Source organism: Phasianus colchicus, unplaced genomic scaffold (genome assembly GCF_987193195.1).
Source record: "Phasianus colchicus unplaced genomic scaffold, bPhaCol1.hap1.1 HAP1_SCAFFOLD_48, whole genome shotgun sequence".
Taxonomy (NCBI): domain Eukaryota; kingdom Metazoa; phylum Chordata; class Aves; order Galliformes; family Phasianidae; genus Phasianus; species Phasianus colchicus.
Genome location: NW_028325226.1, coordinates 628552 through 769473, shown reverse-complemented (window position 1 = coordinate 769473; position 140922 = coordinate 628552). Strand labels below are relative to the sequence as shown.

General features: G+C 50.2%; 5 protein-coding genes, 3 long non-coding RNA genes and 3 pseudogenes across 48 annotated transcripts in view; 3 read left to right on the top strand and 8 right to left on the bottom strand.

Moving 5' to 3' along the window:
* Positions 1-11891: 11891 nt before the first annotated feature.
* On the bottom strand, positions 11892-12584 carry LOC149911983 (olfactory receptor 14J1-like). Its single transcript, XM_090132900.1, has one exon. The coding sequence runs from the start codon at positions 12582-12584 to the stop codon at positions 11946-11948; it is 639 nt and encodes a 212-aa protein (XP_089989026.1). The 3' UTR covers positions 11892-11945.
* A 2150-nt stretch (positions 12585-14734) lies between these two features.
* Positions 14735-16952, bottom strand: LOC149911982 (uncharacterized). Its single transcript, XM_090132887.1, has one exon. It carries the CDS (start codon positions 16539-16541, stop codon positions 15066-15068), a length of 1476 nt encoding a protein of 491 aa, XP_089989013.1. The 5' UTR covers positions 16542-16952; the 3' UTR covers positions 14735-15065.
* Positions 16953-17491: 539 nt separating this feature from the next.
* LOC149911981 (uncharacterized) lies at positions 17492-35734 on the bottom strand. Of its 8 annotated transcripts, none has more exons than XR_016462593.1 (5): positions 35167-35734; positions 31906-32158; positions 30642-31747; positions 22950-23044; positions 17492-21392 (listed from the first exon to the last, which is right to left on the bottom strand). It is a non-coding gene; the product is annotated as an uncharacterized LOC149911981 (long non-coding RNA). The 8 variants fall into 8 exon arrangements; XR_016462591.1 differs by having other exon boundaries at positions 31906-32155; XR_016462592.1 differs by lacking the exon at positions 35167-35734 and having other exon boundaries at positions 17492-18162; positions 19682-21392; positions 31906-33251.
* A 146-nt stretch (positions 35735-35880) lies between these two features.
* LOC149911980 (uncharacterized) lies at positions 35881-41894 on the bottom strand. 3 transcript variants are annotated; one of them, XR_016462600.1, is made up of 7 exons: positions 41803-41894; positions 39157-41395; positions 38850-39062; positions 38657-38749; positions 37822-38119; positions 36884-37029; positions 35881-36379 (listed from the first exon to the last, which is right to left on the bottom strand). It is a non-coding gene; the product is annotated as an uncharacterized LOC149911980 (long non-coding RNA). The 3 variants fall into 3 exon arrangements; XR_016462598.1 differs by having other exon boundaries at positions 38850-41395; XR_016462599.1 differs by having other exon boundaries at positions 38850-39320; positions 41803-41888.
* Positions 41895-60254: 18360 nt separating this feature from the next.
* Positions 60255-73928, bottom strand: LOC149911979 (ranBP2-like and GRIP domain-containing protein 3; annotated as a pseudogene). Its single transcript, XR_016462532.1, has 18 exons — positions 73743-73928; positions 72606-72673; positions 68589-68700; positions 67671-67823; positions 66798-67028; positions 66273-66418; positions 65792-65984; positions 65118-65208; positions 64172-64379; positions 63479-63657; positions 63214-63389; positions 62786-62909; positions 62373-62531; positions 61530-61664; positions 61305-61442; positions 60917-61096; positions 60747-60830; positions 60255-60358 (listed from the first exon to the last, which is right to left on the bottom strand). The product of XR_016462532.1 is annotated as a ranBP2-like and GRIP domain-containing protein 3 (transcript).
* An 11950-nt stretch (positions 73929-85878) lies between these two features.
* Positions 85879-89588, top strand: LOC149911978 (uncharacterized). The gene has a single exon (XM_090132881.1). The coding sequence runs from the start codon at positions 86328-86330 to the stop codon at positions 89355-89357; it is 3030 nt and encodes a 1009-aa protein (XP_089989007.1). The 5' UTR covers positions 85879-86327; the 3' UTR covers positions 89358-89588.
* Positions 89589-89670: 82 nt separating this feature from the next.
* Positions 89671-103719, bottom strand: LOC149911977 (coiled-coil domain-containing protein 138-like). The gene is made up of 16 exons (XM_090132888.1): positions 102988-103719; positions 101980-102132; positions 99519-99586; positions 98971-99072; positions 97878-98736; positions 96674-97137; positions 95538-95710; positions 95006-95065; positions 94682-94780; positions 93906-93965; positions 93595-93693; positions 93174-93248; positions 92984-93094; positions 92087-92227; positions 91161-91277; positions 89671-90253 (listed from the first exon to the last, which is right to left on the bottom strand). Exons 7-16 carry the CDS (start codon positions 95664-95666, stop codon positions 90206-90208), a joined length of 939 nt encoding a protein of 312 aa, XP_089989014.1. The 5' UTR covers positions 95667-95710; positions 96674-97137; positions 97878-98736; positions 98971-99072; positions 99519-99586; positions 101980-102132; positions 102988-103719; the 3' UTR covers positions 89671-90205.
* Positions 102199-112922, top strand: LOC149911976 (uncharacterized; annotated as a pseudogene).
* LOC149911975 (uncharacterized) lies at positions 111700-115824 on the top strand (annotated as a pseudogene).
* Positions 115825-117918: 2094 nt separating this feature from the next.
* On the bottom strand, positions 117919-123910 carry LOC149911974 (uncharacterized). 13 transcript variants are annotated; one of them, XR_016462580.1, is made up of 7 exons: positions 122961-123910; positions 122783-122864; positions 122573-122670; positions 119740-120281; positions 119063-119263; positions 118831-118936; positions 117919-118187 (listed from the first exon to the last, which is right to left on the bottom strand). It is a non-coding gene; the product is annotated as an uncharacterized LOC149911974 (long non-coding RNA). The 13 variants fall into 13 exon arrangements; XR_016462584.1 differs by having other exon boundaries at positions 122573-122667; XR_016462579.1 differs by having other exon boundaries at positions 119740-120003; positions 120111-122864.
* A 7906-nt stretch (positions 123911-131816) lies between these two features.
* LOC149911973 (coiled-coil domain-containing protein 81-like) overlaps positions 131817-140922 on the bottom strand; it is a 12729-nt gene continuing 3623 nt past the window's right edge. For 8 of the 19 annotated variants that reach the window (XM_090132837.1, XM_090132840.1, XM_090132842.1 and 5 more), the window contains 15 exons: positions 140611-140739; positions 138628-138851; positions 137982-138486; positions 137433-137898; positions 136858-136919; positions 136150-136303; positions 135642-135898; positions 135237-135307; positions 134806-134885; positions 134572-134683; positions 134083-134206; positions 133372-133509; positions 132910-133052; positions 132581-132706; positions 131817-132471 (listed from right to left, as the gene is read on the bottom strand). In XM_090132837.1, coding sequence (XP_089988963.1) covers positions 132351-132471; positions 132581-132706; positions 132910-133052; positions 133372-133509; positions 134083-134206; positions 134572-134683; positions 134806-134885; positions 135237-135307; positions 135642-135898; positions 136150-136303; positions 136858-136919; positions 137433-137511 — 1467 coding nt within the window. In that variant the 5' untranslated portion in view covers positions 137512-137898; positions 137982-138486; positions 138628-138851; positions 140611-140739 and the 3' untranslated portion in view covers positions 131817-132350. The other 11 variants (XM_090132849.1, XM_090132839.1, XM_090132834.1 and 8 more) reach the window with 10 other exon arrangements.

Below are 140922 nucleotides of genomic sequence, written 5' to 3'. Positions count from 1 at the left end.
TTGGCACTGGCACCAATTCCTCAGAGAACCAGCTGCACATGGGCAATGAAAGATTTCTCTTTTTTCCAACAAACAGAATTCCTTCATGATGAACAATGAAACACAGTCTGTGTCCCCGTATCTGAAGGCATGTGTTTCCTGCTAACACAGTTCTGCAAAATGTTGTTCTTTTTTGAATAAAATAGAAAGGACACAAAATCCCCTAGAACTCTTGAATTTTCAACTTAGAAAAAAAAACAGATCTCATGAGTATTTCAGAACTTGAGAGGTGTGTTAACTCATTTTCACTGATTTCCATCTTGGTCTTCAATCCATCCAATTCAATTCAATTCAATTCAATTTAGTTCAATTGCTTCAGTTTTATTGACAGGAACATCTTTCAGACTTACAGCTTCAAAAATAAGAGAAAATCCATCTCTGCTTTGAACAGAGCCTGGCACTCCCCAGAATTTCCCTGCTGAGAATTGTCCATGGCAGCTCTCAGTGTTTCCACTAATTGAGTCACACTGTGGTACTGAGATCTTCTCACGTTCTCAGACCTTGTTTTAGAAGGTCACATGCAGCACAGGAGGCTTCACGCCCTTCATGCCAGGTAGCATGCCCCATTTCACTGTGAGCTCACATTCACCCTAGATTTCCTTTTGTTGTGTATATATTTCTAAAAGCCCTTCTGTCTTTGATATGCCTGGGCAGGTTCAACTCTGTGTGAGCTTTAGACTTTCTAAACTAATCTCAGCAGGTACACTAGGACAAACACTCTGCATTGCTCCCAGCTGACCACTTCTTGTTTCCAATTCCTATATCTGCATTCTTTCTGTACTGGGCACCACAGACACTTGAAGAAGCCAAGGTGTGCTCTCCTGAAACCCAAGGTGTGAACTTGACTTTTGCCCTCCCTTCAGACTCCACAGCTCCACCATCCCATGGCCACTGCAGACCAGGTTCACTTGGACCTTCAAATTCTCCACCAGCCCTTCCTTGCCAGTGAGTATGAGATGCAGCAGAGCACCTCTCCTCTTTGGTTTCTCTAAGGCTTGGTGAACAAACTGTCAGCTGTGCTCTCCAGGGATATCCTGGATCTTGTATGCCCTGCTGTGCTGTCCCTGCAGCAGATACTGCAGTGGAAAAGGCCCCCAAAGGGGACAAGGGCCCGAAACATCAGGCTCCTATCTGTCTGCATTGGGCACCTTCCACTTCCTCCTCATGATCAGGAAGCCAGGAACAGACACTGTTGGTCTCCTCTATTTGCCATTGCCATTCACTCTCACCTGGCTGCTCTGCCATCCCAAGGAAGAGCTCAGGGCACACCCACAGAGGGCAGTTGCTCTTTTTTGTCTCCTCTCCCATCTATCATGAAGACTCATGCTACAGTCCAGTTGTGTTCCTGTGATCCAAACAAGAGCTCAGGCCTGCAAGTGTACAAAGCTATGTAGCCCAGCACATACTGGTGTTCTCATCAGTGTAAAATCACATAAGAAAACATCCTATTCAGGAGGCATTATTGGATTCAGTGCATCCATGGTATCTATGAAGGTGGCACATAATCATTGGACCCATTATGGGTAGCTAAGTTATCCAAGCAGCATGGATACTCCTGGACATGTCTTTCCTGAAGGCCCTGTGCTGCATTTGCAGCTGCATGTGAGTGTGCTGGACAGCCCAGGGAACTGGCATGACACTAGGCTGCTTCTGATGTCATTCACATGAGAGCACATAGAAAACTGAGGCTTCTTCAGACGAAGAACAAAGATGTGCGTCAGCTCTGTAGTGCCTTGAGCTCCAGAATAGGCAACAGATGGAGAACAGAGGAAGATCTGCCTCTTCTTTTGTGAGCTCATCCATTTAGTCAGCTGAATAACTCTGCCTGCTCCACGGAGATGAGTAAAAAAGACATACTCCAGTGCCCTAAACGCAGTGGTCTGTTGTCATTTAGGATGGCCAAGAATAGCTCTAACCCCTCTCTGGCCCTCAGCTGATGCTCAGGAAGGAGGTGTCTGTCTCAGGGATTTCCCACACACTTCACAAGCACAAGCACACATCCAGGAGCATCGCAGGCACCTTGGTCATCACCCAGGGTCTGTGTGTGAGCAACTGACTCTCCACTGGAGGACCAAGGACTCAGAGCAGGAGCTCACATGCAGGCAACTCCTTGTGCACATCTGAACTGAACCAGAGAAATCCCAAACCCATTTCCACCATAGAGTTTCCATCTAGGGATGAGATGCCAGCACTACCTCAGCTGGATCACTGCCCTGCCCAGGGCAAGTCCACCCCTCCCTGTCCTTGCCTGTGTGCACTTTTTGATACAGCAACACTCACTGAAGGGCTAACCGTATGTCTGGAATTGGTCCTTGTCCAGTGGGCATTTGGTGGTTAATGCAGCAGATTTCAGAGTACAATCATGACACTGCTGTCTTTTAGGAGCTGTTGGCCACAGAGACCCAGGGACATCTCAGGAGAGATCATCGGGAGGATAGAAATCACATCCTCTGCTGCTGAGCTGGTCTGGGCTCCTGGGACACAGGGAGCTCCTACAAGTGGGCAGTGCTGCAGAGACACAGCTCTGACTAAGAGCAGCTCCCGTGTACTCTGCATCAGTACTAGCAGCACGTTCTGAGGTGACATGAAGATAGAAGAGAAAGGAGAGAGGGATTATAGGATGTGTGGGGTGTGAGCAGGCTGCGACCTCACTGCAGGAGCATTGCTTTCAGCCATTGACAGAGTAAGTCTCTCACCATAGGTAATGCAAACACTTTTCCAAGAGGGATCACCAAATCTGGCACATCCCAGTGCAGATCAGGCTGCATACACTCTATGTTTCTTTATCATAGAATAAGAGCTGTTCCAGATGAGGTCTTCCCTGCTGCAGCAGGGAATGAATGTTAGGTTTCCTTTGCAATATTCCGTGATGGGCAGTGGATTCCTCTGCTCTCAGCTGGGTCTGCCTTCTTTTCACAGTGTTCTGGGAGTGTAATCCATCTCCCTCTTCAAAACTGACAAGCTCAGAACAATTAGAAACAAGCCCAACCAGCTGCCCTTTCTCCACACTAAGCAGACATGAATCCTTTTGCCTCTCAGGTCTCATAGGCATTCATACTGAGTACAGCAGAAGTGCTCCGAATTTCTCAATTCAGGAAACCCTCCATGGACACACTGAGTGAGAGGATGGAGTGCAGAAAAAACTATCACTGCAACTTCCATTTGTAACCCACATATTTCTGGCTTTGAGTCCACAGATGCTGACAAGCACTTCTCTATTAGAATTTACTTCATGTGATACATTTTGGAAAGAAAACCTTTCCCTACACGACCACATTTCCCTGTCCCTATGGGGACAAGACTGCTTCCTGGAGAGAAAAAGTGCAGAAGCCCTCAAGACAAAACTCAACGTCAAGAAATGTGGCTCACATAACTGGGGTTAACTGAAAATTTTCCACACTGAAATCTCTGTCTTTAACTTTTGTACTCCTTGGACAGGTTCTTGTGGCAAGAGGCAGCAGATGTCCAACAGCAGCTCCATCAGCGAGTTCCTCCTGCTGGCGCTGGCAGACACGCGGCAGCTGCAGCTCCTGCACTTCTGGCTCTTGCTGGGCATCTACCTGGCTGCCCTCCTGGGCAACGGCCGCATCAGCACAGCCGTAGCCTGCCACCACCGCCTGCACACCCCCATGGACTTCTTCCTCCTCAACCTCGCCCTCCTCGACCTGGGCTGCATTTCCACCACTCTCCCCAAAGCCATGGCCAATGCCCTCTGGGACACCAGGCACATCTCCTATGCTGGATGTGCTGCTCAGGTCTTTTTCTTTTTGTTTTTGTTTTCAGCAGGGTATTGCATTCTCACCATCATGTCCTATGACCGCTACGTTGCCATCTGCAAGCCCCTGCACTACGGGACCTTGATGGACAGCAGAGCTTGTGCCACCATGGCAGCAGCTGCCTGGGGCACTGGGGTTCTTTTTGCTCTGCTGCACACTGCCAATTCATTTTCAATGCCTCTCTGCCAAGGCAGTGTAGTGGATCAGTTCTTCTGTGAAATCCCCCAGATCCTCAAGCTCTCCTGCTCAGAATCAGACTACCTCAGGGAAATTGGACTTACTGTCCTTAGTGTTCTTGCCTTTTTTGGTTGTTTTATATGCATTGTTGTGTCCTATGTGCAGATCTTCAGGGCTTTGCTGAGGATGCCCTCTGAGCAGGGACGGCACAAAGCCTTCTCCACGTTCCTCCCTCACCTGGCCGTGGTCTCCCTCTTTCTCAGCACTGATTTTTTTGCCTACCTGAAGTCACCCTCTCTGTTGTCCCTTTCACTGAACCTGGTGGTGTCATTTCTTTACTCAGTGGTGCCTCCAACACTGAACCCCCACATCTACAGCATGAGGAACCAGGAGCTCAAGGATGCAGTGAGGAAAATGATGTCATGGACAAATTCCATCTATGGCAAACAGGCTCAGACTCTAATGTGAATGATACAAATTGTTTTTTACAGGTTCTCACATCACTTATATACACTCACAAGTTTCCTTTTTTACCTTTCCTATCAGCCTTTACAACTTTCCCATTTGCCTTTTCATGTTGACAACGTATTCCACAAACATTCCTTTTCCGTGCAGACAGGCAGTAACCCAATCAGAGCTGTGCACCATTCCTTTTACTTTTCTTCTAGATATATCCTGTGTTCTCAGCCTTGCTTTTTCATGCTGCTTGTCTTGCTCCACCACTTCTGCTCTAAATAGTCTATCTTGTATTCCCACATCCACCAGGGATAAACTTCTCATCTGTCTCTACAAATAATTCTAAGTCTGTCCAGTAACAGGCCTACATTATGATTTTTAATGTTTATAATATTTATTTATATTAATAGATACGTTTTTCTCTGCTGTTCGTGTGTGTGTGTGTGTGTGTGAGTATCAGTAGTGGTTATCATGGTCCTATACAAGTGTTTGGCTTCCTTCCACTTGTACTGAGGCATCACTGTGCTCTCTTTCTCCTGGAGCCCATATGAACTCTGGGTCAGTGCTGACTCTACCACAGCCTCTGTGTTATCTTTCTGTATCTGTAGGCAAATGAGATGCCAGCAGGCACTGTGGAGGCAGTGGGGATGCAGCAGACCCAGGACAGGAGGCTGAAGGAAGATTCCTCAGGCATACCTGTGCACACACAGTGCCTTTGGAAATGTTCCATTGTCATTCCAAGCATTTTGCACACCCGCAGACTCTCAGGAAGAGGATTTATCAGCACTCATCCCTGTCGACCTGGGTCTGCTGCCCACTCTGATCAGCATGGCCAGCACAGTGTCATCATCAGATCAGATCAGAGGAGGGATGGAGTCTGATGGGAGTTGATGTGCTCATAAAATCTCCCTGAAGAATCAAGTACGACCAGGACCCCATGACCTTGCTGCTGTTGCTCAGTCTCTGTCCCAGGCAGAAGTCCTTGTGACAGTCTCCCAACCCTCAAGCTGGCCATTACCCCAAAGTCAACCGTGGTACAAGATGAGTGTGCTGGGGGACAGATGGAACATCAGAGTCTGGTTGTGACCATTCAAAGGGTAATCCCTCTGCTCAGTCCATGCAAGGACGTCAGCCTCTGAGAGCCCACAAGAGGAGGGAGCTGGCAGAGGTGATCCTGGAGCCCTGGAGACCACCCCATGCCTGTGGGGCCATGAAGCAGGGTGCCTCAGGGCACAGATCCAGCAAAGCTTCCTGTTGTGTGAACAGAAAGGAGACACTGCCCAAGGAAGCTAGCAGCAGATCCAGACCTCATGCCAGTGATTTCCAGCAGCACTTTTCACTGTAATCTGCTGAGGGCTGAGGGCTGAAATGGGACCATTCCACATTCTCCCTGGGCTCAGTGCCTTCACTGGGGAGTGGGCAGCCTGGCCGCACCCTCTCCCAGCCCAGAGCTCAACGGAGCTCAGAACAGGGATGGCTGTGAGCTGTATAGGATATGTTGGAGCTGGGCAGGGAACAGCCTGTGGGGGAGGCTGCTGGAGCAGAAGGTCAGTGCATGCTGACAGGGGCTATGCTGGGGGCACATCTCTGTACCACTGCACGCATGCTGCCCCACACAGTGCCTGCACTGAGCTCCCTGTGGGGCGGTGGGGGAGGGCTATTCTGCAGAGGGGAAGGCATATGGAGCCTCATGCTGCGGGGCTGGGACCCCAAAATCACCCTGGAACTCAGCACCCAGCTGCGCTGTGCTCACCTTGCCTGGCTCCCAGGTGCCCCTCCTCAACAGGACAGGGGAGAAAACACAACTCAACAATTCCTGGGTTGAGGGAAAAGGTGCTTTCTTCTTTCCTTGCTTAAAACCCAGTGACAATAAACTGTGAGTGTTTATGGCTACATATCAAATGCAGGCTTTTTCCTGCAAACTTTGGAACAGCTGATGAATTCAGCGTCCCTTTCACCTTAATATATTAATTGAAACAACGCCTAACCCACAACACACTTGACTAATAGTTTACATAATTTAAATCATTTCCAAGACAGAAATCTGCTCACAGTCAGTTAGGATTTCACATCCTTCATATTCCTTACCTATTTACTGTAATTAAAGTGATTTGCTGTGTTTGTATTTCAGTTTTGTTCTCTCACCTTGTTTGAAGGGTGAGAAAAGGGCCCCACAGTAAAAGAGTAGAAGGTGAGAAAAGGGCTTCACAGGGACTGAGGATAGGGGTAGTTAGAGATAGCTTATAGAAGCAAGAATGTAGAGATTGTTAAAGAAATAAGGGATGGCAGACACTGGGTCTGGGATAGTGAAGGGGATGAAGGCCATACTGATAAGGCTTGAGAACAACCCAAGAACATTTGGCAGGAAGGTGATGAGATGTCCACAGGGCAAGAAGAAACAGGTTTGGGGGGATGTCCTCCTGAAAGATCAGAAGTTTACAGCAAGAAAAGTCAAAAGCTTTTGTGAGGAAGACAACAAATCTTCATCCCATGACCCACAACGCACGTGCAAGAGGGGAGGGTCTGCATGCTAATGAACTCTCGGGGTTGTAATGAATATGTATCTGAATTCCAGGAAAACTATTGATTATGCATTTGTTTGGCCTATATCTGTAGCACCATTTTTCTGGATGGTGTGCAAGTTAGGTGGATCTACCCCTTTGCACCCAGTGTCTGCGCAGCACTGAATAAACCGTACCTGCTTTGCAACCTTACTTGGGTTACAGAGCTTGATTCCGCACGTCTGCACTTAACTCTGGTTTTATTCACACTTTTCTCTGGGTTTTACTGACACCATACTCTGGGTGTGTACACTCTCTCTTCTGGGCCTACACACACTTTACTCTAGGTGTTTCTCACACTGGACTCCGGGTTTGGTCACACTTTACTCCTGGTTTGCTCACAGCTTTCTACCGGTTTTACACACACTTTGCACAAGGCTTGCACACTTTTTACTCTGGGTTTGCACTTGCTCTACTCTGGGTGGACTCACACCTTACTCTGAGTTGTACTCACACTTTAGTCCTCATTTACTAACACTTTACTCCGGGTTTTCTCACACTTGACTTGGGCTTACCTCACACTTTATGCCAAGTTTGCTCACTCTTCTTTCTGGGTTTACTCACACTTCTTTTTTTGTGTGTGTGTTTTACTCAAACTTTACTGAAGGTTTTGACGTGTGGAAATCAATCCCTATAGCCTGTAAGGATATAGAGAAGTTATTTTTTATTGGCAATTGCACAAAAGCCCTGGTGCAGGGGGTATCATTCCTCCAAGCTTGCACCACATCAGGAATACTTGTGGAACAGATATAGGCCAAACTAATACATCATCAACAGCTTTCCTGGAACTCGGATACATATTCATTACAATCCCGTGACTTCATTAGCATGCAGACCCTCTCATCTTGTGCGTGGGTAGTGGGTCAAGGGATGAAGATTTCTTGACTTCCTCACAAAGGCTTCTGCCCTTTCTTCCTGTAAACTTCTGACCCAAAGTGAGGGCATCGCCCCAAACTGGTTTCTTCTTGCTCTGTGGACGTCTAATCATCTCTCTGTGAAATGTCCTCGGGCTGTTCTCAGACCTTATTGGTATGGCCTTCTACACCCCCTCACTATCCCAGACCCAGTGTCTGACATCCCTTATTTTCTAACAAGCTCTACATTCTTGCTTCTAGAAGCTATCTTTAATTATTTCCCTTCACTCCCCTTATTCTCATTCACTTTGAAGCCTTCTTGCCTTTTTACTTCCACTTATGGGACCCTTCTCACCTTTCACTCACACTTTTCTCAGGGTTTTACTGACACCCTACTCCGGATGTGTACGCTCTCTTTTCTGGGCCTACCCACACTTTACTCCAAGTGTTTCTCACACTTTACTCGGAGTTTACACACACTTTATGCCTGGTCTTCTCACCGTTTTCTCTAGGTTTTACTCACACTTTGCACCAGGCTTGCAGACTCTTTCCTCAGGGATTACTCTTGCTCTATTCCGGGTGGACTCACACCTTTCTCTGTGTTTAACTCACACCTTACTCTGTCTTAACTTACACTTTACTCCGGGTTTTCTCACACTTCACTTGGGCTTACCTCTCACTTTAGTCCAAGCTTACTCGCACTTTACTCCGGGTTTACTCACGCTTCTTTTTTGAGTGTTGTTGACTCATACTTTACTCAAGGTTTCCTCAAACTTTTCTTCAACTTTACTCACACTTTCCTCTGGCTTTACTCAGGCTATTCTCCGGGTTTTACTGATACCCTATTTTGGGTGTGTACACCCTCTCTTCTAGGCCTACGCACACTTTACTCTGGGTGTTTCTCACACTTGACTCCGAGTTTACTCAGTTTTCTCCAGGTTTTACTTACACTTTGCACCAGGCTTGCCCACCCTTTACTGTGTGTTTGAACTTACTCTACTCCGCGTGAACTCAATCCTTCCTCTGGGATTTACTCACACTTTACTCCACACTTTTAGTACTCTTTACTATAGGAAAGAAAGACTTTAAAGGGCACCCAATATAAATGTTTTCTGATTTAAATTAGTGCAACTTGTTGCTTTTGGGGAATCATTCACCATTTGATATTGATTCAGACTGTCTCTGAAGGAGATCTGCATAGGCAGGAAAAGCAATTGCTTGAGGCCTGACACTGTACAGACAACCTGACTGCTCACCTCCCCAGGCCTGACGTGTCTGCTGTATGCCACCTGGCACTTGCATCACTTTTCCCGACAGCAGAATCCTCCACTGAAATCTACAGCTGGACATTACAGTTCCTTTACACCGTTCCTTCACCTGCTTTCCTTAGAGAACTGTCTGCACACAAACACAGGGCGTTGCTTCCTACTTTAAAACAAACAACAGTAAAGCATGATACAATTTCACTAAAACAAGACACACTCCTCAGCCGTATCCCACCAGCATGGTTCACTTCCCAAAAGAATAAGTACTTTACATAGGTAGACAGGAAACAATAAATATTAATAGGAAATGCATATTAATTGAAGGATAAATGACAAGGAGCAAAGCTCCACTGTGTGATCACAAGCATTCCATGCCATCTCCAGAGGCCCCAGAGGTCCTGTCTGGGACAGGCAGCTTTCCGAGAGGACCTGCAGGAGACCAGAGCCCTCTAGAAGCTGCAGATGGAACTTGGGAAGAGGGTCTCAGGGCAGTAACTGCCAACTGTTGTCTTTGTCCCTGTAGCTGCAGCCCAACCCAGCACACTCAATGCCCCCCAGACAACTTAGTGGAGCCCTGGGGGTGACCCAGCACTGAAATGGCCACTAAAATGCCAAGAAACTCTGATTTATTCTCAATAAACAGAAACATTCATGAACCATTGTGGGTCATTGGTGTCAAACTCAGCCTAAAAGACTCAAGTATAGGTCACAGTCACTGCGGTGAAACCCATCACATTGGGAAAAGTCCCACCAAACTATGGAAGTTGAAAAAGAACAGTGTGAAAAGAACTATCAGGTCAGTCCTCAGATGAAGGGTATGTAAAATTTATCTGCTACAGAGGCGGAGAGCAAAAGGCATTGGATTGTGACTCAAAGAACTAAAAGAGGTCTAATTCATTTAATCCATGAGCTGATACAAACACTGTCAGAGTGAAGGACACTGGTTTATGACATAACGTGAGGAAGAAAGGAGGTGGCTGGTCTATGAAACGTCGTTCCTGTGCCATGACCAATGCAGATAGCGCTGGAGTAGAAGCTCCGGGCCACAAGCACACTGAGCACAAGTCCTCACTTGCCAAATGAACATGGAGGCCTCCACTGAAAAAATGCTGCTTCACATCACCTTTTCTCTCTGGACTCTGCTCCACACCATCAAGCCCACTATCAGTACCCCCAGGAGCCCACCAGGCTGGCAGCTGGGAAGAGTCAACGTGGGGACAGGAAGCGCATCCCTACAGCACTCATCCCAGCAGGGACAGGACAGGGCAGAGGAGCAAGGGAGAGGCAGGCTGAGGACAGGTGGCTGGAGTGGTGATGTGAGCTCACTGTCACTGCAGCACCTGAATGGCCCCTGGAAGATGTGCCGGCCGGCAGCACTGGGAGGTCATGGAGTGCATCAGCAGTGACAGCACTGGAGAGGGGGAGGGCAAGGCGGGTGGCAGAGCTCCATCCAGGTGCTGGCTGCGAGTCCTCTCTGGTGCAGCCACCTGCAGCAGGAGGGCAAGCAGAGCATGTTCCTTCTCATCCATCCTCTAACTCACAGCAATTCTCCATAGCGCTTCTCCAGGACCAGCCCTACTCCCACAGATCCTTGTCCAGGGCAGTGTGTCCTTGCTGGCCTGGCAGAAGCTCCCTGTTCCCTCCTGCTTCCCTCCCCATGCTCTGTGCAGGGCCCTGAGCTGGTGGAGCTGCTCTGCAGAGCGAGGGAGCTGTGGTGCCCTGGGACACCGGGCTGACCCTGTGCTGCTCAGGGTGGAGGCAGTCCCAACTGGATGGGATCTCTATTGTTGAGTCTCTCTCCATCTGCCCAGTTGGCTCAGCAGCACCACTGCAGAGCCTTCATTTGCCTGTGGGCTCCTCAGACTCCCCTGTTCCTTTGAATCAGTGGTCTGTTATTGCATAAGGAACTATTCTTTGCCTTACACTGACACAATCTCTTACACTGTCCCTGGAGATCCCCTGGCATCTCCAGGATGCTTCAGATTCCTGTCCAGGACAGCATCTGCCATTAGTCCCACCGCAGTAGGGACAGTCCCACAGAGACATGTTCAAGACCCGTTACCATTTGCTGGGCCATGTACAACCAAGAAGGGAGCTCTCATCCATCCTTTGGTCCTCATTGATCACCCTGGGACTTTGAACCATGCAGAACCCCTGGAAAGCAAGAGGACTTTCCCGAGGGCAACTCCTTGGCTGTATTCCTGGCACAGATTTGGAAGGGGTGTTCAGCCCTCTGGCCCTGCCCTGAGCAGCCCCTTCTGTTATGATGGTCTCAGCAGGGTGGCCAGCTGTGGCACACTCCTGCACACTGTCTGCCTGCCTGCAGCCAAAGGGATGCCACCATAGAGACAACAGCACTGTCACCAATTGCACCAGAACTGAGAGCTGACACAAATGCATGGACACAAGATAGCAGTTGGGAACATAAAGAGAGCAGCACTGAAAAGGCCACATCCTGCTGCTGCCCATGGCCGTGGCTCCAGGGAAGCAGCAGCACAATTCAAAGGCAGCAGAAAGTCCCCTCCAGGCTGTGATGAACATCCCTCAGGGACACTGCTGCTCCTTGTGGCATTTGTGTCTTAGTTCATGACCTTCTGCTGATGATCCATACTGGATGGGAGGCAAAAAAAATGATCCTGTGTTGATTTCTTTATCTATTCATAGAACCTGGTTCCTTAAGTACAATAGGTTCAACACATGGAAGTAAAAATAAGTAAACAAAAAGACTGATGATGAATATTATTTAATTGGAATTAAATTTATTTTAAGTATGACAAAGAAATATGAAGAAAAAATGGAAACATCACATAAAATCGATCACACTTTGCTTAACTTCTTTGCAGTCTTGAGGGTATGATGAACATCGTTTTGATGGAGAAACAATGTATAATGGATAACTTTCCTGACGGCACCCTTGAGCTCCTGGTTCCTCATGCTGTAAATGAGGGGGTTCACTGCTGGAGGCACCACCGAGTACAGAAATGAAAACACCAGGTCCAGGGATGGGGAGGAGAGGGAGGCAGGCCTCGGATGGGCAAAAAAAGCAGTGCTGAGAAACAGGGAGACCACGGCCATGTGAGGGAGGCATGTGGAGAAGGCTTTGTGCCATCCCTGCTCAGAAGGCATCCTCAGCACAGCCCTGAAGATCTGCATGTAGGACAGCACTATGAATAAAAAACACCCAAATAAGACAAGGACAGCAGCCATGATAAGTCCAACTTCCCGGAGGTAGGATTCTGAGCAGGCGAGCTTGAGTATCTGGGGGATTTCACAGAAGAACTGATCCACAGCATTGCCTTGGCAGAGAGGCAGAGAAAATGTATTGGCAGTGTGCAGCAGAGCAAAGAGAGCCCCAGTGCCCCAGGCAGCTGCTGCCATGGTAGCACAAGCTCTGCAGTCCATCAAGGTCCCGTAGTGCAGGGGCTTGCAGATGGCAACGTAGCTGTCATAGGACATGATGGTGAGAAGGAAATATTCTGCTGATAACAAAAAGAAAAAGACTTGTGCAGCACATCCTGCGTAGAAGATGTGCCTGGTGCCCCAGAGGGCATTGGCCATTGTCGGAGCTCGGTGGGAGACAAACACACAACCACAGAATTGATCAGAAAGTCTCAACTTTAATCAGAAGGTTGCATGCATTTATGTTGGTGCTAATGAAGCTCATACATATTGCAAAGCCCGAGCTCCTGATAGGCTCTTCAGCTACTTGTTGCCCCAGCCCTTCTTTGTACTTTTTGTGATTAGACCATGCCATACATCTTTCTTATTTCTACATTCTCCTGCCTTCCTACACATCCTGTTAGTTTGCTCAAGGACTCTCTCCTCGTTAGCCTTGTTTACATCCTGTTACATTGCTCAAGGACTCTCGTCTCATTAGCCGAATACTGTCTGTGTGGCCTTTCTCAACCAGCCAGGTCTCAATCACACTCTCCACACTTCCCCTGTTTTCTTTTTGGACAACTAGGCTAACTCCTACTACCTTATCAATTGCTCAGTGTATTAAGTGATGTAGACAAGAGAACACACATGGCACCACCAACAGTAACACAATTAACACCCCCAGTATCATAAGCATGAATCGTATGATGTCTCGAAACCAGGGACCGATTCCTAGCCCACGGAGCCAGTCCTCTAACCCCAAACCCTCTTCTTCCTGCAAATGGCTGGTGAGGGTCTGTAGCTTAGCTATTTGTTGGTGTATTGATGACGAGTGTTCCGTGAGGTTCATGCAGCACATTCCATCAAAGTCCTCACATCCGTGCCCATGAGCCAGCAGTAAAAAGTCTATAGTGGCGCGATTTTGCAGCGTGGCATGCCTGACTGAATCTGTATCTACCAACAATTCCTCTAATACCCTTGAAGTGGCATTTGTCTGCTTAGCCAATCAGAGCCGTGAGATGTTCTTTCTTCTTCTGAAGGTGTCCTTGGTTCTCATGCCGCTTATCTTGCTCGGCAGCTGCTGCTCCGTGCAGTTTTTCTTACGTTCCCATATTTCCCCTTTTTTTGTTTATTAGCAAACTTCTACCATACTATAAAGTAATAACACTAATTATATTAATAATACAATCATTATAACTCAATCAAGGCCTCGATTGACAATACTATAAGTGTGAGAAAGGAAACAAGGCAAACATAACATCATGACAAGAAATACTGTTAACCTACTAAAAAGAACAAACACGTGTTTGGTCTGCAGCCCAACTTTCTGCAACCTGGAAATAAATCCCCAAGGGCCCCATTCTGTGCTAATCTCTAACTGCTTTGAAAGAAGTCTTCAACTTTTATATATTCTGATATATTGATTTTGAAAAATCACTAAGATTTGTACAACAGATGCTTTTAGAGTGCTCATGATTGTGCCTTTGGGCTAATAGAAAATTAATAGTTGAGGAACTTTGCATGCCAGATAGAACTAGGGGCATTATTACTTACTGACCCTTGAGAAACAACAACCTGCAGAAAAAGGGTGGTGAATGCGATAGGCAGTGCCAGCAGGGCGTCCCCTGCTTCAAGGTGCACTTTTCCTCTCTCACCCACCACAGATTCTTTTATTTTATTATATTATATTATTTATATAATATAATTTATATATTATATATTATTATATTATTTATATTTATGTATTATATTATTTTATATTTATATTATATAATTATATTATATAATTTATATATTATATTATTTTATTTTATTATATTATATTATCTTTCTTTTATTCTTCTCAGGGTCCGAAGAGTATTTTCCATTTGTACACTGCATCCACATGGCCAGTGCGTGATACAGAGGCCAAATGGAACATCTGCTTGCAGAATAAACTATCAAGGTTAACTCTCTTAGCGTGTGCCTTTGTCTCAGGTGCTTCATGATCATATTTTAAATTCCCAAATAGTGGGATGAAAGAGAGTTAATCATTCTATAATATAAGGTCATCCCTTTGCTTGGGATTCCTTTCCAGGTTTTGTCTTAGCACTACTAATACATTAAAATAGCTATCTCCATAGATTTCAGCATTAGTAACATTAAATCCTGTTAATTCACATTCAATCTATTACTAAAAAAAAAAAAAAAAAAAAAAAAAAATTAAAAAATAAAAATAAAAACCACACAACAAAGGTTACTACTCTGCTATTTGCAATACAACAAGTTACAAAGCAAAACCAAATAATAAGAAGCACATAATCCCAATCACTATGAGTTCATGGTCGTTTCAAGCCTGGTTTCAGTCTTTCTCATCATTTCACATCCTGACACCGTTCTTTTTGTGGGTTCCGTGAGCTGCAATGGGAGTACGCACAACCATTTCCCCTTTTTCCTTTTGTGCAAGCAAGACAGTAGTGGACAGTTTGTTAAGTAAGCATGGCGTGACGATTGTGTCGTTTAATATCAGTCCGAGATATTTCCAGGGGGACGTATGCTGGATCTTTTCCGGTGCTATCACTAGTCCTTTGCTGCCAGTATTTCATGCAGGAGTGTCATCTGTTGCTCAGCGTGTGTGGACTTCTGACGCTCGCAAAGGTGCAAGAGCTGCCATTCCTGTGGCTGACTAGCTTGTGCCTGGGCTTTTAATCCCTCACCCAGATCTGCGATTGCCTTCACTAATAATGCTTGTGGACCACTAGGTATATTTGATATTCGCTGTAGTGCTTCTTCTATTGTCCATCCACTACTCAATGTGTTTAAAACTCCCTGAGTTGTAGAATTGCAGTTTTGTAATGCACATTGTTTTAACATAGCTCCCTTCATGTATTCAGGTACCCCTGCAGCCTCTATAGCTGTCGCTACCCCAACAATAAAGCTCCTGAAATCCTCACTCCTTCCTTGCTGGATTCCCATGTATGAGGGGAGTCCACCTGGTGCTTTAATTCTGGACATGGCATGCCTAGCCAATCGCATAGATTCCCTCAATTTGTCTGGACCTAAGAGGGCTTGAGTCTCCGTCCTCACGTATGGTCCCAGCCCTAATAGTTCATCAAGTGTTACCCCATGCAGCGGATCTCCTGGCTGCCTCTGAAACATCACACTCTGCTGGCACAGATCATGCCAGTGAGCATTAAACAGCAATAACTGATGCTGAGTAAATATCAACTTTGCTACTCCCCTTATGTCTGCTTGTAGCAAAATTTGTGAACCCCAGATAAAATCCAACATTTGCTTCACCGGCTCACCCGTGACTCCACACTGGCTAACTGTAGCCCTCAGCTGTGACAATAATTTCCAATCTAATGCTGATATGGTTGCCTGCATTCCTCCTGCAGCCAAAGGAGTATAGGTTACAGGGCACGCCAATTCCTGCACCGCCGCCGTGCCTTCACCATCCCCCTGCTCCATGCATGCTTTTGCTATGCTCGCCCACGCCTCTCTGCGCTCTCTTGTGATTGCCTCCGCCAGGGCACTTTCTGCCCCAGGGACCGGCTCATCGCCTTGCTTTTCTAGGGCAGTTGCTGAAGGGGTTAATGGTTCCACAAGTGGCGCAGTTGGAACAGTCATTGGCTCCGAGCCCGCAGCTGGAGCATTTACAGGCTCTGAGCCCGTAGCCCGTTCAGCTGGGATTGTGCTTACGGCAGGAGGAACTGCTGGCGGCCAATTCCAGTAACCCTCATTTTGCTGGTGTGCCCCCACAGCTTGTTGAGCTGCCCTTTTCTCAGCCTGACTCTGAAGCAATTCATTATGAACTGCCTTCCATAATTTCCCCAGTTTCCTTGTCACTTTATCGTCCTCTATCGTAGCCTCCCACAACACATCTCCAAACTTCCGCCACTCACTCAGCTCATGAACTGAATAAGGGTTAACAAGCAAACCCCAGCTCTGACCATAGGCCAATAATCCAGGGAGCTCTTTATTAAGATCTATTCCTTTTATCCCACGCTCTTCTAAAAAGCGAGTAAATAATTGATAAGCTGCTTCCCTTTCCATACCTAAGTTTCAGCGCTGTTGCAGCCTTGCAAGGTCCGGCAGCCCGTATCGGTCAGGTCTCACAGAGTGTCCTGAGGCGCGGCACCTCTTCTTTCTCGGAGTGCTTTTGCCGTCCCCGCTGCTTAGGGACCCGAACTTCCTACGCCGCTCGTCTGGTTCTATCCAACGGGTTATCACGTCAGGGTCACCATTTGGCGGAGCTCAGCGGGAGACAAACACACGACCACAGAATTGATCAGAAAGTCTCAACTTTAATCAGAAGGTTGCGTGCATTTATGTTGGCGCTAATGAAGCTCATACACATTGCAAAGCCCGAGCTCCTGATAGGCTCTTCAGCCTACGGCTGAACACATCAAAGGCAAGGCTAAGTCATGGAAAACAACAAAGAGAAGGCCGCGTCAGGGGCCGGGCCCAAAGAGAAGGCCGCGTCAGGGGCCGGGCCCAAAGAGAAGGCCGCGTCAGGGGCCGGGCCCAAAGAGAAGGCCGCGTCAGGGGCCGGGCCCAAAGAGAAGGCCGCGTCAGGGGCCGGGCCCAAAGAGAAGGCCGCGTCAGGGGCCGGGCCCAAAGAGAAGGCCGCGTCAGGGGCCGGGCCCAAAGAGAAGGCCGCGTCAGGGGCCGGGCCCAAAGAGAAGGCCGCGTCAGGGGCCGGGCCCAAAGAGAAGGCCGCGTCAGGGGCCGGGCCCAAAGAGAAGGCCGCGTCAGGGGCCGGGCCCAAAGAGAAGGCCGCGTCAGGGGCCGGGCCCAAAGAGAAGGCCGCGTCAGGGGCCGGGCCCAAAGAGAAGGCCGCGTCAGGGGCCGGGCCCAAAGAGAAGGCCGCGTCAGGGGCCGGGCCCAAAGAGAAGGCCGCGTCAGGGGCCGGGCCCAAAGAGAAGGCCGCGTCAGGGGCCGGGCCCAAAGAGAAGGCCGCGTCAGGGGCCGGGCCCAAAGAGAAGGCCGCGTCAGGGGCCGGGCCCAAAGAGAAGGCCGCGTCAGGGGCCGGGCCCAAAGAGAAGGCCGCGTCAGGGAATGCCAAAACAGCACAAGACTGAAGAAAAGGCCTCAGGGAATGCCAAAACAGCACAAGACTGATGAGACCATTACATAGAACGCCAAAACGGAGGGCAAGGCCCAAGAAAACACCGCCAGGAACGCCAAAACGGAGGGCAAGGCCCAAGAAAACACCGCCAGGAACGCCAAAACGGAGGGCAAGGCCCAAGAAAACACCGCCAGGAACGCCAAAACGGAGGGCAGGGCCCAAGAGAAAAATGCAGGGAACGCCAAAATGGAGGGCAGGGCCCAAAAGAACGCCACCACAGACACCAAAACAGAGACCAAAGAGAATGCTGCAAGAAATAATCAGGCAAAGAGGAGAGGCAAGGGGAACGCAGAAAGAAGACAACAGACAGCCTGTAAGGCACACTGAAATGCAGAAATGAACTCCGGGTACTCTACCTTGTGTCTTACTAAGTAATGGGTAAACATTGCCCTTACCTCTTGGGCAGATTATTACCGTCAGCAAAGTTGGCTTCCGGGGCATCACAGGAAATGTAGATTTCTGTTCCTGGTTGTTCTCATGAAGAGCCACAGATCGCTCTGTGCAGTTGTTATGGCGCTCAGGAGTGCCACAGCTCTCCGCTGCCACCTGTTGGACACAATACAGTAATTAAGGCACTGCTCCACATATGTGGGGGCTGCACCCTGTGCACACTGCTCTAATGATGTCACAAAGGAGCATTAGGGATATAATTAATGCTATTTGTTGGCTTGAATTGTTAAGCTAACTATGACTTCTTTTCTGCACTACAATTAGGATGAAGGTTACTTTGACAGAAAACAAGGGGTGTTATTTTTATTGCTGCATTTCGGGTTAGAGACATTTTTTACATCAGGCTAAGGGTTAGGGTGACAGACACATTGCAGGTAAATGTAATTATCGTTAGAGCTCTCAGTAAGCTAGGGGTTCAGGTCAAGATTACAATTAACACTGCCTCCCAGCCAATCCCAGAGAGCCAAAGGCAAAGGCGAGCCAAACTCCCAGGACAAGCAAAGGGAAATCCAAGGTAAAGGCAAAGCAAACAGCTAAGGCTAAGGGAAGGGCAAAAACAAGGAAAACAGACAACAAAAAGCTATGGTGAGGGCAATGAGAGTGCAGCAGGGAAGGCCAACAGCAAAGGCCGAGAGAACACAGCAAGAAACACCAAAACAGAAGGCCAAGAGAACATGGCAAGAAATGCCTATGCAAGAGCTAAGAGAACATGGCAAGAAATGCCAAAACAGGAGGCCGAGAGGACATGGCAGGGAACGCCAGAACAAGCGGCCAAAGAGAACATGGCAAAGAAAGCCAATACAGAAGGTCAAGAGAAGGTGGCTGGGTAGGCCAAAACAGGAGGCCAAGGAGAATGCCACAGGGAAGGGAACGCCAAAACAGGACGCCCAGGAGGACATCACTGGGAACGCCCGGGCAAGGGCTATGAGATGGCAGGAAATGCCGAGGACAACGGGCAAGAGAACATGGCAAGAAATACCAAAACAGAAGGCTAAGAGAACACAGCAGTAAATGCCTAGGCAAGGGCTAAGAGAACATGGCAGGAAGTGCCAAAACAGGAAGCCAAGAGGATGTAGCAGGGAACGCCAGAACAAGTGGCCAGAGAGAACATGGCAAAAAAAGCCCATGCACAAGGCCAAGAAAAGGTGGCTGGGTAGGCCAAAACAGGAGGCCAAGGAGAATGCCACAGGGAACGCCAAAACAGGACACCGAGGAGGATGTCACAGGGAACGCCCAGGCAATGGCTGTGAGATGGCAGGAAATGCTGAGGACAACAGCCAAGATAACATGGCAAGAAATGCCAAAACACGAGGCCAAGAGAACATGGCAAGAAACACCAAAACCAAACACTGAAGAGAATGCAGCAAAGAAAGCCAAGTACAATGGCCAAGACAATGGGGCACAGAACACCAAAACAAGACAGCAAGAAAATGCAGTAGAGAATGTCTAGGGTAAAGAGAAGGAGAACACTGCAGTGAAAGGCCAGAGACAAATAGAATGTGGGAAGGACAGGCAGCCTTTGGGGTACCCTAAAATGCAATAAAGAGCTCCGGGAGTGCTACGTTGTGCCACGCTACATAATGGGTAAACATTGGTGTGCGTACGCTGCCCTTACCTGCTGGGCAGACAATTACCAGTCAGCAAAGTGGGATTCTGGGGCATTCCAGGAAATCCAGCTTTCCGTTCCTAGCTCTTCTCATGAAGATCCACACATCACTCCATGCAGTCGTTACAGCACCTGGGAGAACCACAGCTCCCAGTAATGCTGCACAGTAATGAAAGCACTACCCTGCATACATTGGGGGGCTGCATTCTGTGCATGATGCTGCTCACCAGCAGCACTGTAGCTGAGAACAACGCACAAGGAAAAGGCTCAAATACCCAACAACACTTTTGCTTCCATCTTCTCTGATAACTGCTCATTATACCCAGCCCTCACCTTTGGCTGTGCAGGTGGAGATTGAGAAAGCAATGCCACCCCCACCAACAACCTCCCTGCCCCACACTGTGAGTCAAGATAGGGTTTGGGATCACCTGAGGAACCTGAACATCCAGGAGTCTATGGGTCCCAATGAGATGCATCCCAGAGTCACGAGGGTATTCGCTGATGCAGTCAACAAGCCATTCTCAATGGTATTTGAGAAGTTGTGGCAGTCAAGTGAAATCCCTGGTGAGTAGAAAAAAGGCAACAGCACACCTGTTATTACGGATAAAAAGGATGACCCTAGGAACTACCAACATGTCAGTCTCACCTCCGTGCTGTGAATGATCGCAGAACAGATCCTCCTGGAAGTGACTCTAAAGCACATGTTCCAGTGCATCACCACCCTGAGTGAAAAACTTCCTCCTAATATCCAACCTAAACTTCTCCTGTCTTAGTTTAAAACCACTCCCCCTTGTCCTATCATGATCCACCCTCATAAACAGCTGTTTCCCCTCCTGTTTATCCACTCCCTCAAGTACTGGAAGGCCACAATGAGGTCTCTCCAGAGCCTTCTCTTCTCCAGTCTAAACAAGCCCAGTTCCCTCAACCTTTCCTAATAGGAGAGGTGCTCCAGGACTCTGATCATCTTAGTGCCCTCCTCTGGACCCGCTCTGAGAGTTCCAAGTCCTTCCTGTGCTGGGGGCTCCAGGCCCGGACGCAGTTAAGCAGATGGTGCCTCACGAGAGCCGAGTAGAGGAGGAAAAAAAAATACAAACAACCTCCCTCTCTCTGCTGGCCGTTCTTCTTTTAATGCAGCCCAGGATATAGTTGTCTTTCCAGGATGCAAGTGCACACTGCTAGCTCACGTCCAGCTTCTTATCCACTGGGATCCACAAGTCCTTCTCTGCAGGGCTGCTCTCAAGGGGTTCTTTGCCAAGTTTGTATAAACATCCAGGATTGCCTCTTCATCAGTGACATTGACAGTGAGGGTCAAGTGCACCCTAATGACACCAAGCTGTGGGGTGCAGTGACACACCAGAGGGACGGGACACCATCCAGAGGGACCTCAACAGGCTGAGTAGTGGGCACTCAGCAATGTACCTTCCCAGCCCAGAAAGCCAACTGTATGCTGGGTTCCATCCAAAGATGCGTGGTCAGTAGGTGAAGGGAGATGATCCTGCCCCTCTGCTCTACGCTGGTGAGGCCTCGCCTGGAGTGCTGTGTCTGGATTTGGATGGCTGCAGTGTAGGACACAGGCATAGAGCTGTTGGAGTACATCCAGAGAATGGCCACAAATATGAACTGAGGGGTGGAATGCCTTTCCTATAAAGAGAGAAAATTGGGGCTGTTCAGCCTGGAGAATTGAAGGCTCTGAGGTGACCTGGTAACAGCCTTTCAATACCTAAAGGGAAGAATGAGAAAAAATTTAAGTTAGATATCAAGAAAATCTTGTGAGGGTGGTGACACAGTGGAACAGGTTACCCAGACACATGATGGATGCCCTGTCCCTTCCAAGGTGAGGCTGGGACAGGCTCTGGGCAACCTGATCTAGCTGTGAATGTTCCTGTTTATTGTGTGGCAGTTGGACTAGATCATTACAGATGGTACCAAGTACTCCAGCTGGGATAATCTGCATGCGTCACAGAGCCTCTCTGGACCAGTCCCAGTATTCAGCAGACCAGGGACCTCACTTCATCACACTGTTGGGAACCAGAGCTGTAGAGCTATTGAATGGGGGACAGGAGATGGAAGGAAGAGGGATGGGGGTTTGGGTGTCATAGAGATTAGGAAACTAATAGGATCTCCAGACAATTAGGATGGAGATATCTGGGGTGATGCTGAGTACATTGGTCCAGAAGAGGATAATCCTTGGCCTTCTATAAAGATGAAGTCAGATCTGCTGTTCAAACAGAAAGGACTGTAGGATCCCAAGGTGATCAGTCACGATGTGCTCTGAGAACAATGCCTTGGGATCCATTACCATTGACAAATTTGTAAGGGAGATATGGGAGAGAACTAGACAAAATAGGAACAGAATACTTGTTACCACTATGCTCGAGTGGTGCAGACCATATTACGCTCAGTGAGGATGAAGCAGATGGCCACTATGTTCTGGGAGTGTTCTTCATGTCCTAGTCGAAGCACCTCACTCTATCATCAGCCGTGTAGCGCAGCAGGCTGGGAGAATAGACCCCATGGAGAAAAGTGAGCCACCTGCAACCCATTTGATCCCTAAGTGAGCTTCCCACAGCTATCAGAAACCTGCCTGCATACAAGCTAGTGCACAAACACGGGGCTTGGAATGCTCTGTTACCTGCCCAGTAGATCTCAGAGTGCTTACACCCCTGATGAGACAAACTCCAGCAATCCCTAAACCCCATCAAGCTAAAAAAAAAAAGAGATCAGCTGATTTATTACATGTAAGGGCGCACAGAATGCCCTTAAACAACTCTGTAGGTTTCGAACAGTGCATGACACTCTTAACTACAGTCATGAAATGGGATGATGGAGGTGCACACAAACCATGTTTGGAGCCCCAGGTTGGAGATCATGCTGTAAGAACCATGAAATGGTGAACAGAGGTGGAACCAGAAGATAACGAGCTCAAAGATTTGCTTAGAAGACCTGGAGAATGAAGAACCTCTTTATGGAAAAGGATGTTAGCTCTGGGCATTCCCACAACAGCAATGCTCAGTCAGCTAACCAGCATTATCCTGAGGCTGATAGAAGCATTCCAGAAATGAGGGAGCAATGAAAAAAAGAAACATGTCAGTCCTTCAATCACCATATCAGAGAAAGGGAGATAACACCTTCATCTCCCTTAGAGAAGAAAAAAGGGCATCATGATGACAAACATGCAAATACAGCTGCTCTAATCCAGTTTGGGATCCCCCCAAAAAGGTGGAGCTCACAGCCCTGAAATAAAGAAAGAATTACATGCCCTGTTCCAAATACTCACCCCACTCTCCAAGGGAAGCTGCCACCAGGATGCTGCACCTATGGCCACCAGCCCTTAAATGTAGTCAGGATACCCCAGAAGGGGATATCACAGCCCTGAAATAAAAAAAAAGAATAAAAGTTATCCCATTCCAAGGATGAACACTCAGCCCACACTGCCAAGGAAGCAGTCTCCAGGTAGAGATGCTGCCCTTGTGGCTTCCACCCCTTAAATGTGGTCAGGATACTAAAAAAAGAGAGAGAGAGAGAGAGATTACAGCCCTGAAATAAATAAACCACTTACCCCCTTCCCAAGGACCAACACTTGCCCATGCTCCACAGGAGACAGTCTACAGAGATAAATGCTGCCCTTACAGGTGCCAGCACTTAAATGTGGTCAGGATGCCCCAAAAACAGGAAAAATCACAGCCCTAAAATAAGAAGGAATCACTCACCCTTTCTCAAGGACCAGACCTCGCCCCATACTCCCAAGGAGGCAGTCTCTGAAGACAGATACCACCTTTAAGGCTGCTACAGCCCTTAAGTGGGGTCAAGATCTACCAAAAAAGGAGAGATTGCAACCCTGAAATAAAGAATCAATCATTCTGTTCTAAGGGTTCACTCTATGCTCTAAAGGAAACATTCTCCAGGTACAGTAGCTGCTCATTCTGATGCCAGACTTTAAATGTGATCAGGAGCCCCCCAGAAAGGGAGATTACAATCTAGCAATAAAGAAGGAACAAATTACCCCATTCCAAACACACTCACCCCACACCCCAAAGGAAGAAGTCTCCATAGAGAAGTACTGCCCTTATGGTCTCCAGCCCTTGAAAGTGGTCAGGAACCCCAAAAAAGGGAAAGATTGAAGCAAGAGCCAACGTAACAACAACAAGCAGCAAGAGCCAACGTAACAACAACAAGCAGCAAGAGCCAACGTAACAACAACAAGCAGCAAGAGCCAACGTAACAACAACAAGCAGCAAGAGCCAACGTAACAACAACAAGCAGCAAGAGCCAACGTAACAACAACAAGCAGCAAGAGCCAACGTAACAACAACAAGCAGCAAGAGCCAACGTAACAACAACAAGCAGCAAGAGCCAACGTAACAACAACAAGCAGCAAGAGCCAACGTAACAACAACAAGCAGCAAGAGCCAACGTAACAACAACAAGCAGCAAGAGCCAACGTAACAACAACAAGCAGCAAGAGCCAACGTAACAACAACAAGCAGCAAGAGCCAACGTAACAACAACAAGCAGCAAGAGCCAACGTAACAACAACAAGCAGCAAGAGCCAACGTAACAACAACAAGCAGCAAGAGCCAACGTAACAACAACAAGCAGCAAGAGCCAATAATCACCATTTTCCAAAGGTCTGCACTCACTCCCAAGGAGGCAACCCCCAGGTAGGAATGCTGCCCTTACTGTTCCCAGCCCTTAAATGTGGTCAGGGAGGGGGTGGAGCCAAGGTCAGCCCTATCCGCTCCCATAGGTGAATTGCTTCCACCTGTGCTCACAGGGCTGGCTACACCCCTCACCACGTGCTCAATCACTGCTTCTGACTGTAACCTAACAGTTCCTATAAGGCCTGAAGCAAAAAAAAAAAAAGACAAATAACAAGCAGGCGATTGGATCTGCCTGTCCGGCAAGGGGAGTGTTATCAGTGGATGAGCAACAATGGCACACATATTTTGATTCAAGTCTGTCCTCAAAGGCAATTGGTAAAATTGCCTGACTTTCTAAAATTGGTGACTCTGCGGGTGACACTGGGGTGACATAGGGCTGACATTGGGCTGGGATGATGTGGGGGGGTGATGCTGGGGGGTGATGTTGGACTATCACAGGGGGGGACATCAGGGAGTGATGTTGGAGTGATATTGTTGGGGGGAATGTAGTGGAGACCCTAAGTTGTGGCTTGAAACAATGATTGAGAAGGGACAAACCAGAGGAGCTCAGGTTCATGAAACGCACCTGAGTGATGGAAGGGGTGGATCCTGGCTCCACCCTCCTCCCAGGCCTTATTTAAGTGTTGGCAGTGGGAATGAGAGGCTTTTGCTAGAGGTCCCTGCTTGCTTGAGATCTTCTAAAGTTAAGCAGATTTTGTTCCTTGTTTTTGTGTTCACAGCTGCTGTGTTTGAGCAAGTCCTCACTTATTGCAACCTATTAATGCTATTGTTGTTGCATTTTCCACCACACTGCAGTATTACAGGCGGTAATTACTGGTGGGGGTGATGTTGGGGTTTTTTTTTGAGTAGCATTGTTGGAGTGAAGCTGGGAGGTTACACTGAGATAAGACTAGGATGCTGCTGGAGTTTCACTAGGGGGTAACATCAGGGAGTGATATTGGGGTTACATTGTTGGGGTGACACTGATGGGGGCACACTGGTGTGATACTGGGGTGAAACTGGGTCGAGGTTGTGCAGTGATGCTGTAGGGTGATGTTGGAGTTTCTCTGGGGGATGAGATGAAGGAGTGATGTTGTTGGGGGGGTGATATTATTGAGGTGATGCTGGAAGGGAAGTGATGTTGGGGTATCACTGAGGGAGGAATCAGGAAATGACGTTGGGGTGACAAGGAAGAGACATTGGGTGGTGACGTTGGGCTATCGCTTGGGGTAACATCAAGGAATGATATTGTTGGGGTGATGTTACTAGGAAGGATATTGGGCTATCCCTATCTTAAGGGGGTTTCAACAGGGAGTGACGCTGCGGTGATGTTTGGAAATGACACTGGGGAGTCCTGGTGGGGTGTGGCTGGGATTGACATCAGGAAGTGAAGCTGGGAGGTGACACTGGAGTGAAATTGGGGTGATACAGGGGTGCTATTAGGGGGTGACACTGGGGACGATGTTGGGTTATCACTGGAGGAAGTGATGTTGGGTTGATGTCGGGGAATGAAGTTGTGGGTTGATGTTGGGGTATTACTAGGGTTTAACATCAAGGAGTGATGTTTTGGGGGGAACGTGGGGGTGACACTGGGGTGATGTTAAGTGTGACATTGGGGGAGACATTACTGGGGTGAAATTGTTGGGGTGACACTGGGTTTATTTTGGGGAGTGACACTGAGAGGTAATGAGTATGACTGGGGGTGACATCAGGGGGTGATGCTGGGGGAACATTGTTGGGGTGATACAAGGAATGACACTGGGGTGGCACTGCTGTGACAGTGGGGTGATATTAGGGAGTAATGTTGGGGGGATGAGGTTGGGTTATTGCTGGGGGGGTTCAACAGGGGGGTGACACTGGGGTGATGTTGTAGTATTACTGGGGGCTGACATTGGGGATACTGGAGAATGATTCTGGTGTGTCATTCTAGTGACAAGGGTGATGTTGGGGCTTTTCTGGAGGGAGTGACATCAGGGAGTGAATGCTGGGTGGTGATACTGTTGGGGATCTAAAGGCCCCTGACTGAAGAATGATCCTGGAATTGAATAAGGTATTTTGGCAGTTTTAACAGAGTTGATATTTGTGGCTGTGGCTGCAAATGTTTTGTGGAGAGAGCTGTCCTTGGTATTTGGTCTTGTTCTTGCAAAGACTTGTTTTGCAAGTTGATGTTCCACTTCGGCTCTGTATCACACGCTGACCGCATGGGTACAGCATGCAAGTGGAACAAACCCTACAGACCCTGGGGAGAATGAAAGCGGGAGAAAGCACGGAAGTGCACTTTGAAGTGGGGGATGCCGTGCTGGTGCTGCCAATCGAATCTACCGCTGGCATGTTCCTTCTCTCTCCTCTTCGGTGACTTGCCATCTCTCAAGGGTCAGATAGTAATAGCACACTTGCTTAGGGAGATTCTGCTTCCCACTTAATGGAATTATCTAACATTTCAGAGAGCGACACTGGAGGAAGTGACACTGTGGTTGCAGTGAAGTGATGTTGGGATATCAATAGGGTTGACATCAGCAAGTAGCACTGGGGTGACACCATTGGGGTGATGTTGGAGTACCACTGGGATTTAACATGAATGACTGATGCTGGGGTGAGAGCGTTGGGGTATGACAATGTTGGAGTGACACTGAGGGTTGATACTGTGGTGATGTTGGGGGGTGACACTGTTGGGTTGATGCTGGTGGGTGATGTTGGGATGATAGGGGGATGATATTAAGGAATAACGCTGGGGGAGTTATTCTGGAGCATCCTTGGGGGGTGACATCAGGGGGTGTTGGGGGCTGATGTTTGGGGTGAAATAGGTAGGGCTTGGGAGTAGAGTTTGGGGGAAAATAGTAAGGATTTGGGGCTGATACTTGGGATGAAATAATGAGGTTTTGGGAGCTCAATTTGGGGTGAATTAGCAAGGACTTGAACCTGGAGTTTGGTCTGAAATACTGATGGTTTGGGGCTGGAGTATGAGGTGAAATAGGCTTTGGAGCCTATTTGGATGGCAGTTTTCAATGTAAAAAACATGTTCTTTACAGTTTCCTTGCAGGAAGAGGATAAAGAAACTCTGCTTTTACACGGGAGGGGATACGATATACCTTCAGCAGACTCCCACTGTTGTTCAAGCCACCTCACTGAACTTTGACAGAAAGTTTCACTGCCTTAGAATGTGAAATTGTATCCGTGTGTAGATATTTTAATTGCAGGCACATACCCTGGAAAGGTGGGGGAAGTGGCAGCAGCACTAGATGACTCAGAAATTGAGATTCCACCCGCAAACTGTCAGGGACTAAGAAAAGAAGTAAAATTTTAAGGCAGCAAAGACCAGCAAAATTTTGCAGACTTGACTGAACCAAAGTGAAGATATGTGAACTAGTGTGAACAGAAGTGAAGCCATGCAAAATTTTACAAAACCACGTGAACTTCATGGAACCTCAGTGAAGACCAGTGATCCTGAAAAGTCTTCAGTGAACCAGGGCGGACTTCTGCAAAGCCCAGTGAAGACCCACAAACCTGTACAAAAATACCATGAATCCGCACAGACAATACAAGTACACCAAGTGAAAACCCACAAAATTGGGCATCCTTTGGTTTATTTGGGTTTAGAATTCTGGCAATGCAACCCAACTGGATAAGTCCCTTGTAGACTGGTAGTATTTTCTTCACAAATAATGAAATCTGAATCAGTAGGACATTGTTCATGCCCTATTACCTGACTCTTACCTTCTCCTCCCCTGGTTTCTCATTGCCTGAGTACTTCAGGTTCACAAAAGACGAAAATGAAACAACAAAAAAAAGAAAATAGGGGAAAAAAAAAAAGAAAAAAGGGAAAAGGAAAGAGTAAAAGAAAGATGTAGAAAAAGAAATAGAAAAAGAATAATAAGAGGAAATAGAAAATGAAATAATTAGAATTATAAAAAGAAAAATTATTAGAAAAAGAAAAAAGAAGAATTAAATTAGAACGGGAATAGGAAAAAGACAAAATAATTGGAATTAGGAAAATAAATAGAAAACGAATTGGAAATAAACTAGAAGAAGAATTGGGAAAGGCTGTGGAAAAAGAACTGGAATTAGGAAAAAAAGAACTGGAATTAGAATTACAAAAAGAAAAAGGAAAAGAAAACTAATTAGGGAAAAAAGCATTAGAAAAGGATAACAATTAAGAATTAGAAAAAGATAAAAAGTAAAAGAATGAAAAAGAATTAGAGTAAGAAATAGAAAAAAAAAACAAGAAAAGGGGAAAGAATGAATTCTAATTATAAAAATTACTAGAATTAGAAACAGAAAAAGAAAATAATTAGAATTAGAAAACGAAAGAGAAAAATAATTAGAAAAAGAAAAATGAAGAAGAATTAGGATTAGAATTGGAAAAAGAAAAAACTGGAAAAAGAATTGGGAAATGAGAAAAAATTAGAAAAAAATATTAGAAAAAGAATTGGAAAAAGAACTAGAATTAGAAAATGAAAAAAGAGTGAAAAAATAAAATACCATTAGAAAATGAGTGAGAAAAAGTCTAGAAAAAGATAAAAATAGAACATGAAAAATAAAAGAATAAGAAAAAAGAAAAGAATTAGAAAAAATAGAATTAGAAAAACAAGAATATGGAAAAGAAAATGAAAAGAAAAGGAATTGGACAAAAAAGAACTGAGAAAATAAATGGAAAACAAAATAGATGAAGAATTGGAAACAGAACTGGAAATGGAATCAAAACTGAAAAAAGAATTGGAAAATGAAAAAGAAGAGAAAGGAAACAAAAGCACTAGAGCAAGAGAAAGAATATGAAAAGAAAAGGAATTAGAAAAAGAAAAACCAATGGATACAGAAAAAGAATTAGAATGATAATTGGAAAAGGAAAAAACTGCAAAAACTAAAAATGCAAAAAGAAAAACCTGGAAACAAAAATAATTAGAAAAAGATTGAGAAAAATAAAATGAATTAGAAAAAGGAAAAATATAAAGAAAAAAATAGAAAAATATCAAGAATTACAATGAGAAGTAGAAAAAGATTTAGAATCAGAAAAAGAAAAGAAACTGATTCAGAAAAAGGACAGAAAAAAATCGAAAACGAATTAAAAAGAAGAATCAGAAAAGAATTAGAAAATGTAAAAGAAAAAAACTGAAATAGAAAAAATGAAAAGGATGTGGATTGGGGAAAAGATTTGGAATGGGGAAAAGAAAAAGAACTACAATTAGAAAAAGAGTTGGAGTTAGAAAAAAAAACGAAATAGAAAAAAAGAAAAAAAGACTTGGAAAAAGAATTAGAAAAAGAAAAAAACAAGAGTAGAATAAGAATTAGAAAAAGAATTAGAGAAATAATTAGAAAAGGAAAAAAGAAAATGAAACAAGTATTAGAAAAAACAGAAAGTATTATAAAAAGAAAACGAAGAATTAAAGTTAGAATGAGAAGTGGAAAAAGGAAACGAAAAGGAATTGGAAAACAATGAAAAAAAGGAAAATTAAAAAAAAAATTAGACAAATAATTAGAATTAGACAAAGAAATAGGAAAAAAAAAATGGAAAATTATCCAGAAAAAGAGAACACAAGAACTACAATTAGAAAAAGAACTGGGATTCAAAAAAGAAAAAAAGGAAATAGAAAAAGGAAAAAGACTTGCAACAGGAAAAAGAAATAGGAAACGAATTAGAAAAAGAAATAGGAAAAGAATTAGAAAAAAAATAGAAAAACAAAATAGATTAGAAACAGGAAAGAAAAAACAGATTTAGAAAGAGAAAAAGAGAGATTTAGAAAAAGGAATGGAAAAATAATTGGTAAAGGAAAAAGAAATTGAATGAGAATTGGAATGGGAATTGTAATATGATGAAGAAAAAAATATGGAAAGTAATATGACAAAGAAAAGGAACATAATGAAGAAAAAGAGAAAGAAACAATCGGAAACGGAAACAGAATTGGAAACAGAATTAGCAAAAGAAAGAATTAGAGGAGTAGAAAAAGAATTCAAAACAAAAAAGAATTGGAAAAAGACTTTTAAAATAAATTAGAAAGAAAAATAAAAGGAAGTAGAAAAGGATATAAAAGAATTAGAAAATGAAAAGGAGAAAAAAGAAAAAGGTAAAAAGGAAAAGAAAGGGAAAAAACAGATTAGAAAATTATTCAGAAACAGCAATGAAAAAAATAAAAGGAACTGGAAAAGGAATCGGAGAAAAGGAAAGCATTACAATTAGAAAGTGAATTAGAAAATGAAAATAAATTAGAAAAAGGGGGGGAAATAAAAAAAAAAGAAACAAAAGAGAACTGGAAAGGGAACTGAAAAAGAAGAAGTTAACTCTAGAAACCCCAAGTCATACATGGCCCTCACTGGAAGCCTGTTTTGGAGCCTACCTCTTCTTTTTGCATCTCACTTGGTCAAAGCAGAGCAGTCAGCATTTGGGTCGCTGTAGCTCCAATGAGGCACAGATTGACAACATGAAACACTAGAAAAGAGAAACAAGAAACATTGCATAATGGCAAGAAATGATATTGAACCCAAAAAGAAAAGAACAAACCCGTGTTTGGTAGGAGTGACAGAAGCCGCAGACATCCCATTGGTAATTGGGAGCCTAAGCCAGCTACTGTGGACGTGGTGAGTGTTGGTCAAGCTAGAGTTGAACTCCATCAGGGTACGTTTGGACTTTGTGAGCCCTAGAAGACAAGAGAGAGAAGGAACGTGCAGGCGGCGGATGTGAGAGGCAGTGCCAGTGGAGCATCCCTTCAAGGGACACTTCTCCTGTCTCACCCAGGACAGCTTCTCTCCTGTTTTTTTTTCTTCTCAGGGTCTGCATGCTTTGTTTTGTTGGCACACCGCATCTGCCTGGCCAGAGCGAGATATGGAGACCAAGAGGAACACTTGCTTGTAAGTATATGGTGGGGAAGATGGTGTAAAATAAGAACATCTGGTGAACACAAAGTGAGCACGAGGGACAACCAATGCCATGAATATAGGATGTCTACAAGCATGGGAGTGGCCTCAGGGGTCAACATAGCTTGTCGGACAAAATAAGGAGTGCATCTTGGCACCCATCTATGGCTCTGGTTTCCTGCTGTAACCACCAAGAGCCTCAGTACCGTCCTCGCACGGCTCAGAGGGCCACAGTTCTCCAATGCCACCTGTTGAACACAAGACAAGATTTTCTAATAAGGATGAAGGAATCACCCCTTTCCAAGCATGTGGGCATGTCTAACACTGCAACCCAAAGAGATCAGGAAGGGCAATAGCATCTGGAGTCTCCAGTCCTGGAAGGAGAAAAGAAACCTCCACACGAGATACTAAACAACACGGGTTAGTAAGACTTAGGTGTCATTCTAGAAACCACAAGTCATACACAGCACTCACCCGAAGCCTGTTTTGGAGCCTACCTCTTCTTTTTGCATCTCACTTGGTCAAAGCAGAGCAGTCAGCATTTGGGTCGCTGTAGCTCCAATGAGGCACAGATTGACAACATGAAACACTAGAAAAGAGAAACAAGAAACATTGCATAATGGCAAGAAATGATATTGAACCCAAAAAGAAAAGAACAAACCCGTGTTTGGTAGGAGAGACAGAAGAGCTATTAGTACTGACAAACAACACAAGATGGGAGCAGAAACAACGACATAAAATACTCACGTTATTAGTTCTAATGCAGAAACAACATTCCATTCCTACATAAGTACACAAACACTGTGTAACTGCACAAAATGACCATGACCACTTTTGAGGAGCATGCTGCTCCATGAGAGCTCATGCAGTGGGAGAATGAGGAATGCCTGAATCCAGGTCCATGATCTCTTTTGGTACCATGTGGGGTAGCTTCTGGAGACTGCAGGACTCTGGCATGACAAGCAGCCCACAGGCAGGAACAGGAGAGCATCAAGATCTGCTAGCGAGAAAGAAAAGGAAATCCCTGAATCTTCTTTCTCCACAAGCATTTGGGATTCTTTCTTCTTTGCAGGAAAAAAAACCCAACTCCATTGTGATTCAGTCCCAGCACAATTATTAGGTATATGATATGTACCAAAGCATTGCATATTGTTAGGACAAAAGCTGTGGCATAGTTAGTGAGAGGATCACAAGTAAAATTAACTAGATGTCACCAAGATTAAAATTCTCTTTGAAATTTGTATGCATTGTCCCAAATCACCTTTCAAAATTCAGTGGGTAAAGCATTTCTTTTACCTTCCACAACTTAGAGCTAGGGAGACATTATTTGAATTATGGCAAGTGCATCTACAATTAACTGGTGGACTTTTTATATTAGTTCTTTCCCACTGAGATAATACACTACATAATAACTGCTGATTTGTTCCCAGTGCTGATAGGGAAAACTGCAGGGGTGTAGCAATGCACAAGATCACTTGTTAATCTGACACCCTAGTTTTATTCTTTATCCTGCATCTCTCCGGAGTTGGGGGCAATCGGCCAGTGCTATCCTGGCCCTATTCATTTCCTGAATGCATTTAATCACTGTGTTTAACCATGGTTGAAAGGGTTAAGCCTCTGTTAGAATTAGAATTCAGTCCCATATGCCCAGTACGGCCAATATGGGCATGGCTCCATGAGCAGCCAGTGACTGTGATAAGGTCATCATAAGCAATTACAAAAATTAATCTGAAGAAGATTCCTGTCCAAAACAGTGACTAATGATACCATGGGGATCCCAGAGAAAGGAACAGAGCGAGAAGGGAACATGTGAGGCACAGAAATAGGATCAGCATTCATTAGCATTTGGAAAACAAGAGAGAACTTCCCGGTTCCAAAGGAACCAAGGTTAGAGGAAGCATAACTGGAAAAAACAAAACAAACATAAAACTTCCTGGTCCCAAGTGAACCAAAGTTAGAAGGTAGGTGAAATCCAGATAGCTAATTTTGTACATTTCCTCCTGATCATCTTGAGCCTTTCAGATGTATTTGTTAAGAGTCTCCCTGAGGGTTAAAGGGACAGGACCAGGGTGGGGCAAATCAATCAACACTAGTTGTCCTGGGGAGTTATCATCCCAATAATCAGCTCTTTGAGTAAGGGACCACGGGGCACAGTGGTTGCCAGTGGTGGTCCCCAGTAACCCTCTGATTCCTTTTCAATCAACAGGATCTCATCTCCCGCTGTTAGTGGCACTTTCCACACATACTGATTTCCTAGGTGTGTAACCAAAAACATTCCTTTATTTGGCTAGTTCTGTAGCAGAATAGGGAGACCTCCTCGATACGAACATCAGAATACCCACTTTCAGTCTCTTCATATGCATGCCCAGTTTCTATCGGAAGGCAGAGAAGGATCACCAGGTTTTCTGATTTGTCTTTGTAACCAATTCCTGCAAGGACTGAATAATTTGGGTTTCTGCCATGTGCTGTTCATTGTGGATCTCTACGGCAGCAGTAAGAGCAGCTCCTGAAACTGCACAAGTGATTGATTTTCCCTTTTCCTCCACCATACGAGTTTGCTTGTGGAGGGAATCTATATGATCCACAACTCCCTCTAAGTTGGGCCAATTATTCTGTGCCCAATTCATCTCCGTGGGGGAGAATTTGGCACCGTGCTTTTCTAAGAGGTCAAGGAGTGGATTCCTGCCCTCATTCCTTTTTTTTTTTTTTAATTTGCTTTTTTTTTTTTTTTTTTTTTTTGTTAATGATCATGCCTCAAAATGAGGAGCAATCTCTTTGGGGGGGACAAACACATACTATCAAAGTCCCAACAATTTACTCCTTACACCCCCAAAGTGTACACACATTCTCTCTTCTACCAATAGGGCACTTGCTGCTACCACCTGGACACATTCAGGCCAACCTCGAGATACAGGGTCTAGTACCTTGGACAAGTATGCAATAGGCTTTCTCTAAGATATTTATAAGCATTGTTGGAAATAGCCAAATAATTTTCCAGGACAGTATCTCTGATCGTTATATCTATCTTTATTCCCAACTGCAATGGCGGGCCTCCTGCAAGCAGGAGAGCGCAGAGAAAACAGTGTTACGTCTTTTATCCCCTACTGCCCGACCCTTATCTCTTTCTCCCCGGCTCCTCACTGGCTGAGTACTGCAGGTTCACACTCTTTCGCGACACTTCACTAATTGTACGAATACCAAGAAAGCACAAATCCTTACCACCCAACCACAAATATCTTAGTTGATCAATTGCCTTCTAACAACTGCTTTCTTAACAAACATCTGGTCGTAAGTTTTGGATGTCTGCTTTACAACATAAACATAACCTCTTAACTGCTTCATTACCCCCTAGCATTTGTGCCGTTTGCACTGGGTCAATGTTCAGGTCATCCGTCTGTCCTTGCTTAGAGATAAGCTTGGAAGGAGGACAGAGGGCAGTATCTTGGAGCCTGCCTACGGCATCCTAACGTTCCCACAGAGTGGGACAGTTCTGCTTTGTGTAAAGGCCCCGACTCCTTGAGAGTTTGTTCAATGGACTCCACTTCTGCTGGCCTAATGAACAACCTTACAGTACGTTTCCCAGGTCAGAATACTATACCCACATTGTTTAGAACATTTAAAGTCTGTTGCAGCTTTGGGAGAAAGAATTGGTCACGTAATTCGGTAACTATGTCTCTAAAATATGTCACTAATACGTATATGGTAATCTCACTTTTCACATCAGCTATTTCTAAGGACATGCTACAGCTTCATTCTTTAGATTAATTGCCCTTTTAAATATCCAATGCAGAAACACCACTTTCACTTTCCACAGCGTTTACCAGAACCACAGAACGGCAGGGGGGCTGAAAAGGACCACAACGATCATCCAGCTCCCCAGAACCCCCACACCCCCTCGCAGCCGCCTACAGCCTCAGATCTCGCTAGATCCCCCCCCGTCGCCTCCCTGCAGCTTCCTGGAGCCCCGCACGGCCCCCCTCCCCGTCCCGGGACCGTTCTCCCGCACACCTCCGGCACAGCTGTCCTCAGCACTCGCTCCCGTCGCGCCGCGGCTTCCCTCTCGGTGCTGCCCGGACAGCTCCGGCTGCCGCCGCGCTGTCCTGCGGGGCGGCCCAGGCGGCAGGAGCGGCGCTCTGCGAGGAGAGCCGCGCCTCCGACAGCCGGCTCCCAACGCTCGCTCCCGCGCACGGCGGCTCGGCCAACGGCAGCCGGCGGAGCTACCGCGGACCAAGGAGACCCCGGGGGCGGGGCGGCGCCGCCGCTGCCCAATCAGAGGCAGGGGGCGGGGCAAGGGAGATGCTGCTCAAGGTGAGCTCCTCCTGCCGCAGCGTGATGACGACAGGTCTGCACGGCCAGCTCCTAGGTCGGGAGCCAGGAATGGACACGGCAGGAGGAGAGAGGCGTTAGGGAGCAGCCGAGGCTTCGAAATGCATCAAAAAGCCCTGAAAAGCATCACAAAGCCACAGCCAGGAAGCTCGGGATTATCATGAGCAGCATCCAGGATGCTAAACATCATTTGCTACCATACCAGATGGTAGCTGAGCTCTCGCTGCAGACGTCCCAAAGCCAGACAGAACGGGAACAAACCCAGAGCTCTGCTGTGCGCACCCCACAGCCACCGCGTTGCAAGCTGGAGTGCCTTGCTCTTCGTTGCATTCATCCCAGTCTCTGTGAATGAAGACTCGGAAGGCAGTCAAGGCGTTGATTGAGCACGAGCGTGCTTTTATTATTATGTAAAAGACAGGAGGGCGTGAGAGGTCCAGGGTAAAGATGGGACTCATCCTCTCTTGTCACGGAGAGAGTGGCTCAGAGCTCTCAGTGCTGCTGCCCGGTGCCTGGGGCTGGAGGCCTGATTCTAAGTCCCCCTCCAAGAGGCTCGGCTTCTCCTCAGCGATGCTGACCTGCTCCTGCATGGAGGTGCTGCTGCTGAGGCACTCGGACTGTGCTTGGGCTGGGCTGCTCTGCAAAGGCACTGGGTCACAGTCCAGGCTGGTGACCAGGCTGGTGTCTGGCAGGCTCAGGTCAGCATCTTCAGCACAGCCGGGAAAAATGAGGGCATGAACTCAGATGAGCTCCTTCTCTCCATCGCTGTTGTTATGTGGAAGGCTGTCATCTGAACAGCAGCAGTTTGTGCTTCCTAAGAGCTCTCCATTGATGGAAGCACACAGCGCATCATCGCTGCTTGCCCTGGCTCTTCTGGGTAGACAAGGGCTCGATTCACCTAGGAAGGATACACAAGGGTTAGTGTCAAACTTTCACTGTCCAATGTCTTGGTGTTGTCTGTCAAGTAGCTTTAAGCAGCATGCTAGATGCTCCCTGGCCAGCTCTAAACAACAACAACAAAGAATGGAGTTAGCAATAGCTGTTAATTAAGTCTGCGCTGTCAGCTGAGCAAAGAATCCCGTGGTCTCCTCGTCCCCCCTAGGGAAACAAAACCAAGACACTGACAGGCTGAATTATGAAAGCGGTCGTTGACATTTGGTTAGGTAATGATGGCGGAAAGAAGCAAATAGGCTTCCAGCAACAGTGCCACTGTCTTGACAGCAATCCTTGTGCAGGTCCAGATCTTGACTTAACAAGAGACTCATTTGGGAAAGACAGGAGTTAACCGAAGTTGTTGTTAGGCACGGGCTTGAATGCTAGAAGGAGGTACAAGTCCACTTGTATTGCATGAATTCTATGTTGCTGAAAAGCAAGGCTTTGAAAGCTGGATTCACACCCTTACCTGCCAGCACCACGACTTCTGTCTCTGAGGGCTCCCTGGGACTGCGCTGCAGTCGGCGTTTGGCCACAGAGGATGGTTTCCGCAGGCTGAAGCAGGAACGCCAACTGCCAGCTGGTGATTCCTTCGTCTTGCTGGGTGGACGTTGTCTGGAGAGAGAAAACAGTGACTGGTGTGAGTCGTGCGTGGTGCGGGGTGAGGGAAGAGCTGCACTGAGCTCTTGCCAACAGTTGCTTGTTCCTGGCACCGCCTGGTTTCTGCTGAAGCACAACTTAGAAACTCGCTCTCTTTCAAGCAGTTGAGGATGGTTCCACTCCTATAGCTCAGCCCTGAAGTCTTGCTGGCTAAATTCCCCTAAACTGTGTCAAGCAAGATGCAGAGCACGTGAGCAAAGGCTCCGCGGCTGTACAGGACAGCATCTAAGGGATGGCTCTTCTGGAGCCAGCAGGCGTAACTGCTTTCTGAGGAACCGTGCAGCCATAAAGGAAATTCAAAAGCACCTCTGACTCTGACATCAACACCTCGTCGGCCCCATCTCACCGCCAAGTTTAGTTTCTAGTGCCAGCAGGTCTGACCAACAGCTCTGCTTAGAGGAGAACCAGAACTGGTTTCAGGCATGTGGCCCCGACAGCTGGAAAACCCCAACGTTTCAAGGTAGAGCCAGCTCAGGCCAGGGTAGACGTCAGCATGGCTTTATACATCTCGTGACTGCGTGCCCAGCAAGGAAGGAATGGCAGCCTCGTGTGGCTAAACCGAATATGTTAGTTGAATCTCAGAGTCCAAAGGGAGCAGAGATTCACTGCAACAATTCACTTCAGGCACCGTTACTTTAATTTAGCTTCCACATGTTTTGGCGCAAGAAATAATGGGGGAAAAAAAAAACAACAACACAACCCACCCAAACAATAATGATGGTTGCTGGAAAACAAAGTCCTCTTTACCTTTCAGATGGAAAGTTGATGATTGTGTGGAATTTCCCCTGTACAGCTGTGGGGCCTTCTTCCACTTCTATGTCCCTGCTCTGTGTCACAACGGAAGAGCTGCTGTGGCCTCGCCTCTGAGCCTGTGCCAGACCTTGCCAACTTGGCTGATCTGAGCATGCCAGAGGGGATCAGATCACAAAGTGTCCATTTCAATTGCAGCTTCATGTAGGAAAGAAAACCAGCTAACAGGCGTGAATGAATTAATTCATAAGCTGCACAACGAGGCTGTTCTTCATAAAAAGACCCACATGGATTCCTAATCCAAAAAGAGAACAACAAGATTTAATACCGATGGAAGAGGTTCCTGGTCCGAAGCCTCATCCTCTTACCCAACTTTCCTTGCCTCGTACTCTTCCCCAACTCCTGGACGATGCCCACAGGCTTGAACTCAGATCTCAAATTCATAGGACTCCTTTCACAGGACTCAGTCAAAGAGGATGTCACACTTGTTCCACGCACTCAAACTGACTGAGCAGTGGTATCACAGTCACTTAAAACACACAGAAGCATCCAAACCCAAGCATGCACATTCCCTCCTGTGTTACTAGTGCCCACAGCTCACCTTCACACCTCTGGGGATTTCTGGCGTTTTACACTGATGCAGCCTCACTATAGCTCCATGGGTGTCACACAAGGCCTGCAGGACCTCTTTCTCCACAAACCCCATCTGCAGGCACTGGTTCATAAGGCTCACCACCCACCCTCCTGAGCAAAAGCAAGCACTAAGAATGAGAGCAAAGTGCACTGGATTTGACCTGGCCTGGTCCCCAAGCCTCAGTCCTGCCAGACATACCCCGGTGCGTAGACTCATCCCCAACATCTGACTGGACATTGTCATTCTGCAAACGCCCCATCCCAGCAGCAAGGGATCAAAGCATTGGGACAGCTGAAACAAAAATGTCATGAAAGTTTCCTATTAGCACTGATCAAGAACACATCTACCCCTGAGCAACAGGATGGGAGACAAACAGCAGAAGACAACCAACCTGCAGAACCCGCTCCGTTGGGGTTGGTCCAGATGTTTGTATGCTCCCTTCCATGGCCCAGGCCAAGCTTGCTGAGCTGCTCCTCCTTTGTGCATGGGGAGAGTGGCGCAGATGCTACGTGGTGGCTATGCACAGCATGCCTTTGACTTGATTCTCCTCTCTCCATCTTCCATTAGCAAGCAGCATTTCAAATCTCTCCTTGCAAAAAATCACCTAGGTAAAAAAGAACTGGCAATCTTGCTTTTAAAGTTTCCTTATTTATACAACTTGATGCTTTAAAGCACAAGCTCACCTAGCAATCACCTACCTTAGACAAGCCCAACCTGCAAGGAAAAGTAATTCTTCTGTGTCTGCAGACTTTGCACACATTTCCAGGTGCAGTAGTCAGCCCAGTTCTCAGCACAGCTTTACCAACCACAGAAACCCAGTTTACGCCCGCCGTGCTTTTCTCTCTTCTGAAACGCTGCATTGCTGCAAGAAGCAATGAATAAAATCACAGAATCACAAAACTGGGGTTGCAAGGGAGCTCCAGAGATCACTGAGTCCAACCCCCCTTGCAAAATGGGTTCCCTACCACAGGCTGCACAGATGGGCATCCAGGCGAAATATCTCCAGAGAAGGAAAATCTACAGCCTCCCTGCTCCAGTGCTCCATCATCCTTACTGTGAAGAAGTTCCTTTCGTTTTGGTGCGGAACTTCTTGTGTTCCAGTTTATGGCCATATCCCCTTCTTCTGTCCCCAGAGACCTCTAAAAAGTGGTTGGCCACGTCCTTTTGACTCCCACACTTAATATAATAAGCATTAATCCAGATCCCCTTTTAGTCTTCTTTCCTCAAGGCTGAACAGACCCAGGTCACTCAGCCTTTCCACACTGGGGAGATGCTCCAGGCCCTTTATCACCTTCGTGGCCTTCTGCTCGACTCTCTCAAGGAGAACCCTGTCATTTTTGTATCAGGGAACCCACAACTGGATGCAGTACTCCAGGTGAGGCCTGACCAGAGAGGAGCAAAAGGGGAGGATCAGCTCCCTTGCTCTTTTTAATGCACCCCAGGATTCCATTGGCCTTCTTGGCTGCCAAGGCACACTGCTGACTCATGGCCAACCTGTCATCCACCAGGACACCCAGATTCTTCTCTGCAGAGCTCCTCTCCAGCATGTCATATCCCAGCCTGTACTGATACTTGTGGATATTCCTTCCCAGGTGCAAGACTCAACACTTGCTTTCGTTACAGCTCATCTGGTTTGATACTACCCAGCTCTCCAGCCTGTCCAGGTCTAGCAGCACAGCCTTTTGGCGTGCCAACCACTTCACCCGCTTTGTCTCATCAGTGTACTTACTACAGGTGGACACTATCCCCCACAGCAAGGGAGTTGACAAACATATTGAACAAGACCATGTGAGAAATACTCAAAAATTTCGGGTTAGGCAAGAAACTTAATGATAGCAGCAAAGTTTATTTGTTATTGCAATACTGGGCTCATATGCCCCATTAGCAAGGGAGAAACTGTGCACCAGTCAGCGAAATTCATTCCGTTCTATACTCTAAACCGAACGCAGGTAATGCTCTCCTGGCACTCGCTCACTGGTTGAGCATCTCAGGCTTGCAATCTCCCCGATGCTGTTGCTATGATACATTTCCAATGAGGTCCATTACCAACCTGTTGTTTTTCGGTATGTTTTGTACTTCTCCATGGAGATACGAGGGCCAGATTTCCAAGAGTTCTTAAGAAACTTATCCTTGGTCTCGAGAGTGAGCATCTCACCCCTCCCTCTCAAGTACGGCAACCCAAACAGCATGTTATACGGTGATACTCCTAAGTCTTTTCTGGGAGCGGTTCGTATTCTGAGAAGGGCTAAAGGTAAACGCTTTGTCCATGGTCATTTGGTCTCTAAAATGCATTTTGACAAGTGCTTTGTCAGCATCTGATTGATTCATTCTACTTTCCCTGAAGAAGGAGGGTGCCAGCAAGTATGGAACTCCCACTTGATTTCTAAAGTTCTCATTAGCTCCTGTAGGACTTGAAGTAAAGTGGTTCCCTTATCTGAGACCATATTCTACATAATCCCATATCTAGGGATCGTGTCCAGATGTAGAGTCCTTAGTGCAGAAAAGACATGGACCTGTTGGAGCATCCAGAGGACCAAGGGTAAATCCTGCTGTGATGGTGTCCCTAGACATCAATAGACAAGCGAAGAGCCACTGATATCATCTACCAGGACTTCAGTAAGGCCTTTGACACAATACCCCGCAACATCCTTTTTTCCAAATTGGAAGGACACGGATTCGATGGGTGGACTGTTCAATGGACAAAGACCCGGCTGCAGGAGGGAGTGCAGGAGCCGATGGCTCCGTGTCCGGATGGCGATCGGTGATGAATGGCATCTCAAAGGGGTCCGTGCCGGGGCTGAGATTTTTCGATATCTTCGTCAGTGACATCACCAGCGGGATCGAGCGCACCCTCAGAAACCCTGCTGACAACACCAAGCTGTGGGGAGCAGCGACACGCCAGAGGGACAGGATGCCAGCCAGGGGGACCTAGACAGGCTTGAGAAGCGGGCACAGACAAACCTCATCAGCTTCAACAAATCCAGGCGCAGTGTCTTGTACCTGGGACAAGAGAACCCCCCACTACCAATACATGCTGGGGGATGAAAGGGCTGAGCATAGGCCTGTCCCAAAAGACCTGGTGGATGGCAAGCTGTACACGAGCCAGCAAAGTGCCCTCCCAGCCCGGAAAACCAGCCACATCCTGGGCTGCACCAAAAGATGTGCGGTCAGCAGCTGAAAAGAGGTGATCCTGCCCCTCTGCTCTGTGCTGAAGAGGCCTCACCTGGAGTACTGCGTCCATATGAAGAGCCCTCAGTGCAGAAGAGACATGGACCCGTTGGAGCACATGCAGAGGACGGCCACAAGGAAAAAAAAAAAAAGAACCAAAGGATCAAACACCTCACCTGTGAGGACAGGCTGAGAGAGCTGGGGCTGTTCAGCCCGGAGAAGTGAAGGCTCCGAGGTGACCTGGTAACAGCCTTTCAATACCCAAAGGGGAGCTAAAGGAAAGAAGGAGGGAAAATTTAGGTTAGATATAAGGAAAATATCCTTCATAGCAAGGGACAAGGGGAAACGTTTTAAGCTGGGGGAGGGAAGATTTAGGTTGGATGGCAGGGGGAAGTTCTCCACAGAGAGAGCGGTGAGGTGCTGGAACAGCTGCCCAGAGAGGCTGTGGATGCCCCGTCCATCCCTGGAGGTGTTCAAGGCCAGGTTGGATGGGGCCCTGGGCAGCCCGGTCTAGTATGAAATGGGGAGGTTGATGGTCCTGCACGTAGCGGGGGAGGGGGTTGGAGATCCACAATCCTTGAGGTCCCTTCCGACCCGGGACATTCTGTGACTCTGCGCAGTGGACCAGGTTGCCCAGATGCAGTGGATGCCCTGTCCCTTCCAAGGTGACACGCAGGGCAACCTGATCTAGCTGTGAATGTCCCTGTTCATTGTGGGTGAGTTGGACTAGATCATCATAAATGGTCGCTTCTGACTCTAAGGAGTCTCTGGTATGATACCTGAAGCCATGTCCACAAAGGACATCGATGGCATGGTGAGCAACCAGGGTAGGTGGGGAAGCCTGTGTGCTCAACAGCTCCGGGGAAACTCACCAAGTAGTCCAGTCGGGAAGATTCACATCAGCCATAGAGCCTCTCTGTGCCAGTCCCAGTATTCAGCACACCAGAGGTACTGCTTCATCACACTGGTGGGTCCCACAGCTGCAGAGCTAGCTATTGAATGGGGGCCAGGGGATGGAAGGAAGAGGGGTGGGGAGGTTGGGTATCATACAGACTAGGAAACTAACAGCATCCCCTGACAATTGGGATGGAGATATCTGGGGTGATCCAGACAAAGTGGTCCAGTAGAAGACAATCCTTTGTTTCCTAGAAAGACGAAGCCGGATCTGCCATAAAAACAGAAAGAACCCTAGGACCCTGGGGTGGTCGGCCACAACGTGCTCTGAGAACTGTGCCCTGACATCTGTTACTACTGACAAATCTGTAAGGGAGGTCTAGGAGAGAACCAGACAAAACAGGAACAGAATACTCGTGTTCAGTATGCTCAAGTAGTAGAGACACTAAGCGAGGATGAAGAAAACGGCCACTGGGGCTGGGGCTTTTCTTAAGCTCAGGTCCCAGCCTGATACACGCACCTCACTCTATCACCAGCCACGTAGCTTATTGGGCTGGAAGAATAAACCCCAGGGAGCAAGGCGAGCCCCTTGTGACCCCCATTCCATCTCTAAGTGAGCGTCCCACAGCCATCACCAAACCCACCTGCATACAAGGGATTCGTGGTGTTCTATTATCTGCTCCACAGATTTCACAGTGCTTAAACCACTAACTAGAAGAGCCCCAGGAACCCTTAAACCCCATCAAGCTGCAAAACAGAACGGGATCCAAAGAGACACGGAGCATAATTTAAATACGTGCCCTTAAACAATACTCAGCATGGGTGAAATTAATACGTGGCGCAGGAGACACAGGGAGGACTCCAAGACACAAACAGGACACAAGGACACAGAGGGAATGTGCCATAAAAAGAGTTGGGGCAACAAGGTAGCAGACAAACCAAGTTTGGAGTCCCAGGTTGGAGATCATGCAAGGAGTATCACGTAAGAGGGAACAGAGACTTCACGAGAAGATATTCAACTTAAAAAGAGCTGTAAAGAAGATCTGGAGAACACAGAATCCCTTTACGGAAAAGCTCCAGGCATTTCCAGAGTTGCAATACTCAGTCAGCCAACCAGCATTACCTTGGGGCGATTGAAGCATTCCAGAAATGAGACAAGAGCAAACAAACGGAATAAACATCAGTCCCTCCATTACCAGTGCTTGCAGGGCTACACCCCTCACCAGGTGCTCCGTCACTGCTTCAGGCTGTGATCTCAAAGTTCCCATAAAAGCATGAAGGAAAAAAAAGAAAAAAAAAAAGACGAGCTATGAAGGCCCACATATTTTGATTCCAGTCTGTCCTCAAAGGCTACTGGTGAAATTTCTAATAAGTAGGGGAGTACAGATATCTATACTAATGCAGCAAGGTGCTGAGAAGCTGTGTGTGCAGCCTGGACAGCAAAGGGCTGCGATTATGGTGTGAATGGAGCGAGTGCTGTCTGCCAAACTGCCAGGGTCAGCTTTGGCTCCCCAGTGAGAAATCTGTGTCATCTACTCGCACAGCAATTAAAGACCATTGTGAACTTATTTTAGGATTTGGTGTCCTCAGCGGGTGAACCTGGCACCTGCCCGCATGGCAGCGTGAAGCCCTTTGGCTCAAACATCGATCCCAAACCCCGAAGAAGTTGGGAGGCTGCAGCGTGCGTACTTCGTGCAGCCCCTGCACACCTCAAGTCAGAGATCACTGATGTACTGCAGGACCCCATTTCTGCTGCGGCACAACGTGGGATTGCTGAAGTCACAGCACATTTGGAGAAAGGACAAAGCATCACCAGAATGCAGTCCCCATGCAAGTTGCCCACACGCGTGGGGCACAAGCCCCATTTTGGGGGCAATGACCCCCACTTGTGGGGCACTGCCCCCACCCCACTGTCACAGATGAGGACACCATCACCCCACTGCGCACGGCCATCAACTTCTCCCAGGACTCCACGCACCCCACAGGCATCCCTATCCCTGTCAACCCCATGGTGACATCGACCCGGAGCGAAGTCGGCCAGGGGGCACGGGGGGACTTGAGGGGACATGGGGTTGACGTGTGGGGTCAGAGCCGCAGAAATGAGAGGAGATAACACAGGGAGGTAGCAGGCGGTACCAGGAGGTGCCAGTGACATTCAAGCAGACATTCAGCCTCCTTACCGTGCAGCTGCGGGAAACAGTCCAGCAGCTCAAGGAGGCCTCTTCCACATCCAGAGAGGCAGATTTTATTTGCGATTGCAATGGCGGGCGTCCCGCAAGCAGGAGCGCACCTATGGACACAAGATGACAATCTTTATACCCTGTTTTTCCCTTTATCCATCCCCTGCCCAGTTTCCCCATTTGCTGGGTGCTCCAGGTTCACAATCTTATCAGTTTACATTTGTTGATTTGTGTGTTATCTGGTGTCAGTCAGCAGCCGTCCTGTTGTTTCCAAGAAGTCTCAGTGCTCTTCTTGTCGTCGTATCGATATGGTGATTGTCTCCGAAGTCTTCGTTAAACAAAGAGCACCGGGGGGGATGATGGCAGGCCTTCAGATGTCTCTTCAGGCGCTTCCTCAGGCATACCATGACTTGTTCTCCGGTTTGATCTCGTGCAGGATATTCTTGCAATGTGTGTGACAAAATATACATATATACACCTATATACAGAGTGGGCATTCCTGGGAAGATTTGGCTAGAGGATAAGTGATGCAAACTATCCGAGATCTTCCCCGAGTTAAGTAGAAGGACTCCCAAAAAGAACTATGACAACAGAGTTCATGAAATAAAAAATATTATCCAATTCTAATGCAGAAACAACATTTGATTCCCACAATTCCCCCCCCCTTTTCTTTTTTCATACACTGTTGCTTTCTGCAATTTTTAAAGTTTCACTTTTATAGACATCTCCCTCTTCTCCACTTTCTTTATTTCCCATCTCCTCTAATACCATCATTTTATCCAAATGTGGTGACTCCATTGGTGTTTGCTTCAATAGTGCTGTCTCGATCAATCACTGTACCAGTCCCCTCACACAGGGAATAACACAGCAACCAGTGGCCATCGGGCTCCTGCTACTACTATGAAAGAAGTAAACGTGGATACAATCACCCCTTTCCATTCACCAAACCAGGACTCCAACCATCCAGTGATAGAATTATCTATTCCCGATTTTTCTGCCAGTTCATTGGCCAGGGTGGTAAGCCCTTGCAGTGCCTTAGTTATTGTATCACCTGGAGCTGTGTTATTGGGATGAAGGTGCAACAACCGGTACCCAGCATTACACATACACCCTTTTTTTTTTTTTTTTTTTCCAGCTTGTATCATATCTTAGGAGATTCTATTTTCCCAGGCCATCCTACTTATGGCATGTAACTGTTCTGCAGTTCCCTTTATTGCACTCTTTTGTATAATTTGTAAATCTCCACTGATTATAACAAATGTAGTTAATCCAATCTACATTCTTGTTGATCATCACCCACAAGGACAGTGACTCAAACCCTGCAACAATTTGATTTCTCGCCTTAAAATCATCAGGGACAACAAGAAGTGAAAAGTTTAAATCCTTAGCTTGCCCACATACCAAACAATTACTGATATAAGTATACTTTGCAATGATGTTTTTCACAAGAGATACATAAACATTTACATCAAATGCTGCACTTAATCAAATGAACATTTCTAACAATTATTCCATTGTATTTGAGGGACCTTCTTAACCACTGCTGTGTGGGATGTTAGCAGGACCGGAACAGACTTACCCACCTTGATTTCAGGGGCAAATGTGAAAGACATCTTCTATATACATATAATCTCTTGTTAAAATATTATGTATCAAGCCGTCAAGGCCTTGGGCTCTAGTTCCTAGAACCAGTTTCTCTATTTCCTGAAGCTGTTCTTGTAGACTTACCACATGCTCAGTATTTCACTCCCTACCTGGGTAGAGATCCTGTTTGTACAACATAAGGCCTTTTGTACAGTATTTTGAAAGACTTAACCCCTCTTTGGCTCTAGGTTTCATTCTGCTCCTAAGGAGAGCCAAAGGCAACAACTTTGGCCAGGATAATCCAGCTTCCTGGCCCAGTTTTACAACCTGTGATTTAATTAAATAGTTCATCTTTTCCACCTGACCACGCGCCTGTGGTCTGTGTGATATGTGCAATTGCCAATTTATTCCCAATGCTTACTGACCTGTTGGACAATCTCTGCAATAAAGTGAGTTCCCTGGTTGAAGGGTATTGTTGCAGGACACCCAAACCTTGGTATAATCTCCTGCAGCAATACCTTTCATTTCTTTGGTTTTATTGGTCCTGCAAGGGAATGCTTCTGGCCACCCTGAAAAGGGTATTTGTTAGAACTAGCATATACCGAAACCCTCCTTTTTCCTGGCAGTTCTGAAAAAAATCAATTTGCAATTGTTGTCCTAAAAGATTCCCTTTCCCAACAAGCCCCTCTTGTACCCAGTCCTGGTACTAGGATTGTACAGTTACTTTCTGATGTCTGTACCCCCTTGTGTTTTATTATGTTCCCTTAGAGCCAATTTCTATAAAATAATAAAGGGCACAACAGTGTGTCCATCTGGGTGTGCACCCACCTGTCAGCTTGCTCTCTTCCCTTCTAAATTATTAATTAGATTCCTATCCTCTCTACAATACCTTAGAGGTTCTGATTAAGGTTCAGATATTTTAAGTTTGCCGTCTGGAATTAAAGCCAGTTCACCAATTTCTTTTCCTTCAGCTGCCTGTTCTGCCACCTGATCCATCATCATATTCCCAGTTTCCTGTACAGTGTCGCTCTTCTGATGTCCTTTATAATGTACAACAGCCACGCAGCTCCTTGGTAGATTTACATCATGCTGAATTTGTTTTCCATGTGTGTAAGAAAACCTCGCTCTTTCCAGATGGTACCATGAGTGGGTACCACCCCAAAAGCATATTTAGCATCTGTCCATATATTTAAGGTTCTTGTCAAGGCAGTTATTTCAGAGCAGAAGTCCCCACAGGTAATGGTTTTGCTTCAATTACCTTGTCAGTAGCCATTACTGCATATCCTGCCTTACAGTTTCCTTGTCTCACAAAGCTGCTTCCGTCAGTGAATTCAGGAATCCTCAAGCGTTGTCCAGCGGTTCCTCCTGTAGGTCTGACCAACTGGCATAGACAGCCTCCCTGCAGTGCACACTGCTGGCTTGGAGGTAGCTCTGTGTTGATGCTCTGGGTGTTCCGCAAACTGCTTCCTTCTCTTTGATCAGTTGTGCTTTCTGTTGAGAAACTTGATAGCCATTTAAATCAAGAAATTCAGCAAACTCACAGTCCACTGTACACAGTCCTCCTTTGTTACTGTAGTATCCACGTACTGCAGTGAAGTTCCACTGTGAGATGGAGGAACCCAAATCTCAGGCTCACGAGTTGACCAGTTCTCAAAAATTACTGGGCTGTTCTCACAACCCTGGGTAACACTGTCCAGGTTAGCTGAATTTTTCTTATTTATTTATTTATATATATGTGTATTTTTAATTTTTTTTTTTTTTCCTTCTTCCCATATTGGAGTTTTCCTATTCAAAGGCAAATAATCTTAGACTTTCTTTGGCAAAACCAGGCAGGAAAAGGCGTACTTCAAATCCAGAACGGTAAACCCCGCCTACTTATTCCTTAACTTGGTTAATAAAGATATACACCACGGGTTGTATATATTCAACATTTCTATTAATTGCCCTTGAACCAAACTATAGCTCTTGCCATCCAATTTTTCATTTGCAAGATTGGGGTGTTCTATTTGGATTTCTATCCAATTAATAATCCAAAATTCAAAAAGTTATTTATTATTTCTTTTATCCTCCTGCAATCTTGTATCCTTAAAGAGCACTGCTTTACCCTGGTTAAGCTGGCTCCAGTCTTTAACTTAACCTTTATTGGGCTGCATTTTTGGCTCTGCCAGGCATTCCTGATGCCTGCAATCCTGTGTACGCCTGATTTAGGATTTACCTGACTTCTGGGGGTACAACATTGCTTTTCCCAGTTTGTGTTAAAGCCAGACTTAAAATTTTCCATCAATTGGTCTTGCTTGACACTTAGCTCCAATTTTCTCTACTGAACTTAATCTCTACATTCAACTGTTCTAATACATCATGCCCAAGTAATGGTTTTGGAGAACCTGGCATGTACAAGAATTTATATAATCCTACTTGTTCTCCTAACCTGTATTTAATTGGTCCCCCAAAAGTAAACTTCTCTTGCCAGAGCTCCTACAACTATTACAAAAATCATCTATGGGTAATAATTCTTGATGTAACACAGAGTAAGAGGCACCCATATCAGAAAATAAGCGTCTTTACCCTGCTTCCCGAGCTGCCTTCGGTCCAGTGGGGGTGGAACTCTCCCTGAGCCCTTCCAGGCTCCCCCTTACCTCTTCTTCTAGGTAAGGACATCCCTGTAACACCTTGCTCAACTTTGCCTTCCTCAGTCCGTGTTTTTCCCAAACCCTTTTCACTTTCCAGACTTTCATCATTACTGAAATATAATGTTAGTAATTTCTGTTTCACATCCTCCCCTCCCCTCCCCAGGCTTCCAGTGCTTACACTGGGATGTCGGGTTTCCCGAGATCTCTGCAGATGACAGCTATTCTCACTCTCACTGTCCCGTCCCATCCCCATTCACAATTAATACACCCCGCACAGTTACAGCGGGAGGCTCCGGCCCCCAGCCCTCTCTCTCGCACCAAGTTGTTCTTACAAGCCGCGGTGGGGGGGGGTAGTGTGGGGGATGTGTTCTCGTGCCGACCCAAACTCTAATATCTCAAGCTCACTGTTTTCCTTAACCTTTTTGCTGTTGTTTTTTTTTTGTTTGTTTGTTTGCTTTTCCACAATTCCACTATTTGTACACCCTCAATTACATTTCCATATACCATTACCAATTGCACCATTAACAACTGTACTTCCATATATCATCAAGACAGTTTCTCCCACTGCCTTCCAAATCCACAAATCAAACAATACAGTTCTTCACCTTCAACAAACACCCAGCACTTGGTCTTATGATTAGGGCACTCAATTATAAAACTGGTCCCATTACTCCATTTATGTTCCTGATTTCTTATTCAGTATTCCCCCTGGCTCACCAGCAGTGTTTCTCCAGTGAGCCAAAATACAACCCAGGGGGTCTTCCCAGTATCACTTTAGACACCCTTTGTTCCACAACAGCCTCGTACATGATATAACATAACATAATGTAACGTAACATAACACTTTCACAACATAAACATTTAACAATCACAAAGACAATGACAATAATAAGTACAATTTATCCTCAGGATCCTTCCTCTCTCCGCCTCCTTCCAGGGCCCAACCTGCCCTCTGTATTCATTTTCCACACTTGCATAGGTGCCCACCTAATCATACCTCTTTCCTCTCCAGTAAACAACATACCAAATAATAGACATCATTTCCATCCACGAGTAGAAATTAGGCCCTAGAAATTGATCTAATTGTTCTACTACACTTCTAGGATCCTCAACTAAGGAATTCTTCTTGAAACTCCTAACTTTTCTTCTAGTAAAAACAGCAGGCATTAGCATACCCTATTTCCCATGACTTAAGGAGACTGCCCTAAGAGGATAAAGTGAAGTATTAGTAAGGTCAGTGCTGGGGAAAGGAAAACTCTCCAGGTCCCATTCACATTACTCCAACTCCCTCAGTAATCGAGAGTGCATCCTCTCTCCAGAACCCTGCTCAGGATCAGCTGCACGGCCACTCTCCTTCTCTGGAGATGTCACTGCCACTTCCACTGCTTTAGAAATTGAAGGGGGGGGGGGGGAGTTATATAAGGGATCCCATTTATGATTTTTCTGCTTCTCTTTCCTTTTTCTTTTGAACTTCAACTCCTTCTTGTGAGGAACATTTTTTTTTACTTCATACACCCATTCAGCAACATAAGCCAATTCTGTTTCAGGAAAAGGAGTCTTACTGATTACATATAAATACAAAGTCTGACAGGCCCAATCTCCGTCAGACCCCTATTTTGGTCAAAATCATGATTTTCCCCGTAGTGGCTCTCTAGACTATGTCTGTATACAGTATTTAAACATCTTTTCCCTGTTCTTATCCCTGGTCTGGGGATTATTTTCCAATTCCGAAGCTTCTTTCCCAAGGGGCTATCTCTAGGCACGAATTTGGGGACCCTTCTCCCCTGTTCTACGGAGCTCCTATTCCCCATCCCTCCGGAATGCTGCTGTGAACTCCCCAGCTCACAGGTTACCACACTCCGATTCTCGGATCTAGGGCCAATCCCTCTGGAGCACCTCGCTCCGATTCTCGGATTAATAGGGGTGTACTGCTGGCACTTCGTCAAGTGTCCAGGGTACCGCACACCAACAGCTCCCTGCCGAGACTCTTCCTTTTACCAACACAGCTTCGTCCGTCCCTGGCCGTGCCCCTTGTGGGACAACAGAACCGCAAATCGGGACTCAGCACTCGCTTCACACTGAAAGCGCGTCTCAGTCATACACACTCACTCGAGTCTCCACCGACCCCCAAGGTAAGAATCAAACTCCCTTACCTTGGTCCGCGCACGAAGTTACCGGGTCTCCAGGGGTCAATACCCATGCCTACCTGCCCCGTGGCTTTCACAGAGCCCACCTTCATGGAACAGCCTCGGTTTCTTATCGGCCGTCCCAAGGAGTCACCTCACTACACGGACAGGACCGCTGAAATCAGCAGGGTGCACCTATCCTGTCCAGGGCAGTAGGGAGACCTCCAAAGAGGTGATAATAATCCCAGACGAGTCCCAAATTGTTGGAAACATCCAAATACTTTTTGTCAGGACGGTATCTCTGATAACAGCAGATTTTATTAATTATTAAAATAATTTTATTATTTTATTTTTTAATATGGCCCTGTGCTTTCTGCCAACGGGCTTTAATTTCGTTATCATTAAATTTGCTGGGCAGTTACACTTTGGTAATGCGAACATTTAGAAAAGATGCAACGGATGCTGGCAAAAGGAAAAAAAAAAAACCTCTTTTTTTACAGCTATTTATAAGCACTTAGCACAGCTCTCCTGGGTTTGGAGAAGTTTCCCTCTTTTTTCTTCGTCTTTCCCCCCACACACCCTCCACTTCTAACTTCGTGTTCTGCCCCCGTCATTACGAGACACAGAGAGAACGAATCGCCAGGGACTGCGCCGCGGGTCCCCGGCAATCCGTCAGAAAAGTTCTTTCCGCGGTCTCTGCTGCCACCTCGTGGCCAATGCGCGGAACTGCCGCTGCCCGCTGCTTAGGCCGGCAAGCGGTATAACGCATGCGCGTAGAAACGCGGAAGTGGCGTTTTAACCGCTCTGCGCAGCTAATCCGCCACTCTCTGTGGTGATCAGTCCTCCAGGTAATAGCGAACACGCGCCCGTCAACTGAAAGATAGCAATTGTTTCGACAAACCACTACGGGGACGGGCAAGCAGCCGATTCTCGGACCGCCGGCTCAGCGATATTCTCCCCTTCTAATCCAGGATGCCCCTCGTCTATTTCCGCCCTTTTATGCCCGAGCCCACCCGGGAACGGACCGGGTCGGCTCAGGGCTGCCTCTCAGCGCCTCGTGGCACCCAACGTGCTTGCCGCCGCGGTGGAGGAGCAGACGTCCCGTTCCAGCCCCAGCTCTGCACCGCAGCGTTCCTGGAAAAGCAAGTCTCGCGAGAGCAACGCGCACGTGCGAATCTAGGCACTGCGCACGCGGCAGTCTCTCTAGGCACCGCACTACGCAGGCGCGGTTCTCGAGACAACAGCACGGAGTACGGACGCGCGGTTCATGAGAAAGCACAACGCATGCGCCAGTGGTTTAAAAAAAAAAAAAAAAAAAAAAAAACACACACCACTACGCGCGCACTGGATTCTGCTCCGAACGGGGCATGCGCCGGATTCTGCCCGCCACGGCGCATGCGCCTGTCTGTGCCCCGCAATGCGCATGTGCCAAGTGCTCTGCGCACGCGCCAGCTGCAAGAGCGCATTGGGCATGCGCGACCGTTCGCACCGCTCTGCGCATGCGCCAGTCTCGGCACCGCGATGCGCATGCTCTCCTCACGGCCGCAAAACGCATGCGCCATCGTTTGCAGTGCGCATGCGGCAAGCATGTCACCGAACTGCGCGTGCGGCCGCCTTGGCACGGCACTGCGCATGCGCTTCTCGCGCGCGGATTACGGCGTACGCTCGTTTTCGGGCACGCACCTACGCGTTCGCTTTTTTCGTCGCCTCATTGCGCAAGCGGCGGGTGCACGGTCCGCCTAGACAGTACGTTCTGGAAGCAGACCGGGGCATAAAACCGCCCGAGGAAATAGACAAGGAGCATTCTGGATTGGAAAAGAGAGAATAGTGTCGCGGAGCCGGCGGTCCAAGTATTGCCTGCTCACCTGCATCTCAGGGCTTCGAAGAAATGGATGCTATTGGAAAGCTGGACGGCGCATGCGCACTACTTCCCGGAGGACCGAGCATAACGCAGATCGGCGGGGTGCCTGCGCAGAGGAGCAGGACCGTGCGCGCACCACTTCCGGATCAAACACCTCACCTGTGAGGACAGGCTGAGAGAGCTGGGGCTGGGGCAATACATGTTGGGGGATGAAAGGGCTGAGCATACCCAACCCCTTCAAAGCAGTGTCTTTCCACCCCAGTTTTTGGACTGCAGCACCAGCCCCACACAGGGTCCAGCCTTCTCCGGTTTGATCTCGTGCAGGATATTCTTGCAATGTGTGTGACAAAATATACATATATACACCTATATACAGAGCGGGCATTCCTGGGAAGATTTGGCTAGACGATAAGTGATGCAAACTATCTGAGATCTTCCCCAAGTTAAGTAGAAGGACTCCCCAAAAGAACTATGACAACGGAGTTCACGAAATATAAATATTATCCAATTCTAATGCAGAAACAACATTTGATTCCCACACCACCACCTCCTATCCGTCTCCCTCAGAGATTCCCAGGAGCACCTCAGGCTGCTGCTTTCTCGTGACAGCCTGGCCATCTGCCCCAGCAGCTCCTTAAGCAGAGTACGCCTGCAACTAGCTTCCTTTAACTGGCTGGTAGGTATGGTGAGATAGCTCCTTTACGGGAATCGAAATGGAAATCACAATGAGTTGGATGGCATCCTGCTTTTCTTCTCCAGTGCCAGAGAAGTCCACATATTCCAGCACCACAAAAGGTCATGCACACAGCCCAGTGCTGCGGAAGGCAGTTCTGTCCAACACCGCGACGTCTCTGCCACCCAACGCAGCTTGAAGCCACCGTGCCTCAGCCTCCATTTTGAGCTGGGGCCAGAAGGCCGCCCCGCCCTATAGCCCCACCCTCCCTTCATTGTGAGTTAGGCCGGAAGGCTGCACTGCCCAATAGCACTGCAGGCCGCTGCCCCACCCTCCATTACGTGCCAGGCAGGCACACAGCATAGAAGACTGTGGGCGCACCCCCCCACGGCATTCACTGTCTGCACACCCTTGCGACAGGGACGAGAGGCAGTGGGCGCTACGGGGCCAGGGGCAGCTGTCCTTGCAGGCCCCAGGAAGGAGAGTAGCTTTCAGCGGCCTTCGGCCACAGCTTTTGGAGGCTGAGGGTCTCTTCAGGTCCCTGCGACCATGCCGCAGAGACAGGCAAAGTGCTGCCAGCCCTCTCTGCGCCGGGGCCCGGCCCAGCCCCCTGCCTGCCCCGCACAGCGGGAGGAGCACAGGCGGGAGCTGGAGGCGCTGCGGGCCCAGCTGGAGGGCGAGCGGCTCCGCTCCCAGGAGATGCAGCGCCGCCGGGCCGTCGAGAGACGTGAGCTGCAGGAGGCGGCAGAGCGGGAGCGGCAGCTCCTGGCCGACCGACTGCGCTCCAACTGGGAGCGACAGCGGGCGTCAAAGCTGCAGCGCCTGCGGGAGCAGAGCCAGAGGCAGCGGGAGGCGGACATCCGCCAACTGCTGCAGATGAAGGAGGCCCAGCTCCGCCAGACGCAGGAGCGGCTGCAGCAGCGGTGCAACAACGCCAACCGCCAGGTACGGGATCTGCTGCGGCAGCTAGCAAAGGAGCTGCTGAGTGGCGAGAGCAGCAGAGAGGCCCACAGACTGCAGCAGGAAGTCCAGCGGCAGCTCTGCAGGAAGCCCTGTGCAGAGCAGGCCGCCCACGTCCTGCGCCTCCAGCGCGAACTGCAGGAGCAGAGGAGACGCTTCCTGCATTACATCCTGGAGCACGGACAGGGGCAGCCGCCCGCCTCCTGCAACGGGGCCAGGGCTGCAGCCGCTGGGCCGCGCACACGGCAAAGGCCAGCCTGCCGTCGGGCTGTAGCAGAAGCGGGTGTTCAGGCTGCAGAGCAACAACAGGCCTGCCCACCTGAGCACAGGGAGCTGCGGGAGCAGAGTGCCCATCTGCTGAGGGCACTGAAGGACTTGCAGAGACAATGCAGCCTCCTTGGAGAGGAGAACTGCCTGCTGAGGAGCAGAAGCTCTCAGCAGATGAGGGAGGAGGTGGAGCGGCTCAAGGACAAGACGCATACGCTCAGCCTCCTTACCAAGCAGCTGCGGGAAACAGTCCGGCAGCTCAAGGAGGCCTCTTCCACATCCAGAGGGGCCGCAGAAAAGGCAGAGGAAGCCAACCAGCTGCAGGGGCAGCATTTGGAAAAGGAGAGTGGGAAAAAGCTGGAGCCGCACGGAAATCCAGAACAGGAATGGCTGGAGAAGTCGGGAGGGTGGCTGATGGCAAGCTGCAGCCTGCATTCTCGCAGACGATCACCAGCACTAATTCGAAGATTCATAGCTCGTCACAGCTACAATCCTTTTGAGGGCCCTAATGAGGACCCAGAAAACGAGCTTCCACTGACTGCTGGACAATACCTTTACATCTTCGGAGACGTAGATGAAGATGGCTGGTTTCTGGGAGAGCTGACGGATGGCACAAGAGGACTGGTCCCTTCCAATCTGGTGGAAGAAGTTTCAGATGATGACCTGGATACGACTGTGCCTCCACAGCTTCGTGATCTCCTGCTGGATACCGACGATGACGAGCAACTAGGCAGCAGGAGCGGTGGCAGAAAGTGATGGTCACCATCCAGAAATCTGTGTCCGTGTATTGGCTGAGCCTGGGGGATGCGGAGATTCCTCTCCATAATACGGCAGCATCCCATCAAGATTCCATATTTTCATCCACATAGATGAAGAATACCTCCTGCTCCACTTGATGTTCAACTGAAGCATGGTCCATCGGCACAAAGACCTTGAAAATTTATCACTTGTATGACTGGGAATTTACTACATTTGGACTGAAAAAAATCTAAAAAAAATTAAAAAACACCATAAAATAACCAAACTCAAAACGCACGTGTGAAGTCTTCTTGTTTTCTGGCAGTCCGCTTTTGTAAAGGTATGAGGAAAGCAAGAGGCTGAGGAAAGCCTCCAAAGTCTTTCTCAAGCGCACTACCTACAAGTATTGGAATCGAGAGAGAAAGGAATCATTACTGCTTGCTTCTGTTCTTCGGGATACCTGAAGTACCTTGGAAGGCCACACTTCCTGAGCAATATAAACATTCTGTCCCAAAGCAGCTCTTTGACCGTTTCCACTGGGTGATAAGGCATAGCGCTTGCATCATCTGAAGGCACGGACTCAGGTGCCAATCCAAATCCTTAACTGCAGGTCCTTACATTCTATACATACATGCTCAAGCTCCCTCTTGTAATTTTCCATCCATCCCTACGTGTCAGCAGAGCGCTTAACAAGTCTCCTTTAGTCTAGACACCAACTGCGCACACAACTGAGACACAGCTGCACCATTCCTAGAAAAACAGCTTTACAATTTCCCATAATAAGGTACCCGGCTCGCTCATATCCAGCTTACTATAGGACACAGATTTATGCCTTATTTGCCCATCTCTGATATTGATAGCACCTGCCAGCCCCCAGAAATTACTATTTTAACACAAGGCCCAGAGGCAAAAACAACAGAATCCTACTAGAAATCATTCCGGTCAATGAGAATAGTTTTCTGCTGTGCCTGTTTCGAAAACCCATGTAATCAGTGACACGTGAAAATACGTGAACAATAGTCACCGCATCTCTGCGGCACTACCTGAAAATATAAATTTGCTGGAAAGCATTAAGGTTTGAGTCTCAGGGTTACCAAGTGCTTTGGTACAAAGCCAGCATTCATCCGCCCTATACCACGGTGAGGCATTAAATTACCAGAAGGAGCAACTCCACCTATTTCACTGATTACACTTTCGTCTTGGCCATACGTAATAGCTCAACTCTCTGCAACCAGCAGAGAAGACTGACCAGGCTTTAGGAAACGACATATTCATTGGCATCAGAGAGGCCTTTCTGACACTGACTTTTTTCACACAGCTCAGCTATCTCAAATGCCCACCCCCTGCCCCCTACACCCGGAAAAAAAACAGACAGACCCAAACAAAAAACACTTGCACATTGGACTCCTTGGGCTTGAGAGAGGCTTAACTGGCTTAACTTCTATTGTGCGCTAGTAACATGGAGCGCAAGAAAAGCTTTCCAAAGGGAATGAGCTGGAAACTGGGTATGTGAACAAGTAATCCTCAAAAAAGGAGCGCCTGCCGCAGCTGGCTGGGGAGGGCCTGCGTATACCCCGTGCCCTTGTGGGCTATCTGTCCAGCTGCAGGAGGACCAGAGAAGGGCAGCTGAAAAGATGAAAAGCTGCAGCTGAGCCTGATAGACCCGCACAGCTCTCGGGCCATCTTGCCGATGGCAGCTGTGACGCATCGATTCGTTCTATGCAGGTGAATTAATTTTTTCCATCTGCAAACTTAGGTGGAGAACTGCAGTTTTCGTTAGTCTTTGTGGAAACGCTGTAATGGTCCACACTAATCTCAAAACAGCAACTCTGTGCTGTGACTGCCTGCGTAGACCTGCTGGGGCCTAAATTTTAGGGCATAAAAAAGAATAAAAAGCCAAAAATGAAACCTGGAGTTGAAGAAAGGGAAAAATACATTAAAAGTAGGAACAAGACAGAGGCTGAGTGAACATTAATATGGCCCCGCGCTTTCTGCCAATGGGCTTTAATTTCGTTATCATTAAATTTGCCGGGCAGTTGCATTTTGGTCTGTGAACATTTAGAAACAATGCAACAGATGCTGGCAAAAAGAAAAAAAAAAAAAAAAAAAAGAACTTATTTTTTCACAGCTACTTATAAGCACTTAGCAGAGCTTGCCTGGGTTTGGGGTAGTCTCTCTCTTTTTTTCTTCGTCTTTCCCCCCACAACGCCCCCGCTTCCAACTTCGCGCTCTTCTCCCGCCATCACAAGACAGAGAGAACGGGTCGCCAGGGGAGAAAAACGCGGGCCGATCCCGTCAGAAAAGTTCTTTCCGCGGTCTTTGCTGCCACCTCGTGGCCCATGCGCGGAACTGCCGCTGTCTGTCGCCGCGTCCCGCAAGCAGCACAACGCATGCGCGTACAAATGCGGAAGTGGCGTTTTAACCGCTCTGCGCAGCTAATGCGCCGCTCTCTATGGTGATCAGTCCTCCAGCTAATAGCGACCGTGCGCCCGTCCACTTAAAGACAGCAATTGTTTCGACAGACCACGACGGGGACGGGCAAGCAGTCGATTCCCGGGCCGCCGGCCCAGCGATATTCTCCCCCTTCTAATCCAGGATGCCCCTCGTCTATTTCCGCCCTTTTATGCCCAAGCCCACGCGGAAGCGGACCGGTTGGGCTCACAGCTGCCCCTCAGCGCCTCGTGGCATCCAACTTCCTCTCCGCCCCGGTGAACCAGCAAAGTCCCTTTCCACCCCCAGCCCTGCACCGTCCCCCAGCCGTTTAAAAGCCCTCCCAGCGGCAGTGGAACGCGAGCAGCTCGGAGAGTCGCGGTCGCGGTACTGGCGTGCAGCAGCACCGACGCGGCAGCAACCCGCGACCAGCGAGCCTCGGGAGAGCAACGCGCACGCGCGAGCCCGGGCACTGCAGTGCGCATGTGCCGGTAGCGGCTCGGCGCTACGCATGCGCCCCTCTCGGCAGAGCACTACGCGTGCCCAAGCCTAGACGCTGCACTGCGCAAGCGCCACCCTCCGCACCGCACTACGCATGTGCCTGTTCCCGAGGCAGGCTCGAGCGTCAGACCGTCGGAGGAAATAGACAAGGAGCACTTCCGACAGCAAGAGAGAAAACCGTTGCTGAGCCAGCAGGAATTGACTGCTCGACTGCATCTCAGGGCTTGGTAGATTTGAAAGCTATTTATGAGTTCTCTGGCGCATGCGTGCTGTTGCCTGGAGGACTAACCCTAACAAAGCTCGGCAGATTCGCTGCGCAGAGCGATGAGAACGTACGTACGCCACTTCCGCGTGCCTGCGCGCATGCGTACTGCTGCCTGCGGCACCGAACATACGCGGCCGCAATTCCACCGATTGGCCACGAGGGGGCACCAGAGACCGCGGAAACAACAGCTCCGACTGGACTGACGCGGAGCCGCGCCGCAGCTTCTGGCGCTCCGTTCCTTCTCTCTCGTGAGGGCAGAGGAAAAACGCAGTTAGGTCGGGGTTGAGGGAGGAGAGAATTACGTCAGTTGGAACAAGACGAAGAAAAACAAGGAAAACTTCTCTATGCCCAGCAAAACTCTGCTAAGTGCTTAAGAATATCGGTAAATAAATAAATAAATAAATAACGTCATCATCAAATTGATTTTGTCATGCTTTTTTTTTTTTTTTGAAGGCAACTGAGGTGATGAAAAAGCTGGTGTCAATTGGACAGGAGGGCGCAGTGAAGCCAAGGATGGCGAGGAATGATTAACAATCCTTAACGTTGCAAAAGAAAACAAACAAAAAAACCACCAGTAAAACAACTTCTGTACCTGGCCATGCAACTCTGAGATCCCGTCTGGGTCTCCCGGCGCTTGTAAATATCCACCGGGTCAATTTTGATATCGAGCGATTTGTTGTCAGTTCTTCCATTCACAGTCAATGCCAGGATCTGCCGCCGCAGGGCGTTCTGACCATGGGCACCACTGCTGAACTGTTTCAATATCAGTGGGATTCCCAGGCACGGTTTCAAGGATTTGGTCTACTTTTGACCCAAAGGGAGAATTGATATGAAATGCGAGGTATGCATAAGTCATCATGAGGCGTGTTTCTCAGCATCACCTTTGGGAAACAAAGGATTTTTCATAAAAGTCTCAATACAGCAGTAAAATAGAACACTGTATAAAAACAATGAGAACGCTTTGTGAGCAGGCAAGGAGCTTTACGACCTCTGCCTGGGAAATCCAGAGCCACTTGCCCACAGACTCCTCTTTGGCAGCTGTTCTAGATTCAGCTGAACATTCTGTTCCAGAGCACAACTCAAAACTACAGAGGAAACAAAGGGAGTTCTACATAGGCAGAATAAAAAGAATGCTATGTTTCTTCAGTATTGAAAAACCAACAACAGAAGCCATTCCCCAAATTCCACTGCGGGAAACATAGCGGCAGAGAAGAAAGCATCCATATTTCCCCGAACCAGTGCTCGAAGGAAAAAAGGAAAACAAACAAACAAACAAGTTTCATATGTTACCTGCTTGAAGGCGTATACCACTCTCACTCTTTAAAAGCATTAAAGAAAAAAAAGTAAAATGCATAGAGTAATCTCTTCCAACAACACGTGCATTTGGTCTGGGCAGCAAAGGGCGCAGCTCTGTATCACAAAGAACCGAAGGCATAAGCACCAGGCTCCTAAGTTCCAGCCAAACCAACCAAACGTGCCTATGGACAGGCAGAATCCTTAAGTAGGACAGCCAGTAAAAACGTCAAACAAAGCACCCGATTCTCAGCCTTCTTGTTCCTTTTTGAAAATCCAGAGGTCTCTGTGTTAGCTCCACCTCTAGCCTGTAAAGCCCGAGCTCGCCGTCTGGGGGAAGTCCAAGAAAAGGCTGGGTTATTACAGCGAGTCCCCAGTAGGATTGACATTTTTTCTAGCCTCAGGTCTCAGTTCTTTTACACATGCGAGGTAATCATTCCTCCTCTTTGACAAAGATGACAGTAGCTAAGCTGAATAAAGCACAACTTTCTGCACGCACAATCCTCAGGATTACTTCCCATATCTGAGTACCAAATCAGAGTTTGTAGGCAACAAAGTTTTACTCTTGAACTCACTTTAAGCAGATGTTTATAGCAGTTATCTTCACTGAGTTAAGAGGTAGCCTGGTAAGGGAAGTTCAATGCTTGGGTCACAAAGTACTTACCAGAACAAAAAGATCAACTGTTCTGCATCGAATATAGTGACTAAAGTTGCTTACCGTTAAAGCTTGCACGTGCTGACACAGATTTTGAAGTACGGACTTGTGATCTTCTGCCCACTGAGAGAGAGTCTTAGGAGAAAACTGGAAAGAAAAGAAAAAAACTAATTGAACTTGGATTTTTTTATACAAACGTAACACTTCCCTAGAAGAGTAACCGGCTAATGTACCTGGTAGGTATTTGTTGGCGAGAAAGAGAACTTCTTAGGTGATGGAACTGAATATTTTACTTCCACGTGTGCAGCTGGTGAGATATTTCCGGAGGCAAGACTTCCCTCTTCACCATTCTCTCCAAGCTCCTGGATCACTGCATTCAGCATTTCCGTTACAGCTTTAACAGATACCGGCAGCTAGAAATGTATTTGAAATGCAAGTCATGATCGCAATTCTTCCTCAGAGCAAGAAGCTGTGCTCTGATCTACGGCTGAACAGTTTGCAAGGCTTTCTGCACAGAAATTCTGGGTGTTTTTTGTTGTTTTTGTTCCCCCAGGAAAGCCCTATATCTGTTAACATTAACGTAAGACGACAACTCACACAAGCATTAATTCTTTTACTTACTTTGTCAGCTACTGACGGGTCAGAGGAGCTTTCGTCAATGATCTTCATCAGGTAATGCTTTCTTTTAACAAGATAGGCTTTGCATTCTTCTGGTAACGTATCATCACTCTCAACCTCTTCTGCCTTTCTTTGGTAAAGCTAAGTAACAGAATATGGATTAGGAATAATCAGTCAGAATGTAAATAATAGAAAAGCATTCTGAGGTAATGCAATTTACAAACTTACAATGGCAAGATTCCAGTACGAAACCACTTTCTTAATAGCTTCAAACGCTAGTAAAGCATCAATTTTGCCTTCAGCTGCATCCAGCATTGCAAAAACTACACGTGCCTCTTCTTCATAGGCTGCAACCTGGAAGACCTACAACCAAAGCAAAAGACATATCACACATGACACAGTGTGGACACTTGGAACAGTCAGTGACTGTAAGCATCTAGTAAGTAGTTGTATAATCAATGAAAATTATATAAAGGAATATTATATAATCAAATAATATTAAGATGTTACAACAATGAAATAAGCAAGAGAGTTAGGCACAGCAAGACAAAGAGAATAAATAGGATGCTTACCCATATCGTGGGCTCGCTCAGGAAACTCCAGTGGAGTGGATCTTCCGAAGAGAGAGAGAGAGATCCTTCCCCACTGGTAGTCAGCTCTTAAATGGGTCTAGGAGAGGTGGAGCCAGGCTCCACCCCTTCCTGCAGCACAGGTGAATTGCTTTCACCTATGCTCCCAGGGCTGCCTCAATGCTCACCTCAGGTGATTAATCAGAGGTTCAGGCCTTGACTCAGCAATTCCCATGCAGTAGTCAAATAGGAGGAGGTACTAAGGCAGTTCAGAATCTTCCAATCAGAGTGTTTTAAAACTCAGAAGTTCAACAGAAAGATACTACCAAATCTCAGTAGTAGCAGTACAGTGACAAAAAAAACAAAAAAAACAAAACCAACCACAACCCATCAACACACAAAGCCAACTGAAACAAAAAACAAACCAACCAGCTAACAATTCATATGTAAGCCTGTGACATACAACCCCTCTTACTCTCATCTTTGAATAATCCATCAGTACCTGGATGTCCACACTATGGAAATGTCTGAAGAGAGGATACGCAGGTTCGGGAATACTTCTGTGCTTTTTGATAGTTCTCAAGCTAAGCAAAGTTGTCTTCCAGTAGTAGACGCTTCTTCCAATATATTCTTTCTGGTCGTGGGAGTTAAGGCTAACGCCCTGTTGAAGAAAGAGAAATTCAAACTATCGCAGAATATTTAAATAGAGTGTTATTCATACTTATTCTTCTCTGATGCAGTTGAGAGTAGTGAGGTAAGAGTATTTGACTAGAGCAACTGCCTTGCATGACATCCCATCAAAATTAGTAGCAGCAGTTCTCAATACTACATTCTCATCTGATTTTATTTAGTCTATTAAGTTTGCAAAATTAGAGAAAAACAGATGATACTTATTTACAGATAATCTTAACGTACTGTTTTTTGCAGACTTCTTGCCCAATGTATAATTAAGGCAGGCTGAAGGCCGTGTTTCTCCAGGGCTCGCACAGTACTTAATCCGTGCTGTACAAGAAGCTTCAGTTTGGTTGCTGAGTCTGGTCTGAATATCAAAAGAAATATTCCTCAATTAGTATTCCCTCTTTTTCATCTGTTCACACGTCATTTGTTTGATGAACATAACAAGCAGCTTCAGTCCTAAGCTAGCTCTTCTTTACAAATGCACTGTCAGAAATGTAAAGCCCATTTTTATAAAGTTCTTCAGCATCTCACACGCCTACAGCAAAAAACATTTAACATTTAAAGGATGTCAAACAAAAGGAACTAGTTTTACGCAACCTATGGGAATCAATTCAGAAGCCATCTAGAAGGTTGGTTCCAATATTTCCAAACTGAAGCAGCCTTACGTTGTTTTTTTCTGCATAAGAGCACAAACAGCATCCCACCAGGATCTTTGCTTCTCAGTACAGAACTGTTTGCACAGCAGCAACGGTAAGAACAGAGGTTGATGTGTGCCACGCTGAGTATTAAACTTCTCTTGCAGTTCTAAGTTGCTAGTGAACACCATCCCGAGTAAAAAAACCTGTTTTGGTGAAAACAAACAAACAGAAGGTATTAGGTAGCAAAAAACAGGCATTTAAATGCATTTAAGAACTTAGGAAGCTTGCTTACTTCAAGGTCCAACAGGCAAATGGACTCAGGAGCATCTGTTTCCAGTCTCGATGTCTCTTGGGGCAAGTGGAAAAGTTGTTGTAATGATCTGCGCAGTGGGAATAACACTGACATGGAATTCCACTGCAAGCCAAGCCATGCAAGGTGCTGGAGACTACCACTGTGCATCCGAACAGCACCTATGCAAAAACAAGGGTTGCAAGAAGCTAGGATCTGCGTCCTCGTTAGGAAAGGTATCATTCTATTCCTGTTACACTCAAATTCAAAGCCAGACTTCATCATCAAGTTAAGCCTAAAAAATGGGAAGATATCATTAGTTCACAATTCATCCTGGAATTATTTCATTTTTATGCCTGTCACCTGTGTTCATAGATTACACATAAATAATGTGGGCCTTCCTATCAGCACTCATCAGCATACAAGCACTTTCCAGCTTCAATTGGAAATGAGTCAGAACAGACTTGAAGACAACAGTGTGGAAGCAAGAAGTATGTGAGAAATTCTTCAGAACCTGGCATGATGATACTGCCCCTCAGCTACAGCTGAAAGTGAAACTTCTTGCAAAGCACCCTCTGAGTAGGGCAACCACGAGCAGCTATTACAGACACTTGTCTTTTGTGGCAAATGAAGCACTTGTAGAAGAACCTCTAATACAGAGTCATGCTTACGTTGAGTTTAAGTAGCATCTCTTACCAATATCGCATTTACTCAGTTCTCCCTGCTCTGGTGCTTGGGGACTGACATCTCCCATATCATCTGTGCCGAGAAAAGACCTCTCTTTAGAAGCTCCACTCCCAAACAGGCCTTCAAACAATGTAAATAAACCACTTCTGTTTGCAAGCTTCCACAATCTCTTTCAAGAAGTCTTCCTTGCCGTGGCTTAAGTTCAGCAACATATGACCTAGAAAAACGTAATGTCACATAAGAACACTCAACTTAAACAAGGACAACAATATTTGATGCAGTGGGTTGTTCCTGCTGCTTTAGGCTGGGAATCCAGACTTCCCCTTAAGATATTTACAAATTTCTAACTTACACTCTCCCTATAATTAAGTCACCCTTTTAGCATATGGGCTGACAGCAGTCCCAAGGCATTTTCAAATCCAGTTCTCCAGAATTACTGTGTATTTTTATTACAATGACACTGCAATTGTCTTCAAAATAAGTAGCTGTCAGTCTCATCTATTCAGGAACAATTCAGCCTGATGCCCGGTGTTTTCTTCGTTTTCACCTAGAGCCCACAGGATAATGAAGACTGAAAACAACTACCTCGGCTTCACCAAAAGAAAAAAAATGCACCAAACCTGTTGGAACAAAGAAGGGAACAAAAGCGACAGGAAAGGAGCAATATTTTCTTTTATACTTGGGACTAGCAATGCTTACAAATAGTATATTAGTAGGCAGAAACCAGCAGACTCGGAGACACTGATAGTTAAATTCTATCTTAATGTCCTGGAAATAAAAAGAAAAAGCCCGTTACGTGTCAGGATCAAACCGCTCTTTTGTATTTCATACGTAGCCAAAATACAGAACGTTTGATAGCATGTTCCAAGACACCAAGTGTGCTCTTTAACAAGCCATTAACTCTGACATTAACTGCTCATAAAATGGAACATTTATAATTCTTAGTTTTTATTACCAGACTGGCTTTTTCGGTCACAGGCCAACATTTCCAGCGCATCTTGCCCAGCATGATCTCCTCTTATTAGTTTTGACTTTGGTTTAGGAATCTGGCAAAGAAAAGAATTGCTACAGCTTCTTCTCAACAAAAAACAACTCACCCTCATTTAGTCTTAAAAGTTAGGAAACAAGCTTGTTTCTTTCCTGAAAAGGACACAAGGTGAGTAACTGAACAATTGCAAATAGCTGTAAGAGCGCACAAGAGAAAGCGATGTTTTGAACGCAAGCACTTGTGCAAAAGGGAAAGCTGATTTTATTCCATAAAGCAAAGAATTAAGCTTGATCAAGCTCTGCTGCTTATGCAATTAGTATATGAGAGCTACTCAGGTCATTCCCCTCCCCCCCATACTACTAACCTTAATACTAGTTATTTTAGCTGCATTACAGAGAAGGGAATAGCCTATAGGAAACACACTCATTAGCCCTTAGTCACTTTACTTCTGACAAGTGAAACAGATGAGATTTTCTTCACACTACTTGAAATCTTTTAAACAAGTATGGAAGGGTAAGATTTGGCCAGGAGACAGCCTCAAAAACAGTAGTTAGTTTTTGGAATGCAGGCGTTCAGTGCACGTACAGTGAGAGCATCCAAGAACTGCAACAATTACAGGCACAAACTGAACAGTGACTTACATGGAAACTTTTCAGATAACACAATGCTGCGAGTTCACATGCATCTCTCCATTGTGCCTCGTTGTTCTGGGCCGTTTTCAGCAGGAAAGTTCCAGCGTGCATGTAGAAGTGTCCTTTCATTTCAAGGAAGGTACGAGACAGCTCATCAGGTCCATTCGCACACGGCTTCACAGAGTGAAGCACACGATCAAAACTGGAACATAGAAAAGATTCATTTTCAACCAAGTCCTGGTCTCCCAGGATTTATACTAGACCCCTATCACTGAGTCTTCTCTGAGGCCTTTAGCTCAGACACAGCTTGCGGATCAAGCCTAGCAACGTTTGCCCTTTGCAGTTAGTACAGAGGAACTCCTCTTCCATCCATAAAGCAGCTACTCACTGAAAATGATGCCTGCTAGAAGTTCGGTGACCCAGAAAAAATATTCAATTTTTTTCTTTTTTTTTTTCTTTTTTTAAATAAGCAGAACAGTTAAAAGAGTACCTTTCAAGGGCCCCTCTGCTTTCTCAAACATCTCTAGAAGCAAGCATCATTTTAACCAAGCTAGAATAGGCCAGCAGATGATCCTTCTTGACAGCTCTCCAATTATTTTTATCAGCCTCCAAGTCCCGTACTGATTGAAGGTATTCCTAAAGAATCAAGTTCATCACAGAATGAGGAACCGCCATCCTTCTATGAAGGCAAGAGTTTCTCCAGAACATCTTGCTACATAATCCAGTTTCCCAGGTGAGATGTTAACGTATTCTTCAGCAGCAATGTTCCAGGAACTATTTGCCTCAGCAATTCCCTCCCTGATGGAACTGCTATATCTAACTTAGTACCTCAGCTAGAAACTAAACAACTCTTTAAGGCTTAAGAAAATCCTAAATAAATCATTGTTTCCGCAGACATTACATTTAAAGGAGTTAAGCCACTTGAGAATTAGCTGCCATTGTAACGATACTAAGAGAATAACACCGGTTTCAAGGACATGGGAGATTATGACAGGATCAAAACATGATTAAATACCTCAAATGTCTTTACGACGCACAAACACCACTCCAAGCTGGAGTCTACAGGTATTTTCTTCTCCGCCTCCTGACAATGAAGCACAGCATCTCTTAATCTATTATTTGAACGGTAGAGAGCAACCAGTCTGATGTTAAGGTAGGGATCGTCTGGTCTCGCATAGAGCTCGGTTTGAGTCATATCAAAGAGCTGATTCCAGCCATCTTCGCCTTTACGTTCCAGTAACTGCTCCTATCACATACGAAGGCAACACGTTAAAATTTCATTCTCTACGAGAGCCTCTTCAGCAACTACGTTACCTGACTGTTTTCTCATTGCCATTACAGGCTACATTACTCAAACTGCTCTGGAAAGCTGGTAGGTGCTACAGAGAGTTTGACAAACATTTTAGAAGTGAGGGGAAAAAAAAAAAACAAAAACCCAAAGCTTTAGAGTTTGCATCTTGTAGATGCTAAGTTAGATGCTAAGTTAAGACTGTCAAACCACCTGGTTCAAAGATGCCACACGTCAATACAGAACAGCTTGTCTAAAAAAATAAAATAACATAACCACACAAAAAATCCCAAAGCACAAGCCTCTCAAGACTTCAATTTCATTGCAGTTGCGCTCCAGAAAACTAACGCCTGTACAAAAGTGAGATTGTATGACTGAAAGCATTTACACAGTATTAGGGAATAACAGCATCTCCTACACTTGACAGTTTTCAACTCAAATTAAAAAAAACTAGAAAGCAGTGTAGTCATGTAATAGAGACAATACTTAACCTATCTAATCTTGACCTCTTGGATAATATTACTACCATGGTTTTCCCATCACTTGACACAACAAAAGTTTCTTCTAGGCACAGAACAGAGATCAGAAGCTGGAATTTACCTTCAATCTGTAAGTAGCAGGATTCCCAGGGAAGAGCCTGGCAGCTTTCTCAACCCAGTACTCTGCTCTTCCATCAGCGATGTCGTTACTGCATAGTAACTCTGCAATCTTCAGTACAAGATCTTTCTGCATTGGATTCAGCTCCACAGAACGCTGGTTTTCCCCATGCATACACATAAGAAAAAAGGTTACTAGTAACTTGATCTTGCAGTCCACGTAGAACAAGAAAGAAAACATGTCAAACATGTCCCCCATTAAACAGACCCAGCAAGTCAAATTAGAACTATCAATAAATACTTTCTCACTGCTTTAAGAAAAGCCTCCCTTTCAAGAAGGCCACCATTGGTTTGTAACACCCAGACAACTGCTGGAATTCAGAACACCGTAAGAGAAACAATGTCAAAACCAGCTCCTCTACCACCCGCTGCTGCTCTACTCAGACAGCCAGACCAGGGGTATCTCTAGCCTAACCTAATACGGAGGCTTTCGGAAAACAGAATTAAGTCACAAAGACTGATGGCACTCAGTCACTGTGCTGGCAACAAGACTTTTGTGTGTATCCTCTCCCTCCCCGGTGCCCGAATAATGAAACACAGACTGTGAAGTTCACATTTATATGCTTACCTAATCGGAACTGTATTTGCCCCATTCCCTCTACCTCTGAGGAAACAAACAAACAAAAAGCCCACCGCTAACAAGAAAACAAACAATGCAACTGAAAAACACTCTCAGTCCAGTCTTTCAGTAGCAGGTGGATTACTGCTGTCACCATAATCCCTACTGCAGAATTCTACAGGGCTCAGATATTCTTAGTCCAAAGGGCAGCGGGAAGAAGACTATCAGAGCAGGAAGCACAAAGATCAAGTCCATTTACAAAGGAATAAAGCAGGACATCAGGGAGGTGAGTGAGGTGCTTACCTTGTAACACCCAAAAGCTTTTTCCGTGTTATCCTGAGCCTCGTAGATCTGTCCCAGAAACCTGTGCGCTTTGGGATCTCTCTCTCAGACACTGAGATAAATAGATGTATATCTACAGAGTAAATAAAGAAAGAAAGAAAAACCAGAAGGATCAGTATTCCTCAGTATTACAAGTCCCCCCACACCTTGCAGCTAACGTGGGACTTTAATCTGTCACACAGGACAGTTAGCTGTATTTAGTTCAAGGGGCTTGATCTAGATCTTCAAGTGAGGCACAACATTATTGCTACACGTACAGATGTTGCATATTTGCCTGCAAGCACTGGCCTTCATTAAATAAAGCAGTAGCTCACAGGAACTGTAAGAAGAACGTAACACAGAATCACAGAATCATAGGGGTTGGAAGGGACCTCCAGAGATCATCGAGTCCAACCCCCCTGCCAAAGCAGGATCCCTACACCAGGTCGCACAGGTAGGCGTCCAGGCGGGTCTTGAATATCTCCAGAGGAGGAGACTCCACAACCTCCCTGGGCAGCCTGTTCCAGTGCTCCGTCACCTCACCTAAAGAAGTTCTTGCGCACATTGGTGCGGAACTTCCTATGCTCCAGCTTCTGGCCATTTCCCCTTGTCCTGTCTCCGCACACTGCTGAAAAGAGTCTGGCCTCGCCACTCTGCCCCCCACACCTTAGATATTTATAGACCTGGATCAGGTCCCCTCTCAGTCTTCTCTTCTCAAGGCTAAACAGGCCCAGCTCACTCAGCCTTTCCTCATAGGAGAGACGCTCCAGGCCCTTCACCATCTTTGTGGCCCTCCGCTGGACTCTTTCCAAGAGATCCCTGTCTTTTTTGTACTGGGGAGCCCAGAACTGGACACAGTACTCCAGATGAGGCCTTACCAGGGCAGAGTAGAGGGGGAGGATCACCTCCCTCGACCTGCTGGCCACGCTCTTTTTAATGCACCCCAGAATGCCATTGGCCTTTTTGGCCACAAGTGCACACTGCTGGCTCATGGCCAACCTGTCGTCCACCAGGACACCCAGGTCCCTCTCTGCAGAGCTCCTCTCCAGCAGCTCATCCCCCATCCTGTACCGGTGCATGCAATTATTCCTCCCTAGGTGCAAGACTCTACACTTGCTTTTGTTAAACCTCATCTGGTTTCTTACTGCCCAGCTCTCCAGCCTGTCCAGGTCTCGCTGAATGGCAGCACAGCCTTCGGGCATGTCAGCCAATCCTCCCAACTTCGTATCATCAGCAAACTTGCTGAGGGTGGCCACTACCCCCTCATCAAGGTCATTGATGAAGATGTTGAACAGGACCGGACCCAGCACCGACCCCTGGGGAACACCGCTGGTTACAGGTCTCCAACCAGACTCTGCACCGCCAACGACAACCCTCTGTGCTCTGCCAGTCAGCCAGTTCTCAACCCACCTCACTGTCCACTCATCTATCCACACTTCCTCAGCTTCGTTATAAGGATGTCGTGGGAGACAGTGTCAAATGCCTTGCTGAAATCAAGGTAGACTACATCCACTGCTCTCCCCCCATCCACCCAGCCAGAGACAACATCATAGAAGGCTACCAGGTTGGTCAAGCACGACCTCCCCCTGGTGAACCCGTGCTGACTACTCCTAATAACCTCCTTTTCTTCCAGTTGTCTGGAGATGGCATCCAGCACAATCTGTTCCATCACCTTTCCAGGGACAGAGGTGAGGCTGACTGGCCTGTAATTGCCTGGATCTTCCTTCTTGCCCTTTTTGAAGACCGGAGTGACATTGGCTATCCTCCAGTCTTCAGGCACCTCCCCCATTCTCCAAGACCTCTCAAAGATGACAGAGAGTGGTTCAGCAATCACCTCTGCCAGCTCCCTCAGCACCCGTGGATGTACCCCATCGGGTCCCATGGATTTATGAACATTGGTGTTGCCCAGGCGCTCTCGGACCGCCTCTTCCCTGACTAAAGGGAAGTCTTCCATTACCCAGACCTTCTCACTAACCACCAGGGCCTGGGATTCCCGAGGGGGAGCTTTTTCACTGAAGACAGAAGCAAAGAAGGCGTTCAGTATCTCCGCCTTCTCAGCATCCCCCGTTACCAGAACACCCCCCTCACTTAGTAGGGGACCTACATTCTCCCTAGACTTCCTTTTACTGTTAACATACTTAAAAAAGCCTTTTTTATTATCCTTTACCACCTTTGCTAGATTCAATTCCAGGTGGGCTTTAGCCTTCCTCGTCGCATCCCTGCAGGCCCTGACAACATTTCTATATTCTTCCCGAGTGGTCAGACCCTTTTTCCACATTTCATGGACCTTCTTTTTCCCTTTGAGTTTGCGCATGAGCTCCTTGCTCATCCACACAGGTCTCCTGCCACCCTTTCCTGATTTCTTGCTCACAGGGACGCACCGATCCTGGGCTTGGAAGAAGAGCTGTTTAAATGCCAACCAGCTCTCACAGGCCCCCTTACCTTCTAACACCCTAGCCCACGGGATAGTTCCAAGTAGGTCCCGGAAGAGATCAAAGTTGGCTCTCCTAAAGTCCAGGGTAGCAATCCTACTTTTTGCTTTGCTCCTTCCACTCAAGATCTTGAACTCCACCATCTCGTGGTCACTACAACCCAAGCTACCCCCAACTTTTACTTCCTTAACAAACCCGTCCTTATTTGTGAGAATAAGGTCCAGTAACACCCCTCCCCTCGTCGGTTCCTCCACCATCTGCATCAGAAAGTTGTCTTCGACACATTGCAGGAACCGTCTGGACCGCGCATGCCTGGCCATGTTGCTTTTCCAGCAAATATCCGGATAATTGAAGTCCCCCATAAGCACTAGCGCCTGGGATTGCGACGCTACTTTCAGTTGCTTGTGGAAGGCCTCGTCAACCTCCTCCTCCTGATCAGGGGGCCTGTAGTACACACCCACAACGGTGTCACCCATACCAGCCTGCCCCTTGATTCTCACCCACAAGCTCTCTACTGCTACATCACCCTCCCCCAGGTGGAGTTCAATACATTCTAGCTGCTCTCTCACATAAAGAGCAACTCCACCACCCCCGCCTCGCCAGCCGATCTTTCCTAAAAAGCACATAGCCCTCCATGACAACATTCCAGTCATGCGAGCTGTCCCACCACATCTCCGTGATGGCAATGAGATCATGGCCTTGCGACCGCACACAGATCTCCAACTCTTCCTGTTTACTTCCCATGCTGCGTGCATTAGTGTATAGACACTTTAGGGAAGCAGCACCCCCCTGCCTCTCTCCATCCCTTTGAACTCCACCCTTTTCACCCATCGAACTCCGTTTTGAGCCACGAACTACCCGCTCAACCCCAGTGGCCCTCATTCTGTCCCCTTCCCCCTTCATACCTAGTTTAAACACCTTTCAATGAGCCCTGCCAGTTCCTGGGCTAGGATCCTCTTACCCCTTGGAGACAGGCTACTTCCATCTGCAGCCATCATGCCAGGCGCAGAGTAAATTGCCCCGTGGTCAAAAAAACCGAAGTTCCTGTGCTTGCACCAACTTCTTAGCCATTTATTTATGAGGCGGGTTTTTTGGATGCTGTCGGTATCCTTCCCTGCCACTGAAGGTAGGGAAGAAAAAACCACCTGTTCCTTCAACTACCCACCCCAGTCCCCTGAAGTCTTCCTTGATAGACCTCAGGCTTCTCTCAGCGACTTCATCGCTGCCAGCCTGAACTATCAATAACGGGTAATAATCAGAAGGGCCAATCAGACCAGGAAGTTTCCTAGCAATGTCCCTGACCCTTGCCCCAGGGAGGCAGCACACCTCCCTACAGGTAGGGTCAAACACGATGGCATAAAAGACATTTCTACCGGATGGGTTTTTACAGCACCATGCAACTACCCATGCTTTAAGTTGCCGTTTTAGGAAGATTTAAATGGCACCACATTTCCCATTTGCTGCTACCTTAAAACAGCATGACAACGGTCTTCATTTCTCCACTCTACTTCATTTAGCTTTCCCATCACACTTTAAAGAACAGAACAACATACGTAACGTTTATTACCTCTTAGCAAGTTCATATTCTTTTATCTCAAAGTACAGCTTAGCAAAAAAGAATCCTTTTAACGATCTCTGAAGAAAAAAAACCAAAAGGTACATTTTAAATATACAGTATTTTTGAAGTAATTGAGTAGGGAGACCCTTCTTTCCAGGGGTGCATAATACTTCCAAAAGTGTCTTCACAGTTATCAGCTCCAGTTCACTCCTTGTACTCTGGGCCTTGTTTTTGAAAGACACAGGAGTAAGAAAATAACATTTCTTCCCAGTAACTGGCAAAGGCTACCAAAGCGAAACTGAGGTTAGTAGCAAAGCAAGTCCTCACACTTGTTACTTTTCACAAGCACACTTCCGACTAAAGCGAGGAGAATGGGGTCAGCTACATACAAGCTGTTTCTCTTGCAACCTATCTACGTTGCAGAAGAAAACAAATGCCACAAATCAAGCTCCTCCTGTCCATGCTTCTGTCACCTTCCTCTCTCGCCTGCCCCGCCTCCTCGTAAACGGGGCTGGAAAGGAACTTCAAAAGAAACGCCGGCAGCCTCGCACAACCCTCCTCTCCAAAATCAACGCAACAGGAAGACCAGCAGCTACTTCCATCACCGACCGCGCTCCACAGCCAGTCGTTCCAGAGAGCAGGGGATCACCCGGCTGCCCAGCCACCAACGCAGGCAGCAGAGCTATTTCCCCCCGCCTCTCCCTCTCTTCCTGCCGGCGTTTCACAACGCCGTCGCACCCACGGCAACAGCAGCCGCACAGCGGCCAAACGAGCCCAAAGCCGAACGGCACGCGTTCCCTATTCCGGCTCCTCGAGAGAGGGAAGGCCGGAAGCCCGGGGACCGTGCCCACGGAACGGGAGGGAGCCGAACTCCGCCCCGCCGCCGGGCTCCTTCCGAAGCCGCCGAGGGCTCAGCGGCTTTCCGAGGCGCGCAGCTGCGGCGAACCGCGTTTCCGAGGAGGCGACTCCGCGCCCGCCCGCCGGCAGCCTCCCTCGGCTTCGACTCCCCGCCGGAGGAGCCCGCCCTCGGGCCCGGCACCCGCGGGAGGGGCGGAGGGACGGGGCGGGCGGGGAGCGGCCCCCACCGCGGCCCGGGGAAGGCCGAGGGAGCGCCGCCGGCGGCGCCGGCCGGGCCGCAGCACTCACCGCTCTGGGAGAGGAGGCGGCGGCCTGCACGGAGGCGACGTACCGCTCCACCTCGGGCCTCGTGCGCCGTGCCATGGCCGGGAGAGGGAGCGAGGGAGAGGGAGCGGCGGAAGGCCGGCGCTCGCGCGCCGCTAAGGGAGCTCCCCGCCGCACGCGGCGGAACGCCCTCCCTGCCGACCGCGGCGACGCGCGACGTCACAGCGCGGGGCGGGGCGGCGCATGCGCGGCGCCGAGCGGCCGGTTCGCGCTTCGCGCGGCGGCGCTTTGAGCCGCGGGATGTCGGGCCGCTCGGCGCGGGCTGCCGGGCGCCGCCGGTCCCGTCCTCGGCCGGCCTGCCCTCGCGCGTCTTACGGAGCTCGGCGCGGTGAGGCGTACCGAGCCGCTCTCCTCACCCGTAGCGACGCGCCGCGGAGAGCGGAAGCGTCGTTTCTGCGTCGGGTATTGGAAAGGGCGGTTGATCTGAAGAAGCGCGCTGTGGCGCATCCTTAGAAACAGCTGATGTGAAAAGTAGAAGTTCCGTGCGCACATTAGTAACGTGTTTTAGAAACGCAGTTACCGAGTTAACGTGAGAAATCCTTTCTCACAAAGCTGCGGTAGGCTCTAGATGTCCTAAGCGATGTGGGTGTAGTGTTCTGAGCTGGGAAACCCGCTGTGAGGTGGTTCGTTAGGCCAGCAGAAGTGAAACACACTGAACACGCTTTCAAGGAGCCAGGGCCTTTGCACGAAGCAGAGCTGTCCCACTCTGTGGGAACCTCAGGGTGCCGCAGGAGGGCTCCAAGACACTCCCCTCTGTCCTCCTTCCCAGCTTATCTCTGTGCGAGGACAGAGGGATGACCAGAACAGTGACCAGTGTAAAGGGCACAAATGCTAGGGGTAATTAAACAACTAAGAGCTTATGTTTCTGTGCTATCTTGGCGCCTGCCTGTCACGTCCCAACTCCTCACGGAGTGAGACAGTCCGGCCTTGTGTAGAGGCCCTGGCTTCTCTGATGTTTGCTACATCTGTTTTTCTCTTGCTGGCAGTTTCTTATCTAACAGAACAACTCTACAGTATGTTTTCTAATCCCTAACATGCTATACTCGCATTGTTTGGACCATTTAACAACTATTCAGTTTTGCAAGAAAGAATTAATCACATAATTCAGTAATAATGTTTTAAAACATACCGCTAACATATACAGAATTTTACTTCTTAGATCACTATTTCTAAGGATAAGTTACAGAATACAAATGCATGATGTTCTACTTCTTCAAACCAGTTGCTCTTTGTAATGTCACATGCAGAAACAACATTCCATTCCTACACAAGCATCAGTTATTTTATGCAAAATCTTGTTCAGGAGCAATAAGGAGATGTTCGAATTGCTTCAACTCCACGAACCGATCCGAGCACAACAGAAGAACACGGACCCGGTTCTTCCATCCGTACGGACGGCACTCGTGCCGCCCTGCAGACGCGGGTCAGTGCAGCACGTGTCAGCGCGACAGCTGCTGTGCATCACTGCCCGAATCGCCGCAGCGCTGCTGGCAGTTACCGGCAGACACAAGCCGTTCCACTCCTCAGTACCAGCACAGACTTTATCGTAACGTGACCGTGCACATAACAGACGGCGGTGAGAGCCAATGAGAGGGCCGGATGGGGCACGGCTGGCCAATAGGAGAGCCGGAGGGGTGGGGTGTGCGGGCCGCGATGCCGGGTTGGAGCCGGGGCCCGCCTGGTACCGCGGTGCCGCCCGGTGAGCGCAGCTCCTCGAGGCCCGTGCACTCGCACGCATCCCTGTGTGCGTGTAAATGTGAGCAGTACCACGCGGCCGCATGCAAAGACCTCAGTGCACACGGCCGTGTTCAGGGCTACCCGTGTAAAGCTCACAGAGTGACGTCAGGCTGCAGCTCAGCAGCTGTCACCTACATCAATGCTCTCAGCTCCCTGGGGTCACCCGAGCTGAGAACTGACACTGCCCTGATGGTGCAGCCTCCCAAAACCCTGGATTGCAACCGCTCTTCCTCTCCTAACCCCAGAGCTGTGCAGTCACCACCGTCTGTGACACCAAAATGCATCCTCAGACACACTGTGGATCTTGCCCCTCAGTCCCCAGCCCTCAGAATGCCTTGCATGCTGACCTCTACCTCTGTGTGCTCCAGCACCCAATAGAAGAGACTCCAGGACTAAACACTGCTCACCTCTGCATGTCTCCAGGTCAGGACAACCCTATTGAGCCAGCTTTTCAATTAACTTGGCCCTTCGCACATCCTTCTGCCACCAACCACCCCAAGGCTATCCCTCTCCTTGCCCTTGTTGGAAATATACGAATAATTTATCAGGACAGTATCTCTGATAAAGCAGATTTTATTTGCAATTGCAATGGCGGGCTTCTTGCAAGCAGGAGAGTGCCCAGAAAAACAGCGTTACATCCTTTATGCCCTATTATTCAATGCTTATCTCTTTCTCCCCTCGTTCCTCATTGGCTGAGTACTTCAGGTTCACAATTTTCCTAATGCTCAACTAAACATATGGATACTGGATAAACATAAATTGCTGCTAGCTAAGCATATATCGCTAATTAGTTAACTTCTCACACTTGCTCACTCAACACTTGGTCACTGTTTCTGCACATCTGCTCGTCCTTGCATAGAGATAAGCTTGGAAGGAGGACAGGGGGGAGTATCTTGATGCCTGCCTGTTGCATCCCAACCTACCCACAGAGCAAGGCAAGCCAGTCTTGTGTGGAGGCCCTGCCTGCTTTGATGTTTGTTAAGTTTGTTTTTCTTTTGCTGAGGGTCTCTTATCCAAACAGAACAGCCCTACAATATGCTTTCTAGTCCATAATACTATATCTATACTATTTGGAACATTTAAAAACTATTGCAGTTTTGCAAGCAAAAATTAATCACACAATTCAGCAATTATATTTCCAAAGCATGTTACTAACAATACGGTATTTCTACTTTTTTACATCAGCTATTTCTAAGGACAAGTTGCAAAATACAAATACATTGTGCTCTACTTCTTCAGATCAATTCCCCCTTTTTCACATCTAATGCAGAAACAACATTCCATTCCTACACACCCACAAACACACAGCTACCCCAGCTCTGTACCCTGTTCCTGCAGCAGGACAAGTCTTCAAACCCCGCAGCTGCTCCGAGGCTTCAGGAGCTCGGCATGTGCCCGGTGCCCAGAGACACCGCCCAGCTCCGAGGAGCTGCAGCCCCGCACCCCTGCAGTGAGCCGAGTAACCACGGCTCCGAGAGCTGCTGCCACCTACAGCTGCTGCCACGGCACGGCCACGGTGTCTCGAAGCTGGGCCGCCACCTGCTCCCTGCTCCCTGCTCCCTGCCCGGTGGGTGTGCTTCCTTCGTGCGACTGAAGCAAACCGCAGCGAGTCCAATCTGTTTAACTCCAAAAAGAGCAATTCCAATATCCCTCCAAAGCCACAGGAGAGCTTTGATCCCGCTGGGGGACAGGGCAAGGGCTTTTGCCCTGGGCCAGCTGCTAAATCATAGGTATTATTTCACATCCTTATTACTGTTTCGCGTTGAGGACCAGCGGAGCTCCCAGCGCCAGCATCCATACATGCATCCACCCATCCCTTTATAAAAAGAAAACGAATCACAGCACTCACCGGGCACCTCCGGAGGCTGGGACCAGGACGGGAGCGTCGGTGCCGGGGCCGCTCTCCCGGGACACCCAGGGACAGCCGGAGCCCAGCGTCGGACACGGCCCCTCGCAGGGAGAGAGCAGCGCGGCGGCAGCGAGGACCGGGGCTGCAGCTCCGCGCTTTCCGTGCCTTCGCGGAGGCTCCCAGAGCTCAGCCTAATATTACACAGTGGGCAGACATCGCGGCGGACGGGCCGGAGAAGTGCAAGCGGGGCGCGGCGGGGGGGAGCGCTGCCATCCCCGGCACCGACCGAAGACGAGCGGGGGCACAAAGTCAACCCCGCACACGTCGTGCGGAGCGGGATCCTCGCTACGAGGAGAGGGGAGAAACAAAACGGCACACTGCCAACATACGCGAAGAGCGGATCGGCTGCGGGATGCGAAAGCCCTGGGAAAGGAGAGAAGCGGGAGAAAGGGGAGAACGCAGGGAGCGATGGGGAAAGGGGCGACCGGGGCAGGGGCGCGCAGCACCCCTCCCGCCGGGGCTGCCCCGCTCGGCGCAGTGGGGAAGGGAACCCGGGGGGACGGCGGAGCGGAGCGGCTCTTCGTCTGCCGCTGCCGGGGACGGGAAGAAGCGCGGCGCGCAGCGCGGGACGGGCTGAGCCGCTCCGCCGCTCCCGGCTCCGCCGCCGTTACGTAAAGCCCCGAGAGGCGCCCGGCGACGGGCACGGCGCGCCGTCGCTCTCCCGAACGCCGCCAAATCTCCGCACCGCGGCACCCCGCAACTTCCTCGCGGCTCCCCGCAGCTCCGGAGCCGCCCTCCCCTCGCGCCACCGCGGCTCCCGCTCCAACTTCCCGGCCCGCCCAGCCGCGCACCCACCCGCCGCATCGCGCTGCCGCCGCGCGGCCCAATGGGGCGGCCGCAGGGAGCGGAGCGGAGCGCCGAGCTCCAGCGGCGTCGGCCGGAGGAGCGGCGGGAGGTGGGCCCACCCCCCCGTCCTACCTCTGCTGAGAGGGGGAGGGAAAAAGCACAGCAGAAGGGGCCGCGCCGGCTTCGGAAAGTCCGCGTGGGACCGCGCGTGCGTCCGCCGTGCTGGCAGGAAGCGGCTCGTCGGGGGCGGGCGTGTGGGGCGCGCGTGGCTGCGTGCCGAGAGCAAACTTTCCCCGCACGGACGCCTCCGAGTGCTGGAGGGGCGCCTCCTGGGGGTGAGGGCGGCGCAAAGGCACCGACGTCGCCTCACGCGGTGCGAGGCCCCGAAGTCAGAGCGGAAAGCGGCGGAGCGCCGCGGGGCTGCGGCGCGCTGAGAGCCCGGCGCGGCGGGAGGGCCCGCGCAGCGCATCTCGCTGGGAGCGGAGCGCTGCGGGGATCTGCCCGGCACCGCTGCCCTCCCGGCCCCCCAGCGCTCGCGGTGCGATGTGACACTGAGCAACGGTGACAGCCGGCGGCTGGTGGGTGCGTGTCGAGCACCGCTCCTGCGCTTTTAGGACCTTGCCGTCCCCCAGACTCGCACGTTCCTGCCTGGAACATCTCTCTCCCCCCGCCTCCCTCCCTAAATACATCCCCCTTATGGCACAGCTGTCGCTTTTACTAATTGTTTGTGGGATTCAATTTTTTCCCGAAGTCTTATTTCCCCTGAGAAGATGAATTAGAAAGAGGCCATAAACGATTTCCAAGACGAATTAATAAAAACAGAAGCGCTAATTGGGCAATACATTTCAATACATGTGCCTGTCCAGCCCCGTATTTCTCTGAGAGCAGCCAGCTTCTCTATTCCCCAGAAAAGCAGCAGGGTGGTAGGCAAAGAACGGGATGGGGAAACTTCAGCACGTGCACAAAGGTGTGGTGGGAGGGCAGAGCTCACTGCTGCCCACGCTGTTCTCAGCTCTGGGGGCAGGCGGGCACCTCGCTCCTTCATGCCCACAGAACACCCTTGAGCCCTAACCCAATTAGTGCCCAGCTAATTGCCTCTGTGTCAGGCAGCTGTTGAGGGACAAAGCACGGCTTTCCCTCGCTCCTGCCCCAGTGCTTTGCCGGTGAGCACTCATGCAGGATGCTGCCTTTAGACAGTATTGTATTTTCTACCTATTATTTTTGAAATTTCACGTGTATAGCCTAATTTTAAGCAGTTATTAAATAACTGTATTAAAGGCCGCAGTATTAAATAAGCAGTTATTGCTTGGGGGGGGGAAGAAAAATTCCCCTAGAACATGAAGTGTGTTATGGGAACCTGAATGAGTCCAGCCTCTTAGGCTGTTTTAAAAATTAGGCTATACACGTGAAATTTCAGAAATAATAGGTAGAAAATACAATAACCGTATAAATTCATAACCGAATAAATTCATAACCGTATTTTCTGGAACTAAGGGCTCAGCTCAGGAAAGCCTTTTAGGCCATGCTTGATTTTCAGTGCGGTTTGTGTCTCACTCATAACAAAAACACTGAAGTGCTCTCACCTTAAGAAGACCCGGCGTGGGGCTGTGAGGTCCTCTCCAATTTAGGCACCTTTAGTGCCCCTGCATTTACTGACCCCTCGGGCACCCTGCCTTTCCAAGGGCCTCACCCACATCCCACAGCTCTCTCCTGGGTCTCCCTGCTCCTCACCTCCATATAAGATGCAGCAATATTTTTCCTTGTCTTAGTACAGAAAGGCAGGTGTGTAGGTGTTTCTTTGCACCAGAGTCTAATGCAGCATCCACACACAATGTCTGCTCAGCCAGACCTCTCACTTATCCTTCTCTCCCTCCTCAACCCTTCCGTGTTTGTTATCTTGATGGTGGGTCTCTGTGCTCCTCTCATGCCTGCGGGCTCCTTGCTGCTCAAGCACTTCCTGCCATATTTCATGTCTTCCCCGAGCCTCTTCCCAACTGGCATTGAATAGAGTGCAGCAAAGACAATACAGAGGTCACCTGCTTGACACAGAAGTGTTCCTTCTCCCTCACAAGTTGGACTGTACTTCAGTCTAGTCTCAATATGTCACTTTTCAAGAGATGCATCCCAAACACATCAACATACCAGCACATCGTATTTGATCAAAGGCAGCTGAATTTTGCAAGACAACTGAAGTCAACACAAGCTGTGGTTCAGTGTTTTACAATCCTGCTGCTGTCCATAACAGCTGAGATTTCTCCCCAGGGTCAAAGCACCATTGTTTTCAGTGCATGCAGGGTTCCATCTGGATAACTTTAAGGGGAAAGGACTGAAAGGATATTCACCCATTCCCCAAATTATATTTGAAGTTCCCAGTTACTATTATTTATGAAGCAGTCTCCAATGCCTTTTTTTTTTTTTTTTTTTTTTGTACAAAGTTTTCCTATGAAAAATTCATTTATACAGCACAGAATGTGTCTACAAATAATAGACACTCCAGTTCACCTGCCTCATTTCTACAGATGAGGCAAGCTCTACTTACGGCACCGTGGAGAAAATTAACAACACAGCATTATTGGTGCACATCACCCCTATGGCACAACATGCTGGATAGCACCACTTGCCCAATCATTCGTCTGTAGCAGTGTCATAGAGGAGAGTTTCCCGTTGTGCTAGAGGACAAAGAGTGCACCTCTGGACCTCAATAGGTGCATTGGCTCAGCGTATCTCCAGATGAATCCGCAGTGTCAAAAAGCAGCTGCCAAAATCACCATTATTTCAAGTTTGGTCATCAAGGTGTCCAGGATGAGATATTGGGCTGCTTCAAGGCGACCAAGGAATTTGCTTAGAGCAAAGCTGAATTTATGTGCAGGAAGGAAATGCTTACTTGACCACCTCCATCCTTTTGGGCTGTTGCTAAGCTGTTCTACTAAGTCTTCATTTTACACAGCATTGAAAAAGTCCTGAAGTTCAGCGTTGGCATTGTCGTCGCTCATCCTCATAAAGGTGGCAAACTCAGAGGCATCAGAGCCAGAGGCAGTGAAAGCCAGATTGCCTTATGCTAAGGCTTATGCTAAGGCAACCTCCATCGAGGACCAAAGGCAGCCTCGAGGTGCTCAGCAGGCGGCTCACACTCAGCTGCTTTGCCATGCAGAGCTCCTCCAGCCTGTGTTCCCAGCCCAGCGGGAAGTGCAGCACAAAGCGGGCAGCATTTGGGCACAGTGCTGCCAAGTCCATGGCAGAGCTTCTGCTGAAAGCCCAGGAGCAGGCCAGCAGGGCTTCTTGTCTGCAGGCAGCCAGGGAAAGCTGCTCCTGAATTTTCCCTTTTTTTCCGCTGGAATCCAGCCACATGAGAGGTGAATGCTCTCTTCTTGCACTGCTTTTTCCTTTCTTTATTTTTTGAATACAATGCAATGTATAATGCAATTCAGGCCAGAAGAGACAGCTGCCTCTTACGTGGCGCTTGGGGTAGCTCAGTGAGGAAGTGCTGATGGAGTCCAGCTGTGAGGTCCTCAGCTTGGAGTCACGTCCTGCCAGGAGGGGCCACGGCACACATGGCTTACTCTCAACAGCTCAGAAATTAAGAGCAGCTCAGTGGCAGCTTCTGGCCCTACATCAAATCTCTAAGAGGAGGAAATACTGCATCCATTGCTGACACTTAGCAGAGGGCTTTTGATTAAGAAGCTTTGGACAGAACAAAGAAGTCTCTCCATAGAGGAGCACCCCCAGAAGCACACGGTATGGATGTGCTGGGAGCCCGTCCTCCTGCTCTTGCAGCAGGCAGCTGGGGATTGCACCCGGATGGCTTTTGCTCTGTGGCTTTAACAGCGGCTCAAAGGGTCCCCAGTAGTTCAGGTTTGAAGGAATGGCAATATGAATTGACATTTTGACTTGCTTGTTGTACGGAAGTTGTATGGAAATAAAGTGACCCATCATAAATCTGCTTTAGATTGCAGGACAAAATATCAATTTGCCTTGGTGAAATCTATTCTCCTTAAAAAGTCAAGTCAGCTCACCGAGAGAGAAAAAAGGGCCAGAAGACAAATGCTGCAGGACTTCAACGATCCACAGGGAGTTTGTTTTCACACTGTGCTGGGAATGCTTGCCAGCACCGTGCCACTGCGTTGTTGCGGCTGCAAATCCCACCAGCGACAAAAACACAAAATCTGAACAAAGCAGCACTGAAAGAAAGCTGTGGCCACGACAGATTTTTTAAAACAAAGCACTCAAGCCTCTGAAATTTTATGAATGAACCATCAGCTGTGCATGTTAATTGTGCAGGCAATGCAGAGTTAATCCGCAGATTGCTTGCTTGACATAAGCTTTTCCTTACAGGCAGATTAACTTGGACTGGATCAAATTGACTGAGAGCCCTCGGCCACCCCATCACTGCATAAAGACGTTGTTCATAGAAACATCTCCCAGTCTGGAGACCACCAAAGCATAGAAGAAACACAAGCTAGTAAGCTCTCTGCATAGGGTAGAAGATGGAAATCAGCATTGCTCTGCGCAATTCTGATTGTTCTGGTGTAAACAGGATCCCCAGGGATCCCCAGGATTCCAATCTTCTCCTTTTTGAGAGATGTTTAAGATTCAATTCAAACCTGTGGCAAATAGAAAGTGTTTGTGCTCATGTCCAGTCCCTGGGAAAACAGTGATGATTTTGTCATTGATGTCAATTAGAGAACAATTACTGCAAGACTCAATGGGCTGGGTAAGCAACAGGTTCTTCAATCATTTTGTACATGGCCATTAACAGCTGTAATTTCTGCACTTTTGCCTGTGTTTTATGTCTATGTTTTTGCTCATAAGTCTCTCCCCCTCTCTATCAAACTCAACTGCATCTCTATTTCACTACTGCAGGAAAGGGCCGCTTTCCACATAGCCATAGCTAATTAGCAGTGGAAGAGCAATCAATTTTCCTTCCACACAGTAGTAAAGCAATACATTCTCATGTCATTCTATATTTCTGCTGGAGAAGCCTTACTGACACCACAGGTAGGACCACAGGGGTAGAGAAAGCTGAGTCAGGAGAGATCGATGGGGGCTTAAAGTGGGGTGGGAATTGCAGCACGTAACGTTGAACTAAAAACCAGTGCTCTGAAAACAGCTCAGAAGCGCTGATATTCAGATGGCCCTCTGACTTGTTTGCCCTCACCCGCTGTAGTGATTTCAGTGCCTTCGCTTGTTGTTAGTTCTTTGGGACCCTGGGACAAAGGATCTCACATGAAGTCTCCAGCAGAGAAGCCTGAAGAGGACTGCCTCATTTGCATCAGCTCTTGAAGAGTTTCAGTTCCCCAGTTTCAAACCCTCCTTTTGAGGGGTCACTTTTCCATACTTACATACACACCTCCTGGAAGGATACGTATACACTGCTGCCTCCATTGGGCTGTGATACACTTTCCCATTAGCTATCAGACCCCTGCAAATACAGAATCACAGAATCACAGAATCATAGGGGTTGGAAGGGACCTCTAGAGATCATCGAGTCCAACCCCCCTGCCAAAGCAGGATCCCTACACCAGGTCGCACAGGTAGGCGTCCAGGCGGGTCTTGAATATCTCCAGAGGAGGAGACTCCACAACCTCCCTGGGCAGCCTGTTCCAGTGCTCTGTCACCTCACCTAAAGAAGTTCTTGCGCACATTGGTGCGGAACTTCCTATGCTCCAGCTTCTGGCCATTTCCCCTTGTCCTGTCTCCGCACACTGCTGAAAAGAGTCTGGCCTCGCCACTCTGCCCCCCACACCTTAGATATTTATAGACCTGGATCAGGTCCCCTCTCAGTCTTCTCTTCTCAAGGCTAAACAGGCCCAGCTCACTCAGCCTTTCCTCATAGGAGAGACGCTCCAGGCCCTTCACCATCTTTGTGGCCCTCCGCTGGACTCTTTCCAAGAGATCCCTGTCTTTTTTGTACTGGGGAGCCCAGAACTGGACACAGTACTCCAGATGAGGCCTTACCAGGGCAGAGTAGAGGGGGAGGATCACCTCCCTCGACCTGCTGGCCACGCTCTTTTTAATGCACCCCAGAATGCCATTGGCCTTTTTGGCCACAAGGGCACACTGCTGGCTCATGGCCAACCTGTCGTCCACCAGGACACCCAGGTCCCTCTCTGCAGAGCTCCTCTCCAGCAGCTCATCCCCCATCCTGTACCGGTGCATGCAATTATTCCTCCCTAGATGCAAGACTCTACACTTGCTTTTGTTAAACCTCATCCGGTTTCTTTCTGCCTAGCTCTCCAGCCTGTCCAGTTCTCGCTGAATGGCAGCACAGCCTTCAGGCGTGTCAGCCAATCCTCCCAACTCCGTATCATCAGCAAACTTGCTGAGGGTGGCCACTACCCCCTCATCAAGGTCATTGAGAAGATGTTGAACAGGACCGGACCCAGCACCGACCCCTGGGGAACACCGCTGGTTACAGGTCTCCAACCAGACTCTGCACCGCCAACGACAACCCTCTGTGCTCTGCCAGTCAGCCAGTTCTCAACCCACCTCACTGTCCACTCATCTATCCACACTTCCTCAGCTTTGTTATAAGGATGTCATGGGAGACAGTATCAAATGCCTTGCTGAAATCAAGGTAGACCACATCCACTGCTCTCCCCCATCCACCCAGCCAGAGACAACATCATAGAAGGCTACCAGGTTGGTCAAGCACGACCTCCCCCTGGTGAACCCATGCTGACTACTCCTGATAACCTCCTTTTCTTCCAGTTGTCTGGAATGGCATCCAGCACAAGCTGCTCCATCACCTTTCCAGGGACAGAGGTGAGGCTGACTGGCCTATAATTGCCTGGATCTTCCTTCTTGCCCTTTTTGAAGACCGGAGTGACGTTGGCTATCCTCCCGTCCTCAGGCACCTCCCCCGTTCTCCTCTCAAAGATGACAGAGAGCGGTTCAGCAATCACCTCTGCCAGCTCCCTCAGCACCCGTGGATGCATCCCATCGGGTCCCATGGATTTGTGAACATTGGTGTTGCCCAGGCGCTCTCGGACGACCTCTTCCCTGACTAAAGGGAAGTCTTCCATTACCCAGACCCTTTCACTAACCTCCAGGGTCTCGGATTCCCGAGGGGGAGCTTTTTCACTGAAGACAGAAGCAAAGAAGGCATTCAGTACCTCCGCCTTCTCAGCATCCCCCGTTACCAGAACACCCCCATCACTAATCAGGGGAGCCACATTCTCCCTAGTCTTCCTTTTACTGTTAACGTACTTAAAAAAAGCCTTTCTTATTATCCTTTATCACCTTTGCCAGGTTCAGTTCCAGGCGGGCTTTAGCCTTCCTCGTCGCATCCCTGAAGGCCCTGTTTTCTTGCAAATGCATGTGGAGATGTCACTCTGAAAAGCTACTCTTTGTGCATTAAGCAACTCCTTTGTTCTTACTCTGGCAACCACCATACACTGTAGCTTATTCTAGAACTGGAGCAAGTATGCTTGCTTGGCTGTTGCTCATTTCACCTATGGTATGGAACTTCTAGGCAATGGCATAATGTACAGACAGTACTTGCAGAGCCCAGAGAGACCTGACTTCCTGCTGGAGCCCAAAGGGAGGCTTTGCAGCACAGATCGCTCTCAGCTGGTTCCATCCTGTACTGCATTCCTAGGGCTGGCAATGGAAAAGTGCAAACCCCAAGGATGCATATTCCAAAATGCAACCAAGTTAAGTTACCAGTTCACCAAAGTAAGCTTTTCTGTAGTAGGCGTGGCGAGGAAACGGTATGTGACGGGGTCAGGTTTCCTATGCTCAGGGCTTGCCAAACGCTGCCCCACAATAGGACAGCAGGTAAGCAAGGGGTGTGGACAAAGCGGGACAAGAATATTTAAGTGCCTACCACATTTTAATAAACGCCATTTTGCCTCACGCACTCTGGGGTCTGTGTGAGCATTTGGCCCCGGCCCGGTTGGGGTCGGTTTCGCTGGCAAGTGGCGCCCTCGGTCGGCAGAGGACGAGCAATGAGAGACTACTACTACAAGTGGTGACCCCGACGTGATCTGCCTATCGAGGGTTAACCACCCGGCGTGCCCGTGAAGCGGAGAAGAGCCTGCGGAGTGGCGGCAGGTCGCTCACGGAAGACACATCGCGGAGAAGAGCCTGTGAAGTGGCGGCAGGTCGCGTGTGTAACCATGGAACAGATTATTAAGGTACTTTTGCAGTTTTGTAAGGACTACTGCGGCAAAAATACCCCTTCAAAGAAGGAGGTAGCCGCGGTGCTTTCGGTTTTAAAAAAGGGAGGGGAGCTGGACTCCCCTCAGCAAGTGCTGGATTCGGGTAGGTGGGATTCGCTCACCTCGGCTTTATGCCAACGCGCCATGAATAACCAAAAGGCTGCTGAACTTAAAACCTGGGGCTTGATACTTGGAGCCCTTAAGGCGGCTAAAGAGGAGGGTAAGCTTAAGGTGGAAAAAGGGGTGGAAAGGGCTCCGGGGGGCGGGTCTTTGCTACCTTGCAGTACTGACGACCAAAGCGTGGCGGACAAGATGGCGACGGTCGCCGCGGCGAAGGGCGGGGAAGAGGAACTCCCGACCGCATGTCTACCAACCGCTCCGCCCACTCCGCCCACTCCGCCCGCTCCGCCCCCGCCCTACCCTCCGCGGTCGCTATATCCTTCTTTGGAGGAAGAAAAGGCAAGGGCGGGGCTTCGTCCCAAAGGGGGGAGGGACGGGCGTCTGCTGACTGATTGGGCTAAAGTAAAGGAGGAGGCACAAGACCGGGGCCTTGCGAACCCGGAGGCATTTCCGGTAGTGATTTCCGATGATGATAACCCGATCTGGGTCCCGCTGGACCCGAAAGCGATAGCGAGGGTGCTTGAGGCAGTTGAAAAGAAAGGATTGAAGTCCCCCCTGACAATGAACGCCTTGGAGACATTAATATTGCCGGGACCCCTGTTACCATACGATATTGAGAATCTGATGCGCATGATTTTGAAACCGGTGCAGTATACGCTTTGGAAGGAGGAATGGCAGGCTAGACTTAGACAAATGCTGGTTACAGCCCAGAACGATCAGGGGAATCCGCTTCACGCGTCTAACCTGCAGAGACTGACGGGTAGTACGCCGGGTATGATCACCGCACATGCCCAGCTTGCGGAGCTGAGGCCCGGGGAACTAATAGCCACTACAGACGCTGCCCTTGAGGCGTTCAGAAGGCTCGCAAGAAATGCTGAGCCGTCTACTCCGTGGACGGAGATTGCACAAGGTCCCACTGAATCCTTCCAGGATTTTGCGGATAGGTTGATCAAGGCAGTGGAGGGATTGGAGCTGCCTAGGGCAGTGCACGGCCCCGTGATCCTGGATTGCCTCTATCAAAAGTCGAGCTCGGACGTACGGGCTCTATTACGGGCGGCGCCAGACAGGTTCCACACCCCCGGTGAGGTCCTTAAGTATGTGATGGACAAGCAAAAGTCTCAATCATCAGTGGCAAGCGAGGTTGCTGCAGCGGTAGCTGAGGTGATGCTAGCGCATGGGGTTGCCGGGCGGCAGAGTCCAGATCGCCCGCCTGGGCCATGCTTCAGGTGCGGTCAATTAGGTCATTTCAAGGCACAGTGTAAAAGCAACGGGGGTATAGTGTGCCAAATGTGCGGGAGGAGAGGTCACACTGCACCGCAATGTAGAGCTCGTGGGCTGCGATCTCGAGGTAGGGGGAATAAGGGTCCCTGTTACGATTCACGGGATTCTCAGGAAAGGCGGGCTTTGGATCTAGGCCTGCCACTAGCTGCGCTATCGTTGAGCTGCGGGGAGCGCCCCTTGGTGAAGATTACAGCCGCAATTACGGAGCTTCCCGCTGGCTCCCCAGGGCCGCGATCTATTTTCCTTACCGCCCTGGTGGACTCAGGAGCGGATGTGACGGTTTTTGCGGAGTCCGACTGGCCGCCCATGTGGCCAACGGGGGCCACTCAAACTATAGCGGGAGTGGGGGGAACTGCTCCAACACGGAGGTCAGCCAAGCAGATCGAGATAATCGTGGTCAACAGAGACGGTTCCCTGGAGAAGCCCGTCCTGCTGACCCCGCTGGTAGCGCAGGTACCGGGAACCCTGTTGGGGCGAGATTACCTGCGGGGTGTGTCTGCTCGGATTCAACTGCAGGCCTTAATTGCCCAGTGGGCAGGCACAGATCCGCGGCTGAAGCCATACAACGAGACCTCTTGGACTGTGGTCAGTCCTGTGAACACGGAGGCTTTCTCCATTACTTCGGGTTATTGCGGGTATACCAAAAATGAAACACGGGTCTTCACAGGGCGCAATACAACCTGCTTGTCAAAGGGTGGGGTCCTTTCTAAATCTAGCGGTAGATCCTCATTTAATTGTACGGCAGTTTGGGACTTTTATGGGTATGGGTTCACTTTCAAACGAGGGGTCAACGAGGTGCTATGGAATAACAAAACGGCTAAGGCGTTGCCCCCTGGAATCTTCTTGATCTGTGGGGATAGAGCCTGGCAGGGCATCCCGCACAATGCCTTAGGGGGACCCTGTTACCTAGGGGAACTGACATTACTGTCTCCGAATTTCACGACATGGATGCAGTATGGCCCGAGCATCACGGGTCACCATCGTCGCCGAAAGCGTTCGAGCCCTCTCCCGGAGAATTGTAACGATGAGGTAGAGTTATGGAGTGCCACAGCACGGATATTCGCATCATTTTTCGCCCCTGGGGTTGCTGCAGCACAGAGCTTGGCTCAGATAGAACGCCTAGCATGTTGGTCAGCTAAGCAGGCGAATTTAACAACATTAATATTGAATGCGATGCTAGAAGACACAAACAGCATTCGGCATGCGGTGCTGCAAAACAGAGCAGCCATCGACTTCTTGCTCCTGGCACAGGGGCATGGATGTGAAGACCTAGAAGGAATGTGTTGCTTCAATCTTAGCGACCACAGTGTATCCATCCATAAAGCGCTGAAAGCCCTGCGAGACCATACGGAGAAGATCCAAGTGGAGGACGACCCCATCGGGGACTGGCTGAGAAGTGTGTTTGGCAGCTTTGGAGGATGGGTTGCGAAAATTATTAAGGTAGTTGCGCTAGTATTGCTCGCAATAATTTGTATTGCGGCCATTTTGCCGTGCATAATCATGTGTTTCCAGAATTGCCTCACAAGGATCATGTGGCAAGTTATGGACCAACGGATTCTGTATCACAAAACGAAGGAACAGTTGTGAGAGATGTACTCGCGTTGCGATCGCGCTGTTACGGGATATTCCTGAGCATAGGGAGGGGGAAATGTAGTAGGCGTGGCGAGGAAACGGTATGTGATGGGGTCAGGTTTCCTATGCTCAGGGCTTGCCAAACGCTGCCCCACAATAGGACAGCAGGTAAGCAAGGGGTGTGGACAAAGCGGGACAAGAATATTTAAGTGCCTACCACATTTTAATAAACGCCATTTTGCCTCACGCACTCTGGGGTCTGTGTGAGCATTTGGCCCCGGCCCGGTTGGGGTCGGTTTCGCTGGCAAGTGGCGCCCTCGGTCGGCAGAGGACGAGCAATGAGAGACTACTACTACACTTTTCCCCCCTTTTCCCATTTAATTCTCCAGTCTCCTGTATACCTATCACTTTCGCATGTGTGATCTGGGTGTGGAATTATGCTGTGAATGGTTTCTCTGAATACATGTTCACTTCATGTTCAGTTGCAAACTGACTGCACTTGCGCCCAATTTTTGATTTGAACAAATTGATTGCACCTCAAGTTCGCTGGGTCACAAACCCATGCAGGAGGGAGCGAGCTCCTCTTGGCCACCAACCACAGCTCTCCCGTATCATCACCCAGACGGGTTTCTCCTTGCTCCATTCCGACAACTGGGGTGGCACTGGCATCATGATCACGTTCCAACGCTGAGTCGGTCGTGACCAGCCCCATGGACCAGCTCCAGCTGCACTGGATGCACCTGGCCAGGTGACTGCAGCCTTTCCCACTCCTACAGCCTCTTCCTGCAAACCTCACAGCTAAACACCAGCACAGCTCCCTGCCGGCCCAGCTGCTAAAAGGACGTGGGGGCTCACATATATCTTCAAAGATCTTCAGCAAGTCCCGACATCATTTCTGCCACTGTTGTGTCCTGTATCAAACAGTGTGCACGTTGAGTGTAAACATGAAAACACATGAAGCTCCCATCTACTCTGTTCCCCTAGGGATTACGTGTGAAATAGCAAATGGTTCGATCGTGTATCACAACAGAACCTGCTTGCGTTACAAAATCAACAGAACGCCATTAGCACAGGGCCTTATCAACACCAACTGCACAAAGAGACCGAGGAGAGAGGGCCCATGATATGCTGATGTTATTTGAGCTGCCTCTGGTTGCAGAGGAAACCCCGGTTCAATCAGTGCTACCTGTGCTGTCCTGTGCAGGTGCCTGAAGTCACAAGCTGCAAGAGCATTCACAGATCTAAACGTGAACGTTAAGAACTCCATTCGGGTAAGGCACAGTAATTCAAATTGTCATCGTAATCTGTGCAGAAATATTATTTCAGAATCAAACTTTCCAGTGTGATCATTTAAAACAGCTTCTCCTTGTCAAGAGAAACAACAGGGAGTTCAGAGGAACATTCAGCAGAGAACAAAGCCAAAGTCCCCATGCTGCTTTGCCGCATTTTGTCATCAATTTCAGTCAATCTAGCACAGAAAGTAAACAAAAATGTATTTCCTTTCCTAACGCCCAAGTCTGCTAAGCACATTTATAAAAATGTATTTCCTGAGATGCTTGGACACTATTGCAACAGCAATCGCCTGTATGTATGTAAAATATGTATGTAAAAATATGTTTTGATACACAGTGCAAAAATCAATAAAATGATCTCAGAAAGTTCAGTTTATGAGAAGTGGGTTTTTTTGCCCAACTTTTCCATTTCTCTGTTACAAATTGATGTTTAGCAAAGACAGCCAGGTTTCTGTCATACATACACCCTGAAAATATCCACTTTCTATGTGTATTAAAAATACCCGAATAACTGCAGAGAATTTACCTTAATATCATTCTCTAGCTGTCTTACACACCAGTATATCAGCCTAATCAGGGGCATGTGTAGTTTAGGATTCACAAACGGCATCCACTGCAGCTGCTCCGCAGCCATAGGCAGCAGCTGTAAAAACACACAAAGGCAAACTTACATGCAGAATGTCAGCTTAGCGTGTGAGCAGGCTACAAGTGACAGCAAGCCTCCAAAAACCAAACCCCAGCAAACCAAACCAAAACCTCATATTACTCCCGGAGTTTGTCAGATTGCACGTGCAAGCACTCACTGGTCACGGCCTGTAGAGGTAAAGAATTCCCTCCTTAGACAGATTTTAAATTACACAGGTTTGCATGCAAAGCAGAGATATGGCGTGTGAGCTCAACTATCAAGGCCAATACCAGTGCTACAAACCCTTCACAGAACAAAGGAAAGCAGTAAAAGCAGAACTCCAGAATACCACATTGATTTCCAAGCCTTGTTATCCCCAGAGAGATGGAAGGAAGGGCTTTCAGTAGAGCATAGCATCATCTGTTATCAGTCATTAACTGAAACTCTGACATCCAATGTAGACATTAAAATATTTTGAACTAGGTGCGAGCATCTCTGTAGGAAAACATGAATTCTGTACAGTGTTACACACAAAATACAAGATAAATCACCAGCTGGCAAAAGCCAGCCACTGGTAATAAAAGGCAAGTTGAGACTGAACACAACTCTTTTCCCTCAAAATGATGGCTCTGTTTTATAAGTGACAACTCAGCCATTCCATCTGACTGCTGGGATTCATACTGACTTAGTAACTGTCGTTCTGCTTTTGTTACTCTATCCGAGGTCTATACAAAACAGGCTGACCTTTTCTACTCTCACAATAAAATCAGTCGATATATACGTGACTCTGAAAACACATGAACCAGAGCAAACTCAAGTCCCTTTACCTCCTGGATGTAGGTTCTTTCGCTAGACTGAGGTTTCTGACCGTCCTTTCTTTCTTGTCTCTGGAGTTTGCTAAGGTGCTCATCTGAGATCCAATCCATAAGAACAGTCAGGAGCCCATAAACTTCAGAGTTCGGTGGTAGCTGTAACACATTCACATCATCAGCTATTTCAGCTTTCAACTTGACGACCTTCTAAACCAAACAGTAGCAGACGGACATGCCTGCCAGAGCACGTTAGTTCTGACAAATTATGCATCATTTAACGGAAAAGGAGACAAAGCTCAGGACAGAAGTTACCGGCAGCCCGTGGAAGACATTATCTCTGAGGAAGCAGTAATCTGGAACAGGCCGTGCCTGCTCTGTTGGGCCTTGTATCTAGGGCTTGAGAAGTCCCCGCTGGCTGCGGGAGAAATACGGGCAGCTCCTTGTTAAAAAGGAGTCTGCAGACAGCTCCCACTTGGTACAGGTGACCACGCCATCACCTGCACGGACTTGTCTTTGTGTCAAGGGCCAGCAGGGAGTTCTCATGTGAACTTGTTTAGTTAGTAGAGATCTTCTCTTGTAAGCAAACTAGACCGCAGCTTGGATGACCACAAAGGAGGAGGATGAGCAGAATCTAATTTTGACAGATGAGAGAGAAGGTGAGAGGAAAACACAGCAAACAAATAAAAAGTAGATACATACACAACATAAAATTCAGAAGACAATTTTAGCAGCAAGCTTTACTCTTTCCATTTACTGCCTGCTTCCCCCAAATAGACTCTATTCTTTCTGTAACCTAATACCTATTAGAATGTAAAAAAGTAGCAGCTACGTTTTCGTATTTCAACAGGTATACAGAGCATGTTCCAATGCCAAAAGGCTTTTGAGTGAATTTTTCACCTTCCCAGTTCTTACCTTATCCCCTTTTGATGCTGCCCTCACTTCTTCCTGCACAAAAGGTGTCGTCTGTTGTGCCACTTCACGGGTATCCTTATACATCTCTGCCATTATAAACTGATGTTTCCACTACAACAAAAAAGAACCATGAATTCTATTTTACTTCTTACCTACGAAGGAAGCATGCACAGATAAGAAAAAACCTTACTTCCAGACAGCTGAAATGAGCTTCTCCTGTCCTTATTTGTTCATTCAAGTACTTCTGAACAATCTCATCATTTAACTGAAAGAATTGAAAAAGACTCAAACATCAGTGAATGGAAAACACTTTTTTTTTTTGTAAACAACACTCTGAAATCCTTTGACAGAGCTCCTGAGCAGCAAAGTGATTTAATAAACAACAGTTCTATTCTTTCTCTTCTTTTCATAAAGAAGAAACATAAAAGAACACACTCAAAAAAATGCCTAAAGAATTCAGAAACAGAGAGGGTGAGAATAATTTTATGCAATCACACCATTCCTGTCTCGGACAAACCAAATCATCAATTTTGAAAACATCCTGTTCAGACAAGTAGCGGCGCTAACTCAAACTTGGAAAGTTACTGATGGTAGGAAATAATTCCTCTTGCCTGTTTTCTCAAGGATTCATTTGCTTCTTTGAGGTCGTCCCGACATTTGGAGATCTCCCTCAGTGACGTTTCTAGTGTTTTCACTCCTGCATCCTTCTGCTGTGGAAATATCACATTTCAAACATGATTAACCAGAGTATTCTAGAAACAACTACAATTTTAGTATTAAAACAATCCAACAAACTTCCATTTCCACATCTCAAGTACTTTAAAGAGAGAAGCATAAAAGCTGGCAAACACATAGTGGCTTCAGATAGCAAACACCAAGCGAAATGGCACGTAAGGCAATAAGCATCCTTAAATTACCGCACCTCTTTTAGTTTATCCAGGCAGGCCTCTCGCTCCCTTAGAACATCTTCTCGTTCTTGGAGCTGGAAAAATCAAGGGAAAAAAGATGAAGTAGCTCCAAAACCTATTCCATTTTCACTTCATCCTGACTTTGCCTGCATATGGGGTTTCGTTTTTATTTATGACTTTACACAACAGCTGACTAGTTGGAAATGTGCTAATGGCCATCTATGCTCAGCTCCCTCTCACACTAACACAAATGACTTTGACTTGTGGCAGCACTGCCTGGCATCCTGAAACACAGGAAGCAACTCCAACTGGCTGTTCATGTAGAAACAAAAGACCTTTAAAAGTCAGCATTTACTTCCAGAACTACTGGTTAATGCAAATACCTGCCAGGAGAAACAGAGTCTGATGCCCTGAACTCTAGATTGCTATTTGGTTTCTTCAGTTAGTGCGAAGAATCCCTGGTAAAGATCCATTTCCCTGTCAGCATTTAGGTCAGCTTCAGCAGTCGAGTGAGTGGAAAGTTTTAACTCTGTGTTAATGTGAACTGCTGCCTCAGCTTGACATTAAGAACAGAGACAGTACTGCTTTCATCAGCAGTCCTGAAAACAACTGAAGCTACTGAGTAACCATGGGAGCAGATGCACCCAAAAAAGGGTCAGAAAGTAATTTCATGCATTCATGCAATTCCTGTCTTGGAAAACCATCAATTTTGCAAACATCCTATTCAGACAATTAACACTGTTTACTCAGACTGATACAGTTACTGATGGTAGGAAATAATTCCTCTTGCCTGTTTTCTCAAGGATTCATTTGCTTCTCTGAGATCGTCCCGACATTTGGAGATCTCCCTCAGTGACGTTTCTAGCGCTTGCACTTCTGCATCCTTCTGCTGTGGAAATATCACATTTCAAACATGATTAACCGGAGTATTCTAGAAACAACTACAAGCTAAGTGGCATTTCAGTATTCAAATAACTTCCAATGAATTTCCATTTCCACGTTTCAAGTACTTTAAAGAGAGAAGCATTAAGGCTGTCAAGCTCATCATGGCTTCAGATAGCAAACACCAAGTGAAATGGCACGTAAGGCAATAAGCATCCTTAAACTACCACACCTCTTTTAGTTTATCCAGGCAGGCTTCTCGCTCCCTTAGAGCTGCTTCTCTTTCCAGGAGCTGGAAAAATCAAGGGAAAAAGTTGAAATGGCTCCCAAAGCTGTTTGATTTTCACTTAATCCCGATTTTGTCCTGTAGATGGGGTTTTGCTTTCATTTATGGTGTTACACTATGGGTGACCAAAGTGACTGCTATTCCCTTGAAGTAGTATCATTCCATAAAATAAACCGTTTCTCTTTAAAATCTCTCCCTGAAATCTATTAATCCTTACCTACACGGTAGGAGGAATTTTACTAGCCAAAGCTGTTTCCAGGTTTGGATACAGCTGTAACTCCTTACTCTCCCTGAGAAACCTAAGATCTGTGCCTCACTTCCAGTGTTAGAAAAGACCTGAGGCACAGTGAAAGGAGTCAGATGGTGTTTCCCCCTGCATGTTTTATTTGTTACAAAGTGAAAATAGTCATGTAGTAGAGGTTTGAGAATAATTCTCTGCATTTAGTGACAAAAACTTTTGTAAAGACTTCATTCTTACTTTCATGTTTTGAATTTTAACTTCTGTCTGAGTGCCTTCAGCACTGCTGCCAGTGCCCCGGGGAGATGCAGAAAGATCCTGCAGAAGTTGTCCTGTATTTTTCTCACCAGGAGTTGGTTGAGGTTCCATAGCAGTAGCACTTTCACTTTCCAATTCAGTCCCGCCTGTGACACCTACCGCAAAGAACAAAAATTTGTGGAAAACAGATGATGAGGTAGCTTAATATGGAGACAATTTTTGGCACCTACATTGTAAATTTTCCTAATGATATCCAGAACATCTTAAAGTAAGGCTAGAACTTTTCAAATAGCACCATTATTTAAGAGTGGCATGGGAACTGCAAATCTGTAAGGCTTGGTTTCCCCGCAAAAAAAAGCAACACAAAAATCAACTTGGACTACTGAATAACTTCAAGCGTTTGAAATTCCAGAAGACAGTAATAAACAGCAACTAAAGAGGACTTGTTTCAAATTACTCATGGGAAATCTGTGCTTTTTACTAACTAATCTCAACCTATTACCAGGGTAGCTGCTACTGAAACTTTCACTGTTCAAGAAGTCATCTTTTAGTTCCATGCTCCTGAGACAACCGGAATACTGCTCAGTCTTTGAAATGTAACAGACACATATATAATATAAATATCATATATATTAATATATTTACAGGGTATATAATAATCCACCTGAACGACGGATAGTAGGCTGACTTTAGGTTGACTTTGCAAATTAGGATTCTTACTGGAACAAGAGTTTTCATCACTTGCTTTATTTTGGACTAGGCATACAGAACAGCTATAGAAAAAGCAGTTTTCAAGTAATTCTGAGTGGTCTTTGGAGCATCTACTTGTTCAAGTTTAAAGGAAAATTGTTGAAGAGATGCTTTTGTATTAGCTTTGCTTGGATTCTGGCAGGCAACACGCTAGGAGGCAGTGGATTCGTTTCTCACCATTCCAGTCCCACTGACCTTCCATTGTAGCAAAGCCAGATCCAAAATTCTCTTGTGCAGTATTACGGCTGGCTTTGAAACTTGCAGCACATTCAGTTAATGGGGGGCCACGTGTTTCCCATGGAGCTGGATTTGGGCTTTGGCACAAAACACAGTTCTTTGCAGTTGCTTTCTCTGGAATAACAACTTACCTGTTAAGGGAGCTTCCTGAAGATTTTGTGCTCGCTGAGAACCATCAGAACCATCTGTTCCACGGCTTTTAGCAGGCCATCGATGAGATGACACACTCACACTGGAGTTATTACATTTAATTTCCTGAATTTCATTCTGTTAAAGACAGTGTTTCAATTAAGAGAACATAAAGGTATTCCATAGGTATTTGAAGAAAACCTAAGGAATGATCCCTACGCTCTTGCTTTTAAACCTCAAGTGTCTTTACCACACAGGAGCACCATTCCAAGCTTGTCTCCAGAGGTATTTTCTTCTCTGCCTCCTGAACACGGAGCACAGCATCTTGCAATTTATTGCATGAGCGGTACAGTGCAACAAGTCTGATGTTAAGTTAGACGTCATCAGGTCTTGCACAGAGTTCAGCTTGAGTCACATAAAAGAGCTCATTCCAGCCATCTTCAACTTTATATTCTTGTAACTTCTCCTATTAAACATGAAGACAACATAATTAATTTTTTTCCTGCATCAGTCTTTTCAACATCCACATTACCTGACAGTTTGCTCACCTCCACTACACAGACTACAGACTTGCTGGAATTACTCCAACATCTTAGAAACGAGATAACAGGGGAAAAAACTTCAGAGTGTGCCTCTTGTAGATGCTAAGTTAAGACTGTCAGGCTGTTTGAGACAGAGACAGCACACCTTGTTACAGAATAGCTGCTCCAAATAGGACAACAGAAAACCAACAGAAGCCTCTAAGAACCTCCGTGTCCCTGCAGCTGTGCTACATAAAACTAAGTGCCAAAGTGACACTGCATAACTGAAAGCATTTACACAGTCGTTGAGAATGACAGCACTTCCTACATTCTGCATTTTTAAACTCAAAAAAACAAAAAGCAGCTTAGTCACAATAGACACATCAAGTACTGCCTATCTAAACTCAACTTCTTGGATATTATTGCTGACACAGTTTCCCCACATTTTTGAACGCGTCAATCTTCAAACGCGTGGGAAAGCCCAGAGCTGCAATTTTCATGCAAGCTAAACCAAAACATCAGACAGCAAAGAAATTAACATGTAATAGATTTAAGATTCCTGATGCTAAACTAATTTAGCCAAGGAAATACGCTGAGAGATGACTAGATGACATGCCAGAAGCACCCAGTCAGATACGGAAAGTTTCTTCAAGGCACAGAGCAGAGATGAGAAGCTGGAATTTACCTTCAATCTGAGAGCAGCAGCATTCCCAGGGAGCAGCCTGGCAGCTTTCTCCACCCAGTATTTTGCTCTTCCATCACTGATGTCTTTATTGCAGAATAGCTCCGCAATCTTCAGCACCAGATCTTTCTGTATATTGGGTTCAGCTCCAGAGAACGCTAGTTTTCCCCATGCACAAGCAAGACAAAAAAGGTTACTGGGACCTTGATCTTGCAATCCGGATAGAACGAAAATGGGAAAAGAAAATAGGAAAGAAAATGATGGCCATTCAACGGACCCAAATATTCCAACTACAACTCTCAGTAAATACTTTCTGAATTCACTCTGAAAAGGCCACCGCTAGATTATAGCACTCAGATAACTGCTGGAATTCAGAAGAGACTGAGGAAGAATGCCAAAACCAGATCCTCTTCCTCTACATCTGCTTACTGCTGTATGTAGGCAGCTGGACTATGACTTCTCGTCTAACTCAATATGGTGACTTATGGAAAAAAAGAAGAAGTACATCATCAAGGGCAAGAGCGCTTCACTCTGTTGGCAACAGGACTTTCCAGCACACCCTCCCCCTGCCCAAAGCCTGAACAAAGGAATTTTGATCGAGACGTTCACATGTATGCACTTGCCTAATCAGCACTTTATTTGCCCTGCACCTCTCTACCTCTGAAACAAAACCACCACCAGCAACAAACAAACAGTGCCACTGAAAAACACCCTCGGTCGAGTCTTCCAGTTGCAACTAGATTACCATCATCCCTGCGAGGCAATTCCACTGCAGGCACAGACCCTTAGTCCAAAGGGCAACAGTAAGACTATCACAGCAGCTACCACAAGGATCAAGTCAGGACACAAAAGAAAAAATCAACTGGAAAAAAAAAAATAATTAAAAACTGATGCCAATTCTACCAAAAAAAGAATCCTTTCTTAAGTACGTCATAGACAGATGTGGCAATAAAAAATGTACATCATACAATTTAATTTGTCCACAAACAACACATTTTCTCTCTGAGCTTAAGGAATGCACAGCACAGATGCATTTTAAAAGTCCATTTACAAAGGAAGAAAGCTGGACGTGACTGGGGGTCACTGGAGCACTTACCTTGTAACACCCAACAGCTTTTTCTGTCTCGTCCTGATTTGTCCAAGAAACCTGTGTGCTCTGGGATCTCTCTCTTGGACACTGAGATAAGTAGATATATATCTACAGAGCAAGAAAACCCAGAAAGATCAATACTCTCAATAATACAAGTCCCCCCACACCGTGTAGCTAAAGCTAAAGGGAATTTAATCTGTCAAATGGAGAGCAGGGCTACATTTCTTTCTAGATACTTGACCTAGACCCTAATGTGAGAAACATTATTTTTACACGTACCAGAGCTACTTATTTGCCAGCAAGTACTGACGTTCATTAAAAAAGCAGCAGCTCACAGAACGAGATGCATCATATGATGAAATAAAAGCCACTTCAACTCCATGAATTCTTTGGTGCCACATAACTAATGCAGTTGCTCTTTTAGAAGGATTTCGGTGGCACCCAATCCTTTCCATCCAGAAATGGCATGATCGTGATCTTGATTTCTCTACTTCAACTAGCTTTTCTATTACACTTTCGAGAACAGATCAACCACGTACATCAACACGTATTACCTTTTAGCAAGTTCATATTCTTTTATTTCAAAATACAGCTTAGCACAGATGAATCCTTTCAATGATTTCTGAATGGAAAAAGAAAACAAACATGACAGGCACATTTCAGACGTACACTTCTTTTAAAGTAACCGAACAGGGAGAGCACTCTTCTTAGCAACGCATAACACTGCTAACAGTTAATTACCATTACTTCTTGTATTCAAGCCTCTGTTTCTGAAAGAGACGGGATTAAGAAAGGAATCTTGTTTCCAATCACGGGCAGAGGCTACCGAAGGAAAACTGAGGCGACTAGCAAAGCAAGCGACCGATCTTTATACTTGGTACATTTCACAAACACTTCTGACCAAAGAAATTAGGAGAATGGGTCCGCTACAGTTGAGCTTTTTGTTATTGCTGCTGTTGCAACGTAACAGTGTTGCAGGAGAAAACAAATCCTACAAACTGAGTGAAGATGTTACCCCAGCTCCTCCTGCTCATGCTTCTGCCATCTTCCCCTCCTGCCGGCTCTGCCATCTGCTTTGCTTTTTGTACTTTCACTTTTGTTTCCTCCTTCTACCCCTCCATAGATACCTTTGGAGACTTACGTTTCACCTTTCACTCACGCAGTGTGTGTTGTGAAGGGGCTGAAAACATCAGAAATAGACTACTGCATCCAAAAAGCAGATTCTACCTGCATGAAGGAGCTAGAGAACTAGTAAGTCACAAGCAAAAACTTCACGTCAGACGTAAACTAAGTAACGTGAAACAAGTCTCTGTAGTCTAGATACGCCTGAATTTCATCTCCAACCCTCTTCCCACCCCCAAATAGGGAGGGGGGGGGGAAGTTATTCACGCAAGTCTCCTGAGCTTCAGTCTGTATTCTGAAGTAAAACAAGGACACTCTGACATACGCCAGAGCATATCATGCTTGATGCGTGACCATGCTTGACATCTCCTTGTAAACAGGGTTAAAAAGAAACTTCATCAGACATGTTGGCAGCCTTGAAAGGCCCTCCCTTCCAAAATCAACACAAGATAACCAGTAACTATTTCCACCACTGACTGTGCTAGACATGAGTTGTAAGCATCACTGCAAGGATGAAACCAAACCGCAGAACTTGACCTCGAGCACAACAAGAAGAGAGGCGATGGTTTTTGTTGAGCCCAACAGGAATCTCAGAACGGTTAAAGAGCATCTCTGAATTTGGCAGCGGTACGCTCCACACTGCATAGTCTAAACAGCACCCAAGTCAGCTCAACAAAGCCACAGGAGAACTTTGTTGCTGTTGGAAAAGCTCAACATGAAGATGCACGCTGCCTCGCACTAAGACCCTGCTGCAGAACGGCAGCCCGCGTGCATTCACGCTCTGCAACACACTGCCGAATCTGCTGCCTCTGCAATAAAACCCACTCACAGCAGCAGGGCAGCACCTTTGGGGATTAAATAGCTCCCACTAACTGCACTGGTTGGCTCTCTACGATCTGTGCACCGTTTCCAGATCGCAGGGAATCATCTGGCTGCCAGGGACAGCAGCAAAACTCTACTGGCCCAGCTCTCCCTCTCTTTTTCCTGACCTTCCACAGCGCTGCCACACAGACAGGAATATCAACCACGCAGCATGTGAAAGAAAACCAGAAGTTAGGAACACCTGTCCCCTATTTGGGCTCTTCAGTTCCACAAAACCGGAGGGATCCGTACGGACTCACAGCGCTGGGCTCCTCGTAAATCTGCCGAGGGCTCACCGGTTTCAAGAGCGCACAGCCCTGGCAAACCATCTTCCCAGCAAGTCAGCTCCGTGCCCTCCCACACAGCCGCTTCCCTCAGCTTCCACTCCCCCTGCCATCCGGCCTCCCACGCACCGGGCCAGGCCACGGCCACCCCTCAGGCCCGGCACCCGCGGGAGGAGCGAGGGGGCGGGATGGGCAGGGAGCAGCCCCCATCGTGACCCGGGGGAGGCTGCAGGAGCTCCACTGGCGGTCCCGGCCAGGCCCACAGCACTCACCTCTCTCGGAGAAGAGGCGGCGGACCGCACAAAGGCAACGTACCGCTCCACCTCGGGCTTCGTGCGCCGTGCCATGGCACCGAACCCGGCCCTCCGGCCAGCACTTGTCGTCGGTAGAGCGCTGGCCTCGCCAAGAGGAAGCGGCGGGAAGCCAGCAGTCGTGCGTCGTGCACGTTCCTGCTCAGCACTCGGCCAAACACCTCTGCCGAGTGCTCCGTGGGTTCTGAGCACTGCGCCGCGTGACCTCACAGTCAGGTGGGGAGCCTTGCTCACAAGGGAACTCGGCTGCAATGTCTGTCACCCGACTAAGCCTGTTGCCGGGGGTCTGGGCGCTCAGTCTTGCCAAAGAGGCCCGTGCTACACCAAAACAGATGGCACAGCTCTTTCTGCTCCTCCTTGAACCCCGGACAGGGTTTTCAGGGTGAAAACCAGAACGAGAAAGAGGAAACCGGACGTTCCACCTGACTGCTGCCTACCCCAGATTATTCAAGGGCATCAAGGCTGGACGTGCTTGCAGTGGCTCTGCAGACCTCACCTCCGGGGTGGACACATCGCCGTATGAGTTCCCAACTGCTGGGACGGGTTCTCCAGATCCTTCCTGCAACCGGGGCTCCCCAGCAACTGTGAATCTGGATGATGATAAAGGAGCAGGGCAACTGGTGATGCATCTTTCTTAATCACTATCACTGCGCTACATGTCGTTATATTATGACGCGGTAACGATTAGACCCACTGCACTGCTTATTTCCTTTCCTGCTAAGCTTATCTTTTCACTACAGGGCACTGCTTTCTTTTCGTATTGCTTTGAAATAGGCAATAAAATAAGCTTATGCTTTCCTTGGTGTCTACGTCCTTCCTGTTGACCCAGTCAGTAGTCAAAAAAAAGGTAAAAAATAAAACGCAAGTGAAGGTAAGGTCGGGCAAGGGAAGTTAAGGAAACGGGGAAGGGGAGGGAAGAGGGACAGGGAGGGAACAGAGTGAAGGGGAGTGAGGGGAAAAAATAATAAAAATCTCTCTGGAGGAAGACCAACATCTTAAAAGCATGCCCAGAGGGATGCAAGGGAATTTGCAAATGAGATCAAAGTTCTCGAGTCCTTACCCTGGAGTTCTCTAAGGCTCCTATCCACCAATAAAAGTCATCAACACGAAATATCTCCACAAACAAACAAACAACAAAGAAACAAACAAACAAAAAACCCATATCATGTATTTTGGGGTGGTGCCATTCAGAACGGCAGTTTGGGATTTTCCATATTGACTATTTACAAAAAAGGTAAGGTGAACTACATTGGAGTATCTCCCTTACATTTCAGACACTCAATGAGAAAGTCTGCACAACATGAGAAAGAAAAGGGAAAGGGAAAAGGAAAGGGAAAGGGAAGGGGAAAAGGAAAGGGAAAGGGAAAGGGAAAGGGAAAGGGAAAGGGAAAGGGAAAGGGAAAGGGAAAGGGAAAGGGAAACGGAAAGGGAAAGGGAAAAAAAACCTTGCTCTTAGTGCCTAGAGAGGATGTTCCACCATACATCTGCAGACTTTCTGGACAGCAGGTTTTATCTTGAAATGACTAATTTCCCTCTGCTGAACAGAAATGTCAGTTTGTTTCAGAAGTTCTTCAGTTCTACAGAGTTCCCGGAAATCACTGATTGTAGCCCTCCTTTTACTTTGGGCATTTTACCTCAACCTTTATAGACGTCACAGAGACCAAAGCACGGCTGAACAGATTTCACGGTTGGGCTGTGGTTGGATTTGATGATCTTGAAGCTCTTTCCAACCTGAGCAATTCTACGGTTCTGTGATCCCATATCCATTCCAAGTCCATCCCATATCCAGAGCCCATCCCATCCATATCCCATTTCCCAATATCCCATCCCATATCCATCCCATATCCATATCCCCACATCCCAATCCCAAATCTCACATTCCAATCCCACATTCAACATCCTACCCCACGTGCCAATCCCACATCCTATATCCCACATCCCAATTCCAAATCTCATTCCCAGTCCCTCCTCCCAAGCCCATCACCCACCTGTCCATCTCAATCCCTCATCCCAGTCGCAATCCCTCGTCCCCAATCCCAATTCCGATCCCAATCCCACCCCCGATGGCAATAGAGAGCACCCCGAGCCCCCACCAACAGCCGATCCGCCCCGCGCCCGGCCTCTCATTGGTCAGCGGCAGTTCCGGCCCGCCTCTGATCTCTGTCTGATTGGTCGGCGGCAGCGCCGCCGGCTCCGATTGGCTGAGGCACAGAGCGCGGGAGCGGCCGTTGCTTCCGGCTCGGAGCCGACCGCCTTTCCTCTCAGACACCGACGGCCCCGCAGCCGCATCCGCATCCGCATCCGCAGCGCGCCGGAGCTCTCTGGGCAGCACCGAGACGGAACCGCGGCACGACGGGAGCGGTGCTGAGGAAAGCGGCGCCGGAGGTGTGCGGGAGAACGGCTCCGGGCCGGGGAGAGGAGAGGAACCGCGCGCGGCCCCAGCCGCCCCGCCCTTCCCTCTGCCGTGGGATGCGGGGATTTGGGACGGCTGAAGGACTCGGGGCCCCAACCGCATCAGCGCTGCTGCCCGCATCCGGCAGCACCACCCTAATGCCTCCGAGCCCTCCAGCGCTGCTCCCGGTGCCCCCCGGGGCTGAGGTGGGCTGTGGGTACGGGGGTGGTGGGGGAGATACGGGGGGATGTGGGAGTTTAGGGGCTGTGGGGGCTGCAGAGGGGCTGTGGGGTAATATGGGGTATGGGAGGGGGGTATAGGGTAATGTGGGGTGTAGGGGGATGTGGGGAGATATCGGGGGATGTGGGGTGTAGGTAGCTGTGAGGGGAATGTTGGGGAATATGGGGTTGGGGGGGCTATTGGGTGCTCTAGGGGGCTTTAGGGGGGCTGGAGAGGGATATAGGGCTGCGTGGGTTATAGGAGGGTATGGGGCTATAGGGCTCTGGGGGGCCTTCGGGGGTGGATATAGGGGTATGTGGGGCTATAGGGTGCTTTATTGTGGCTACAGGGGAAATTTGGGGCTATAGAAAGCTGTGGGGACTATAGAAGAGGTATAGGGGATATACGGGAGAAGAGGGGACTATGCGGGGGATATAAGGGGATATGGGGCTATAAGGCACTGGGGGGCTTTAGGGAGGGTTTTGGGGCTCTAGGGGGATATAGGGTGCTATGAGGCTATAGGGAGCTGGGGGGACATGGGACTGTAGAGGGCTATTTGGGGAGCTACACAGTTCTGCGGGGAGATCATAAGGGGCTCTGGATGGGCTATAAAAGTGTTATAGGGGGATATGGGAGTATAGGGGGCTTTATTGTGGCTATAGGGAGATATGGGGCTATAGGAAAATGGGGGGACTATAGATGGATTATAAGGGGATATGGGGGGATATAGAAGACTGGGGGACTCTGGAGGGAGGATATAGTTCCGATGTTGGGGGGCTATATGGAGCTATTGGGGAAGTTATACAGTTCTGTGGGGAGCCTATAAGGGGTAGTGGGAAGGCTGTAGGAGAGTTCTAGTGGGATATGGGACTATAAGGGGCAGTGGATGGGCTTTAGGAGGACTATAGGGTGATATGTCGCTCTAGGGGGTGCATGGGGGATATGGTTCTATAAGGGGCTGTGTGGGGCCATAGGGTGATAGGGGGCTATAGGGTGGGCTATAAGGGTTGTGGGGCTAGAAGGCTCCCCCCTCCCTTTAAAGGGTTAATGGAACTATAGGGGGTTGTGGTGGGCTGTGGGAGGGTCTGTAGGATAATAGTGGGCTGGGGAGGGTCTATAGCGAGGGTTGTTATACAATAAGGGGTTGTGGGGGGGACGTAGAGGGGCTGAGAGGGGCAATGGGGGAATATAGGGAGATGTGGGCCTATAGGGGGTGAATGGAAGACGTGGTTCCAGAAGTGACTGTGTGGGACCCTAGGGTGATGGAGGGCTATAGGGTGGGCTATAAGGGGATGTTGGGCTAGAAGGCTCCCCTGCCCCCCCTCTCCCTCCCTTCCCCTTGGCTTTAACCTATCCATAACAGGGTGGCTGAAATGCCAGTCATGAAACTTAAATCAGAATTGGAGTTGTATTGGAATAGAGTAGGATTGTTTTGTGGTCTTAAATCTGAAACGTGTTTTCTCCTTGGGCTTCAGGTACAGATATTGTTTAATAATGACTTTGAAGAAGGTTTCGCTATCCAGTCTCCTGATCAAGAAGGTTTTTGGAGGACTTAATTATGAGTAGAGTTGCTGCTGAACGTCCACTTCCAACAAGCAAGCAGTGAGGTGCATCTCAGCCTTTGCTCACTGCAAGGTACCAGCCATTCAGTCTGTGCTTTGCGGTGATTTTCCATCAGCACTTCTGCTTGTATGTGCGCTATGTTGGGGGTACAGGGGGATATGGGACAGAGGGAGCTGTGGTGGGGATATAGGGGACTGTGAGAGGCTATGGAGGGGCTATAGAGCTGATCTTGGGCTGTGTGGGGCCATAAGGTGATAGGGTGGGCTATAAGGGGATGTTGGGCTAGAAGGCTCCCCTGCCCCCCCTCTCCCTCCCTTCCCCTTGGCTTTAACCTATCCATAACAGGGTGGCTGAAATGCCAGTCATGAAACTTAAATCAGAATTGGAGTTGTATTGGAATAGAGTAGGATTGTTTTGTGGCCTTAAATCTGAAACATGTTTTCTCCTTGGGCTTCAGGTACGGAAATTGTTTAATAATGACTTTGGAGAAGGTTTCACTATCCAGTCTCCTGATCAGGAAGAAAGAAGAAGGTTTTTGGAGGACTTAATCACAAGAGGAGCTGCTGTTGATCCTCCACTTCCAAGAAGCAAGCAGGTGAGGACATTGTGCATCTCAGCCTTTGCTCACTGCAGGGTACCAGCCACTCCATCTGTGCTTTGCGGTGATTTTCCACCAGCACTTGTGCTTGTATGTGAGCACCAGGCATCCACTAACGCTGTCTGATAGCTTTAGGCTGGGCAGACACGGGAAGCACTGCCTGCAGCAGCAGCAGCTGAGCTCCGTGTGCCAGAGGAAGGAATGCGGCGTCTGGAGGAGCAGGAGGAGGAGACCCCGCGTGACTCTGCGTGTTCTGCAGGGCCGTTCCTCACAGACTGCCACTGACAGACGTTTGGGGCACTGCAGAGCCTGTTGGTGCGGACGAGGTAAAGCAGTGTTGATCTGTAATGCCATTTGATCTGCGTGCATGCAGGATTTCCCTGTGTTTGTATGTCTCAGTGTCTGTGGCCCTGGTTTTGTTCAAAGATGTCAGACCTCTGTGTTCCCCCTCCAGCTGGTTCTGAAGAGCCCTTCCATTTTTGAGAAGGCTGCGGATTTAGTTCAGCATCTCCTGATGTGTCACACAGATTCAGGGCTTTCAAGAAGTCGCTTCTTTGAAGTGTTTAAGATGGTGAATTCTGCCAGACAGAGTGCTTGTCTAATCAAACCTTTTAACCCCAAGGTTTGTTCTGCAGGTCCCGATGATGGCACAGGCATTAAACAGCCTGGAGCTCGTCGCTGGGGAGAGGCTGCGCATTGTGTTTTGAAGGGAGAGATAGAGGAAGGGTTTGAACAGTGTTGTGCAGGAATGGAAAGCTGGTAAGAGAAGAGGTGTGCGTTCAGAGAGCGAGGGCTGTATGGCTCATCTCTGTGTTCCAGCAGGAAATGCAAGGCAGAACTCTCTGCTCTCTGTTCTTTCTTGCAAGGTTGCTGCCCCTCAAAGTGCACTGTGGATGGGCAGCGCGATGACAGCTCAAGGATGGCAGCAGAAGATGCAGCACAGCCCTCTCCAGCAGCAAGGTGCACTGATTTGTCTAGCTAATTCTTGAAGTAGAGGGTGTGTTTAGCTTCCAAAGTCAGTGGCTTGATAGCCTTAGGATGGCTTTGGGGCTCTTCCTCTGTAACTCACGTCCTAAGGCAGTGAAGGTGTTCCCTTGGTCTGTACAAGTGGTTCCTGTACAAAGCCATGGTTGTCTGCCTGTAACAGATAGTGAAGGTGATGGTTTTGTGACTGCAATTATGGAGTCAGCATTTTAATGGCAGTTGCACCCCACTAACATGCAGCTTTTTCTGACACAGGCAGGAGACGGGCAGCAGGACTGCAGCTCCTCTGGCAGCTTTGCAGCTACGTCAGGAAGCAGAAGACGTGGATTTAACAGAAGAACTCAGTTACTGGGACGTTCCCCTGTTCTTCCCCTACCTGTCCCCTTGCCTCAGCCCGGATTCCTCTTGCATTCTCGTAGGTGTCCCTTCCATCCCCCAGGCTGCTCCTTGCTTCCCCCAAGCTAATCCTTTACCTTCCCATAACAGACCACCCGCAATTTCCTCAGAGCCCCAATAGCTCCCTCAGTATTTCCCCAGCAAGACCCCGTAGGCACCCCACAACCCCCCCGAGAGCCCAGAGCCCCTTACTGACCTCCTCAGACCTGGTACTCCTCCCTCATTGCTGGCCAAAAACCTCACAAACCTCCATAGTCCCCAGCAGCACCCCATATCGCCCGCTGAACTACCACTGAACCCCCTTATTTCCTCCCTCAGACCTCCCTTAACACCTCCAGGGCTCTTTACCGAACTCACAGAAAACCACACTCCCTGACAGCACCCCTGACACCAATACCAGGCCCCTCCTCTCCCCCTGCACCTGCAGGCTCTGTTGTCATATCCATCCCATGGGCGTATATCCCCCACACCCCGCCACAGAGCCCCATAACTCCTCCAGGAGCTCCTCAGACCTGGTGCACCTCCCCCACAGCCAGCCTGGGACCTCACAGAGCCCCATAGTCCCCAGCAGCACCCCTTATCCCTGCTCTGGGCTCCCCTAGATCCCCCCTATTTCCTCCTTCTGACCTCCCTAACCCCCTTGGGTCATCCCTTGGATCTCGCAGACCCCCACAGTCTTTGGCAGGACCTCCGTCACAAGTCCAGGACCCCAGTAGCCCACCTGGGGTCGCTCCTCACCCCCTTTTCCTTTCAGGTCCCATACAACCGTACGGTGCTGGGGCTGGGGTGACTGCTGCGGAGCTGAAGCAGGTGTAGGGCACAGATGTGGGTGAAAGTGATGTGGGGGGCACTGGGGATATGGAGGCACAGGAACATGGGAGGACATGAGGGGATGTGGGGATATGGGCCACAGGCTGCAGGAGCGGAATGCTGCGCAGGAGAAGGTAACGCGTGAGGTAAAGGTGGGACTTGTGGCTGTGGGGACGTGGGGTGGCATGGGGACGTAGGGGGGCTGGGGGCACGTGGGGAGGGGTTTGGGGTGAGAATGGGGGATGAGGGGCGGTGTTGGAGTGCATTTCTTGATTTCTTCCTGAGAGGGGGTTGGGGTTCCCTGTGGCCCAAAGGTGGAGCCCTGATCCATAACCCCCCATAACCCCTTATCACTTGGCGTGACCCCAAGGCTCCACATGACCTATAACCCTGTGAGCACCATAACCGCAGATGAGGCTGTGGACAGTGATGGGTCTGTTCTTGGGTTGTTCAGGGGGTACTATAGGGTGGCTCTGGGGCCGCTGTGGATCAGCTGCCTGTAACGTCCCCTGACCCTCACCTTGCCCACGTCTTGCTGGGCAAGATGGGGTTCAAAAGGGCAGTGGGGGGCTCTGGGAGAGGTTTCATGATTGGAGCAGATTCACCGCCAGCTCCGTGTGGGGCTACGTCAGCCCCACTGAGCTGTGGGTGTGTCCCATAGCTGCCCCGTAGCAGCCCCAGAGCCATCCTAGAGCACCCCAGAACAGCCCCATCGCTGCCCACAGCCCGTGGCCAGCAGCAGTTCCACCACCAGCTGTGTGTTGGGTAAAGGCAGCTCCTTGGTGTGGCTCTGCCCCATAGCTGCCCCAAAGTGCCCCTTTGGGGTCCTCCCATAGGTGTTCTTTAGCCGTCCCACAACTTTGCAGGGCTTCCCCACATCCCAGCAGATCCCCCCGGTGCCTGCGGGGTGTGCGAGAAACGCTCTCATCACTGCCGTTCCGTCAGGCACAGCTCTCGGTGCAGCAGCAAAGCTCGTCCGTTATTGCTATGGCATTACTGCACTCTCCCTCCTCGTGGTGAGGGACAAAAGGCGCAGCTGCTGCGTGAGTTCCTTCTGCTCCTGCAGCTCTCCTCCCGTGGCAGTCCCTGCTTGCCTGTTCCCTCTTGGCTGGGGACTGCAGGTTCACAGTCTACGCCACGCATCTGCTCTGCTGTTTTTCCAGATGAGGTCTACGGCCAACCTGTTCCTTTTGGGTTATTGTGTGCTTTTCTATGCAGACAGGCAGGCAGGATTTCTTACAGCTGTTGCATTTGCTGTGTCTCAGGCTCCGTCCTGCACCTGTGCCTTATCTCGTGTGCAGTCTTCACCTGACCCTGGTCAGAATGTCCTGGCCCTGCTGTGCTCTGCTCAGCATCTGTCTGCTGAGCAACAGCACTCTGTCACTCTGATCCTACCTTGTGCTATCCCTGCAGACATTAGAATACTTTCTCTGCCACTCTTGAAACCGTAAGAGGTCAGATGATTTCCAGCAGCACACAGCTGCCACACACAGCCATGCTGACCACGGCAGGCTGCAGCTTCTTCTTGCAGAGTCCCGTAGCAGCGGGTGACCGCTACGGAAAAGGGGAATTCCACCGCTGATGTTCTCCATCCTTCTTCTGCACCACCATGCAATCCTTCCTCCCCGTGCTGCGCTGCTGTCAAGAGTTCTTTGTCCATTTCTCGGGGTCGTTGCAGCAACTGTTCCAAATTTCTTTACCACTGTCCCTACTGCTCCAACTGACCCAATCTGGGACGCCTTTTTGTAAGGAATTCTGTGTTCATTCTGCAGCTGACTTGGACTTCTTCTCCCATGTCCCCATTCAGGAGTTGATCTGCTTCAGTCCATCCCAGCTCCATTCCTGGTTCAAGCATCCCTCCTTGCCATCAGCCTGGCTCCAGTCCCTTCCCCAGTCGCAGTGGGATCGGTTTGTTCTGTTCCCGTCCACTTAGAGAAACAGAAGCTTCCTGCCCACCAAACCTTGCAACAGGCATTTCCCTACAGAAGCATTCACGTCCTTCTTCTGGCCCCTTCGGCCAGTTCCCAGCTCTCCAAACCGAGATGTAGGGCTGCAGCCCAGCCCATGTCTTCTTTGGGGCAGCTCTGGGGCAGCGCCACCCCGAGGCGGAGGTGCCTTTTCCCCACACACAGCTGGTTCTATGGCCACATGGGGTGAGGACACGGGGTAGTGGGTCACGTGGGGGTCCTGCAGGGTCACAGAGTTGTGGGGTGACGTTGGGTCAGATGGGGTTCCGGCTCACAGTGATGGGGCCAGATGGGATGGTAGGGTTAGATGGGGTGTCATGGAGTTACGGGTCACATGGAGTTAGATGGTGGGGGTGAGGTGGGGGCAGGGATCCCAGAGTTCTGGGGCCACATGGCAGCGGGTCGCAGCGTGATGGGGGCAGGCAGGGTCAGGGAGTCACAGGGTGGTGTGGGGCTATGGTTCACACAGGGCCGTGGGTCAGGTGCAGCCATGGGGTCACGCACGTACAGGGTTATGTAGTCATTTTGGGTTATGGCTCGTGTGGGGTAATGGCTCATGGCCCCACCTTTGGGCCACAGGGACCCCCAGTCCCCTCTCAGGAAGAAGTAAATCCACTCCAACACTGCCCCACAACCCCCTTTTTACCTCAAACCACTCCTCACATCCCCACCTTCCTTCTGTGTCCCCCTATCCCAGTGTCCCACCTGCAGCGCACATCCTGCCTTCTCCTGGACAGCACTGTGCTCCTGCAGGCTCTGTTGTCATATCCATCCCATGGGCGTATATCCCCCACACCCCGCCACAGAGCCCCATAACTCCTCCAGGAGCTCCTCAGACCTGGTGCACCTCTCCCACAGCCAGCCTGGGACCTCACAGAGCCCCATAGTCCCCAGCAGCACCCCTTATCCCTGCTCTGGGCTCCCCTAGATCCCCCCTATTTCCTCCTTCTGACCTCCCTAACCCCCTTGGGTCATCCCTTGGATCTCGCAGACCCCCACAGTCTTTGGCAGGACCTCCGTCACAAGTCCAGGACCCCAGTAGCCCACCTGGGGTCGCTCCTCACCCCCTTTTCCTTCCAGATCCCATACAACCGTACGGTGCTGGGGCTGGGGTGACTGCTGCGGAGCTGAAGCAGGTGTAGGGCACAGATGTGGGTGAAAGTGATGTGGGGGGCATTGGGGATATGGAGGCACAGGAACATGGGAGGACATGAGGGGATGTGGGGATATGGGCCACAGGCTGCAGGAGCGGAATGCTGCGCAGGGGAAGGTAACGCGTGAGGTAAAGGTGGGACTTGTGGCTGTGGGGACGTGGGGTGGCATGGGGACGTAGGGGGGCTGGGGGCACGTGGGGAGGGGTTTGGGGTGAGAATGGGGGATGAGGGGCGGTGTTGGAGTGCATTTCTTGATTTCTTCCTGAGAGGGGGTTGGGGTTCCCTGTGGCCCAAAGGTGGAGCCCTGATCCATAACCCCCCATAACCCCTTATCACTTGGCGTGACCCCAAGGCTCCACATGACCTATAACCCTGTGAGCACCATAACCGCAGATGAGGCTGTGGACAGTGATGGGTCTGTTCTTGGGTTGTTCAGGGGGTACTATAGGGTGGCTCTGGGGCCGCTGTGGATCAGCTGCCTGTAACGTCCCCTGACCCTCACCTTGCCCACGTCTTGCTGGGCAAGATGGGGTTCAAAAGGGCAGTGGGGGGCTCTGGGAGAGGTTTCATGATTGGAGCAGATTCACCGCCAGCTCCGTGTGGGGCTACGTCAGCCCCACTGAGCTGTGGGTGTGTCCCATAGCTGCCCCGTAGCTGCCCCAGAGCCATCCTAGAGCACCCCAGAACAGCCCCATCGCTGCCCACAGCCCGTGGCCAGCAGCAGTTCCACCACCAGCTGTGTGTTGGGTAAAGGCAGCTCCTTGGTGTGGCTCTGCCCCATAGCTGCCCCAAAGTGCCCCTTTGGGGTCCTCCCATAGGTGTTCTTTAGCCGTCCCACAACTTTGCAGGGCTTCCCCACATCCCAGCAGATCCCCCCGGTGCTTGCGGGGTGTGCGAGAAACGCTCTCATCACTGCCGTTCCGTCAGGCACAGCTCTCGGTGCAGCAGCAAAGCTCGTCCGTTATTGCTATGGCATTACTGCACTCTCCCTCCTCGTGGTGAGGGACAAAAGGCGCAGCTGCTGCGTGAGTTCCTTCTGCTCCTGCAGCTCTCCTCCCGTGGCAGTCCCTGCTTGCCTGTTCCCTCTTGGCTGGGGACTGCAGGTTCACAGTCTACGCCACGCATCTGCTCTGCTGTTTTTCCAGATGAGGTCTACGGCCAACCTGTTCCTTTTGGGTTATTGTGTGCTTTTCTATGCAGACAGGCAGGCAGGATTTCTTACAGCTGTTGCATTTGCTGTGTCTCAGGCTCCGTCCTGCACCTGTGCCTTATCTCGTGTGCAGTCTTCACCTGACCCTGGTCAGAATGTCCTGGCCCTGCTGTGCTCTGCTCAGCATCTGTCTGCTGAGCAACAGCACTCTGTCACTCTGATCCTACCTTGTGCTATCCCTGCAGACATTAGAATACTTTCTCTGCCACTCTTGAAACCGTAAGAGGTCAGATGATTTCCAGCAGCACACAGCTGCCACACACAGCCATGCTGACCACGGCAGGCTGCAGCTTCTTCTTGCAGAGTCCCGTAGCAGCGGGTGACCGCTACGGAAAAGGGGAATTCCACCGCTGATGTTCTCCATCCTTCTTCTGCACCACCATGCAATCCTTCCTCCCCGTGCTGCGCTGCTGTCAAGAGTTCTTTGTCCATTTCTCGGGGTCGTTGCAGCAACTGTTCCAAATTTCTTTACCACTGTCCCTACTGCTCCAACTGACCCAATCTGGGACGCCTTTTTGTAAGGAATTCTGTGTTCATTCTGCAGCTGACTTGGACTTCTTCTCCCATGTCCCCATTCAGGAGTTGATCTGCTTCAGTCCATCCCAGCTCCATTCCTGGTTCAAGCATCCCTCCTTGCCATCAGCCTGGCTCCAGTCCCTTCCCCAGTCGCAGTGGGATCGGTTTGTTCTGTTCCCGTCCACTTAGAGAAACAGAAGCTTCCTGCCCACCAAACCTTGCAACAGGCATTTCCCTACAGAAGCATTCACGTCCTTCTTCTGGCCCCTTCGGCCAGTTCCCAGCTCTCCAAACCGAGATGTAGGGCTGCAGCCCAGCCCATGTCTTCTTTGGGGCAGCTCTGGGGCAGCGCCACCCCGAGGCGGAGGTGCCTTTTCCCCACACACAGCTGGTTCTATGGCCACATGGGGTGAGGACACGGGGTAGTGGGTCACGTGGGGGTCCTGCAGGGTCACAGAGTTGTGGGGTGACGTTGGGTCAGATGGGGTTCCGGCTCACAGTGATGGGGCCAGATGGGATGGTAGGGTTAGATGGGGTGTCATGGAGTTACGGGTCACATGGAGTTAGATGGTGGGGGTGAGGTGGGGGCAGGGATCCCAGAGTTCTGGGGCCACATGGCAGCGGGTCGCAGCGTGATGGGGGCAGGCAGGGTCAGGGAGTCACAGGGTGGTGTGGGGCTATGGTTCACACAGGGCCGTGGGTCAGGTGCAGCCATGGGGTCACGCACGTACAGGGTTATGTAGTCATTTTGGGTTATGGCTCGTGTGGGGTAATGGCTCATGGCCCCACCTTTGGGCCACAGGGACCCCCAGTCCCCTCTCAGGAAGAAGTAAATCCACTCCAACACTGCCCCACAACCCCCTTTTTACCTCAAACCACTCCTCACATCCCCACCTTCCTTCTGTGTCCCCCTATCCCAGTGTCCCACCTGCAGCGCACATCCTGCCTTCTCCTGGACAGCACTGTGCTCCTGCAGGCTCTGTTGTCATATCCATCCCATGGGCGTATATCCCCCACACCCCGCCACAGAGCCCCATAACTCCTCCAGGAGCTCCTCAGACCTGGTGCACCTCCCCCACAGCCAGCCTGGGACCTCACAGAGCCCCATAGTCCCCAGCAGCACCCCTTATCCCTGCTCTGGGCTCCCCTAGATCCCCCCTATTTCCTCCTTCTGACCTCCCTAACCCCCTTGGGTCATCCCTTGGATCTCGCAGACCCCCACAGTCCCTGGCAGGACCTCCGTCACAAGTCCAGGACCCCAATAGCCCACCTGGTGCTGCTGAACCCAGTGTCCTCAGTGAGCTGTGCCACAGTGCAGCACCCTGAGCCCTTCTGCATTGCTGCGGAACGGGACACACGCAGATCCCAGGGCAGTGGACACTGCTCTGCATGTCACTGCCTGGCCCAGGAACTCCTCCCCTGTGCTGTCTGTGAAAGTCTTTTCTTTGCTCCTGGCATAACTTCCATCTCCAGAGCACATGAGGAGTGTCCCTCAGACTGTGGCTCCTGGTTAACCCCGCTGCGTCCAAACGAGGAATCCTGTAGCAACCCACATCTCAAGATGAGGCTACAGCTGTGCCCCAGTGCCCTCATTAAAGAGAGGAGATTGAATTAGCATAACAGGACATCTTTCCTTCTGACATTTCCCACCGTCTGCATGTTGGCTGTGCCATGCAATCGGCATTTGGTCATAGAGCTGTGAGTGCAGGTATGTGTGCATACGGGGTGTGCAGAGATGGTGTTGAACATCAGAGTGTGCACAGCACGTGTCTGTGTGCAAGGCTGGAGCTGCGCTCGTGTCTTCATGCATGTGGGTGTGCAATGGGGTGGGTTTGCACATGTGTGTACATGAACGTGGGTGTGTGCATCAAGGTCTTTGCACGTGGCTGTGTGGTTCTGCTCACATTTGCACGCACATGGATGGAGCGTGCACACAGGGCTGTGTAAGGATGTGCTTGCAGGTGTGTGAATGCACGGGGAAGTCTTTGCACGTCGGTGTGTGGTTCTGCACACATATGCGCACACAGAGCAAGGGAGCAGTGGAGGTTCCTTGGAACAGGAGATTCCTGGGAGAGGCGGAACTCACATGAGAGTGCTGGAGAGCACAGAGCTTGGAAGCACAGCTCCACAGCACTGCGCTCTGCACAACAGCCTGCAGGATGGCATGGAGCACTGATAGAACCAGGACAGAATCACAGAATCACACAGAATGACCCAGGTTGAAATGGATCTCAAGGATCATCTCTGTCACCTTCCCACCACAGGCAGGGCCTCCACCTCCACATTTAATACCAGCTCAGGCTGCCCAGGGCCCCATCCAGCCTGGCCTTGAACAGCTGCAGGGATGGACAGGGCATCCACAGCCTCTCTGGGCAGCTGTTCCAGCACCTCACCACTCTCACAGCAAACAACTTCCCCCTGACATCCAACCTCAATCTTCCCTGCCTCAACTTCAAACCATTTCCCCTTGTGCTGCTGTTATCTACCCTTTCAAAGATCTGTCTCCCCTCCTGTTTCTAGGCTCCCTTTAGGTCCTGAAAGGCTGCAATGAATTCATCCCGCAGCCTTCTTTTCTCCAAACTGAACAAACCCAGCTCCCTCAGCCTGTCTTTGTAGGGGAGGTGCTCCAGCCCTCTGATGATCTTTGAGGGTCTCCTCTGGACCCTCTCCAACAGCTCTCTGCCTTCCTTGTACTGAGGGCCCTAGACCTGGAGGCAGTACTCCAGATGGGGAGTATGCGCCGCCTCAGCTTCTACAGGTGGGTGTTTGGGGGGGGCACCGAGGAGGGGACTGGGCTTAAGGGAGCCGGGGGCCGCATGCAGCTCTGCTTTGGCCCCGTGGGGCTTCTGTGTCGCTCAGAACCTCTGCTTGGTGGCAGGAGGTGCTGTGTCCCCCCCCAGTGGTTCAGACACAACCTCCCCAGTCCCTCTTTGTGACCCCAGGGTCACACCCTCCTCTGTGGTCCCCCTCCCATCTGACTATTGGAGCCCCCTCCTCCCTACAGTTCCCCATTCTGATCCCTGCAGTCCTCCTCCACCCCCCACCTCACTGCCCCCCTCAGTTCCCCCCTCATCCCCATTCTGACCCCCAGGGTCCCTTTCCTCCTTCCCTTCCCCCGTCCCACCCCTCCTATTCCGCCATTCTGATCCTCATCCCCCCCCAACGTCCCCTCTCAATCCCCCATCCAGAATCACAGAATCACGCAGTCACTGAGGTCGAAATCACCAATAGCTCTCACTAATCCATGTCCCTCAACACAACGTCTCAATGTTCCTTGAACACCTCCAGGGTCGGTGACTCCACCACTGCCAGAGCAGCCCATTGCAGTGCCCAACCACTCTGTTGGAGCAGTAATATTTCCTAACATCCAGCCTGAATCTCCCATGGTGCAACTTGAGGCCATTCCCTCTCATCCTATCACTGTTACAGGAGAGAAGAGACCAACCCCCAGCTCACCACAGCCTCCCTCAGGAGTTACGGAGGGCAGTGAAGTCTCCCTGAGACCCTTCTTGCAGTGAGGGGCCCAGAACTGAGCACAGCACTCGAGCTGCAGCCTCACCAGAGCTGAGTGCAGAGGGACAATCACTTCCCTGCACTGCTGGCAGCACCGTTTCTGATACAGGCCAGGATGCCGTTGGTCTTCTTGTCCACCTGGGCACACTGCTGGCTCGTGTTCAGCAGAGTGTCAACCAATAACCCCAGGTCCGTTTCCTCTACACTGACTTCCAGCTGCTCTGCCCCACACCCATGGCGGTGCCTGGGGTTGTTGTGGCCAAAGTGCATCTCCAGTTGACCAGGAAGGCTGACAGATGATGGAAAGCAGCTTGGCTTTTCACCTCCACCAGCTCTCCCAGCACTCTTGGATGAATCTCATCTGGCCCCACGGACTTGTGGCAGTCCAGGTGGAACAGTAGGACTCTGTTTCCTCCTGAATTGTGGGGGGGTTATTCCGCTCCCCATCCGAGACTTCCAGGTCAGAGAGCAGAGAACCTAAGAGCTTTTTTTTCACCCTTGGCACTTCACATCCCTTGTGCACTGCAGTCTTCCCTTCCCTGAAGCTGCTCTCCCCATAAATTGTTGGCAGGGGTCTAAAGCCACCAGTCCTGCGGTTAGGATTTTGTGAAAGGGGTGCGCCATTTGGTGTTGGGGTGCAATTTTCTGTTAAAGGAGTTAAATCTTCGGGCCTTGGGTTCAGGCTTTTGCTAAAGGGGTGCAGCCTTTTGTTCTTGGGGTTATGCTGCTTGGCAGCATTTGGCCTTGGGCTTCTGCTTTTAGTTTTCATTTCTCCTGTTTTGCATCTCTATGCCTCTCCAGGACTCCCTAGCAGAGACACTTTTTCTTTGCTGCAGCCTTCATGGACAAACTCCACTGAGCACAAGAGATCTGTGCAGACGCAGCAGCAGACATCTGTGCGCAGAGGGACACTGCTCATCCCATTTCTCCTCCTAGCTACGTCTCGTCCCACTCAGTGTGTCTTGAGGGGGTGAATCTCTGTCCACCTCCTGAGTCGCGCCTCCCCTGGTCAGCAAAGGGTCACTACTGCAATGGAGTCATCCAAACTCAGAGGAATAATACACATCCATTTATTGAGAGCTTTCTTAACAGCCAGCAACAACCAATTGGAGGTAACACTGGCCAATGGGCTAATTGCAATGAATAAGCGGTAGAGGTAAACAAAGAGTCAAATAAGAGATGGCAAAGAGAAAAGGCAGAAAATGGGGAAAGAGGGACAGACAGCAAAGCACTCCTAGATCCAGCCACGTGCCGGTGTCAGGTGCGGATCTTCAGTCTGATGGGTCGTCGCAGGTGGTGCTGTTCAGCTGGCAACGACGATCCCTGCATTCCAAAAAACAGAGACTTAAAGTGGCAGACAGAAGAGTGCCTAACAAAGATGTAAAGACGATTTCAGCTGTGGTTGGTACTGATGGGTACAACCAACCACACAAGGCTGAGCACGCTTTCCTGTCTCTATTCCAATTCTAGAAATACCCAGCACAGCCCCGTATTCTCTTGCTTTCATTTACTTCCATGAGCCATTTTAAAATGCACGTTGCTATAGGCTGGCTCAAGCTCTAGGGCCTAAAGTCACAGCCTAAGAGGCTTACACCAGCCCAGGGCCTAAAGCCACAGCCCGAGAGGCCAGCACCAGCCTAGGGCTTAAAGCCACAGCTTGAAAGGCAGAGAGGCTGGCATTGTCCCCGAGGCCTAAAGCCACAGCTGGAAAGGCTCGGACCAGCCACAACCCCAGTCCCGAAGCCACAAACCCCAGCCCAAGAGGCTGGCTGACATCAGATCCAGTGTCAAAACATCCCACGCAGTGTTAGCTATGGTGAGGGGAATTGCCCTCTGCGCTAGGAAGCAGACTGAATGCCAAGAGCTGTGTCTGAGGAACAGCCACGATCAGGTCGAGAGCTTGTGGGTCAAATCAAGGATCGGTCCGGTAAAGGGCACTGGGTGGTTGGGGTCTGCTACAGCCCACCTGATCAGGAGGAGGCTGTTGACGAGACTTTCTTGCTTCAGCTGCAGGAGGTGTTGTGCTTACAGGCTCTTGTCCTGATGGGGGATTTCAGCCACCCAGATACCTGCTGGGAGAGCAGCACAGCGGGTGGCAGGCAATCCAGGAGATTCCTGGAGTCTGTCAAGGATAACCTCCTGGTCCAGGAAATAGATGGACCAACCCGAGGTGAAGCCTTACCAGACCTGGTGCTCACCAATGCAGAGGAGAGTGTTAGAGAGGCTAAGACTGGAGGCAGCCTGGGCTGTGCTGACATGCCTTGGTGGAGTTTGTGATCTTGAAGAATGCAGGCCTGGCAAAAAGTGGAGCAGGACTCTCAACTTCAGGAGAGCAAACTTCTGGCTGCATGGTTTCCTCTTGTGCTTTACTGTCACCTTCCTTTGTGCCCACCACTGATCTGCAATGGTAAGTAAGTAAGTAAGGCCTGAGTGGCCAAATGTTGGTCCGTGCAGTCCATGATGGTGCTGCACATGGCCTGGTGAGTATTTTGCAACCTGCCCCTGCGTCTTCCTGCCCACTCTGTAGCTGTGGAACTGACAACCTCCATCTTTCTCCCACCTCATTACCTGACCCAACTCTGGTCTCTGATGGAAAAAGAGATCACAGCATTTAACGGGAGCTTCTCTTATCTGTTTGTGATTCTAGATGACTACACCGGTTCTTTTAAGCCAGTGTTCTGGTCAGACACAGCTTTTGTTCCTGAGGTGGAACGCAGAGGTAAATCACTGCCAGGACAGAACCTTTCAGGCTCCCCCTACCGTTCTCTTTTCCTCCCCTCTCCGTCTCCTTTCAGTTCTCTTCCCCTCCCCGTCCCCAGACAGTTCCACACACAGATTGCTGTGTATCAGCACAGTGCCACTGCAGGACCAGCACCTATGGTTGAGACGCTGCTGTGTGGAAGGGAGAGGAGGGTGCCGTGGAGCGATCCCTCGTTGTTCCCATCTGGAGATGGATATGGACGTGTCTGACACGAGCTGCTCTGTCCTGTTTGTTTACAGATGCGAGTGGAGATGAATGGGATGCAGAATCCCAGCCGGCTCCCCGGACGGAAGCTCTAGCAGATGGCATGGGTATGTCATGGCTTTTTACTTCCTTTGCGAGCTTTCACCTCACAGCCCTAATGTCAGCCAGGCACACCTGCAGGAGTGAGAGCACAGAGCTGCACGTGCGTGCCCTGTCCCTGCACCATCCCTGGTACCATCTGTTCCTCAGATGGCACTGTGCCGTCACGCAGTGACACAGACTGTGGTGTATGATGGAAAGCTCTCATGGTTCTTTGCTTGCAGAAGTGCGTCCAGAGCAGAGCTGCTTCCTGTGCCGGACTCCCGCTGGTATCCCAGGGGTGGGTAGTCTGTCTGGGTGGACTTCACCAAACAGAGTGCTATGTTCAGTAGCTGGCTCATCCTGTTCAGGTCCTGTGGGACAGAGAGGGAAGTTGGTAAGACAAAGATATTTTCAGAGGTTTTCTCACATTCTACAGACAGTCACGATGGAGAATGCAGCTCCTGGTGGGTATATTTCTGTCTGTTTACCAGAGGGCTTGGAAACCAACATTCTACACATGTGGAAAACACTGATGTCTTCTGAGAAGTAGTGCCCCCTGAAGATAACATCTTCCTGATGAGAGCAGATATTTACAGTCCCACTCTGCTTCCTTCTTTCTAAAGAGATCAACTGAGAGCCTGTGGATGAGCCTGAGTGTGTCAGGAGGACAGCAGCTGCATGCTGCTCTTCTCCCATGAGGACACAGAGGACGTTCAAGTGGCTGGTTCTCCACTTCAAGGTAAAGGCCATGCACAGAGCTCTGTGGCTGGCGGTTAGAGGTTGCTCCCCTCCCACCGGCTTCCCAAGGACTTAGGAACTTTGTCCTTTGGGAACAAAGCCGCCTGAACCACACTCAGCAGACGGCGAGAAGCAGCAGCAATCTTCCTCCCACAGTCCCTGCATCCCAGGGAAGCGTTGTTCCAGGAGGCCACGGAAATGAAACACAACATTTCATGGCAGTGTCAGAGCTCTGATGAGATTGCCAGTCAGGCACGAGGCGCAGCAGTGACCACCATTGTTCCTTCAGGTTGCGGGTGCTGAAGAACACGCAGCTCATGAAGAACATGCAGAAGCACACAGCGTCCCTGTGGAAGATGTCTCCATGTTCTCCTCCAAAGGCACTCTGCTTTGTTTGCTTTGTTTGTTGCTGTGCTCCTTGTAAGGATTCTGTACTGCATTTGTATCCAGCAGCAGAGGCAGAAACACCAGTGAGCTGCTCCACCACCTCCATCCCACCACACTCTTTATTCCAACACCACTCTGTGTGGTGCTGGGAGGAAGGAGAGTGGGAGGCTCTCCCGTGCCCTCAGCAGTTCCTCTCTCTGCAGGCACCTCATGGAATCTGCCGAAGCCCAATGTGCTGCCCGCAAGGGTTCATGGCATCTGGACAGCGAGCCGGCCCCAGACAAAGCAGAGAACAGGTGGGCTCGGCCCCAGCGGCCTCCACATGTGTTAAGACATCCAGCCTAGGTGCTGTGGAGCCCCAGCACATCCTCCCCCTCAGACCAGAGAGCACCCCAGCTCCGCTGTCCCCAGCGCAGCCCCTGTGGCCCCCCAGCCCAGCCTACATCCCCCTGGCCACGCAGAAGAGATCGAGTCGCCCCAAGCCCCGCTGGGCACTGTGACCATCCCTGCTCCTATCCTCCAGCAGATGGCAGCCGTCCCCCTGGCGTAGGGTGCGGGGACCACATCCCACACCTGGACAACCACTGCTGCCGCCAGCTGAGGCTTTCCAGATTGCTCGTGCAATAGTGAACAAAAGAGCTATTTCTTAACTCTGCTGGCTGTGCCACATTCTGCTTAATTCTCCCAGAATACATTTACACTGGCTTCTCTTCAGAGCAAGAAGTTTCCACGCTACACCTGCGCAGTGCACAAGTCATAGCGACCTTGTAGGTACTTGAGATCATGGAGCAGATCTTCCCAGATGATGTGTTAAGGCAGCTGAGAGATGAAGAAGTGATCCGGGACAGCCAGCATGGCTGCACCAAGGGCAGATTGTGCCTGATCCACCTGGTGCCTTCTGTGATGCAGTGTCGGCACTGATGGACAACAGGAGGGCAACTGATGTCATCTCCCTGGACTTGTGCAAGGCCCTTGCTGTGGTCTCGCACCACTTCCCTCTCTCTAAGTTGCAGTGCTTAACCACCCCCTCTCTGTATAGACGTTTTTCCTGATACCCAACCTGGCACAACTTGAGGCCATTCCCCTCGTCCTGTCACTGGTGAGAAGAGACCAGCCCCCAGGACCCGACACTCAGCCCTATTGAAACTCATAGTTTGCCTCAGCCCACTGACCAATCTGTCCAGGTCCCTCTGCAGTGCCTTTCTCCCCTCCGGCAGATCAACACTCCCTCCCAGCTTGGTGTCATCTGCAAACTTACTGAGGATGAACTCAATCCCCTCATCAAGATTATTGATAAAGACGTTAAATACAAGTGGTCCCAGCACTGAGCCATGGGGGACACCACTCATGACTGGCCGCCAGCTGAGTTCAGCTCCATTGACCACAACTCTTTGGGCCCGGCCATCCAGACAGTGTTTCACCCAGCAGAGCGTACGCCCATCCAAACCATGGGCACCCAGCTTCTCCACGAGGATGTTGTGGGGGACAGTGTCAAAGGATTTACTGAAGTCCAGGTAGACCAAATCAACAGCCTCACCTTCATCCACTAAGCGGGTCTCCTTGTCAGAGAATGACATCACGTTTGTCAAGCGGGATTTACCATTCGTATGATCTCAGGAGGCTTTAACCCAACTGCTGAAAGGATATGGAAAGGACACATGAGTATGTCATCCCCGTGTCACGGTACATCATAAGCCCCGTGCATGTTCTACGTTTCTTATGCCCTCCATCATTCTCACAGCCATACACGGGGCTTTGGGGAGCCGACGTTTCCGTTGTTGTTGGGGGTCCTGCTGCCACCTTGAGGTACTGAGCCGAACTGCCACCGTCTGTGTGAAACGAGGAAAAAATACAATTCTGAACCCACAGCACCTCAAAGTCCCTTCGAGACACCCCGACCACAGCCCCCGCTGCCCCTTACAAACCTCAGGAGTGCCAGCAGCACCTCGTGCCTTAGGATGGGGTGCATTTTCGGTGCCCGGTGCATTTCGCGAGGATGCGCTCATCTCCTGCATCGTGATCATTGGCAAAAACGTACAACGGCGCTGACCAGAGCTGGGGGCTCAGCGCTGGCACGCAGGAAAACCTGCTGTGCTGCAGCGTGAGCCTCCGGCACTGCTGCTGGGCACCGCCGGGCGCAGCCTGGCTCCGTCCTCTCCGCACCTCCCTGCGGGGACTGATGGCCGTGCCCGGGATCCCCCGAGCCTCCTCTTCTGCAGGCTGAGCCGCCCCAGCTCTGCCAGAATCCCACCCCAGCCATTTCCCACGCGGTGCTGAGGAGGGGAGGGGATGCGGGGGAAGGAAAGGCGCTGGTGGGTGCAGTCCTACGACACGGCCATTTGAGCTGCCCTGTCCTCACCCAGCGGTGGGCACAGGGATGGGGGGGGGGGTCTTTGGAGCTGCAGATACGACTGCACACAGAAGCGCTGAAAAACGAACGCTAAACATTTAATCGTTGAACACACAGAGCACTAAACAGAGGAATGACCGCGTTCCCAACCAGCTCCCACCCTGACAATCATCCCCCCTCGCGGCTTCCCTCCTCGGGGCCAACTCGAAGCGGCTCCACGTCGGCTTCACGCAGCTCCGGGAGCTGCGCGCGGGGACAGACAGACGGGCAGATGGAAAACGGCACCTGGGGACTGCAGCTGCGGGGCAGCAGCCGAAGGCTCTCGCTGACTCCGTGCCGGGCTCGAACGCGCCTCGATCCGCGCGATCTCTCCCTCTCTTTCGGGGCTGCCCGGCTCAGCCAGGAGCCGCTCCCGGACGCCGGCGGGTCCCGCCGCTCGCGGTCAGCCGCCGCTTCTCGCAGCCCGGCGGCGCAACGACGGCGGACGGCTCGGTTCCGACGGGGGACGGATGGGGCCGGTGGCGGTGCCCCTGCGCCGCCTTCCCCCGACCGCCCGGCGTCCGGAGGCACGGGGCAGGCGGCGGCGGGGACCCGGGGCGGCGGGGACCCGGGGCGGCGGAGCGGGCGGTCGGGGGAAGGCGGCGCGGAGGCACCGCCACGTTCCCCGCACGGAGCCCCGCGGCCGCCATTGGCGGAGAGCCAGCGCTCGGCCCCGCCTCCTTCGCTCTCCCATTGGTCGGTCCGCCGGATGGGGCGGGCGCTCCGCGCGGGGTCCTTTCCGTCCGCCGTCGCGCCGTCATTGCGTCATCCTCGCGCGCGTCCCGCCCGGCCCCGGCTCAGCTGCCCGCGGCGCCGCTCCGCTTCCAGGGCTCCGGGGCGGCCGGGCCCGGCTGCGGCTGCGGGAGGAGGAGGGCGGGGACGTGGGGGACCGCAGCGAGCCCGCGCCCGCGCCCGCGCCGCCACGCCCTGCCCCGCTCCGTGCGGGCCTTGCTGGAGAGCGGCAAGCGCGGGCTGGCGGCTGCCCGGGCGCAGGGGGGGGAGCGGGGCGTCCGGGCGGGCGGCGGGGCCCGGCGATGGCGTGGGGAACCCGCTGGATACGGGCGGCTCCGGGGCACCTTGGCGTCCCGCTGCAGGCGGCGGTCGCGGCAGTTTGGGTAGTTCAGCCCCACGCGGATCGCCTTCTCGGGCTCCTCGCTGGGCGCCGACGGCCGCACTCCCGCCCGGGGCAAGCGGTGCCGGCCCGAGGCCGGCGCTGTGCGGGGCGGGGCTGAGCGCGGGGCGATCAGCTGCTGCTGCTGCTGCTGCTGTTCGGCCGGCTTCTCGGCCGCCTGCGCAGGGCGCTGCTGGCTCGCGTTCAGCCGAGCGTCGGCCCGCAGCTCCGGATCCTTTTCCTCCACGCGGCCTTCCGGCCGCTCTGCCCCAAGCCCGCAGCGATGCCTGGGGTCGTTGTGACCAACGTGCGGGACCCGGCGTGTGGTGGTGTTGAACCTCGTGCCGTTGGCATCAGCCGTCGATCGGCCTGACCGGAGCCCTCTGCAGGGTCTTTGGAATCCTTAGGCAGATTATAGGAGGATGCCAGAGCCGAGGGGCGATGGGAGGCAGGGAGGGGAGCATCCTGCCGTGCCACCGGCAGCCCGGGGACCACGTGCTGTGGGTGCCGGCACGAAGCTCCTCCATCCGTCAGCACGGGAGCTGCGGTTCTGGCTGCAGCGGCAGGAACTCAGCGCAGCCCTGCAGAGAGCGGTCCGGCAGCACGAGAAGAAGATGACGGCCGTGGAGTGCGAGAGCCTCAGCAGCGTCTGCAGCCCGCGAGGAGCTGAGCGGGGCTGGGGAGAGGAAGCTGTGGGAGTCCTGGGGAGGGACTCCCAGAATAGCAGCGTGAGTGGCAGGATCAGCTGCTTCCTCCTGACACCGTTTCCTTTGAGAAGCCAGTGCAGAAGCCAGTCCGCATTGTCACATCTGTGGGGTTGCACAGAACGCACAGGCATGGGGTAAGTTTAGGTTGGATATCAGGACAAACTTCTATACAGTAAGGGTTGTTGAGCACTGGAATGGGCTCCCTGGGGTGGTGGTTGAGTCACCATCCCCAAACATGTTTAAAAACTGTTTGGATGTGGTGCTCCAGGACATGATTTAGATGAGGGTTGTTAGAGTTGGGGTACTTTGCTCAGGTCATGGTTGGACTCGATGCTCTTGAAGGTCTTTTCCAACGTGAGCGATTCTGTGATTCTGCAGGGACACAGTGTGTTGGACTGCTGTTTGTTGCAGAGCACCAGCACAGGGCAGGACTGGGGACTGGGAAGATCACAGAAGATCACAGAAACACCAAGGTTAGAGAAGACCTGTAAGATCATCCAGTCCAACCGTCCACCTATTACCAATAGTTCTCACTAAACCATATCCCTCAACACGAAATCCAAACGTTCCTTGAACACCTCCAGGGTCGGTGACTCCACCACCTCCGTGGGCAGCCCATTCCACTGCCTGACCACTCTTTGAGAGAAGTAGTATTTCCTAACGTCCAGCGTAAATCTCCCCTGGTGCAGCTTGAAGCCATTCCCTCTAGTTCTGTCACCAGTTACATGAGAGGAGAGGCCAACACCCAGCTCACGACAACCTCACTTCAGGTAGTTATAGAGAGCAATAAGGTCTGCCCTGGGCCTCCTCTTCTCCACACTAGCTGCTAATGGATCGCTCCATTAATGCAAAATTGCTGTAATTAAGAGCAGGTAAATGCTCCTGCACAAGACTGGGCACTGAGACCTTTGTGTCTGTCAGTGATTCTCCAGCACGTTCTGTGCACGTGGCTGCTTTGCTTTCTAGGGCCTGGGAACAGCCAACAGCACTCTGATCAGAGTGATGGTGTCCTGCTCCGAAAAAGGATCTTTTTAGATCTGCTCTTCTTACCTGTATCCTCTCTTCTGTTCTGCCCTTTTTCTTCTCCCCTCTTGTTCATCACTCTTCTCCCCCTTACAAGCTTCTCTCTTCCCTTTTTCCTTTGTTCTGCTCAATCTTTTCTCCTCTCCTCTCCTCTCCTCTCCTCTCCTCTCCTCTCCTCTCCTCTCCTCTCCTCTCCTCTCCTCTCCTCTCCTCTCCTCTCCTCTCCTCTCCTCTCCTCTCCTCTCCTCTCCTCTCCTCTCCTCTCCTCTCCTCTCCTCTCCTCTCCTCTCCTCTCCTCTCCTCTCCTCTCCTCTCCTCTCCTCTCCTCTCCTCTCCTCTCCTCTCCTCTCCTCTCCTCTCCTCTCCTCTTTGTTGGCAAGAGGGCTCCGAGCTCCCTTGCTGGTGCGGAGAGGCTCAGACTCCCTTGCTGGTGCAGAAGGAACGATGAAGGACCTTTACTGAAGATGCTTACAACCTTTTATACCCGTGCAACAGCAACTTACATGTAGGAAGCAGGAGCCTCGTGTGTGTTTACGTCTGGCACAAGTTACTGCTAAGCTTCTTTACTCATTAGCAAGATAATGACTTTCTTTATCCCACATCTCCCCCTTCGCTATTAAGAGAAAAAGAAGCACGGTTCAAAAACAATCCTAAAAGTAGCTAAACTAAAATTAATACACTGAACAAGGATGGGTTCTGTAGAGTACAAACAGCAGTCCATATTAACCAGTTCCAACGATTCCAATTCTTATGATTCCTTGGTGACACAGTTGACAAAGTGCGTCTTGTCGCTGTGAGTCCAAACCACTGATGAAAGTGCTGTGGTCATGTTACAGCAGATGATGAGACGGATGGCCAGACCCCCCAGATTCACATGAGCACCCACTGGACACCCCAGGACTCCTCTGGGACATCCCCAGACCCTTCTGGATGACTCCAGGACCACTCAGACCCACATGAGAACTCCCTGGACCCTACCAAACCCTACTGGGCCATTTCCAGATCAGCCCAGGGACTCCTCAGAGCTCTTGGGCCCATAGTGGGAACTTCCAGATCCTTCCATGGTGCCACAGGACCAACCTGGGGACTCCCTGGACATCCCAAGGTCCCTCTGGGATATCTCCAGACTCTTCTGGTTGAGTCCAGAAGTGCCCCCTGGAGCCCCCAAACCTCTCTAGGATGTCTCATGCAGATCCTTCTGCATGATTCCAAGTGGGGATAAGAGGGGATAAAGGAGGGTGTGGGTGGGGTGAGAAAGGGGTCAGTGGGACTTTTTTGGGCTGGAAAGGGGGGTTGTGTGGAATCTAGGGGGGGAAGGTGTGAGTGAGTGGGACTGCTGTGGGGTGGAAAGGGGTTCTGGTGATGGAGGGAGGGATGGAAGGGAAAAACTGGGGAGTTGTGGGGAGCTTCTATAGAGTGTAAAAGAAATAATTAAAAAAATATATATATTAAAAAAAAAAAATAGGAGGACCCTGGGAACTACAGGCCAGTGAATTCTCACCTCTGTGCCTGGGAAGATCATGGAACAGATCATCCTAGATGACATGCTTGATCACATGAGGAAAGGGCGTGTGATCCGTGACAGCCAGCACGGCTTCACCAGAGGAAGGTCATGCTTGGCCAGTCTGGTGGCCTTTTATGATGGAGTGACGGCATCGGTGGACAAGGGAAAGGCGACCGATGTCATTTACCTGGACTTGAGCAAGGCCTTTCACATGGTCCCCTGCCACGTCCTTATCTCCAAACCGGAGGGATGTGGATTTGATGGGTGGACCACTCGATGGATAAGAAACTGGTTGAAAGGCCACAGACAGAAGGTGGTCATCAATGCCTCCATGTCCAGGTGAGGCTGGTAATGAGTGGCTTCCCCCAGGGGTCTGTCTTGGGATCGGTGCTCTTTAACATCTTTATCAATGACATCGATGACGGAATCGAGTGCACCCTCAGCAAGTTTGCTGACGACACCAAGCTGAGTGGTGTGGTTGACACGGTTGAAGGAAGGGATGCCATTCAGAGGGACCTCGAGAGGCTAGAAAGGTGGGCCTGAGTAAACCTGATGAGGTTCAACACAGCAAAGTGCAGAGTTTTGCACTTGGGCCGGAGGAATCCCAGGCATCCCTACAGACTGGAAGGAGCGGTCCTTGAGAGCAGCCCTGTGGAGAAGGACCTGGGGGTCTTGATGGATGAATTAACATGAGCCAGCAGTGTGCCCTTGTGGCTCGGAAGGCAAATGGTATCCTGGGCTCCATCAGAAGAGGGGTGGCCAGCAGGGACAGGGAGGTGATTGTTCTTGGTTGTTCCCCTCTTGTGAGGCCCCATCTGGAATACTGCGTCCAAGTGTGGAGCCCCCAGTACAAGAAAGACAGGGAGCTGTTGGAGAGGGTCCAGAGGAGGGCCACGAAGATGATCAGGGGACTGGAGCACCTCCCCTATGAAAACAGGCTGAGGGAGTTGGGCTTGTTCAACCTGGAGAAAAGAAGGCTGAGGAGTGACCTCATTGCAGCATTTCAGTACCTAAAAGGAGCCTAAAACAGGAGGGGAATCAACTCTTTGAAAGGGTTGATGACTGCAGGACGAGGGGAAATAGTTTGAAGTTGAGGGAGGGGAGATTTAGGTTGGATGTCAGGGGGAAGTTCTTTACAGAGAGAGTGGTGAGGTGCTGGAACAGCTGCCCAGAGAGGTTGTGGATGCCCTGTCCATCCCTGGAGGTGTTCAAGGCCAGATTGGATGGGGCCCTGGGCAGCCTGGCCTAGCATTAAACAGGGAGATTGGTGGCCCTGCATGTGGCAGGGGGGTTGGAGATTTGTGATCCTTGAAGTCCCTTCCAACCCTGGCCATTCTGTGATTCTGTGATTCTGTGATTCTGTAAAGGGGGTCTAGGGCAGAGAGTGGGGGTTGTGGGGGGATGACTGGGGGGAGGAGAATGAAGCTTCCATGAGTGGAAAGGGGGCCTGGGGGAAGGAGGGAGGGGAGAGCTGGTGGTTGTGGGGGGCTACTATGGGACATAAGGGGGGTCCTGTTAGGGAATATTGGGGGTCAAAATGGGGGAATGGACTCTAGAGGTCAGGAAGGAGGGCATGGGGGGTACAGGGGACTCTATGGATCAGAAAATGGGGTCAGGAAGGAGGGGGGCAAACTGAGGGGACTGGGGGATGGTAGGAGACTATGGTTCAGAATAGGGGAATTAGAGTGGGGGTATTTGGGGGGACAGGGAATTCTGGAGGTCAGGTAGAGGGGACTGGGGGGGGATGAATCTGCGGGACAAAATGGGAAGACGTACGGGGGGGGCGGGAAAGGGGACACAAGGGATCAGAGTGGGGGACTGAGGAAGGAACGGGATGGGAGGGGGCCAGGCATGGGACCCTGGGGGTCAGAATGGGGAACAGGGGCAGACACTGGTGGAGGAACAACTGGGGAGGGGTGGACGAGGACTCCATCGATGAGAATGGGGGAATTGGAGGTGGGGACAGGGGAGAGAGTGGAACCCCAGGGGTCAGACTGAGGGACTCCAGGGGTTGTAGGCGACCCGTGGTGGAGGTGGGGGGAAGGCAGTGAAATACCCTGGGTGGGGGACGGGGGGCACGGGGCCTGAAGCCTGAGTGGGGCTCGAAGGGCAGTGGGGGGCGAAGAAGACCGGGAGAGTGGGGGGACGGAGAGCCCTCAGGGATCTCCTGGGGAGGTGGGAGAGCGACTCGGGGGAGGGCAGAGCTCCAAGGATGGGATGCAACAGGCAGGCATCAAGATACTCCCCTCAATTCTCCTTCCAAGCTTCTCTCTATGCAATTATCTGGATATTTCCAACCATACAAACACCATAATCCTCAAAGGAAGAGGAGGGATTGATGTGGGGTGCTCTGTTCGGCAGCAGGGATTAGCACATCGGTTTAAGAACCAACGTGTGAGTTTAGCAAAAGGAACCCATGAGCGATAGTTCCGAAACTTTCCGTTTCGGCTTCAGGGGGGAGAACAGCCTCGTTTCTCCTCCGGAACTTCGCACGGGGACACAAATGAACGCTTCTCCCTTCTGCCTCGATGACTGTGCCTCGCAAGAAGCCTCGATCGCCGAGGTTCGCTGCTTCGGAGCTGTTCCAGCCAGAACCGCAGCGACCGACCGCGAGGTACGGGGGTTTTCGCTCGGTCCCCTCACCCAGGATCCCCGAGACAACAGAGCGGCCGGGCAGCTCTGGCGAGAGCGGCTGACGCGGCGGGGACGTCGCCAGGGCAACGGCTCTGCATCCGCGCCCCCGCCGAGAAGAAGCCTCTGGGAGGGCAGCCTCGCGTCGCTGCCCACCACAGACGGAGAGGAGGAGTCGGGCTGTGAGGATCAGGCGGGCTGTTTCAGCGAGGAGAAACCGTAAGCCGCCCGTACGCGGGACTACACCGCAAGGAGGGTTGCGATCGCTGTCGGTGAGCGGTAAGTGCGGGGGCTCCCGTTAACGAGCCGGCAACGGGGCGAGGGCAGAGCCAGCAGTACCGGCAGCGGGGCGGGGCTGATCAGTCACACCCCATTAGGCTATCGAGTAGTGTTAGTGTGCCCCCAGATGGACCCCTGGGGGACAGCGCTGGTGACCGGCCTCCGCCGGGATGTGGAGCCACTGACAACAACCCTCTGGCTTCCACCATCCAGCCAATTCTCTATCCACTCGAGAGGCTGCTCCTCAAATCCATCTCTCTCCAATTAGAGATAAGGATATGGGGCGGGACCATGTCAAAGGCATCACACAAGCCCAGGTGCATGACATCAGTTGCCCCTCCTTGGACCACCAGTGCCGGCACTCCCAATGTAGAAGGCCACCAGATGGCTCAGGCACGATCTGCCCTTGGTGAAGCTGTGCTGGCTGTCTTGGATCGCGTCCTCATCTCGCATGTGTCTGAGCATCTCTTCCAGGAGCATCCACTCCAAGATCTCCTTGCGCTCAGAGCTCTGCCTGGCAACCATCTGCCTTCCTTTCCCCTGTTCTGGATTTCCCTTCCAGCTGTGTTCCCCGTGAAAAGGCAAATGGTTTCTCACTGTACAGCTGTTCCAGTCAAGCTTAATGTGGCCTTCAGACTGCCAGCTCAAATCTTTGTCTCAGTGCTGTCAGAGAGAGAATGTAAATGTTCCCCTTGTGGACGGCAGTGTTGGTTTGAAACTCCCTGCCTACAGTTACAAGCAAATCCACCTTTGCAGAGCTCCTGGCAATACAGTTCCCAGCTGCAGGCAGGAGTGCTCACAAGCCCTCTGGGGAAAGGAGAGGCCTTTCAGAAGCCCTCATGTTCCCTATGCCCCTGCCTGCTCCTCGTCCCCACAGAGCTCCCCTGCGGTTCTCCCACGGAATTTCTGTTGCTGGGAGGGAGCTATGGGGATACGAGGGGACACATAAATTCTTCTGCACAGGAAGTGTGCACGGCCAGCAGAGATGGCTGCCGTCCTGGGAATCCGCTCTTGGAGAGCATGGGCCTACCGGGCCTTGGGAGCAGCTCTTGTTGCCACCCAAACTCCTCTCTCAAAGCACGGCTCCATCACATTAGTTGATGGCAACAGACACGACACCAGCAGACCGACTGGAAATAAGGCCAATTTATTTTTATTGGGAGTACTGCGTCCAGGGCTGGGGCCCCAGTACAAGAAAGACGCAGAGCTTTGGATCGAATCCAGAGGAGGGCCACTAAGATGATCAGAGGGCTGGAGCACCTCTCCTATTGAGAAAGGTGGAGGGAACTGGGCTTGCTTAGTTTGGTGAGGAGAAGGCTCCGGGGAGACCTCATTGTGGCCAATTCTTGAAGGGAGGATATAAAGTGGAGGGGGAACAGCCGTTGACGAGGCTGGATAGTGACAGGACAAGGGGGAATGGTTTTAAACTGTGGAAAGGGGGGCAGAATTTGGTTAGATGTTAGCAGTTCTTCCCGCGGAGGGTGGTGACGTGCTGGAACAGCTTGCCGAGAGGTGGGGGATGCCCCATCCCTGGAGGCATTCTAGGCCAGGCTGGATATGGCTCTGGGCAGCCCGGTCTGGTGGTCGGCGACCCCGCACATAGCAGGTGGGTTGAAACTAGACGACCTTCAATGCCCTTTTCAACCTAGGCCATTCAATGAGTCTTTGATTCTACGATCTTCCATTCACAGGTGGAAATCTGGACAGCTTCCCAGCCCCCTTGCCGAGAGCTCCACCGCGGTCACCACCGTTGGCTGCACCTTCCCCTCTGGAGCGACGCGAGCATCGAGCACTATGGAGGTGAAAAGAACAGCGCACGGAGCGTTACGGGCTGAGCGCAGGCAAGTAGTGCAGGCTGGGCTCCAGCCCGGCTCTCAGGATCTGCTGCCTGTGGAGCTCACCAGGGGAGCTGCCGCTTCAGCTCCAGCTTCTGCCGGTTTCTTTCCGCTGTGCTGGCAAAAGCCTCTTGCTGATGGAGGTGCGGCTCCAACCTTTGGAGCACCCGAGCCACTCGTGGGGAAAGGAGGCTGCAGCAGGAGGAGAAAGTCATCCCTTGGGCTCTGCTGAGCCCCCTGCCTCTCCCCTCACCCAGCCCAGCATCCCCGTGCTGCCGCGTGTCCCCACCCTTGCACCCCGCCAGAGTTTTTGGCCGGGCCGTGCCTGTCCCCGAGCTGCAGGGTCACAGCTGCCCGAGTGCCTCAGGCAGCCAGCAGAGCCCGCACACACTTACTCAGCATGCAGTGCCAGCTTGGTCGCTGTTCCCATTTTACTTCCCGGCAGAGGATCCACATCCTTCCTCCACCTCCTCTCCACTTGCTGTCCCCTGGGCTGGGCTGGAGGATGCGGAGCACGCATGCTCTGCCTGGCCATCAGCTGCCAAAGAGGAGACGCTGTCAGCAAAGTGGCTGGGAGCACGGGGCTGTTTCTCAGAAGCCCTCTGTCAAGGGCCCTGCAGCAGGCCCCGGCAAGCAGGAGACTTGGCCCTGCCAGCCCACGGCTGCCCGCCGCCCTTCCCTTCTCCCTGCAGGGCTCTCCCTGCGAGGTGCCAAGCTCTCCTCCCAGGGAGGAGCAGGCCAGCCCCTGCCATGCTGCACGGCGCCTGTCCCACTCCCCACCCCCTCAGTCCTGCTGAGCTCGCAGCCTGGCTCAGAGGATGGCGGCTGTTGCCAGCAGGCTCGATCCCTGACAGTACCTGGGGTGGACGCTGGTCCGCCCCTACGCTCCAGCCTTCCCACACCGCCCTTTCTGCCCGTGCTTGCTCTACTTGCTGCTGGTGCATGGGCCACGTGCGGTCTACTTCTTTCCACAATGCAGACACTTCCCGGAGCTCCTGCAGAGACACAGCAGCATACAGGATCAGCCTCAGCCCCTGGGACTTTCCTTCAGTTCCACGCTCCTGCTCCTCGCCTCTGGCAGCCGGTCAGCACTGTTTTGTCCCTGAAAGACCAGGGGCCCTAAAGGCAGGACGGGATCCGCAACTTGTAGCAAACGTGGCTCAGAGGTCGTATTCCACTCTCATGGCCCCTGCTCAAAATCAGAGTGCTGTGGCAGGTGGCAGGCCAGGAGGCGAGAAAAGATAGGGAAGGTGTGCAGCACCCTCCATCTACTGAAGAGGAGCTGAAGGAGCGGGTAGAAATGTGAAATGATGGCACCCCAAGGGCTGTGCTCCAGGTCACTGCACACACAGAGGCTTTTGCTTCCCTCCCTGTGGAAGCACTCAAGGCCAGGCTGGGTCAGGCTTAGAGCAACCTGGTCTAGAGACAGGTGTCCCTGCCTACAGCAGGGGATTGGAACTAGGTGGTCTGAGTGGCCCCTTCCAACCCAAACTTCTCTATGATTCTACCATTCTGTCATTTGTGCAGTCTCAAGCAGCACAGTCCCCGTAGCAAGGCAGGGCCGGTACCTGCAGCACCCTCTTAGACTCCTCTGTGGCAGGGAGTGCAGTGCTGGTCTGGGCAGGAGTAGATGCTTCCTTCTGTCCCGCTTTCTTCGTCCTGCGGGAGCTGCCTGCACATGGCGGGAGCGTGCTGCAAACAGACACAAGAGGAGTCTGCAGGAGCCCAGGGCACCTCAGTCTCCCCCCGTGCTCCCACAGCTGTAAAGATGGGCTCCGGTGCAGTGCGGAGAGACCCCTGAAGGGAGAAGAGCTTCTGCCATCAATGGGGATCAGCATTCAGCTCCCCCAGGGATCGGGGGCCAGGGTGGAACATGAAGCTGGTGTGTCTGCCTCGAGCAATTGTGCCGCGTGCTTGCCATCCCTGGAGAGAACGGCTCCCACTGGGACACGTGTGTCAGGAGCCTTTCTGGGTGCTGAGAGCTGGCAGCTCCAAAGGGGAGGCTACTCCTACACGAGCACACGCATCTCCTTCTTCTTTTCACCCAAGGCTCTCACCTGGCAGAAGGCTCCTTCGCCACATCTTTCTGCCTTGAGCTTGGCTTGCGCTGCAGCAGCATGGAGGGGGGAAGTGTCTTCCGCCTCTGCAGCAGCCTGCCGGCAGAGCCCCCTGGAACCAAGACAGAAAGAAGTTCTTCAGAGCAGCCCAACGGACACAGCACGTGAACCTGGATCCAGCCACCCGGCACGGGACAGGGCCCACCTCCCTACAGCTGGGACCCGTTCCCTCACCTCTACTCATCTTCCGCTCTACTGCAGCTTTCTTTTCCGCGGCAACCTCTGCTCTGCTCTTTTCCACAGTGAGCTGAAACCTGGAAACAAAGAGTGACAACCCTTGAAGAAGGATGACCTCCTACCCATGCAGCTGTTGGCGGTATTTATCTATGTGCTATGCAAAGCGTGGCATCCTTTTCCTTCCTGGCCATGCCAAACCAGCACACGTAGCCCAAATTCCTCTGCACATGCAGTCCATTCTCTCTGATGAGAATTGGGACAGCTTGGGCACCAGTAACACAACCATGATTCCCAGGAGCCAGACTTTCCAGGATTTCTACCCAACTGGATGCCGAGCACGCAGACCCAGCAGGGCACGTCTCAGAGGAGGAGGTGGGAAATAAGCCTGTCTCCTGGCCAGCTAAGTGCTGCAGAGGAAATGCGCTCACCTCGGGAACACCCGGATCCCATGGGCGGTGGTCTCTGGCCCGAAGTCAGCAGAATCTTCTGTCCAAAATCTCTGCAAAGGGACACAGACCTGCTGGAGGCTTGCCAAGGCCATTTTTTCATGGCTCTTCTTGACAGGAAGCAAGCCTGGCTCCCATGCCAAGAGAAAGCTGCTCTCCACCAAAGCCTCTTCCGTGAACATCAGAGCTTTGTTCTGCTCTGAAGGAGCAGGATGGCCAAATAGAGAGGCTGTGCAAGAGCACTGCCAGGCTTTCTGCAGGGGCAGAGATCCAGGAAATCTCTTTGCTAGTGGAGAAAGCCGTGGGGACAAGCATTGGACTGGCCTGCCACATCCAGGCTGGCCAGCAGTGATCTGATGGCGCACCCTCAAAACCTCCTCAACTTACAGTGCGGAACAGAGAAAGGACGGTGGCATTGCTTTCCAGCGTTGCAATGCAGCTGCAGAAGAACCTCATGAGGAGGAAGTCGTCTTGGCACGTCATAACGCCGATGTTCTTAAAGACAAATGAGACGGGCTCCCTGTTCCTCAGGAGGTGACAGTATAAGAGCACGCTCTCTCGCACGCAGCGCAGCACCACGTTCAGCGGGACGCCGGAGGCTCGCGAGAGCTGCCGGTAGTTGAGCGACTCAATCTTGACATCGTCTGCAAGGAGAAGGCACAGCCTCACTGCCACAGCAAGCCACATTCCCATGCAACATGATCGTGACCAAATCCCATAGAAAAGGTCTTTCGGAGAAACAGCTCTTGAGCTGTGGTTCCTTCGGGATGAACTCACGCTGTACCCCGAGCTTTGCAGACAATTCTCTGCTGCTCCCGGCCATTTCCAGAGAGCAGGGATAACACACCCAGCCAGACGTGGGACAGGAAGGGGAAGGTGGCTGCTGCCTTCTCACCAGGGATGATGTCATTGGGTGACTGGAGGTCCTGCAGCCACAGCACCCCGATGTCCAGCTGGAAGACAGGCCTTAGCACCGAAACTGCCTCTTCTTTGCTGTGGAATTGCTCTCGGACCCCAGCAAAGACCCCGAGCCCCGGAACCAGGACTCCCTGCACGGGGAAAAGACAGAAAGGCTGACGAGTGTGTACTTTAGGGGCGGCAAAAGCCACAAACATCAAGAGCATGGGGTCACTGCTCTCCGCCCTCCCCACTCCTGATGGACAGCAGGGTGAGATGGGGCTCTCTGGAAAGCTTTGGAAAAATCTGTGATCCCTGCAAGACAGTCACCTTCGCATAGTATTTCCCAACATCCTTTGGCTAGAGAAGAGCCCGGGCATTTACAGCACAGGGCTTAAGCCTGGGACTTATTCCCAAGGACATCCTTGGCATAGGGCCAGAAAAAATCCCCCACCCATTTCTCCCTTGGCTCTCCCCGTTCTGATCACAGGGCAGAGCAAAGCCCCTGCGTGTGCCGAACGTTTGCTCAGGGCAGCTCTGGCCTTGGGTTTCCCTCCCAGTTGGCCAACAGGCTGCTCTGGGCACCCGGCTTGGGCTCAGAGTGCTGCTCAGTGTGGTGCTCAGGGAGGGACTGCTCTGTGAGGCCCACACTCTTGGCGGGACTGAACCTCTCTCCAGGGCAAGGGCCACCAGCATACCAGCCCACCTTGTCCAGCTTCATCTGTTCCAGGATGTAATCAGACACGGCATCCCAGACCGCCACAATCTCTGCAAAGGAAAGAAAAGACATGTCATGCTCCAGGACAGCCTCTTCACAACTGCTTGGCAAGCTCCTCACACAGACAGTGATCGATACAGGCACACGCACACACCCCAGAAAAGCACCGCCATGGCTAGCGGAGCTGGGCTTTGCTCTGATTTCAGCCTTATTCAGGGCCCCGAGGGGAAACGGGGACATAGGAAACCTGTGGGACACAGGATGCCTTTCCTCCCAGAGCAGGAACCTACGGAAACACCTGTAGGTGTGTTCTCCCAGGGAAACCTGGTCTTGGACTGCCCTATCACAGGGGACTGAGCATGCCTAAAGGAACCTGGGGGCTCTGGGCAGCTCTACTATTGGGACCTGGCTGCCACGTGGTCCCCAGAAGAGCTGGACCCTTGGGCAGGGCTCTTGCAGCAGCCCCCAGCCATGCCCAGCCAAGCACAGAGAGCAGGAGCTGAGGCTTTGGACAGCTAACAGCCCCGTGCGATGCCTTGGGAAGGGAGTCCGGAAAGCCTTACCTTTGGTAGAGAGTTCCAGCAGCGTTGGGAACGTGTAGACCAGCTCCGAGCTGAGGCTCACAGTCCAGCAGCCTTCCATGTCGCTGGCCGACAGCCCTCAGCTCAGAACTAAGGATGCCCTCCACAAACAAGGCTCCTCAACCAACCAACAATTCTCCGCAAAGTGCCCCTGCTCCTCCACGTGTCAACAAAGGTCACCCAGTGCAGCCTTGCTGCCCCTGAGCCGACTCCTGACCGCAGAAGGACAGAGCCCCTGAGCAGTGCTGCAGCAGCGCCCAGGCCTTGCAGGGAAGTGCTGGCACTGATGCTGCCCTGTGGAAGATCTCCTTGTGATGCAGCGCATCGCACTGTGACATCAGCCCGGGTCACCTGGAGCTCTGTTGGGTCACTGGCATGGAGAGGAGATCTCCTCTTCCAGGAGGAGTTCCAGTTAACTTACTGAATTCTGTTATGAAAGAACGCAAGCCTAACTTTAATGGCTTAGTAAGAGAAGTTGTTTCACGTCTGCTTAATAAACAAAAACCTGTGCGTTCACAGGCACACACACACCTCACGAGGTTGAAATATCATTATTGACAGTCACCGTGGTTTACTCGGCAAATGGCACGAGAACTTGCCACGTGTCATACAGGCTGAAGCTGGTGAGCTGCTGGCGACGCACAACGATGATGACACTGCATCACGGCTGTGCCACGCTGATGTCACATGTGGTCTCCCCTGGTGGTGGCACAGAGTTCACCACCGTGTGTGTCCCCGTCCTCGTGGCAGACAATGATGGGCACCAGAGGGCTCCAGTGTCACTGAGTCCGGCTGTAGGCAGGCCTGGAGGGGTGACAAAGGACAGCAAGAGGCTCAGAGACAGCACGGTGACAACGCGGGGCCACCAGTGCCTACCTCTGTGTGGTGATCACAGCACAGGGAATAATGTCATCCAAGGGATGGTGACACACGAGTGATGGCGACACCGGATGACGGTAACAACAGTGACAGCCAGGGATGGGGACACTGCATCACGGCTGTTCCACATCGAGGTCACCCTGTGTCACGGTGTTACCTGAAGACAGTGACACTCGATGACACCCAATGGCATCCAGTGAAGGTGATACCCAACGATGGTGACACCACCAACCCCATGTCACACCCCACGTGTCCCCCAACTGTCCCCAGCCCCCCTCCCTGTACCCCTCCTCGTCACCTCTTCAATGAGGATGGCACCGCGCTGCAGTTGTGCCACCATGGCAGGGGGGACAGCTTGGGACAGTCATGGACAGCCAGGGTGACAGCGACACCAGGCTCCAGGAGCTGTAGGACGCTGATGGGGCTCTCGAGGTAGACGGGTTGGTACGGCCCCAGATTCCATGGTTACAGTGACAGTGTGGACTTCGGGACAGGCGGTTGTCCCGGTGCTGGCATCCGGTGCTGGGATCGGGGGGGGGGGGGGGGGGGCAGACAGGTGGACCCTGGGGGTCAAAACGGGGGAGGCACAGAGGGGAGGGGTGGGCACCTTCGGCCCACGGAGCCGAGCGCGTTCCACCGCCGCCTCCTCCTCTCCCTCCCTCCCTCCGCCGCTCGGGCGCGTAGCGCTTCCCCACGCCGCTCTTCCTTCCCTCCACCCCCTGCCGCTCCTCCCTTTTCTCCCCCCGGCCCCCTCCGGGCCCCGTCCTCCCTCCCCACCGGCTCCGCTCCCTCCCCCGGCTCCCGGGGGTCTAGCCGAGCTGCCCTCCCCCTTCACCGCCCCTACCCGGCACCGCGCCCCTCTCCCCGGGCCGTGCCGGGGATTACGCGCAAATCGCCTCGGCCTTAACCCTGTTTGCGGCCGCTCGGGCTGTCGGGGAGCTCCCGGGGTGTGCGGACGGCCCTTCACGCCGCCTCTCCGTTGCCCCGGACCGGACCGGACCGGACCGGCGACCCCCGGCCCTCATCGAGCGACCTTCGAGCTCGGCGCCCCCTAGACTCGCAGGAGGGGCCCGAGGGGGTGAGAGCATAAAGGGCAGCCCTACTGAGCAGCCCCTTGCCCCCGCTGGGGGATCTGGGCTCAGCAGCTGGTCCCGCGTATAGGGCGAGCACTGCGATGTAGTCCTTCGAGGCATGGGTCGGGACGCGATCCGTGGCTGGGACGTGGGCTGGGACATGGGCCCTGCGTTAAATGCAGAGCAGAGATGGACACCGTGTGCATCCGTTCATGGGGGCACCACGCCTTAAGGAGCAGCACATTTCTCTGCCCTCCACCAAGCCTTTTATTGACACACTGAGTGTTTACTTGGAGGCTTCTCAGTTTACGAGTTACCAGCATACCCTTGAACCAGCATACCAGCCAACGTCTCATGGCTCTTCAAGTGGAGCTCATGTCTCCTACAAACTCAACCCTTTCACTGATTGTTTTTTTCCTCTTGCTGTACAACAGCAGGGTATGTGAAAGAGCAGAATTTCAGAGGAGATAGGAAACAAAGCTCCATCACCACGTGAAGCCACGCTGTTCTTTTCTCCAGCATTGCTGTGTTGCTTTCGTTCCAGCCTGCCCTTTTGAGTTCACAGCTGCCAGGTTTGATCACAGAAAGTAATCACTGGGTTGTCTACTTGGTAAGTGCAAACATCAGGAAAGCAGTTGGAATTCACAAGAATAGAAGAAAGGAAATTGCATTGCTAATATTTAAAGATATAGTCATTTTCTTTGTGGTTTTAGGCTTTCATACAGAGCATTAGGATACTGCAAACTGAGGGTAGTTTGCAAGAAGTAGCAATTTTTGCCTCTCCTGCCCTCCCTCTCAGTAAAAAGGTGAAGTACCTTCTGTATTTTACTAAGCCTACTAAGTTAAAGTGGTGCACCACTAACTCAAGCCCAAAGAAGTGCTGCAGTGGTATAGCTCATCGGGAGACTGAAACTGCTGCAGCTCTTCCAGCAATAGAAAAAAAGAACTATTTTTGTTGACCGTGAGTTTATGAGTGGTCTGTTGTTGAATTGCTTTTGTTGAAGGGTTGTAACCTCAGAAGGGAGCAAGCCAGATGACTGACAGCAGGTTACTTTTTTGATGATGGTGAGAAATTGCATGTGGTTGTCCGAGGATGTTTGGTCTCCTTCCCTTTACCCCCAGGTGAGAGATACTGCTAAGGAATACCATCCTACAAAAGCCTGAAGACTAAGAATTGGTGTCAGAGTCATATTAGCTCCCCTACTTACCACGTGATGCACTGGATAATCACACGACTGCTGTTCTGTATCCTTTGACATCATCCAGCCTCTGTAGCCATGGCCATGCTTTGTGGCAGAAGTGGTCTGGTATTAAATATTTGTCATCCTTGCACCCTGCTGAACCACAAAAGCCAAAAACAAGAAACAAGACTCTTATTTAAGCTACTTCTTCAGCTCCAGCCCTATACATATTCTACTACCTTAAAGTTCAAACCGGTTCTTGGTGTCCCTTTTGCCCCATTTTTTATTTCATATGCCTTAAATCTTACAGCTGTGACTAGATAGATAGACAATTTTGTT

Excerpts from the sequence above, each read along its gene's own strand:
- LOC149911983 (XM_090132900.1), bottom strand. The coding sequence starts at position 12,584 with ATGTCCTATGACAGCTACGTTGCCATCTGCAAGCCCCTGCACTACGGG.
- LOC149911982 (XM_090132887.1), bottom strand. The coding sequence starts at position 16,541 with ATGGAAAGGGAAGCAGCTTATCAATTATTTACTCGCTTTTTAGAAGAG.
- LOC149911978 (XM_090132881.1), top strand. The coding sequence starts at position 86,328 with ATGGAACAGATTATTAAGGTACTTTTGCAGTTTTGTAAGGACTACTGC.
- LOC149911977 (XM_090132888.1), bottom strand. The coding sequence starts at position 95,666 with ATGGAACCTCAACCAACTCCTGGTGAGAAAAATACAGGACAACTTCTG. Across the intron at positions 94,781-95,005 it reads GCCTGGATAAACTAAAAGAG|CAGAAGGATGCAGAAGTGCA; the intron begins GTGTGGTAGTTT and ends ATATTTCCACAG. Across the intron at positions 93,095-93,173 it reads CTCATTTCAGCTGTCTGGAA|TGGAAACATCAGTTTATAAT; the intron begins GTAAGGTTTTTT and ends TTTTTGTTGTAG.